The sequence below is a fragment of the Engystomops pustulosus genome, chromosome 3 (assembly GCF_040894005.1).
Source record: "Engystomops pustulosus chromosome 3, aEngPut4.maternal, whole genome shotgun sequence".
NCBI lineage: Eukaryota > Metazoa > Chordata > Amphibia > Anura > Leptodactylidae > Engystomops > Engystomops pustulosus.
The window spans coordinates 64,540,038-64,684,216 of NC_092413.1; the positions used below are offsets into that span (position 1 = coordinate 64,540,038).

Consider the following 144,179-nt stretch of genomic DNA (forward strand, 5'->3'; position numbering starts at 1 on the left):
ATTTCTCCCGAGTACAGAGACCCCCCACATGTGGCCGTGACTTGTTTTATGGGCACACAGTGAGGCGCAGAAGGGAAGGAGCACCCTACAGCTGCCAGGATTTTACTTTCCTCATTGGCCTCTTTTGAAGGCTGTAAAATTTTCGATTTTGCGCTATTAGGGCCATGTGATGCCATTTTTTTTGCGGGATGAGATGCTTTTTCCAATGTTACCATTTTGGGGTTGGTATCACCTATTGTTGAAAATTTAGGAACTTCTTTTTGAGAGCAGGAGTAGAAAAGCATCAATTCTCTACTGGTTTTTTTACTTTTTTTTTTTGTGGTGTTCACCTTATAGACTAATAATCATATTATCTTCATTCTATGGGTCGATACGATAACGGGGATACCAGACACGAATATATTTTCTTGCGTTTTACTAAATTTGTAAAATAAAACCCTATTGTGGGGAAAAAATCTATCATTTTTGTATTGCCATCTTCCAAGTGGCATAACTTTGTTACGTTTTTGGCTACGGAGCTGGTTGATGGCTTGTTTTTTGCTAGACATGTTGTACTTTGCACCAGTATCATTCTAGAGTACATATGTTTTTTTGATCACTTTTTATAGCATTTTTTGTGGGCTTGAATAGGTAAAAATCATAATTTTTGGAGGGTTTATAACAGTTTTCTTTTACGGCGTTCATCGTGCGGGTTCAATAATTATTTATTTTTATTCTACGGGTTGTTACGGACGCGGTGATACTATATATGTGGGGTTTGTGTTATGATTTAGACTTTTTTTTCAGTTATATGTCTCTTTATATGTTTTGGGGCTTTTGGGCATTTTTGGTGATTTATTACTTAATTTTTTTATTGAATAATTTTTTTTTTTACTTTTTCACTTTTTCCACCATGGGAAATGAACAAGCAATAATCTGATTGCTTGTTCATAATAATACCCTGCAATACTTATGTATTGCAGGGCATTATCAGTGTCAGCCTATGCACTTGCATAGGGTGGCACTCTGCCAGTAAGATGACGTCATAGACGCCATCTTACCGGCAGTTCCTGCAGGTAACACTGGGGTCCAGATCGGACCCCAGTGATACCGTAGCAATGATCGGTGCCCCCCGAAAATGATTCGGGGGGGGGCCATCGTGGGGGAAAGACCCCCCAGATGCATGTTAGATGCCGCGGTCGCGATGACCGCGGCATTTAACAGGTTAATCACCCGCGATCAGAGACAACTCCGATAGCGGGTGTTACACTGGGGTGCCGGCTATCAGTCACATCCGGCACCCCGTGTTTCCCGATGTCGGTTCGGCTCAAATCTTGAGCTGAGGTTAAGAGGTTAACCCCTAGGGGACACAGCCTATTTTGGCCTTAAGGACGCGGCCCCATTCTTCAAATCTGACCTGTGTCACTATAAGTGGTTATAGTTTTGGAACGCTATGAGATATCCAGGGGATTTTGAGATTGTTTTCTCGTGACACATTGTACTTCAAATTAGTTTAAAAATTTGGATGATATCTTTTGTGTTTAGTTATGAAAAAAAACTAAATTTGGCAAAAATTTGGAAAAATTCTTTATTTTCAACGTTCTAAATTCTCTACTTTTGATGCAGATAGTCATAGCTCCCAAATAAATTCATAACTTACATTTCCCAAATGTCTGCTTTATGTTGGCATGGTTTTTTAAGATTCCACATATTTTACTAGAATGTTATGAGGCTCAGAATTTAGGTATCATTTTTCACATTTTTTGTAAAATCACCAAAACCTGTATTTAGATGGACCTGCTCAACTTCTAATTGACACTGAGAGGCCTAAATAATAGTGGGACTCGTAAAATACCCCATTGTGGAAACTACACACCTCAACGTATGAAAAACCACTTTTAAGAAGTTTGTTAACGCTTTTCGTGTTTTATAGGGGTTAAAACAAAATGGAGGTGCAGTCTGCAAATTGTAATATTTTTTCACAATACACTCATTTTGGGTGGAAAATTAAACATTTACAATGGATTAAATGAATAAAGGCTCCACAAAGTTTGTTACCCAATTTCTCCCGAGTACACGGATACTCTATATGTGGTGGTAACCTGCTGTATGGGCGCACGGCCGGGCATAGAAGGGAAGGAGGCGCCATCCAGATCAGATTTGCTATGTCACATTGTACAGGCTATAATTTTTTTCTTTTTTTAATGTGGACCTATAGGGGCTTATTTCTTTTGCCACATGAGATGCACTTTTATGGTACGTAATTTGGGGGAATCTATAGGCTAATTGGTGAGATTTTATTAACTCTTTGTTGGTGGAGGAAATGAAAATCATCACTTTTCAGGAAGATTTTTATGGGGTTTTTTTTTTGGCTGTTTACCATACCATAAAAATAGTATATTATTTTTATTCTATGGGTCGCCACGATTACAAAAAGACCTCATTTATATAGATTTTTTATTTTTTTCCCATTTTTAGTGCATAAAAAGTAATTTGGCAAAAATGTTGTTACTTTTAGCATCACCGTCTTTCATATGCATAACTTTTTTATTTTTCGCCTCACAAATCTGTTTAAGGGCTTATTTTTTGCGAGAAGGATTGTTCTTTTTAGTGGTCTTATTTTAGAGTGCATAACATTTTTTAAATCCCTTTTTAGAGCATTTTTATAGGGTATTAATTGAAAATGATCTTTTTTCTGGAGCTTTTTTTTGTTTTGTTTTTTACGAGGTTAACTTTGCGGATCTAATAACGATTCTGTTTTATTATGCAGATTGTTACGGACGCAGGGATACCAAATATGTGGGGGTTTTGTGTATTTTATTCAATTGTACTGAATAAAAACCAATTTGGAGAAAATCTTGTTCATTTTAGCATCACCATCTTTTCATATGCATAACTTTTTTATTTTTCGGCTGACAAATCTAGTTAGGGGCTTATTTTTTGCGAAAAGAGTTGTTCTTTTTAGAGGGCTTATTTTGGAGTGCATAACATTTTTTAAATTACTTTTTAGAGCATTTTTTTATGGGGTATTAATTAAAAATTATCTTTTTTCAGAACGTTTTTGCGTTTTTTTTTTCTACGGCGTGTACCGTGCGGGTCCAGTAATGATTCTGTTTTATTATACAGATTGTTACGGACGCGGCAATACCAAATATGCGGGGTTTTTTTGTGTTTTTGTGTTTTTTATACTTTATTAAGTGTTTTTATGGGAAAGTGACATTTTAGGGGCTTATATTTTTATGTATTTATTTTTTATTTATTATAATGTGTAGTGTTAAGTGTTTTTGCATATTTTTACTTATACATACTTGAACTTGAACCAGTGATGCTCTGATCACTGGTTTAAGTTCAATACACTGCTCTACAATACTATTTTATTGTAGAGCAGTGTAAACTGTCTGAGCAAGCTTGCGCATGCTCAGACAGTTTACAGCCAGACCCGGAAGGGGTCTGACTGCCATGGAGACCGGGCAGCTCCGGGGCACATGCCAGTCCTCGGAGCTGCCCAGAAGTGGATCGGATCCCCCGGTAAGCGGCACGGGGGATCCGATCCACAGCGCAAACACCCTTACACGCCGCGGTCATGTTTGACCGCGGCGTGTAAGGGGTTAACACCCGCGATCGGAGCCGGCTGCGATCGCGGGTGTTAGCGCAGGCTGTCAGCTGTACTAGACAGCTGACAGCCGCTGCTTCTGGTACCGGCTCCGTTCGTGAGCCGGTGCCAGAAGCAGGACGTTATAGAACGTCCCCGTGCGCTAAGCATCTAGCCCCGGGGACGTACTATAACGTACTGGTGCGCCTAGGGGTTAAGTAATTAAATGTATGAATAGGGTGGTCTCAGCACTCATCCCAAGTCTCCCTAAGCTCCCCTGTGAGCTGTGCCAGAAGTCCTATCTGGTTTTGTACTGTGTTGTGCTAATAGAGGTTCTATGTTTATGCCATTGTATTAAAGTGCAAAACAAGCTGATGGGTCTCTAATCTACTTCTCGCCCAGCCCAGTTGGTTGCCTAGCAACATTTTAAGAAAAAAACACTCTATGCATACGGAGGACATGTACGTGCCATCCATTTTTTTGCGGATCCATTCACTACTATGGATGTACGTGGTCTGGATGCGAGACAAAATAACGCATGCAGCAATTGTTTTCTGGATATTTGAACAGACCCATAGGAAACAACCTTTACAAAACATATACTACACTGTCATAAAGCACTAAAGCTTCCCCTGGCAAATCATTGTCTGTGCGATCAGGCTGAGCCCCGCCTCCAGATGTTTGCATTGCATGTCTAAATGCAATGTAAACGCCCCATGTTACCACACCCTAAACATTCAGATAATCAGATAATCCTTTTTTTCTTGAAAATATCGTATTGGTATTGAGTATCATAATACTTTTTTGGTTATCATATCGCACTCAAAATTCTGCTATCGGTGCAACCAGGCAAACTGCACTATTTTTGATAGATGTGGGTCATTGTGCTCACAAACTCAGGTAGTATAGGCATATGAATGTTTTGCTAACCAACAGCCTCCATCTTATAACATACATATACAAATTTTCAAACCTTGCATCCGCACACAATCGGGTAAGACAAAGGACGTGAGCAGTGTAAAGAAATATACTTTATTATGTTATAAAAGGTGCAAAACAGTTTTTAAGCATAACATTTCAAAATGTACTATAATATGGTTTATATACTTTTCTATTTCTGTTTTTTGCTTGTTTCACATCTTAATTGAATTTACAACAATAGTGACAAATCCACTTTTACAGCGCAACAAAGTACATCCATTTGTGATAATATAACAAAAAATCTTGCTAGGGTTATAATGCTGAACTTCCTAGCAATGAAAATTAGATGGCTAGACTAATGCACAAAGCACGTAATTCTGAATACTGTATTTATTTTATTGTTAGACATACATTTAAAGGGAAATACAACTCATATTTCCATTTTAATAAAAGTGCAAGCAATTCCCATCATGAAAATTTCAAAAATGAAAGTGCTATCAAATAAATAAATATAATGGAAATTGCTAGAATACTGTAAGTTATTTGGTTTGCAGATACACATTTTGGTTGAGACAAGAGCACAGTGTATACCAAATGCTAAATTGAAACAATCGTGCTTAATCAAGCAATTTTGTAGAAAGTGTTCTATGTCAAAATAAAAAGCAATAGGATCATTTCAGCTTTGCTGATTTTCTTTCATAGATTTAATAAATACTTAAGACTAAGCTGCAGTGTAATTTTGGCAAAATATTTTAGATAACGCAACTGTACAGCAGATTTAGTACCGTACAAGATCTAGTTCCCAAATTCTGTGTATATCACAAGCTGTCCATCAGACCTTCCGATCTGATACCAAAACAGGTTATTTTCCGGACCTCTCAATGTTTTAGCCTGCTTCCTAAGAATCAGGGTATATATTTGGTTGTATCGATATAGCAACTTTGGCATAACTGGCACCCCAACCAATTACCTTATTGTGTTGAGACATCAAACTAGCCACAGTGCAAAGGCAAATGGCTTAAATCTAGCACCATCTGAATGCGAAGCTTTGCTGTTTCAAGGAAATTAGATTGTTGGCCTCAATTTTACACTGATAAAAGGTTATGGATTCATACATACACACTTCCATACAAATTACAAACATTTCAGAAATTGTCAGGATTTGATATTCTACCTGCTGTTGGGACTTTTTGAATGTAAACAAAAATTGCTAAATCACAAATAGCAATAAATTGAATGTGGCGCAATTGACACACGAAAACCTTTGTTCTTCGAAAGCACAATTGAGGTCAAACAATCTCTTGTATATAAAGGAGCAGTCATACTTATAAAAGTACGTATATACTCACGTAAGTAAGTATAAAAGTACAAAAATGTTTTAAAGCATTATACAATCTCTACATATTACGTGTAATGGTTTTGATTAGAGAATAGGCTTCAGATAACTTGACAGTGCATACTGAACATAAAAGACATCAGGAATGAACATGAGAAGACAATAGATTGTTGATATTTATGACCATAGTGCAGAATTTTCCATTTGTCCAACAAGGCCCCTAACCACTTATATAAACATCAGTTAATGAAGCATATAGTATAAAAGTAAAGAGTAAACATATGGTTTAACTACACTGGACTCCAGTTAGGCAACCTAAATGCTGTTTTTTCTATTTTTATACATATTCCAATGTTAAAATCTGACTGTAACTTCTGTGGTTAAAAAACTAAAATCCTAATTTAAGGGGAACCTGTCAACAGAAATTGGCTTAAAAAACACTACCGGTATGTTGTCAAGCAGCTTAACATGACCTTCCAGATCATGTTTCTTACATGCCTCATCATCCAAATGTCCAATTTGAAGTCAAATTGGTTGTATAAAGTCACAGAGGCAGAGAGTTTAGCTTTGAAATCTTTCTGAAGCTTTCCGCGACGCTTAGAATGACCCCTTCAATTTAATGGATGTTTTCTGGGGCATCACTAACCATATCTATTAAAGTCTGGTGCATGATGTCAATCACAACAGAGAGGACATTCTGAGATGGGGAGAGCAAGACTGCAGGGATAAGTGACTTTATACAACCAATTTAATTTTCACTACAAAATTGACTGAATGATGCCACTATCTGGACCATGTTAGAAACATGATCTGGAAGATGTTAAGCTTCTTAACAACATACAGGTTGCAGTTAGATCAATTTCTGCTGCAATTGTGATGGTAATGTGAACAGAGACTTATTCCTATATTACATATATCGATAATGTACATGGTTTACTATAGGGATTGAAAAACATTTTCTTTTGATATTTTTTTTTGGAGGCCATTATCTGGATATCAGTAACCTTTTTTCTGTACATCTTTTTACAAGCTGATTACAAAAATTTGTAATAGTTGCAGGTATGTGTAAAAATAAAAATTATCCACAACAAGAATATACAAATTTATAGAAGAGTATTATGCAAATTAAATTAAAGCAACTAAGTTTGACTGCACCTTCTGACATGTGTTCTTTAAAAGATGTGCCCTTTTACTTAAATATTCCAAGCCTGGACACAGCATCATAATATTTGTGCATTTTAATAACCAGTAAAGAATATTCTGGTACAAGCACAACCCATGCAGTTTTACTTTTCTCAGTAGTAATAATAAATGCCTTGTAATAAATATAATTATCATGCATTCAAAGTATAGGTATTTAGAAATGATCAATGAAACATTAAGCCATTATCATTTAACCTGTCAAAAAAGGGGAAGTTGAAAGCTCATGCCTTTTAATCGATTATTTTTCTTTGGGACATAGTTTATACTTCCATTAGTTTAAAATGGGAGACTTGTAAAATCCCATCATATGGCACAGTTAAGCTTTGCTCTCAGAGCTTTTTCATGCAAAAATAATATTTTATTTTTACTCTCAATCGTAAGGTATGATACTGTAAACAAATTTCATTATCAACTACTGCAATTATCAGTAAGTACAAATCCCTCCATCATTTCTGTACATATTTTCTAATGTCTTTACAGATTTTATATCTGCACGGTGTTATTGTGCACTGAGCACCGTAACATCTATGACATCAAAAAATAGAAACACACTGCAAATACAAGTTCATTTAAGAAAATAGTTCTACTACAGCATTGTATCTGTAGGTATTAAAACCATAGCATAAAAAAGGTCCTAGGAAAATTTCTATTTTTCACATTCTTGGAAAAAAAAGAAAACAATTTTTTGCTACGAACATATACAGTATATTTTAACTGAGAATTATCTCACTATTATTTATTTGGTGAACAGATAAACCAACGTGAATATAATAGTGATTAGCACAATAATATTTTCAGTCAAAACTTTTCATACTAAACAGATTATTGTAATAAATAGTTTTATTGTATCTACAACTGTATAAATAATAACATTTTAAAAGTGCTGAATATTAAATTCTGAATATTAATTAGTTTCAGTGTAAACAGAATTTATTCTTTTACTATTTTAATTTATTGTTTCATTAAATGCTATCTTGCTATTTATACTAATATACGTAAAATATTTGCATAGGGAGCATATAGTAGCCCTTTATATCCATTTCTCCTGATTTCTTTACAAGACACTAATGTAAAGTATTTGTGGTACACATTGTCATTTAAGTGAAACCATGCAAACCAAAATGTAATACTTCAAGTAAAATTATTAAACCTGCATGAATAAAAAAAAAAAAATAATTAAAACAGAGGTAGTAACATGTACATAAGATTAATATTTTAGACAAATAAGGCCCAGTCTGCCAGTTCGAATTCATGCAGTCAATAGGTAAGCCTTTGTTTTCTTTCTACTATTGTTGATAGTAGAAACTGAAGTATGAATAATGGTATTATATTTTCAATTAAGATACTTTGTTTCACTATGTGTCAACAAGTAAAAGACAGCAGTCAATTGTGTATATGTGTGTATATCTATAAATATAGATATTTACACATTTAAATAGAAAGCACAGGCAAAAACTGGTTTTCTGTCTTTTAAGTCTGAAAAAAATGTAATAAAAATTGTTATCTTGCTGATTTCTAAAGCTTTCCTTATTTTCAAGAAGAGGTACAATAAGCAATCTGAGATTTTAACTTTTCTAAAAATGTCATTTTTTTTAAACTGTAACATCTCAAACTTAAACCAAGCATTTAATGTATTTTCACACAGTAATATTAATTAAAAAGACAGATTTGTTTTCATTAAAATGTTTCAAATGCTACATATAGGTAAACATCTTATTATCTTTAATTCAAAATATTAAATATCAAGTTCTTTGTTATTTAATGTTTTTTTCCTTTTTGCTGAAATACATTATATAAGATAACACTGTTAAAAATGAATGACTAGTTTTCATAAATCATTTTATGTATATGACATCTGAAATGTACATAAATATGCTATTTCTTATAACAACAATAAACAATGTCAGCTCAGAGATTTAGTCATCCAGACATATATCCTTAATGTGGTTTGTGCTTCTTTGACATTGCAAACTCTGTAACAAAAGTAAAAAAAGCCGCATTTGGCAGTGAATAATCCAACCTCCATCTATCTCCTTTACTTTATCTAGTGTTAAACACCTTCTTGTGTATTAGCTTTACAATATCCTTTGTCTTTAAACATTGAAAATAATATTTAATATTATAATTTTCTCATAAATACACATATGCCAGGAAAATGCAAACATTAAAGCCTGTTGCAGAGTCCCCGCATTAAATAGTGCCAAGTACCTGTTTAATGTAAGTAATTGCCTATATATTGCAATGTGTATGTGTGTGAGTAAAGGAGAATGTCTATTTGTACATGCAGGAGGAGCTAAAAAAAATTGTATTTATATAGTCCATCAAATAGATCATTATGTCCTATACTCAAGTGAGCAGTGTATAAAACAAACGTGGCAATTCCAGTGTTTTTTTGTCTTCTTAAAATCAAGCATGATATACTTTGGGGAAATGGAGACAGAAATCGGTTTTCTTGTATATTTTTCACAGTAGCCTGAGTAGTGCACAACTGAAGTTCTCCAGGAACTCAGTGTCTGATGTTATTAAACTACATCGTTGTTCTTTTTAGACAAAACCCCCATACAGTAAGTCCAAAGATTTCAGCTAAGAGTCATTGGTAGACTCTTCTGTACTTTCAAGAAGAGTCTTAAAAACTTGCGAGTTCAAAAACCGTGGAAATGAGTCTCTGTGCATCAGTGTATAAATTTGAAGTTGGGCATCTTCATACATGTGAGGTGTTGGATCAAGCAAATTCCTGTTGATCACTTCCCGAACTCTGGAGTCAAGACTGACCTGTGGATACAGACAATTAAAGGTAATTTAGAGTGATTTGTATTGAATCCCTTTGTAAGAAAATAAACAATCTATTAACTAGATTACTTTCCATGTTTACAATATCATATCAAGATGGTTTACAAGGTCATACCAAGGTTGAACAGAGGGTCACACATTGGGGCTTACATATGTGTCAAGCTTTTTGCATTCAATACTAGGGAAGAATAGGAAACAGCCTCCCCCCTCCGGCACTCCCTTTCACCACCCATTTGCTGTTTTCAGCAATATTCAATGCCACTACAATATAAGTATTGAATTGAGCGACAGGTCATTTGTAAAGCTGATTACAATAATGTTTGGAACAAACCCCTTAAACGAACAAGCACTTTTTCTAATTCTCTCACCTTCCAAAAAGCATGCATTTTGATCTAGCATAGCATATTAGGGTCCATTTATTGCAGGCAAGTGTTGCAGACAGTTTTTAATTAAACCATTTTAGGTGGATTTAACTTTTTTAAAGAGGATATATGCTCTTCAAATGTCCCATTTTTGCCTTTAAAATTTATCGATATTAAGGGTAAAAAATAAGATAAAAAGTTTATTATTGAGTCGTCTCACTAATGATTCTTTGATCAATGCCTTCCTATAGCCATAACTTTTTTACTTTTCGATCAACAAAGCTGAATTAGGAATAGTTTTTTGAAGGATCAGTTGTACTTTTATGATTCCATTGTGTGGTAAATGGTTACCTTACTAATCAACTTTGATTAACTTCTTACGGTAAATGTTCTACATTTTGAATTGTGAAAGCCGCGGGCCCCCCTGATCCAGGACTGTTCTGCATCTGGTCCATGTGCTGGATCAGCGGAACCAGCGGCTGCCCACTCTCCCTCCCCTATTAGATTATTGGTGGGACACCTGTCTTCACCATGCAGGCCGATGCAGGCGCTTTATCACCAGAGAAGAGATAGCAAGGGGGATGATATTACTAATGGCTAGTGGCCTGGTCAGGGAATATTACTAATGGCAACTGATGTCGGTGGGTGGGACAAAATATTACTCATGGCTACTGTGGGTTGGGAGAAATATTACTAATGGCTACAAATGTGGGTTGGTGGGGGGAATATTACTAATGGCTACTTGTGTGGGGGGAATATTACTAATGGCTACTGGTGTGTGGGAGGAATATTACTAATGGCTACTGGTGTGGAGGGGAAATATTACTAATGGCTAATTATTACTAATGGCTAATAGTGTGGCTACTTGTGTGGGGGGAATATTACTAATGGCTACTGGTGTGTGTGGGGGAAATATTACTATTGGCTACTGGTGGGAGAATATAACTAATGGCTACTGGTGTGGAGGGGGAAAATAAATATTAAAGACTAATGTTTTAAGGTATAGCGAGAGGGGTCCCATTGGTAATTTTGCCCTGGGGCCCAGAGCACTCTAGTTACTCCACTGCCTGGGATAATTTACTATTAGAGGGCTTGATTGGTTTTGAATACAGTACAAAACATATGAGTTATAGTGTATTAGATCAGTGTGACAGGGTCCCTGTGACTAATCTATGTATATTTGTGCATGGGCATTTAAAGTATAGAACTTGGATTTTGATGTCTTCTTCACATATGAAATTGATCCAACTCTTCATGTTTTATGAAAGACTTCATGTAAGTCAATAGACATACAATGCATTTTGGTACCAAATAAACTTTATAATGTAGATCACACATCCCCAAAAAATTGTTTTATTTTTTGATTACTATAAAGAGCATACAGTATATACTCGTGTATAAGCCAAGTTTTTCAGCACAAAAAAATGTGCTGAAAAAACTCACCTCGGCTTATACACGAGTCAATTAAATAATAAAAACCTTAATACTCACCCTCCAGTGTCCGGATAGTTGGCGCAGGGAGCCTTGCGCTGAAGATCAGGAGCTGCATCAAGGGTCCGGACACCGGAGGGTGAGTATTAAGTTTTTATTATTTATGTACTTGACAGGGGGCTGGCTGTATACTACATGGGGGCTGGCTGTATACTACATGGGGGCTGGCTGTATACTATCTGGGGGCTGGCTGTATACTACATGGGGGCTGGCTGTATACTATATGAGGCTGGCTGTATACTACATGGGGGCTGGCTGTATACTATATGGGGCTGGCTGTATACTACTTGGGGCTGGCTGTATACTACTTGGGGCTAGCTATATACTACTTGGGGCTGCCTGTATACTACTTGGGGCTGGCTGGCTGTATACTACATGGGTCTGGCTGGCTGTATACTACATGGGGCTGGCTGTATACTACATGGGGCTGGTTGTATACTACAGGGGGCTGGCTGTATACTACAGGGGGCTGGCTGTATACTACAGGGGGCTGGCTGGCTGTATACTACATCCTTGGCTTATACTCGAGTCAATAGTTTTTCCCAGGTTTTGGTGGTAAAATTAGGGGTCTCGGCTTATACTCGGGTCAATTTATACTCAAGTATATATGGTAAATAAGTAACTGGAAGGATTTACCTCTTTTGGTGAAAGTATGGAAATGTAATCTTCATATATAGTCCTAGCCTTTTCTTCAACAAGTTTTTTGTTTTGTTCATTCTTTAAGTCTTCACATGCCAGCCAGAAAAGAAGATTTTCTTCACTGTATTCTGTGCGCAAAAATTCTCTGAAGAGATTTCTTCCTGCAGTACTCCTCATCATCTTGTCAAAATTGTGAGACCATGATAAAATTTCCTCATTGTTTGGAATTTGGCTGAAATTCAAAATTTCTTATTAGCATACTATTCTATACACCTTCATGACCCATTCATAATGAATATTACAAACACAGTTGGATGATAAAAAAAAAATCATAGATTTAGTGTACTTTAAGCCTATAATAGTGTATAGTGTGGCCTATGTATGTAAACATTACAGCAATGCAAATACATCAAAGCTTTTGGCTTTATGTCATTTTTGTACCCTATACAGCTTGAATGGGGCCTAAGGGAAGTGACCTCTCTGTCTCTCTTTATCTAAATGCATATCACTCACCTTGAATTGAGGTCCAAGAGTTTAACAAGTTGAAACAAGTTCTATACATACATTCTGTTAGCATAACTGTTACCTGAGAACAGACTTGTCACCTGGTACGCTGTATTACATAATGGGGCTGATTTATCAAGTGTCTGCAAGTCAGAATATTTCTAGTTGCCGATGGCAGCCAATCACAGCTCCCCTTTAAAATATTCATGAGCACTGGTAAAATGAAAGCTGAGCTGTGATTGGTTGCCATGGGCAACTAGAAATATTCTGATTTTCAGACTCTTGATAAATCTGCTCCAATGTGTAACGCGCTATGGAATTTGATGGCGCTATATAAATGGATTATTATTATTTAAGATTATTATTACGAGGCATTTAAGAAGTGGCTATTAATGTGATTTTCTTTATAGTCCAGGTTCTTGGACATTTTTTTTTAAATCTTGGAACCATCTTGAACTTATCAGTTTTCAGTTTATAGGCACAGAGTTTTTATTTTCACTATAAACTAATGTAATTAATGTTTCAGAATCGGTCTTAATCGGGCGGCGCGAGACGGACGTGATGTGAGGCTGCACGTCACAGCCGCTTCCTTCCTGAAGATCCCTCCCCCCTCCGTCTGACAGGCGGGAATGCATGGCGCACTAAGCGTGAGGTACGGAACCCCTGCGGAGGCCCCGCAATACTGACCCCTGGTGCACGGGTCTGTCCCCCGGTGTGAGCGGTGGACCGGAGCCGGAGAACAGGGTCCGGAGCTGTGGAGGTGACGCGGTGGAGTGTGGCGCACGGCCCGGAGGTGGCACCAGAGCCCAATTTGTCCGGGCATTTTCCGCGTGCCGAGCTGGCACCTGTTTTTGTTTGAGGAGCCCCCCGGTCTGTGAGAGGGACGGGGAGGACCTGTCTACTGCCGACACTTAAGCAACGCTGCTTGTAGCCACGTGCCGAGCCGGCACCCACGTTCCTGTTCGAGGAGCCCCCTGGTCCGTGAGAGGGACTGGGAGGGCTTGTCTACTGCTGACTCTTGCCCCGGATAAGTCAACAGGACACCCGCGTTTTCTTTTGGACTGGCGGTTCTGCTCACCGTGGGAACCGTGAGCAGGCGGCATGGCTTGAGAGCTTGCGGGTCCTGAAGATTAACAGTGGGCGTTAGAGGAAGGCAAAGATTATGGTGAACTGTTGGAACATAGGATCCACATCCTTATAACTACTCTCTAACCACTACCTACTGACTAGTCGAATAACCCAGCGGTGGAGCGCATCCGTGATGTCCAAGGGTGGTGAGACTTTTTAATGCAGCTTGTTTTGTTCCTGCTATTTATCTGTCTGGACACGAGAATCTGCGTACTATATTGATTTATGCTCTTGTCCAGTTTCCCCTCTCTGGGATCAAAAAATTGAGTCACAAGGACTGTGCTATACAGACTGCTTGATGTAGTTACTATAAGAACTTAGCCCATACGACAACTTAAGAATATAGGCGGTCACTGGGCTATTGTGGTCATTTTTTCTTTTCAGGAAAACTGTTTGGTGGAAATGCCTGCATAATTAAGATTGTGATCCACTTTTTTTTTTTTTTTTTTTGTAACAGCTCGTAAATGCTTGATGTAGGTTCTATAAGAACTTAGCCCATATGACAATTTGTACAATTGAACTGTGATACGCCTATGATTCATAGGGGAGAATATAGGCGGTCACTGGGCTATCACGGCTATTGTGGTTATCTTTTCTTTTCAGGAAATTGTTTGGTTGAAATGCCTGCATAATTAAGATTGTGATCCACTTTTTTTTGTAACAGCTTGTAAATTTAGGGGAATTTGAAGTTATAACTGTATCTGAACCTGTTCTAGAACAGAAATAACTTATAAAACAAATTGTGCTGTATGTAACAGGGCGATTGGGGACGAGCAGCGTTAAGTAGATCTCGAGCCATACACCCTGTGGTTGCTGAAGAATCTGGGTTGTCTAGCGCCAAAATGCCTCCTAAAAATGCGGCTAGGAAATCTACAGGCTTAGATAAAGGCCTAGATAAAATATGGAAATCCCCACCTACACGTCCACGGCAGATTGGGAAGGATAGAGAAGAAGTAGGGGGTGATATCGCTCAAAATGGTTCCAGGTTCTCAGTACTCCAAAATGAAGACACTGTACAAGGGAATAGCCCCATTCTAACAGAAATCTTGGAGGCAGTTAAAGAAACCAAGTCTGCAATGGAGACATTAAACACTCAGATGGGAGGAGTGAGAACAGATATTCAACTGATAAAGGAAGAGTTGAACAAACTAGGGACCAAAAGCAAGGAGATGGAGAGTATCTTGACAGAGGTAGTGTTGGATGTGAAAAAAATTAAGCAAGACATATTTGAGCTAACAACTGACAACAAATCTATGAAAGATAAGTTGAATGACTTAGAAAACAGGTCAAGAAGGAACAATATTAGAATTGTAGGATACCCAGAAAGGGGGGAGGAGAGAGAGCTGGGAAGCGAAATACAGAAATGGTTGATATGAACATTTGGGGCAGAAGGCTTTTCAGATTTCTTTGGGGTAGAAAGGGCCCATCGTGTACCCTTTAAGAAACCAGCACAAGGAGCAAGACCCAGAGCTGTTCTCATTAGATTGTTCAACTCCCAAGACAGGGACCGTATTTTGCGTTTGAGTAGACAAAGCGATTCAGTCTTGTTAAATGGTCAAAAGATTTTTTTGTTTCCAGATTTTTCTAGGGAAACGCAAAAGTCTAGAGCTAGCTTCCTGGGAGTGAAAAAACGGTTAATGGAAGCGAAAATACAATACTCATTGCTCTTCCCCTCTAAGCTACGGGTAATCTTCCAAGATAGAACCTTGTTTTTTGAGAAACCAGAGGAAGCATCTGAATGGCTGGAGAGACAGGGGGTTTGAAGTTCTGAAGTTTTTTTTTTTCTTTTTTTTTTTCTTTTGATTTGTCAGAGAACATTTTCGCCTGGGAGGGGGAGGAGGAGGAGGGAAGGATGGCGTAGGAGGGTTTGAGAGATCTATGGAGGATGTAAACTGTAGGTCATGGGGAGGAGGGGAAGGGAAAGGGGAGGGAAGCACCGATGGAGAATTTTTTTTTTTTTTTGGGTTTTTTTTTTTTTTTCTTCTTAGAATGGAATGATGTACCCTAGTATTAAGATATTAACATGGAATATAAGGGGACTAAGCGACCGGCTAAAGAGGTGTGCAACATTTGATCTGATACAAAGACACTTACCAGCAATTGTATGCCTTACAGAGACCCATTTGACCCCAGAATTGCGGAATAGGGTTAGGAAAAAATGGGTAGGGAAAGAATTCCATTCGTATGGGAATATTTACTCAAGAGGGGTTTCAATATTCTTTCACTCTAAAATCGATTTTCAAGTTTTGGGTAAAAAGATAGATAAGGAGGGAAGATATGTTTTATTGAATGGCACCCTGCATGGTCAAAAAATTTTTTTGGCTGGCGTTTACATCCCCCCCCCCTTCTCATTAGAGGTGTTTGGAGAACTTCTTAAGTTCAGGGAGGGAAAAGAGAACCTCCCTCTGATAGTTGTGTAAATGCAGTGTTTGATCCTGGCTTGGACCGCATTAATTTAGGAAGTAAGGAGAACAACCCTTCAAGAACAGTTGCTTCTAAGCTGGCTCTGTTCTGTGAGGAATTTGGTTTGCTGGATGTGTGGCGGTCCAAATACGGAGCAAGGAGGGTGTTCTCTTGCCACAATAAAACCCACAACACTCTATCTAGGATAGACCATTGCTTGGTGAGTCTCTCCCTTATTTCTAAGGTTAGCCGAATGAGGTATGAACCAATTATTATCTCAGATCATGGCCCAGTAGTGGTAACCTTGGGGGAAGTGGAAAATAAGATCATGAATTTTAAATTGAACCCACATTGGCTATCTATATTAGAGGCACCAGATGTGAGAAATACGGTAACAGAATTTTGGTCGGAGAATGTGAGAACGTCAGGTCCATTAGAAGTTTGGGACGCACTTAAGGCCTACTTGAGGGGAATATTCAAAAAGGAGATAGGGGAAGCGAGATATAGATTCAGCTACCAGGAGCGGAAACTTAAGAAACAGTATAAAGAAGCAGAGAGTAAGATGGGGGAACGAGCAGCCAACAATAAGGAGATATTTGAGAAAGCAAAAAATGAATATGAGGCATTTCTTACTATCAAAGCACAACATAAGATGTTTTTTCAGGGTCAAGGATATTTTTCAGAAGGGGGGAGAGCAGGTAAGATTCTGGCTCAGAGGGTTGGAGCTCCCAGGGAAAATGGATATATCTCAGCAATCAGAAATGAAGGAGGGGATATCGAAAAAGATCCACTCAGAATTAAGGAACATTTTAAATGTTTCTATGAGAAACTATATAGATCCATTTCAGACGGTCCAGGAGGGGGGCAGAAGATTTTCTGGGAAAGATTAATCTCCCCAAACTAAATGAGGGCCAGAAACAAATGTTGGACGAACCTGTGACATTAGAAGAATTAAGAAGGACAGTGGCAGGCTGTACTAAAGACTCTTCTCCATGGACAGACTGATTTCCGTTTGCTTTGTATAGGAAGTATGAGGAAGTACTCCTGCCCTTGTTGCTGGATGTACTTAATGAAGCAAAAAAAGAGGGGAAAATGCCGTACTCTATGATGCAAGCAGATATTGTCCTAATCCCAAAAAAAGAGAAAGATAATTTAGAAATGGGGTCATTTAGGCCTATTTCACTTCTGAACACGGATGCGAAGATTATAGCGAAACTCCTTGCGAACAGGCTCCAAAAAGTTATTTCCTCTATCATTCATGCAGACCAAAATGGGTTCATCCCGGGCCGGAAACTGAATGATTGTATACATAGACTTTACTCAGCGATAGAAATTGGAAGGGGGGGGGGGGCTCCGCTCCATCCTGCCCTTAGACGCAGTAAAGGCGTTTGACAGGGTGGAGTGGAGCTTTCTCTGGGAAGTTTTGAAGCAATTTGGGTTGGGGTCGGTATTTATAGGATGGGTCCAGCTGTTATATAGCGCTCCGGTTGCAAGGGCGGTAATAAATGGGGCTCGATCCGAAGAGTTTACACTGACTAGAGGAACTAGACAGGGCTTCCCCCTCTCTCCGCTATTATACGCTATGTATATCGATCCACTAGCGATTTTATTAAGGGAAGATCATGGAATAGCGGGAGGGGGGTGTGGGGGTAAGAAGGATAAATTGTGTTTATACGCAGATTATTTGATCCTATATTTGCAAGACTCTGTAACTGCAGTCGCAAGGGTGATGGCGGTCATAGAAGAATTTGGGAAGTGGTCCGGGCTTCAGATAAACTGGGCAAAATCGCAATTGCTTCCTTAAGATCCCGGGGTTAAAGAGGGGCTACTAGAACAGAAGGTAACCATATGTGAGAACAGTTTTAGATATCTAGGCATACAAATAGCAAAAGAATTGGATAGGTTTGTGGAAATTAATCTGCTCCCCCTTTTGAAAGCGATAAGAGAAAGAATACACTGCTGGGATAGGTTACTGTTATCAAGGGCAGATAGGATAGGTCTTATTAAAATGACACTCCTCCCGCAAATTCTATTTGTGCTCTCAGCCAGTCCAGTATGGATAGAGGAGTCACTGTTTAGGGCGATTGAGGCGTTGCTCAACGACCTGAAGAAGGGCGATTTTTTTGAGATATGGGCAAGTTGCACACGCATTCACAGTATTAAAAAAAAAGAAGGGGATAGGTTTAAGGATTGAATCACATGAATGTATAGATATGGTACTGAATAACACTGGTAACATTAGAAATATAGTTTCGAAAATATATAAACACATAGTGAAAGGGGTTTCGATTAACGTAAGACACAATTCACGCACAAAGTGGGAAAGAGAGGTTGGGTGTGACTCATCTGTGAATTGGGAGTGTGTATATGGGAATATGAGACATTGCTCAATAGGATGGAACCATAGACTTATACAATACAGCATTATCCATAAGATTTACTATTCACCAACAGATTTATGGAGAATGAAACTTAAAGGAGATAATAAGTGTTTGAGATGCGGAATTGGGGAAGCAAATTTCCTTCATGTTATATGGGCCTGCCCCAAAATCCAAGGTTTCTGGAATGATATTTCTACCTATCTAACAACAATACTGGGGACGGCTCTGTCACTTACACTGAAAAGTGCTATTCTGGGTGATTTGGAAGGGACAGGAGTTGACCAAGCAAAGCAACAATTGGTCCAGAGGGTGTTACATTTGGGTCGAGTTTGTATTGCTAGGAAATGGGGATCTGCAGAGGCTCCAACAAGAGAGCATTGGACGAGTCTAGGAGACAAAATTAAACAGTATGAGCAGGTCTGGTTTGGCAGGCAGGGCAAGAGGGGAAGGGAGAGGTGGAGCAACATATGGGAGATATGGAGATAAATTTAAATCTTGTAAAATGGAAGTCTCCCGTGGGTTTCTCCTGCTTCTTCCCCCCCCCCCCTTGCATGATTAGGGAGCTGTTTTTTTTTTTTTTTCTTCTCCATCGGTGCGTGAGGGTGGGTGGGTGTCTGGAGGGTGGGAATAATTCTTTATATGTACACAAAACCAGGTACAATTTAAGGTCAAATGTTTGGAATCTTAATACCAAACATGTTATATACAGGCGGTCCCCTACTTAAGGACACCCGACTTACAGACAACCCATAGTTACAGACGGACCCCTCTGCCCACTGTGACCTCTGGTGAAGCTCTCTGGATGCTTTACTATTGTTCCAGACTGCAATGTACAGCTGTATGGTGTCTGTAATGAAGCTTTATTGATAATCCTTGGTCCAATTACAGCAAAAATTTTGAAACTCCAATTGTCACTGGGACAAAAGAAAAAAATTTGTCTAGAACTTCAATTATAAAATATATAGTTTCGACTTACATACAAATTCAACTTAAGAACAAACCTCCAGACCCTATCTTGTATGTAACCCGGGGACTGCCTGTACCTGGGTTTGTTCTAATGTAAAGGGAATGCATCGCTGTGGTGTAATTGTGTTTGTAGTGAAGACAATGAATAAAGAAGTTTAAAATAACTTGAAATAGGAAATAAAAAGGGAAAAGAGAATTATGTATAACATAAATCACTGCCTTTAACTTTGTAACAGACCAACACAGAATGCATTGTAATGTAATGTGTATTTTTATTTATAAAATGTTGAATAAAATGGCTTAATAAAAAAAAAAAAAAAAAAATGTTTCAGAATCAACTCAATATAAAGTGCATAAGTATTTGATGACAAAATAATAACATAATATACATACAGGCGGTTCCCGACTTAAGAACATCCGACTTACAGACAACCCCTAGTAACAAACAGACTTCTGGATGTTAGTAATTTACTGTACTTTAGTCCTAGGCTACAATAAACAGCTATAACAGTTACTAAAGGTGTCTGCAATTAAGCTTTTTTGTTAATCCTGGTTCGGATGACAACCCAACATTTTTAATATCCAATTGGCAAAGAGACAAAAAAAATTTGGCTGTGAATACAATTATAAAATATACAGTTCTGACTTACAAATTCAACTTAAGAACAAACTTACAGAACCTATCTTGTAGGTAGTTCGGAAACTGCCTGTATTTGGTTGTTCTCAAAATATATTATAAAGGAATGTATCAGCCTGTATGTGTTTTATGCACCACTTACACCATCTGTAAATAAAAAAAAGTATGAACCGCTTCTGTCAGTTGGAATGGAAAGAAAAAAAACAAAGACAAGATTAAAAACCAAGGGGCACATTTAATAAGGGCCGTGCAGCAGTTTTCTGTTGGACTTTGCACATTCTTTTAGGTGCAAACTGCGTGCACGGGTATTTAAGAAATGCCTGCGCCACATTTGTGTCACATGTGACTGTTTTGTGGTGCGGCTGCACTATGCTTCATGTAACACAAAGGGGGTCATTTACTAAAGGCCCGATTCGCGTTTTCCCGACGTGTTACCCGAATATTTCCGATTTGCGCCGATTGTACCTGAATTGCCCCGGGATTGTGGCGCACGCGATCGGATTGTGGCGCATCGGCGCCGGCATGCGCGCGACAGAAATCGGGGGGCGTGGCCGAACGAAAACCCGACTTATTCGGAAAAACCGCCGCATTTAAAAACCGAAAAAGTGTCGCTTGGGGAGCGCTTACCTTCACCTGGTCCGAGGTGGTGCATTCCGGCGCGATGAGATGACTTTCAGCGCAGCAGCGCCACCTGGTGGACGGCGGAAGAACTACATTCATAAATCCCGGCCGGAACCCGAATGCAGAGCAGAGAACGCGCCGCTGGATCGCGACTGGACCGGGTAAGTAAATGTGCCCCAAAGTTCTGCACTGAATGGTGCGTTCCAGTGCTCAGTCGGACCAAGTGGTGAACTCTGTTGGGGCAGTGCAGGGGGGTGCCAGATTCATGCAGAACGTGTACCAGAAATCATGAATCTGGCACCATCTGCGCACTACACATGTGTGGAAAACCTTACCATGTGCCACCATGTGTGGAAAACCTCCCTTAAAAATATGCAAAAAATAAGCCCTTAAGATATTACAGATTTCTACTGCATACATTAATAGATTAATAGATACATTAGTAGAATACATTAATAGAATTAATTAATTGAAGTTTTCACATAACTTAGACATCTCTCCAACAACCTATTGCTTCCAATCAAAAATACATAGTGATATTCAGTTCAAATGTTTCTGAATTTCAGCAAGCAACGATGTGTTATCACATGCATGTACATGCAGATAGCTGGTATACATAGCAGCTACAAGAGAGTGTTTTCCCAATGATATTTTACTTTCGGTGGGCACATAGTGTAAACATGTATTAATTCCCAAGAAACACTAAGCTTAAAATAGCTGTTTGTCTGATTTCTGATTTTGGCAGCCTTTCTATATGAGGTTAAAGTGTAATTTGGTTATATGCCAAAATAAAGATGTGCTCTACCTTCCCAGGGCATGAGGATTTCCCAGACTCAGATGCTGTGGGAACTTTAAGGAATCCAGATGCATCATGTACGGTATGCCTCTGTACATTCCACAGTCTTATTCTAAAGTGTATGTTTTTACATGAGAATAGGTGATAATGTTGTTGATAGATTCATCTCCTTGTTAATAAAAAAACAAACAAAAAAAATAACATTCTTTCAAATCTTCTAGAAAAATTAAAAAAATGCAATATAACATTATGTTGTTATACCAGACAGTTATAGGTTCCTTAAAATGTCTGTATATAAAATCTCTGTTGCTTTATTATACATGAAATGGTCCTCCTAAGTCTGGCCCAACTGGACTCTCCAAATCACTACCAACCTCCACTGAATCTTGTGAATGAACAATTGCCCTGGATTCTCAGGGCCTGCATGGTGCCACTTCTAGCTAATCGGAAAAGTTATTTATTTGCAAATGACATGGCTTGTTATAGGGGCATGGTGGGCCATTTATATGGATACACATAAATAAAATGGGAATTGTTGGTGAAATCAACTTCCTGTTTGTGGCACATCAGGATATAGGATGGGGAAAACTTTTCAAGATGAGTGTTGACCATGGTGGCCATTTAGAAGTTGGCCATTTTGGATCCAACTTTATTTTTTCCAATGGGAAGAGGGTCATGTAACACTTAACAATCAAACTTATTGGAATTTCACAAGAAAAAAAATGGTGACTTTATTATTTCCTGAGTTATTTACAAGTTTCTCTTTGTTTATAGCCATTCATATGTTGCAGAGGTTAGCACTTGACGAGCGGATAGAAATTGTGTTGATGTCTGGTGATACCTGTGTCTAGAGATGGGCAAATTTGTTGAAATTCGTTTCTTCATGATTCGCAGAATTTTTTGAAAAAATTTGATTCGACCCGAATCAAATCAAAACGAATCACGTTAAAAAACAGCCATTTCCTGTCTGCAGAGATCCTGTAGGGTGTTGTAGAACGTTGTGCCATGCTTAAATATGCATAGGGAGCGTGGTTTGGTCTTCAAACAATGCTGTGTTTTAGTATGACACGCACATGACAGCCGCGGCTCTTAGAATCGCTTCACTCTTCACTTCCATGTGCACTTACATAGGCCAACTTCCCCAAATAAGCGAAGCGGGAATGCAGCCTGACAAGGTAACGTCTGTGCCAGAGGGTGGCACAATGATATAGTGTGAAGGTGGCATCAGAAGCAGCAAGAGCGGCAGAGTGGCACAATGATATAGTGTGTTGGTGGCATCAGAAGCAGCAGCAGCAGGAGCCCGCAGAGTGGCACAATCATATAGTGTAAAGGTGGCATCAGAAGCAGCAGCAGGAGCCCGCAGAGTGGCACAATCATATAGTGTAAAGGTGGCATCAGAAGCAGCAGCAGGAGCCTGCAGAGTGGCACAATGATATAATGTGAAGGCGGCATCAGAAGCAGCAGCAGCGGGAGCCCGCAGAGTGGCAAAATGGTATAGTGTGAAGGCGGCATGAGAAGCAGCAGCAGCAGGAGCCCGCAGAGTGGCACAATGATATAGTGTGAAGGTGGCATCAAAAGCAGCAGGATCCTGCAGAGTGGCACCATGATATAGTGTGGGGGTGGCGGACAATTCCAGTCCCTGGTAAAGATGGTAGGAGGCAGATGGTGCAACGAGCAGCAGATGTGTTGCATCAGGTGGGCGGCAGCATCAGAATAGTAGCTGAGGCAGGTAGTTAGAACCCCGACTAATTTCTCAACGTTTGGAGGAGGCGTCATGGCTGATCTAATCTGATGCATTAGGCATTGGTGAGTTGAAATCCTGGCCGATCCAAGCCTGATTCATCTTGACAAAGGTCAGTCTCTCCACATTACAGGTGGACAAGAGGGTTCTCCTGGGGGTAACGATGGCCCCCACCGCACTGAACCCCCACTCTGATGCCACACTACTGGCCAGGCAGGACAGCCTCTCTACTGCAAACTCCGCAAGTTGCGGCCACGCATCAAGTTTGGCTGCCCAGTAGTCCATGGGATCCTCTACCTCAGGTGGTAAAGTGCTGTCCAAGTAGGCCACCACCTGCTGGTGCAGGGTCTGCTTCATGTCCTGCTGCTGCTGCTGTTGGCGGCTACCCTCCTCACTAGGCTGGTGAAGAAAATTGCTCATTAAGGAATCCAGACTTTTGATGGAACTGCTACTGCTCCTACCCCCCAGCTCCCCACAGCAGCCGTGGTAGTAGTACGTGACATGACAGAGGATGGACAATGGTGCACATAGGCAGCGGCCAACTGTGCACTCAGTATTTCTCTATAGTATGCCAGTTGTTCCTTCCTCTCAGCAGCAGGAAAAAAGTCACCCATTTTGGACCGGTAGCGAGGGTCCAAGAGGGTGGAGAGCCAAAAGTCATTCCTATGCCGGATGTTAACTATTCGTCTGTCACTAGTTAGGCAAAGCAGCATGCTGTGGGCCATCTGCGCAAGTGACTCAGAGGGACTCCCGGTCTCCATATCCACAGTATACTGCCACGGTACTTCAGGGTCATCTGCCTCGTCTTCTACGTCCTCCGGATGCTCCTGCTCCTCCTCTCCTGTCACCTGAGTAGAAAAACCACAAATTGCACCAGACTCTGCTTGTGCTCCAATGTCCTCCTCCTCCAGTTCAGCCCCCACCGGACTCATGTGGCCATTTTTAGAATGTCTTGCAGATGGGTGTAAGACTTCAGGAACTTGTTGACTACCAGATTGAACACGTGTGCCATGCAGGGCGCATGGACCATCCCTTCTCTGTTTAGCACGGACACCATGTTCCTCCCATTGTCTGTCACCATGGTTCCGATTTTTAGTTGTCGCGGAGAAAGACACACATTGATTTCTCCTTGCATGACGCAGAGCAGTTCCTCCCCTGTGTGACTTCGTTCGCCCAGGCAAACCAGGTGTAGAACTGCGTGTGCCCTGCACATGTGGTATGATGGAGCAGCACTTGTGGAGGCTGAGGTGGTGGTGGAGAAGGAGGAGGAGGAGGCGGACACTGGCGCAGGAGCAGCAGTTTGACAATGTGGTGGAGAAAGTGCCGTCTCTTGGTGCGGCTGGGTGGGAAGCACATTCACCCAGTGGGCCGTAAAGGACATATACTGGCCCTGACCATAATTACAGCTCCACACGTCCGCGCTGCCGTGCACATTGGAAGAAACTGATATGCTCAAGAACTGGCCCACCTTCTGTTGTACATATTGGTGAAGGCCTGGCACAGCCTTTTTGGAAAAAAAATTGCGGCTTGGAACTCTCCACCTCGGTTCGGCACAAGCCATTAGTTCTCTGAATGGGGCAGAGTCCACGACTTGGAAAGAGAGAGACTGCAGTACCAACAACTTCGACAAGAGCACAGTCAGCTTCTGCACCTTAGGATGGCTGGACGCATAGAGTTGTCTTTTTGTAATCGCCTCGCTCAACGACTGCTGGCGCCATGCGTAGCGAGGAGCAGGAGCATCTGGACCGGGAGATGATGTCAAAGACAAACAGCTCCCTTCGGCAGAGGTGCTGGAGCCTTGACTTGCTGAAACAGCATGTGTGCCACTAGTTGCTGCTGCTGTTGCTGCGCCTGTAGGATGGACCGCATCTGACACCCGTTTCTCCCAGGCCATTGGATGGTGACGCTGCATGTGTTGGCGCAGGGCCGTGGTGCCAAGGTTAGCTCCCTGGCCACGCTTCACTTTCTGCCCGCAGATACGACGTATACCCACGCTCGGCTCCTCTGGTGTCTTTACAAAAAACTGCCTCACCGCTGAGGTGGTAATTTTACCGCCTACACTCTGCACTGACACTGACTACTACCGCCGCTGCCTCACTGAGCCCCTATGCCACTGCTTATTTGGGCCTGCGAATCGGGATTTGTACCCCGCGGACGTTTGGTTCCCGTCCTCGCACTGCTGCCACCCTGCTGACTCACAGCCACAGTATCGACTTGCTGCCTGCTCTGCAAGCTGACACTCTCTTCGCCCGACGATGATGAATCCCCTGCTACACCCGGCTCCAAAGTGTGATCGGCTATATCATCGTCAATTTGCGTTTCCCAGTCACTGCTACTCTCCTCACCAGTGTCAGTATGCACAGCCTGCCTACTGCAGGAAGCAGCGGAAGTCTGCCCCACCTCTTCACTGCAAAGCAGCTGCTGACTGTCCTCAAACACTTCTTCCTCGCTGAATAGTGGCAGAGCCTGGTTGAGGACAGGTGAGGGCCGCTGACCTGCTCCTGGGCCATGCCAACTAATTGTTGTATCAGAGGAACCTACGGACTCTTGGCTGGGGTTGTCAGATGTTATATTTGAGGAATTGGATGACCTAATCAACCATTCAACAACCTTTGGGTTGTTGATCAACACACTGCCACTAGATGACAACAGCAGTTCTGGCCTCAGAGTCACCCCTGCTGCGACATTCCCTTACTGTACTGCCACCTCTGCCTGCTCCACCTGCCACCTTTCTGTCTGACATAGTGGTTTATAAACTACATGGATTTGACACGTAAATCTGGCTGTAAACTAGAGCCCACAAAAGGTATTGCAATGTGCGTTATACAGATACCCCACAACTGACAGTGTAATTTCAGCGAAAATCACTGTATAAACTACGTGGATTTCACACGTAAATCTGGCTGTAAACTAGAGCCCCCAAAAGGTATTGCAATGTCCGTTATACAGATACCCCACAACTGTCAGTATAATTTCAGCAAAAATCACTGTATAAACTACATGGATTTGACACGTAAATCTGGCTGTAAACTAGAGCCCCCAAAAGGTATTGCAATGTGCGTTATACAGATACCCCACAACTGACAGTGTAATTTCAGCGAAAATCTCTGTATAAACTACGTGGATTTCACACGTAAATCTGGCTGTAAACTAGAGCCCCCAAAAGGTATTGCAATGTTTGTTATACAGATACCCCACATCTGACAGTGTAATTTCAGCGAAAATCTCTGTATAAACTACGTGGATTTGACACGTGAATCTGGCTGTAAACTAGAGCCCCCAAAAGGTATTACAATGTGCGTTATACAGATACCCCACAACTGACAGTGTAATTTCAGCGAAAATCAATGTATAAACTACGTGGATTTGACACGTAAATCTGGCTGTAAACTAGAGCCCCAAAAGGTATTGCAATGTGCGTTATACAGATACCCCACAACTGACAGTGTAATTTCAGCAAAAATCACTGTATAAACTATGTTGATTTCACACGTAAATCTGGCTGTAAACTAGAGCCCCCAAAAGGTATTGCAATGTGCGTTATACAGATTGTCAAACAGATTTCTTCCTATTCGATTTGTCACTAAATAGAACTGCTATTTGGGGTATACATATCCCCCTTAAAGAACAACCAGGGATTGGTCCACCAATCGCTACTGCAGATGCATGAAAGTCAAACAGATTTCTTCCTATTCGATTTTGTCACTAAATGGAACTGCTATTTGGAGTATATAGAACCCCCTTAGAGAACAGCTAGGGATTTCAGCAAGAATCACACAGCACAATAGCAGCAGCTGGATGCTACAACATGATGTGTGAAGTGCTGAGATAGAAAATGGCTGGTTTTTATAGGGCTGTGTGACATCACATAAGCTGCCGGTCGCTGATTGGCTTACAGGTCTGCAGATGTCATCGGGGGTGTTCCTTTCTCCTTCCCAGAGTTCTCTGCCCCATGTAACATGTTCTCGCGCCCATTTAGCAGAAACATGAGGGGAAAAAAACCCAACTTCGTTCCCACGAATCAGCATAAACTTCGGTTTCGTGGCGAATCAAATTTTTCCTGAAATTCTAACCAAAGTTAGAATCATTAGGATCGATTCGCCCATCTCTACCTGGGTCATTGCAGCAGATTTCAATGCAAGACACCCTACACGACCACCCATCTCCCATGCTACAGTTAACAAGCTGCTTGCCCTTTTATTTAGGTGTATCCCTATAAATGGTATTTAAAGAAGAATGACAATGGGAAAAGTGGCCAATCATTCGTTTGATATTGGCAAGATTGGAAAGACATGTAGTATAGTAAGATCATTTAAAGTCCTTTTTGACCACTGCTGAGACAAAGCCACAGAAATCTGTGGTAATTTGAGTTCTGACAGCTTTCTACCATGGCAAACCTTCACTTTTTTTTGTGTGCAATAGTAAATATTCTGTGGGTTAAGAGGGGGGAGTTTTACCCTTCATTCTTTACAAGTATTAGTGAGCTTTAAATGACTATAACTGCAATGCTGCTGTTGTCTGGTTTCCCTTGCTGTCGCCACTATTTGTGTGCTCTCTGACATACTCTGGCTCTGTTAGTTACATCCTCCTATTTGTTCCATATGCAACGGGCACCTTACAAATAAGGTTTCTTGTGTTCCATGAAAAGATGTGCTATGTTGTATTCCTGTGTTTGACTCTGGCTTGTTTCGGTGACTCTGATCTGTAACTATGTACTGTATTCTATTGACAATCACAGCCTGACCTGCCTCTGACCTCTTACTGCCTTCTGCAACCTGTGGCCTGTCCCTTGGATTCTGTCTGTTACCTATCCTCCTGCTTGTGCAACATCCCCCACCGGGGCCTAGCCCTTGAGGTGAGGCCTGGAGTCAGCCGGGGCCCGCGGTACCGGAGTGGCTGGTGGTTGCGGCCTAAGCACGCTATTGTCACGGTGCTTGGTACGGGGGAACCGGAGGGCTGTCCTACAGCCTGGCAGGTCTCCAGCAGGTGGTGTTGGCAAGAAATGATGAGGGAGCGGCTGCTATAGCGGATCTCCCTGGGGCAACCCCTTAGTGTCCCGAGTGTGAGTCTCTGGGTGATGGACAGGGTGCCGGTGATGAAGGCAGCCGTATTAGCAGGGACCAGACGGAGACAGAAGTTGAAGAAAACAACTTACAGTTCTTTATTTGAACCGCAGGAACCGCAGCAAACGTGCCTTTAACAGGTAGGTAGGGTGCCGAGATGTGAGTTGGAGGGAGCCTCAGGAGATAGTTCACCAGCCTGGAAGTAGAGGGCAGGCTGGGAGGCAGCTGTGTCCTGGTAGGAAGCTTCAGCTTGTCCTGTAGGGCTTCAGGTATCACCTTCAAAGGTAAAATGATACCCCTTTTCCTCACTACACTAACTCTAGTCTAATGCTCCACTCTTCAGAGGCAGGGGCTAAGCTCTTCCTGCTCTGGTATGGGCTAGACAGAGATTGCTCACTCACTCACTCACTGATTCTCCTACAACAGAATCTCTCTGAATCCTTACTAGAATAATCTAGTCTCCAGAACATTCCTGGCCAGAGGTTTTATTACCTCCCTTTGGTCAGGTGGTGGCTGCTCCTCCAATCACATCTCAGCTTACAAAGGACAGGATGTAACACATATGATTGGACAATAGCATCTTGCATCATACAAAATACTTAACCTCTGCCTTGCCAGGCAGGATTCACCACTGCAATACCCCTATGTCCTATCAGGACCATGTAATGTAATGTAGGTACATGCAGGTGGGACGTATTCGCAAGCACTACCTCGCCATTGCATCGGCGAGGGTGTTGCATACCCCGGGGGCAATTGAAAGAGCCGCCCTCGGCTCGACTACAGATGGTTTGGGGCACAGAGGGGGCTAAGGGCACTTCTGGGAAGTGCAGGCTATGTGAGGTGTAGGGACAAACCGCCCATGGTCCTGGAGACAGGCACCTGGGTTGGTGTCGGACTAAGACAAAAAACATGTAGCTGTATGACAGTTGGTCGCTGACGCCATTAAACCGAACTGTACAGTAGGAAAGGTGTGGTGTCATGTCCTGTAATCCACTCCTTGCACCAAGGCCTGTATATTTGTTTTATCAACGCTTCTTCCCTGGCGGCAATTATATGGTGTCTATCTGCATTGCATGAGCATATGCGACACGAGTACCTCCTGACTGACAACCTTACCCATGTATGAGTGGCATCCAGGTGCTAGCTGTGTAACACCAGCTGGTACTCCTGCAGGTACGCAGGAGCTTTACCTTTTGTCTCCCTTTGAGACCTTCGAAGTTCCGGCCTGGAGAAGATAACAATCTCCTCATCGTCCTCCTCTGAGTCAGGCGCTGGAGTCGGAGTCTCAGCTGCCTCTGATGTTTCAGGGGTTGCAGACAGTGGAGCCGGATCATCCTCCACAGGCAGCAGTATTGGAGACTGCGGTGGGGATGATGGTCTCTCCGAGGTACCTCTTACTGGAGTGGAAACAAAACAGAATTGAGGCACAGTCACAAGTTCCAAGAAACTGGGGGTAGGTGAACACAAGGAGGTCTGTAAGTTGGGGGTCGAGGTGAGAGGTGTGGACATAGGGGCAAAAGGACGAAGACATCTCTTCAGCCGGTTCCTATGTACCCGGAGTGGTGGACGGTCTCCTCTTGAAATCTCGTAGACTTCAGGGGAGAGACTGTCCCTAACTAGGTATGGCTCACGCTCCCAACGCCCATCTAGCTTACTGGTAGGATGGTTGTTGCGCAGCCACACTCGATCTCCTGGGGCAAAAGGCTCAGCACAGGCATTACGATCGAAGTCCCTTTTTTGTTTCTCTCGGGCCTCTTCCAACCGCAGATCCACAACTTCTCTGGCATCCGCCAGGCGCCTCTGGTGTTCGTGAACCCAGTCAGTCTGAGGGAGTAAAGACTGGGAATCAGGGGACTCCATGTCCCAGGTCATATCAGCAGGGAGATGGCCGTGTCTCCCGAACATCAGATAATACGGGGTGTATCCTGTGGAGCAATGAGTGGTATTGTTGTACAGGTACACTAATTCGGGCAACAGTTTTGGCCAGTCAGCCCTTTTTGCAGGGGTCAGAGTCCTCAGCATATTGATTAGAGTCTGATTCATCTTTTCACAAAGCCCGTTGCCTTGGGGATGATAGGCTGTGGTCCTCAGCTTCTTGCAGCCATAAAGAGTGCACAGCTCCTGGAAGACTTGGGACTCAAATGCTGTTCCTTGGTCTGTAAGGATCTGGTCCGGACAGCCATAGGGGAGGATGAAGCTCTTCCACAGGGCCGCTGCGGTGGTCCTTGCAGACAGGTCTCTGACAGGTACTGCAACCACAAATTTGGTATAGTGGTCGATGATAGTAAGGGCATAACTGTGACCGGATCTGCTGGGCTCCAACTTCACGTGGTCCAATGCCAGGATCTCCAAGGGCCGTTGGCTCACAATGGGACGTAGAGGGGCCCTTTGATTGTGTCGCTCTCCTCGAGCGATGGCGCAGGCTGGGCATTCTCGACACCAGGCTTCAATGTCGGACTTCATGTTGACCCAGAAGAATCGCCTTCGGAGGGTGGCTTCAGTCTTCTGAGCGCCAAAGTGTCCGGACTGGTCATGGTACATTTCCAGTACCATCTTGGCGTCCCTCCTGGGAATCACAATCTGGTATAGCCGGTCATAAGTGATAGGGTCCAGAGTTCTTCTCTTTAGCAGACCCTGGTGCATGCTCAGAGTCTTTCTCTGGCGCCACAATTGAGACAGTTCTCCATCAGCTCTTCTGCGCCGGATTCTTTCAGGCACTCGCCCACTAGAGAGATAGTCCATTACTTCTCCTATGGCACGGCTATCAGCCTGAAGACTCATCCAGAGGTCCTTTTCCGCAGGGGGCTCTGACTCTTCTTGGGGAGTAGCTGGCGCTGCCTCTGTCGGTAGGGAGTAAACTCTCTGGGCATCTTGACGCACAAACCGGGCATAGAATGCTGGCATCTCGACATCTTCCCACTGAGCATCCGTGGAGGGTCCCTCCCACTGGTCAGGGAGACGGGACAGAGCGTCGGCGTTGTCATTGGTCTTACCAGCCCGGTACTTGATGGTAAAGCTGAAATTGGCAAGTCTGGAGGCCCACCGTTGTTCCAGTGCTCCAAGACGTGCGGTGTTCAGATGCGCCAACGGATTATTGTCTGTGAAGACAGTGAAAGATGATGCAGCTAGGTAGTCCTTGAACTTTTCGGTCACAGCCCAGACTAACGCCAGAAACTCCAACTTGAAGGAACTGTAGTTCTGGTCGTTTTGCTCCGGTTCTCGGAGGGAACGGCTGGCGTAGGCTATGACCCTTTCAGTTCCGTTTTGAAGCTGGGATAATACCGCCCCTAGACCTTGCTTGCTGGCATCAGTGTATAGGGTGAAAGGCAGACTATAGTCTGGATATCCCAACACCGGGGGCTCAGTCAACCGTTGCTTGAGCATCTGGAAGGCAGCTTCTCGTTCGGCCGTCCACTCAATGGCTACTCGGGAACGTTGGCTCTCTTTTGGCAGGCCCCTTAGAAGCTCTTGCAGGGGAGCCGCCAGCTGGGCAAACTTCGGGATGAAACGCCTGTAATAACTGGCAAATCCCAGGAAGCTTTTGATGTCCCGTACGGTTGATGGGGTAGGCCAGTCGTGGACAGCTGCAATCTTCTCTGGATCTGGCTCAATTCCATGAGCGCTCACCACATGTCCCAGGTACTTGACACTAGGTTGTAGCAGGTGGCACTTGGATGGCTTGACCTTCAACCCATGTTGGGTCAGGATTTGGAAGACTTCAGCCAGGTGCTGGAGGTGGTCTTCATAAGTCTTGGAGTAGATGATGATGTCGTCCAAATATAGCAGGACGGTCTCGAAGTTGCGATGACCCAAACATCTCTCCATCAGCCGTTGAAATGTGCCTGGGGCGTTGCATAGCCCAAACGGCATGTTGTTGAACTCGAACAAGCCCATTGGGGTGGTGAAAGCCGTCTTCTCTCTGTCTTCCGGCGCCATGGCCACTTGCCAGTAGCCACTGGTCAGGTCCAGGGTGGAGAAGTAGGCAGCTGACCCTAGGGCTGCGAGGGATTCCTCGATTCGAGGCAGAGGATAGGCGTCCTTGTGGGTGATATTGTTGATTTTCCTATAGTCAACACAGAATCGAAGGGTTCCATCCTTCTTCTTCACAAGGACCAGCGGGGCAGCCCATGGGCTGTGACTCTCCCGGATAACGTTGGCTGTCTTCATCTCTTGTACCAGCTTTTTCACCTCTTGGTAACGGGCTGGAGGTATGGGCCGATATCGTTCCTTGATAGGAGGATGAGAGCCAGTAGGGATGGTGTGTTGGATCAGAGTAGTCTGCCCAAAATCCAGTGGGTGTTTGCTGAAGGCCTGGTGGTGCTTCATAACGACATCCAGGACACCTTGTACTTGGTCTGCAGGAGTAAAATCGTCATCTCCAATATTGAGCTCAAGCCACCAGGATTGCTCGGCAGGCTCATCTTCAGCACCTTGCTTCACTTCCAACTGTTGGGAGGCAGACAGAGAGGTTTCCACCAAGTCTTCAGGATGGACACTGAAGAGAGTGGCTACGGCTTGGTACTTTCTCAGATCCACTGGGGAGTCTCCCACATTTAGTAATCGAATGGGTACTTGTCCTCGGGATACAGTGACTAGGCTCCTGGCGGCTATAATGGGCAAGTCTTCATCAGCTGGTAGAGGTTCTACGATCGCCTGGTAGTCTTGACCTTGGACGCCCATGCAGGCTCGACACCATACTAGCGTCTCAGTCCCAGGTTGAAGGCGGACAGGTTGGGGATCCTTGATCCGGGCTCTGCAGATTTCTCCATTAGGGCCAGCAAACTTCTGTTGCGCCGCTAGAACCTGCATAGTCTCCTGAATTACCTTCCGGGAACCGTTGGGCACTGTTGGCAGGGAGTCGTGGAGAGCCTTCAGCACTTCAGGGTAGCAGTTGCGGAGGACATTGGTACCCAGTACCAGGGAGAAGTTACCGTTTTCGGGCACTCTCGTCACCACTACGCCCTGTCTGGTTAACTCCGTGTCTCCAATGGTTAGCGTGGGCTCCCAGTAGCCGCGGATGGGTACGGGTTTTCCGTTCGTAGCAATAATGTTCAAGTAAGCCTTGGGAGGCTGGATTAAGGATGCTTTTCCTCGGCATTTCTCGAAGGCAGCACTCCGGAGGGTGGTCACTTGAGAGCCGGTATCAATTAAGGCCGGTAGGGTAACTCCATTGATGGTTACATGAACCATGGGGCGAGTCCCCACGAACCTGGGCATCCAGTTAGCATCTCGGGGACTTACAAGTTCTTCCCTTGGAGGTCGTCCCTTAGCTCCAAGGGTTTGTCGTTTAACTGACGACAGTCATTCTCTTCATGCCCATATTTATGGCAGTAGCTGCACCGCTGACGGGGTTTCTTCTGACTCCAGGTGCTTAACGACTTCGCTTCTTTTGGGCGCTGTTTAGTCGGAGATTCACGAGGAGTAGCTGACCGTACCGGGTTCTCTGGAGGTTTCCTCTTCATAGCGGAGATAGTCACTTCCACCTGGGTCAACCGATCGAGGATTTTATGCAGGGTGTCCGCCAGATTAGAGACCTGTCCTGCTAAGTCAGCAACTTCCGTAGCCGCAGGAGTAGGTGATGTCGACTGCGTTGGATAGCAAGCTAGAGCAGATTCCTCCATTTCCACGGACTCAGGCTCTTTCTGCGGTCCAGTAGGCGGTCGGTCCCCTAATATGTCAATGGCAATTTCCTTAAACTCAAGAAAGGAGGCCTGGGCATGTTGAGAAGAGATGATCTTTAGTTGACACCTTTGATTTCTATCAACAAGTCCATTAATGAATTGTTCCCTCAGGGTTTGGTCAGAGGTTTCAGCGTCTTTGGGCTCAAGACGGGTTATGGCCTTCCATGTCTCCTGTAGGGAGAGGGCAAAGTCTCGGAGGGACTCTTGGGGCTTCTGTCTTTTCCCAAAGAATTGTTGCTTCAACTCTGAGGCAGTACACTTGTCAAAGGTGTTGCGCAGCCTATCAAGAATTTGGACCACATTCTGACACTGTTCTCGGGGCCAAGACTTAACTTCCCGGAGAGCGGGTCCTTTCAACTGCCCGATGAGGATGCCCACTTTCTGTTCCTCTGTGAATGGGAGCAAGGCGAAGGTGGCTAACAACTTGTCCCTGAATTCAGGGAGAGTATGTGATTCTCCCTCGTAGTAGGGTAACCAGGGGGCCCCCAGATAGTAGGGCATAGTCAGAGGCATCATGGTGGGAGTCCCAGGGACACTAGCTGTAGCAGGGCTGAAGGGACTCTCTGGAGGACTTAACATGCTCCGGTACCCTGAGGAGGGACCAGGGGACGGGACTTGTGCCAGTCCCGTATCTTCGTCCTGGGCGGACATGACTGGACTAGCTGAGGGAAGTCTGTGGGGTTACACAATGTCCGTTGCTATGGGCGATGGCTAGAATGGGACGTGGGCACTTTAAGACACAGTCACTATTCCCTGGGAGGTGAGCCAATAACCTAGCGTCGGAAACAATCTCTACCCCCCTTTAACTTCCCCAGCGGTACTCACTCAGGATCAGCCGCGGTGACAGGACAGCTCCGGTGCACGAAGATCTCCGTTCCCGATGTCCGGCAGGCAGCAGGGCTCAGTGATGCTCCGCGGTGTTCTCCGGTTGCAGGACACGTACGCCGGACCTCCGGATGAGGCGCACACTGCTGGCAGGCTTCAGGCACGGCCTGCGCCGAAATCCAAGATGGCCGATTAACCCTCTTCGTTGCCGGCCGCACACGCTCCAGCTCCTCCTCCACGGTGCTTCGCGCCACTCGCGCAGGGGGCGGGGCCTAATGACGCCTCTGGAGTTCCCGCCAGTGAAGATTTGGCGGGCTTGAAATACTTGCTGCGCCACACGCCTCTGAGGTAAATGCTTCAGGCGCAGCAGCGCCGGATGTAGCAGAGCTGACACAGTTCTTGCAGGAATTAACCTCTTGAGTGCTGGAGCGGCGCTCGACAGCACGTGGCAGCAGTATAAAGTTCAATGTAGAAACACACAAATACTTGGGCCTAAACCCGGATGGCAGCAGGGTTAGGCAGCACAGTCTTTTTAATAAAGTACAGTCTTTAGTGCCAGGATAAGGCACAGAAGTAAATATCCTGTGATTCGTGACGCCACTTGCAACATCCCCCACCGGGGCCTAGCCCTTGAGGTGAGGCCTGGAGTCAGCCGGGGCCCGCGGTACCGGAGTGGCTGGTGGTTGCGGCCTAAGCACGCTATTGTCACGGTGCTTGGTACGGGGGAACCGGAGGGCTGTCCTACAGCCTGGCAGGTCTCCAGCAGGTGGTGTTGGCAAGAAATGATGAGGGAGCGGCTGCTATAGCGGATCTCCCTGGGGCAACCCCTTAGTGTCCCGAGTGTGAGTCTCTGGGTGATGGACAGGGTGCCGGTGATGAAGGCAGCCGTATTAGCAGGGACCAGACGGAGACAGAAGTTGAAGAAAACAACTTACAGTTCTTTATTTGAACCGCAGGAACCGCAGCAAACGTGCCTTTAACAGGTAGGTAGGGTGCCGAGATGTGAGTTGGAGGGAGCCTCAGGAGATAGTTCACCAGCCTGGAAGTAGAGGGCAGGCTGGGAGGCAGCTGTGTCCTGGTAGGAAGCTTCAGCTTGTCCTGTAGGGCTTCAGGTATCACCTTCAAAGGTAAAATGATACCCCTTTTCCTCACTACACTAACTGAAGTCTAATGCTCCACTCTTCAGAGGCAGGGGCTAAGCTCTTCCTGCTCTGGTATGGGCTAGACAGAGATTGCTCACTCACTCACTCACTGATTCTCCTACAACAGAATCTCTCTGAATCCTTACTAGAATAATCTAGTCTCCAGAACATTCCTGGCCAGAGGTTTTATTACCTCCCTTTGGTCAGGTGGTGGCTGCTCCTCCAATCACATCTCAGCTTACAAAGGACAGGATGTAACACATATGATTGGACAATAGCATCTTGCATCATACAAAATACTTAACCTCTGCCTTGCCAGGCAGGATTCACCACTGCAATACCCCTATGTCCTATCAGGACCATGTAATGTAATGTAGGTACATGCAGGTGGGACGTATTCGCAAGCACTACCTCGCCATTGCATCGGCGAGGGTGTTGCACTTGTATCTCAGATTCTGCAATCACAGACTGTATCATTGCAGACTGTGTTAAATAAAGATGCAGGTCCATCAATTCCAACTTTTAATCCTACACAGGGCATTTTGTTGCCCTAGGCAGACAAGAAAATTTGTCCTCTCTCCTTGCATGCCATAAAATCAAAGCATAATGATAGCATCATTGATAAAGAAGAGGTTAAAGTGAACCTTGGCAGCAGTTCCATGTTGCTCCACATCAGACTACAACAGAATAGAAAACAGGTTTTTTATTTTAAGTATGTGTAGCTTGAAGATATTGCTGTGTTTCTCAAACAGATTTATAATTCCTTTGTATGTGAAAAGGAGTACTTGGGACACTTCTTCTACCTGCCTAACCCAGAATGAGTCCTAGGTTTCTAATTATACACAAATAGGAAGAGACCTGTTAATCATTGCTGATAAAGAAAATAAAGTAGAATCTCATGCCAGGTTTCCTTAAACTTGAACCCCACGAATAGTCTTTGTATGAAATGGTTAAATGGGCATATCTGTCACTCCTATACCTATCAAGTGAGTACTCACCTACTTAGGTTCCCAGGTTGTCTGTGCCCCAACTACAGTTCCACATGTAGCTCACACAAGTTCAGAGCAGAGATCCTCTCTATGGACAGCAGAAAAGTATAGTGATCCTCTATACCAGTGGTGGCAAACCTATGGCTTGAATGTTAGGAGATGGCACTCAGAGCCCTCTATGTGGGCAGATTTGCCATTGCCCCAGCACAGACAGTATGCATCCTCCGGGGCTGCCTTGGTCTGCAGTATGAACAATTATAATGCAGTTTTCTGGATTAATCTGCACCTTTTGGTAATATTGTTCAGCCATAATGTAATAGTTAGGGTGTATTGATATTATTTGGCATGAATGCAATATGAATGCGATATGCAGCAAAGACTTACAGGCCCGCAAGCCCTCTCCATGTACCGGGACCCGGCATGTGACGTAATACTACATCACATGTCGGTAAGGGGTTAATGGGGTACTCCCACACAGCAAATTTGCTGATCGGTAGGGGGTCTCAGCGATGGGACCCCCACAGATCACAAGAACAGGGGTCCGATAGCATCCAATTTATCCCTGTCGCGCTCCTTGTCACCTCCCCAAGAAGACTGAAGCCGCCAGTCGGACATTGCATTGAGTATGGTGCTTGGTAATCTCCGTCAGCTCTGTAGAGATGTTCCCCGGTTCTCATGATCCCCGGGAGTTCCATCACTGAAAGCCCCACCGATCAGCCCTGTGGATAGGCCCTTACTTGCTTTGAGTGAAAACCCCTTTAATGTTATAGCAGTAGTTATCTTAGTTACCTTATCTAAAGGGTTATTTAGAGAACAAATCTTTTGAGCTAATAAAGTCTAGGGCTATCCAAATGTATCCAATGATCTTGAATATATTGAATTTCTATAGAAAGCTTTTATGTTTACTTTCATGGACACTGGAAGTAAACATAGAAGCTTTATAGAAGGACAGCAAGCAGAGATCTAGAAAACCTTAAGGAATTGATACAGAAAGTATATTGAAAACAGTAAAACTTTTTGCTTCCATTAAAATATGCTTGATTTAACAAAGATGAGTATTTTGCTAACTTTATTGTAGTTTTTGATTAGGTGATTTAGGGAGTGCTATATTAGGGTGCTATATTTTGCTATTTTTTACAGTACTTTATTATACTATGATTTTTAAAAGTCTCCCCCTTATTTCTGTCAGGCTGTGCAATTTATTATATTACTGTTTGTTAATTAGCTCTATGTGCTCTATTAGCATTTTTGCAATGCCTGAGGTGTAAATTCCTTGATATTCCTTGCATTCACATGTGGCATTGAACAGATGCATTTCAAAACGCAATGGATGAGCTGTAAAGAGATTTGCCTAATGAAATGCCTGTTAACATGTATGTTTACAAAACACAATATTTAAAGCAATGTTAACACTCATGTTAACGGTTGCATTTTGAAAATGCAAATGTTAACAACTTAATTAGGCAAATCTCTCTTCTTTTGAAAAGCACAAGGCAAACGCCACTCATTTTATCAATGCATATTTAATATGTACTTTTATTTGTTAAAACTATGATCGTGCCCCTGCTTTGGCCTCCTGATAAATCCCGAGCGCAGGCTACAAACAGTGCAGAGACACAGGACAGGAACACACGCCACCAGCCCACCTCACCATTGGTTGTGCACCCCTTTACACCCCCTTTGGAGAGGAGTTTGTATAAGGGGGAATAGCTGCAATTACTGGCCACGTGCCAGGAACTGCACCTATTTCAGGGCTTGTACACCAGAAAAGTACACATAAGTCCTGATAAATGTGCCACTAACTGCAAAGTGCCAAATAAAATTTGTAAGCTATTATAGGTTTATACTATACTATATTTTTTTTCCTACTCTCATACAAAAATGTCTCTTGATACATGAGTCAACGTTTTTGTCAACACTGTCCATGTAGCAGCCACAGTCAATATCCAATATTTAATGAAATTCAATAGAAAGCCTGTCCTTGTGGGATACAGATGTGAATTAAAGGGATGCAACACCATGCCTGCATAATCAGGTAAATATTGCAGTTTTAATATAAAAGGATATTTAAATAAAGAGGAACAAAATAAATAATTAAAAAACAATATATTTCTATTTACATACAGTGTTTGGATCGGTTTGTTGTTACAAACACGTCATATATGTTGGGAAAAAAAATTGTTACTAGACTCCTGTTAACAGGAACATGTGAAATGTTCATGGTAGAACATTGATTGGTTATCAAGGTGAAAAATATATTTAAAGGAGATCTACCATAAAGTTGAAAGGCTGTATGCAAATGAGCCTGAGGGGCTCCAGGCTCCATTAACATCTATGGAGTGTGGAGCCCCTCAGGCTCATTTGCATACAGTCCTTCTTCCTGGTGGTAGATGCCCTTTAATGCCTTTCATCACATGCCTAAGTACAAGTAAAGGAAGGTGCCCCTGAAAACTTTAATTATGTGAATTGTTGATATACACCATAGAGGCATTAAAAAAGAAACTCACCATTCTTCTACAGCTTGTATATTCTCCATCTTTGTCGTATGGGGCGTTCTTCCTGAATTTTCACCTCTATCTTCATTCCTAACAGTTAGGCTGCAATGTAGTACAACACTTTATTTTGTCTAGAGAAAGTTAAGCAATTTTAACAAAATCACTATAAGCACATTTATCACCTGATTACATCATGGATTAAGGATTTTAATCCTGAAATCATAAAATACATCTGACCAAAACCTAAAATTTCAGATAAAAAGACTGGTTGTTTCATCTAACAAACTAGGGAGGGAGATGACTAGAACTGGGGGCACCAGGGGGGGGCTAGAAATGGGGGCAGCAAGGGGGGACTAGAACTTGGGGGAAGCAAGGGGGGACTATAGCTGGGAGCAGGAGGTTCAGAATTTTGGGTGCAATTCTTCTCATTTTTATGAAAATCCCCACAACCTATATTTAGAGGTACCTTCCGCTTTAAGTGACTTTGAAAGGGCTAAATAACAGTAAAACCCCATAAATCTGCCATTTTAGAAACTTCAACCCTCAATGTATGAAAAATGTGTTAACCTTTTAAGTGTTTCACAGGAATTAAAACAAAATGGAGGTGGAATTTACAAACCACTTTTTTAGACAATACATTAATTTTGGTCAAAAATTAAACAGGCACAATATATTAAATTATGAAAAACTCCAATTTTTGTTACCCAATTTCTTCCGAGTATGCCGATACCCCATATGTGTTGGTAAACACATGTTGGTCTGTATGCAGTTTATACTGAGTGCTAGTATAACAGCTGATTAAAACAGTATTCACACTCTAGAGAGGGGTGGGGACAGACAAGAGAAGAACAGGACAATTGTATATGTTGTAGTCCTGTGTGTCTTAATAGTGTACTTAGTAGAGTCAGGCCTGGCTTTACAGACATTTAGGAGTGTGTTCACTATTAGGAGACTGCTGCCAATTATAGTCCTACATCTCAGTTTCTACATCTCCAGATAATTGTCTGGATAATAATTGGCTTTATGTCTCTATCACGTTACTTCTGGTAACCACTAAATCCTTAGTCTCTCCCACTATTTAAATCCTCAAACCCTGGCTCCATTCCTTAGACTGTCTATTTCATAACCCTATCTAAACATAGTTTCTAGCAGCAATCAGATTAGCAGTGTCAGCGCACCCGCTGATAGTAAAGCTATTTAAGCAGCACGCTCCACTCCTGTCAGAACAAGCCTTCCTAGACCACCAATCACAAGACATGACATCATACTAGAGGGCGGAGTCTGAATTTAATCATCATAGGGGACTGTCAGTGCATCCCCATTTAGCTGTACCCCTCAAGGGACAAGTTCCAGTTATAGGAAGAGTAAGGAGTGATAATGCTGCAGTCTCACTGTACATAAGGTTGCTGCACTGAATTCTCAGAAATCACTGGCATTGTTATTATTATGGCTGTAGACTGCAGACTGTATTCTCTATATATGCCGACCCTGAACATCGCGTCCCTCGGTATACAGTCAATCTTGGCTAAATAGCAAAGACATGTTGATCATACCCATATGATAAGGGTAATACATATTATATAACTCTAACATAAAGACAATGTAGCTCAACTGTTCATATTACATAGATGGTACTTCTCATATGAAGCAACTAAAACTCAAATTTTCATTCAGTCCAAAGGAACTTACGCATTTCATTAATTCCTTCTGAAGTATCATTCTATCCCAGTTTCCTCCTCTTGGAGGTGGGGGAATCCGTTGAATGCCAGCAAATATAATTGCCTTCATGTTCCCACCGTAACAAGGGAGATGCATTTAAGATCACATAATGAACTTATGTTAGAACGGTTAGTTCAGTTAGACGAGAAATTTCTTCTGATTTGATGGCCATTTCTACCACCAGCTCAGGGGCACAGCTATGGGGAGCCCTAGTGCTACCACATAAGCTAATTTGCTCGTAGGATGGTGGGAGGCCTGAGTGGTCTTTGTAGATGAACTCATCCTGTGGAAAGGAGATAACACCAGCTATTGTTTATATAGTGTAGAGAAACTGTATGCAAACAATATGGGCCTAGGTTTTACCTGTGAATGCGATAGGGACATATTGTTATTTCTGGACATGCTGATAACAATTCCAGTCGAGATAGCAACATTCAAATGCAGGTATTCCGGAAATAGACCGTGACAAATAGTCTTTCACTTTGAGAGAGTTCACACCCTTATTCCCTGAAAAAAGGAATACCTATAGGCCAGTACCTCCAGGTGTGTAGGAACTACTCAAAGTTTTGGGAAATTCAAGGAACAAGCAGCAGACCTGCGGACAAGATTTATTAACATGGGATACCCTGATTGTATCCTTCAAGAATTTAGTGGAAAGAGAACATAGAATTTACCCATTCCAAAAAAGAGCCAGCTAACAAGAAAACATTCAGAATTGTAACATCAGAATTGAATGTATGTAATATCTTAATGAAATATTGGGGGTATTCTTAAATACCCTGAAATACCCTGTATTTCACCCTGAAATACTAAAACAAACGCAGCAGTGTTACAATGTTAGCGTTATTGTAAACCTCCGATAACGCTAAGACTGCTGCACTGTACATTACAAACGCTGGGCTACATGGGCAAAACCTACAGGGAATTATGCAGAGGGACCACTATCAAGACATTGATAAAAATCATGACATCCCGATTGCGTGTCACATGTTGATAAAACATGGTGGGTACATGAAGTCAATTAAATTTGCTGGCATTCAACTGATTCCCCCACCTCTAGGATAGAATGATACTTCAGAAGGAATTATGGGTGGGTACATAGGATGAAATGCGTAAGTCCCTTTGGACTTAATGAAAATTTGAGTTTTAGTTGCTTCATATGAGATGTACCATCTATGTAATATGAACAGTTGAGCTCCATTGGCTTTATGTTAGAGTTATGTAATATCTAGTACCCTTAATATATGGGTATGGTCAACATGTCTTTGCTATTTAGCAAAGACTGATTGTATACTGAGTGTCCCCATGATAATAACGATGCCAGCGGTTTCTGAGAATTCAGTGCAGCAACCTTATGGACAGTGAGACTGCAACATTACCACTCCTTACTCTCACTTACTGGCTATAACTATACAGACACAAAGTACTGGAGGGAGTGTTCCCGCCATCCAGTATGATGTCACGTCTTGTGATCTAGGGAGGCTAGTTTTGACCGGAGTGGAGCATGCTCTTTAACCCCTTAATGACCGGTGGTCATTAAGGGTACTTCTTCTGATACATTGCCTTCCTACGGAAAGACTCAGATCCCACGCGTTTAACCCCTTACTTGTCCGCAGCGTAAAAGTTTGTCATCCGTGGATGGGACCTCCCTGGTGAGCTTACAGGGGGGATCCGATCCATTCTGTGACATCCCCAGGGTGCGGCGGTTGCCCCAAGGCTGCCTGGTCCTCTTCACGCTGGGTTCTGCCTTCTGGCAGGACCCGACTATAAGTAACTAAGCAACTTTTAATCAAATACTCTCACAAAAAAAGTTCTAAAACGTTATCAAAAAAAGTAACGTACCCTAATATGGTACTATTGAAAAGAACAACTCTTCACAAAAAATTAGCCCTCAACCAGACCTGTCGACAAAAAAAGTTATGCCCCTGAAAAATTGTCAATAGTAAAAAAATGCAATTTTCTTTGCTTCTTTGCTCAGTAAAATTGTGCAAAGATAAGAAAAACTATATAAATGAGTTATCACCATAATCGTAGTGAGCCAAGAATAAACATAAAATATTATTTTTATATGTTATGGCAAGTGGGAAAAAAGGGTTAATAATCCAAAATAAAAATAGATAATTTTGTTTGTATCCACCTTGAAATAGTTAATACAATCTCATGAATAAGCTATAGACCCCCAAAATGAATTATCAATACATTGCATCTCACCCCACAAATAATAAGCCCTCATATGTACAAAGCTGCCTGAATGGCATTGCTTCCATTCCATGCCTGGCCTGCAGTTTACCGCTACATACGGGGTGTCGCTATACTCGGGAGAAATTGCCCATCAAACTTTGCAGATCATTTTAACATTAGTGTTATTTTTAGCCTAAATGAATATATTTTCCCAAAAAATTCAAAAGTTTCTAAATCGCACTTCCATTTTGTTTTAACCCATTTTGTTTCAACGTTTTAACTTAAAGGGTTAATAGACTTAATAGAAGTTGAGGGGTGTAGTTGAGGGGTGTAGTTTCTACAGTGGGTAATTTAGGCCTCTCAAAGTCCCTCAAAATGTGAGTTTTGGCGACTTTAATGACAATTTGAAAAATCGCACCTAAAGTTCTGCGCCTCATAACATCCTAGAAAAAGGAGAGGACTCATAAAATATCATCTCAACATAAAGCATACATTCAGGAAATGTTAGTTATCTAGCTTTTTGGGTAGTTTAACTATCTGCCTAGAAAACGGCAGATTTTAAACTTTAAAAATGTAGAATTTTTGTGAAATTTTGTTTCAGAATGAAAAAAAAAAACCTGAAGTACAATGTGTTTCAACAAAACAATCTCAAAATCACCTGGATATGTTAAAGCGTTCCAAAGTTATAACCAATTATCGTGACACATGTCAGATTTTAAAAATCAAGTGTGGTCATTAAAGAGAACCCGTCATGCAAAATAACCCCCCTAAACTAAATATATTTTCATAAACTGCCATTAGAGAGCATTGCCTCTATCCCTTCATTGTCCCTCTACATGCCTGTAAACCTAAGCAATGAGGTCCTAAAGCTGTATGCAAATGACCTGTGAAATGTCCAATGAAGCATTAGCATATTCAAGCTGTCCACTCTATTCATGAGTGGGAGGCACAGCCACACCCCCAGTGCTTGACTGACAGCCTGTATAATGATGTGAGGCTGTATAATGATGTGCTTCCTGGTGCTGGTGGCCACACCCCCTGCAGCCTGTGTGTGCATGTGTGTGTGTGTGTATAGGAGAGATACAGCAGCTCCAGGATGCAGCCATGTTACAGCAGAACATGTCAGATTCATGTGTAGCTGATGTCTGTGTCTCTCACATGTGTATTAGGAGGATGCTGCATGTCAGCAGATGCAGCACACACACTACCATGCTTTACTATACATTACACACAGACATGAGCAGGGGGAGGAGAGGGGAGGGGTGACAGGGGTGACATCACTGCCTCTGACCATGTGACCAGCCTCATTTACATGATAAAGAATAGATGATTTTACAATGAATAATGTATGAAATAACTAGATAAAGGCTGGGATGGGATCCTTGTGAGCTGCTCCAACAGGTAGAGGTGACAGGACTAGTGGCAGAGACCTGATGACAGGTGTCCTTTAAGCTGAAAACAAGCGTCGATGATAAAGAGTTAAGTAGCTTTACTATCAGCGGGTGCTCTGACACTGCTAATCTGATTCCTGCTAGACACTATGCCCAATCGCCCCCTGATGAGCCAGTTAAAAAAACTGGCGAAACATATAGGGGCCGGGAGAATGTATTGATAGGCAGCATAGTGTTGTGATATAAACAGCAGAAGGAATGGAGCCAGGGGATGAGGATTTACCGTACTTTTTGGACTATAAGACGCAGGCACTTTTTAGCAAGAAAAAATCTTGCCTGCGTCCTATAGACCAAAGGTCAGGAGGATCCAGCACTGACAGACCCTCCTGACCGCTGTAATGGAGATTGGGTGATGCCCTGATATAGAGCTGCACAAGATCTCTCAGACAGAAGAGCCTCCGCACTGCTCTCCCCTCTCCCGGGTGTCCTACAGGTACAGGACCTGTGGTGATGTCAGAATCATGTGACTGATCACATGCTTCTTACATCACCACAGGTCTGATACTGCTGAGAATGGGGACAAGCTGCGCTGGGACAGAGTAAGATGAGAATGGGGGAAGGGGAGAAAGGAGGAAGAGGGGAAGGGAGGAAGGGGGTTCTGTGTGTGTAGAGTAGTTCCCAGAGTGTTCCTTATATGTGTATAGCTGATCTGTGTGTGTGTAATTGTATGGATGTAGCAGGCCATATATGTAAATGTATGGGTGATGCAGGAATGTGTGTGTAAATGTATGGATGTAGCAGAGCTGTGTGTGTAAATGTATAAATGAAGCAGAGCTGTGTGTGAAAATGTATGGATGTAGCAGGGCTGTGTGTGTAACTGTATAGATGTAGCAGAGCTGTGTGTGTAACTTTATGGATGAAGCAGAGCTGTGTGTGAAACTGTATGGATGAAGCAGACCTGTGTGTGTAACTGTATGGATGAAGCAGAGTTATGTGTGTACATGTATGCATGGAGCAGAGCTGTGTGTGTAAATTTATGGATGGAGCAGATCTGTGTGTGCTGTGCTTTAGTGCGCTGTGCTTTAGTATTTTAATTGCTATATTAAATACTATTACTAAATATACTAATATACTAAAATATATTTTTCCTTTTTTGGAAGCCTAAATCTGGGGTGCATCCTATAGTAAGAAGCGTCTTATAGTCCGGAAAATACAGTAAATAGTTGGAAAGACTAAGCACTTAGTGGTTACCAGAACTAATGTGATAGAAACATAAAGCTTGCAGACAATTATCTGGAGATGTAGAAACCCGAGATGTAGGACTATTATTGGCAGCAGTCTTGTAATACTCCTAAGGCCGGCGGCACACATGCGTTTTTAAGCAGTCTGTTAAAAAACGCACGCATTTTTTGAAAACGCATCCGTTTTTGACCGGTTTTTACCAATTATCTTAATTAAAGCAGGTCAACGCATGGGTTTTTTAACGGACTACTTAAAAACGGACCAAAAACAAGTTCAAAGCGTTTTTGGTTCATTTTAGAGCATGTATTTTCAGTTAGTTTAAAAACATATGCTTTTTAAAAACGCATCCGTTTTTGACCATTAACCATGTGTTTGGCTGCTTGGAACCTGTTTATCTATTATGATAATAGGGAAAAACAGTTTAAAACGGTCATAAACTGATAGGTTTTGAAAACGCATGCGTTTTTAAATGGACTAAAAACACATGCTCTAAAATGGACCAAAAAGGTCACGTGGCATCAACCTAAGTGTCTGTGAAGGCAGGCCTGACTCTTCTATGTATAATATTAAAACAGACAGGACTACAACATCTAGTCTGTCCTCTTACCTACCTCGACTGTGAATACTGTACTACCGTAATCAGTTGTTATACTAGCACTCAGTATAAATTACTGAGAACAGTGCAGATGCATAAGTGCAGTATATGAATTACCACATTATGATAGGTGGATCCTTTTTTTGTGTCTGTTTGTCATTTTATTGTTCACTTTTAATAATAAAAATTATGTTTCAACAGTCACTCTAAACACAATCATCATATGTTGATAAAATACTATATGGTGGTATAAGTTACTGTCAAATTCAACTGCTGTATGAGCACATGGTCGGTCATAGAACAGATGGAGGCGCTATTCAGAGCCAATTTGCATTGTAACATTATTTTTTTGTAATTTGTGCATATTTGGGATTATTTTTTGTGGGATGAGAATTACTTTTCAGGTACATCATTTGGAGGGATTCAATAGCTAATAATGTGAGTGAATTAACTCTTTCTTGTTGGTGGTTAAAAAAATAATTCTGATTTAGTGGTTTTAGCTTCTTTTTTTCTGTCCGTTCGCCATACAATAAGGATATGCTGTTATCTTTATTCTATGTGTTACCTCAATTACAGCGTTACCCAATTTATGTAACTTTTTCTATGGTTCTATGAATTAATATTTCAGATATCTGGAATCTATTTAGGATTCCAGATTGCAGCAAAAATCTGGATTGCATCAAATATCAAGAGATTTATTGAAATGCTTCCATTGATTAAACGGATGCAACAAAAATAGCTATTTGGAAAGGAATGCCTTTTCCCAGGGTAGATAAAGTTATCTTCATTAAGATGATGTTCCTCCCTCAACTTTTACATCCCCTCAGTTTTAGCCCAATATGGATACCAAAGGAGAACTTTAGGAGCATAGAGGGTATGATCTCTGATCTTATTAGAGGGGTGTGGGGAAGAAACCCAGATTAAAACTAGTAGATTTTTATTATCCCAAAGAGAAAGGAGGAATTTTTTAGCTGCTCAACTTGCTTTTCAGTATTTGGGGAACTAGTGAGGTATTGTACCAGAAAATGGTGCACTCACTCAAGGTACCATATTTTTTGGACTTTAATATACTCCTTACTATAAAACGCACCCCAGATTTAGTTATCCAAAAAAGGAAAAATATATTTTACATCAATTAAAATATCCCTGTTGGATGAAAACCAGCACACACAACTCCACTACACCCATACATTTGACACACAGCTGTGTTACATCCATTCATTCATACACACAGCTCTGCTACACATATACGAACAGAAATGGGAACACACTCATTACTGCTATACACACACATACTAACACACTGTTCCCTGCTACATACACTCGGCACTGCTATACACACTGGCTGCTGCTATATTCACTAAGAACTGCTATGCACATACCAATACACACACACTGATTGGGTACTGCTACATACACTAGGCTAGGACTAAGATTGAGCCTTAAAATCAGTCAATAACTGTCTGCATAATAGTATACCAGAAACTAGATTGAAAAAAAAAACAAGTGATATTTGAGTTGTAATTTTAATTACAATGGTATACAGTATAGTGCACTAGAAAAACAAGAATCAACTTTTTAAATAAATTGATAAAAGTTAAAGTTTATTCAGTGAGAAATAGGTTAGAAAGTGACGTGAATCAACACATTTTGGGATTGGTAGCAGTAACCCATACACTGTTGGTCATATTTTTATTAATACTTTTGCAGAAGTGGGCACTATTTCCAACATGACTATTTCCAACATTGGATTATTGTTGGATCATTTAAGGGAGCATTTGAAGGACAATGGGATTGGCACAATTAGTATGGAGCAAGATCACGAAAAAAAATCACAATTGTGTAGATATTTAAACATGAAAGGGTGCAGAAATGTCACTTTCCCTCCTAGTATTCTGCTGGGATTCTATCAGGGGATTTATGCCAAGCAATGTATGGAATAAGATATATCGGCATATTGGTTATTCTTCTTTGAGTGATAATCTCAAAATGGTACAGTTTAACATCATACATAGGCTTTAGTTAACTCCATCTAGATTTAAAAAAACGGATTCTGGTCGAAGTAGAGAGATGCTCATGGAGGAAGAAGATTTTCTTGACTGTATCTGGTCCTTCCCTAACTTGGAAGAATTTTGGTCCAGGGTAATTGGGCAAACAGAATAAGACCATCTAGGCTTACTCTGCATTGGTCTACAGAAAATCAACTCTGAAGTGAGATGAGATGCAACTAAAATAAAAAGCAGGCTTTAGAACAACTCTGTGACCATTCTTGACTAGCCCTGCCAGAGCCCTAACCTAAACCCAATTGAGCAGCTCTGGAGAGACAGTGGCTCTCCATCCAACTTGAGGCAACTGGAGAGAATCTGCAAGGAAGAATGGCAAAGGATCCCCAGATCCAGGCGTTAGGTGTTGCATCATTCCCAAGAAGACTCATGGCTGTACAAGATCAAAAGTTGCTTCTGCTCAATACTGAGCAAACGGTCTGAATACTTATGGCCATGTGACATTTCAGTTTTTTTTGTTTACCAAATTAGCAAAAATATCAACATTTCTGTTTTTTTCTGTCAAGATGGGGTACAGAGTGTACATTAATTAGCGAAAAAGGGAAAATTTTGATCTTACCAACTGACTGCAATAAAACAGAGTGAAAAATTTAAAGGGGTCTGAATACTTTCTGTACCCACTATAGTGCAGCTCAGGACTTGTGCCTATTCTGCCAACTTCTGTCAGAAAACTTTGGGGAGCCCTTTTCTAGTGCAGCAAGACTGTGTACAAAGCAGGTTCCATAATAACACGATTGGTTGAATACGGTGTGCAACAACTTTTTTGAACACCGCAATGCCTTCAACCTTATCAAACACCTTTGGGGTGAACTAGGAGGGTTTCTAATATTACAAATGTTCTCTCTTGAAAGTATTAAAATTACAGTATTGATTCATACATTTTGAAAAATTATCTATTTTATCTTGATTTATTTAGTCAAAGACAATGACTGGCTTTACATTATTGTATTTACCTGTATTAGGTAAGGTAGCAAATATACTGCAAGACATACCATGAGCAGCTGCAACAACAGCACCAGCAAAAGCAGCAAGTATTCGGCCTTTCGTTTCCACCAGGAGCTTGTGGTACTGTTGAAGTCTCTTCATTTTGTGACTGCTGCCTCTTTCTCATTTCAGCTATTCCTCGGTGGCTGAGGGGCAAAGGGAGATCAAAGCATTAAACCACAAGTAGTCCTCTGCTGTTATAAAAATAAACTATATGGAAATGAATGCATTCTTATACACAGGAAAGTCAGAGCTAAATTTTTCTGTTAAAACATATTAACCCTTAAAGAATAAATAACAAAACTGATGTGGACATCAAGTACTAAAGCCACTTAGGGGTTAAATAAGTGTGTATGTCCACTTTCAAGGACAAAGATATGCATTGATATCTCTAATGGATTTCTCAGCAAAAGAGAACACATTGGGTAGGGGTGTTTATGTTAGCTTAGTGCATGTAATTTTGCGTGCCATTAACCATAACCACTAGATTACTAAATAACTTAAAATAAGTGTAGCTGGGTTAGCAACTGGCTTGTTGTAAATAAATGGACATGTTAATTGAGTGTTTTCCCACTAAAGGCAATTGGTTAGGCCATCATTATTCAGGCATTTGCCCCCCCCCCCCCCCCTGCGAATGGGTGGTATGCAAGAGCCCTTCAGTGCCCCATGTGAATGGATCACCCACAGTGGTGTAAAAGTGCATAAAGGCCTTGTAGAGCAACCACACTACCACTCCACTCACATGAAATAAACAGGAACACCTGGAGGCCTTCATTCTCATGATGATAAGTCTGGTGTAGTTTAAGGCTTTCTATATGTACTTTACGCCTTCTGATAAATGTTGCAGAAGAATCATAAAATTTGTTGCAACTTAGGCCATACCCCTTTAGTCGAGTCCAACATTTTGTTGAGGACACACACATTTGATGTACAGGTAGCAAAAGTGTTTTAAAACTAAATCCTTTTAATGTGGTGCAAGGTGTTTTAGATGGATTCCAAGAGTAAATTATAAAATAATTCTTGATAAATCTGCCCAATTTGTTTTGGTTCATTTCTGATTGAAAATAGATCTATTGCAAATATATTAGAAGATGATGAATTATTTAACAAGAAGAGGCAAATGACCAGAATGCTTTGTAACACTGGAGGTTTTAATTTGGCACTTCATTTGGCAGCTCTTTATTTCCCACATAGAATGCACCCATAATTAGTTATAAGCACACAACAAACCATTATGTCATCACAAAATTTGGTTCCATGTCTTTGAATGTTTTCATCATTTATTCTTTCTGTATTAAATAGAAGACTCAAATGAAAGAAACATTCTTTGTGGACTTGATTCATTGCCTCCACATTTCAGCTGCTAATTACATGATTTTTTCTACCAGCAAAATGCTCATTCACTTCAAAAGAAGCATTTGTTGAGCAGTTGTATGGTTCTTATAAATAATGACTTGGGGTTTAATTATGATGATATATAGTGAGGAAGAAATGCAATACACATATTTATGGTAAATTCAAAGGCTTTGTACAAAGATGATGAAAACAGCAATGGTTTCTTTATCACAATGTCTGCTGAGTAAGATCATATGAATCCATTATTATCCTTCTTGCTGTTCAAGATCTACAGCAGGACTTTACAATATGTTCTATGGATTGCCTAAATCAACCAATAATTACATTCAGGTAACTCTGCAATTAATGTATTGATTGGTTGTAATGGACAACACAGCTAATTATTTACCCCCAAAAGTATTCATGTATAAAACTCAATGATCAACATGTATCAGTTTTGTGCTGATCCATCTGGGGTTGAAAAAAATGGCTGCTTTCTTCCAAAAATGTCTCATCTCCATATGCTACAATACTGGAACAAACAATGATCAGGTGTGGTACTATTTTGGATCCCCTGGCAATCCTTTCATAAGGATAAATGTATTAGGAATTTCTTTGTCATTTCTTTTATCCACAGATATTACTCATGCTGCATACATGCTTTTTCTTCAGTCACTTTTGTAGAAGGTTTTATACTGCAACTTTATACGTACTTTATAGATTTGGCTAGACATAACATCAGGTGGTGCAAGTGACACACACAGGGGTTAATTGATCATTACAATTTCTCTTTGACTTGGTTATATATGTTCAATTCCATTTTTGTTTTATCTAAATTCATCAAGTCTATGTATGTTTTCGCATTTGTTTTTTTGTTTAGTTTGTTTCATAATATTTTTTTTTGTGTTTGTAGCAAAATGTTCTATTTTTTGGCACACATGTTCCTTGATGTTTTGATAAATTTGGTAGTGGTTTTTCTCCTTTTTCTACGCCAGGGGTGACTGGAGTCATTTTGCGCCTAAACTTAAATTTGCGCCAATTTGCAAATCATGAATTTGACTCAGTTTATGCAAATATTGAATTTGGCCCATTTAAAAGTGACTTTGTCCTATGTTCATTTGGCGCAATGGAAAGTCGCAAAATAGCATTTGTACCACAACTGAGCCAAAAAACGCCAAACATAGACAAAAAAGACAATGATGAATTCCCCCCCACAGAACTGTAATTTTTTGAATCAATGAATTTCTTCTGAAAATGCATAACAAAGGGCACCCAGAACACTATCAAAAATGTAGTTTGTGCCTTATGCAACAGACATATTTTAACTATTATCCGACTATTATGTCATAATGCTTTCTGAAATAGTCATACTCATTGTTAAAGGGGCTGCCTTACAAGGTAGCCAAGTGGTAATGTTTTCCTTGTGTAAATAGTTTTTAAGGACGAGATAATTCCCAGAATGGCCTGCGTATATCTATCCATCTAAAATGGCAAAAAGTTCAAGTCCACACAGTAAAGTGACTCCTGAGAAGGAGGGGTGCAATGCCTCCAAGGATTTCGGCTTGATCCTGGTTTGTAGTCAAAGAATGGAAAAGGCAGGCAGCACTTCAGGGTTCAAATCAAACGTGAGTGATTTTTATTGAAACGGGTAGCGCCGTTTCGGTATTGGACACCTTTTTCAAGCAATTTGACAAGTGAACCACACAGGGTATATAAAGGAAACATGGTGTGCAATGCAGATAAGGGGGGGTGTCCTTAAAATGCAAGTTCAGTTGAGATCATAAACATACATTGTTATTTCATCATAAAATTCATATACAATAAAGTGCATAAGTAGTACAAATGTATATAAACATCTCCATATGTTATACATACAATAATAAAGTGCATCATAGTTAGAACAGAGTGCAAGTGTTGTGCTACTGAGTGTACATAAAAGGGTTAAAATTACCCAGTATACTTGTGGGAGAGATCACCCGGGGTGGAAGTGTTGATTTCACCTATGATAGGATATCCGCGTCAAGATCACACCGCACGTGCGCCAAAAAGTGGCTCATATGTATTAATGTTTGGCAAGTGCCAAACAAAAAATGTTTGCAATGTTCACAAAATGTTTACAAATATTTTTGTTAACAAAAATGTAAAGAATTGAATAAAAAATACATAAATAAAGAAATATGAATGAACAACAGAATGTCCGTGACAATGTTTGAGGAGTACTTTTATTGAGAGTGAGGCACCACGGTGTTGGTCCTCTGGCAGTCTATACAACTGCTAGTGGTATCGTCGCCTCCCCAGCAACATGGAGTAAAGGCGGTCAATTAATGTGCAAAATACATTAGGAGGTGTGTCCTTAAAGTGCAAGTGCATCTAATACAAAGGACATATATCTTCACCTTAGTACAAAACATAATATTTGATACAGTGCATACATAGTCTAAAAAAGCATATCTATATACATATATTGCGTGCATATATTACTTGTGTGTCACGTGTCTCAAAATGGATAAAAGATCAGTGCAGAATTCAGTTGTGAAGAGGTTATAATCACCCAGTGAGCTGCAGGACTCTCTCTCCAACATGGGAATCTCACTATCCCATAGGTGGCTATGCGGCGTCTGTGCAATATCACCGCGCATGCGCCAGTATTTGGCGCACATGCCTGTCCATCTCTATGACTGCCGTGCGGCCATGTTTAGTTAAGGCCGCAGGACTTAGGAAAAAATATGTATGGATACACGATCGTGACAACCTAAAGGTAAGTATGAAGTTTGAAATGGATGGTATCTCCACTTGTTGGACTAACCCTGATGTGGGTGCCCAGTATAGAGTGCCATAAATAAAAAGACTCGGGCACAGAATAAGAAAGGCACCACGTGAGCTATCTCCATGGTATCAGGAGAGCCTATCGGAGTGCTCCATTCCGCTTCAGGTGGTCACTACGGATACAGCTTTAGCTTTTCACCTGCATAGCGGTATAATGCACGTAAAAAACGTACTTCTTCCACCACGTGGAAGAAACCCCCACTATCCCACCAACTGGCTTTTTCATTTTTTATGTATTGATATTTAAATAATAAAAGCAATTTTTTTCTAATATCCGGGCACATGTCGTGACAACAATCTGTGTACTAGACACTATTTAGACTACGCTGTTTGCCCTATTGTAACATGCCTTTTGACACAGCCAGAAGGGTGGCGTGAGTGTTCCCCTCGGGGGGTTGTGACCATGATATATGGTCCATCTCCAGTGGAGGAACACTGTCACTATTGGGGATGCGATTAATATCGCGCTTTATCCCCCTGGCAGTTAAGCCCCAAAGTATGTTTTTTACGTGCATTATACCGCTATGCAGGTGAAAAGCTGAAGCTGTATCCATAGTGACCACCTGAAGCGGAATGGAGCACTCCGATAGGCTCTCCTGATACCATGGAGATAGCTCACGTGGTGCCTTTCTTATTCTGTGCCCGAGTCTTTTTATTTATGGCACTCTATACTGGGCACCCACATCAGGGTTTAGTCCAACAAGTGGAGATACCATCCATTTCAAACTTCATACTTACCTTTAGGTTGTCACGATCGTGTATCCATACATATTTTTTCCTAAGTCCTGCGGCCCCAACTAAACATGGCGCATGCGCGGTGATATTGCACGTGGCCGCATAGCCACCTATGGGATAGTGAGATTCCCATGTTGGAGAGAGAGTCCTGCAGCTCACTGGGTGATTTTAACCTCTTCACAACTGAATTCTGCACTGATCTTTTATCCATTTTGAGACACGTGACACACAAGTAATATCTGAACGCAATATATGTATATAGATATGCTTTTTTAGACTATGTATGTACTGTATCAAATATCATGTTTTGTACTAAGGTGAAGATATATGTCCTTTGTATTAGATGCACTTGCACTTTAAGGACACACCTCCTAATGTATTTTGCACATTAATTGACCGCCTTTACTCCATGTTGCTGGGGAGGCGACGATACCACTAGCAGTTGTATAGACTGCCAGAGGACCAACACCGTGGTGCCTCACTCTCAATAAAAGTACTCCTCAAACATTGTCACGGACATTCTGTTGTTCATTCATATTTCTTTATTTATATATTTTTTATTAAATTCTTTACATTTTTGTTAACAAAAATATTTGTAAACATTTTGTGAACATTGCAAACATTTTTTTGTTTGGCACTTGCCAAACATTAATACATATGAGCCACTTTTTGGCGTGTCCACAGTCACTTCTGCGCATGAGCTCCTTTTTTGGCGCACGTGCGGTGTGATCTTGACGCGGATATCCAATCATAGGTGAAATCAACACTTCCACCCTGGGTGATCTCTCCCACAAGTATACTGGGTAATTTTAACCCTTTTATGTACACTCAGTAGCACAACACTTGCACTTTGTTCTAACTATGATACACTTTATTATTGTATGTATAACATATGGAGATGTTTATATACATTTGTACTACTTATGCACTTTATTGTATATGAATTTTATGTTGAATCTCTTTATTGTCAAAAGACAAAAGTATACAACAAATAGTAAACAATATAAAACAGTACAAAACAAAAACATAGGAAAAGAAAGAAAAAAAATTATGATACTATATATGATACAATACAAAATATTGCAGCATACCGGGAGTTTAACATAATTCCAAGATAAGTTGTACAATGAACAGTATGTTAAGGTAAAACAAATGGCAAGGTATCGGTGTGCAGTACAAAGCCTAGATAGGTATATGCAGGGTAGTCCACAAGTTAAGGTACGTTTAATGTGCGCAACATGGAGAATGAACAATAGAGAGGTGAACAAAAAACTAGGCACACATTACTCATATCATATTTGATAATCTCACACCCTGCTTCCACCCCAGTTAGAAAGGCAACCCCAAAGGGGATGCAAAACTGCAGTGGCTGTATTCTGATGTCTGTTCTTTAAACCTCATGCCATCTTGCAATAACACAGACCAGACCGATTTACGGAATATTCCACGAGCATATCACACGTCACATGGGGTCACACAATAGGGGGGAAGGGGGGAGGGAAGCAGGGGGAGAGTGGGCAGGAGGAGCAGAAGGGGCAAAAGAAGCCATAGTGGAAGACAATGGGAAACAATGGAGAAGGAGAAGGGGGTGGGGCGGTCAGTGAAACTAGTCCCCAAAGAGGGTTTTAAATTCCCTGGATTCCCTAAAGCGTATCCAGGGCTCCCATACCTTCAAAAATTGCTCATGTGCATCCGGAGACACCGCCGCTAGCTCCTCCATGCGAAAAAGATGAGACATTTCTCGGGCCCACTCTGAGGAGGATGGACAGACGGAGGAGCGCCAATGACGTGGTATCACCGCTCTGGCAGCCACCAAGCAGAAACTCAAAATATCTCTTTTTTGAGTACCTATCGGCCCAGGAAGGGCTGAGAGAAGCGCAATTTCAGGAGAGGGATTAACTTGCTTTCCGGACATTTGATTGTATGCCTCGAATACTCGATCCCAGAATGGTTTAAGTTTCGTGCAGGTCCACCATATATGCAGCATGTCGCCCACACTCATTCCACAACGCCAACAAGAATCTGGTATGGAAGGAAAGGCCCTATGCATCACTGTCGGCACCCGGTACCACCTGGCAACTACTTTGTACTCCTTCTCCTGCGCTGCGCATGCCGAGGACATCTTGTGTGTACAGAGAAAGGAGCGTTCCCATTCGTCTTGGTCTAATAGGGTCTCTAGTTCTCTGTTCCAACTCCTAACAAATGGGATTTCTGAAACGTCTGATCCCTGCGAGAGAAGCGAATATATTTGCGATATAGTGTGTGTTGGAGCTGTCTTAGAATAGAGAAGTCCCTCAAATGACGTCAAAGAGTCTGCATATTTCGCATTAGAACCCGCGCTGAGTATGAAAGACCTTAACTGAGAGTATTCAAACCAAGAGACAGCAACATTGTCCTGCCCTGGATGAAAATCCTCCATTGGCGGTAGAGGATAACCCTTAAGGATGTCGTACATACACGGATCATCTTGGAGTTTCCAGCCCAGAAAAGACAGTCTCGCCATACCTGGGGGGAAGGCTGGATTCCTAAATATCGGGATAAGCGGGCTGCACTGACGGGACAGGGTACCTCTAGAGATCAGACTCCTCCAAAGCCGTAGTGCCTCTTTAACAGAGTTGCCTGAGGGGGGATATGAATGTCTAATCATTTAGGGATCCATGGCAATATTTTGAGGAGGACCGGAGATAGGGCCTGTTCCAGTGCTACCCACTGCTTGTCTACGGTATGATGTTTCCAGTCTATAATAATCAAAAGGATTGTTGCTTGATGATACAGTTTAAGATCCGGAAGACCTGCTCCTCCCATAGCTTTTGATCTAATCAGCACTTTCCACGCCACTCTAGGGCGAGACGTCCCCCAAATGAAACGCATCATAGCGCTGCGCAGGGTGCGGAAAAAACTCGTCGGTGGAGTTATTGGCACACCTTGGAACATATACAGAAACCTGGGGAGTACATCCATCTTTAAGACATTGATTCTACCGAACCAGGACAGTTTCCGCTTGTCATACGATTGCAGGTCTCTCATGGTACGATCCATGAGTGGTGTATAGTTCAGCGTATACAGTTTAGACAAGTCGTGTGGTATTGAGACCCCCAAGTACCTTATAGAGGTTGGTTGCCATTAGAACAGGAAGTTGTCTCTGATACCTTGCACCTCGTCCTGAGGGAGTGAGATATTAAGGGCCTCAGATTTGGAATAATTAATTTTAAAGTTGCTAACTACACTGTACCTTTTAAATTCCTGGATAATGGAAGGGAAAGTGATCCTGGGCTGAGACACATATAGCAGTAAGTCATCTGCATATAGGGCTGTCTTACAATGACGAGAACCTATCTGGATGCCGTGAATACTAGGATTTTTCCAAATAGCAACCGCCAGGTGCTCCATCACGAGCACATACAGTAATGGAGATAGTGGGCACCCCTGTCTCGTGCCGTTCTTTATAGGGAAAGGCACGGACAGGTGACCATTGACCCTCACCCTAGCCGTAGGTCCGGAGTACAGTGCCATTATTTTACCCAGAAACTTCGGGCCCAGTCTAATTTGCTTCAACGCTGCCTCCATAAACCCCCAGTGGACCCGGTCAAACGCCTTCTCCGCGTCGATTGACAACAAGCAAGAGGGAATCGACCGAGCATGAGACATGAGAATAAGTGTTTTCTTCAAGTTGTCGCGAGCCTCTCTGCCTTGGACAAAACCGACTTGATCTGTGTGTATTATCGAAGGCAGATGAGGGGCTAGCCTGTCCGCCAGAATTTTAGAGTAGAGTTTGACATCAATATTGATTAAGGAAATAGGCCTGTAACTGGCTGGGAGAGAGAAATCCTTCCCTGGCTTTGGCAGGACACTAATATGTGCTTCCAGAGAGGATTCCGGAAACCCAGAGTCCACGGAGACAGCGTTGAATATCCTGGCTAGTAACGGGGCAAGAGCGTCTTTAAATTGCTTGTAAAATGCAGGAGTAAAGCCGTCTAGACCTGGGCTCTTTCCTGTTGGCGTGTTTTTTATGACATTAAGAACTTCATCTCCCTCAATCTCCTTTTCCATGTTATTAGCTACCTCCTCATCCAAAGTCGGCAGACGAGTGTCCGCTATGTAGGATTCAATTTGGGCCGCGAGGGGGGGAATGTTTCGAGGCTGAGTGGGCCTATCTATGGCATATAATGAGGAATAGAAGGAAGCAAAGCTCTTACACATCTCATCAGGGTGATATACTTCTGCCCCTCCTGGTCCCCTAATTTTGGGTATATAGGATGCCTGACTCCGTGGGTGAAGGAGGCGAGACAGGGGTCTACCGCATTTATCGGCATGATCATATAGGTAACCCTGAAAGCGTGTCCTATGTTGAAGGTATTTCTGGTCGAGTAGTGATCTCAGAGATTGTATATGAATTTTAACATATCAACAACAGGTCAACAACTGCAAAGAGTTTGTATGTTCTCTCCATGTTTGCATGGGTTTCCTCCGGGTACTCTGGTTTCCTCCCACACTCCAAAAGATACTGGTAGGTTGATTAGATTGTGAGCACCATGGGGACAGGGACCAATTTGACATGCTTTTTGCAGCGCTGCGTAATCTGTGTGCGCTATATAAATAAAGAATTATTATGATGAAATAACAATGTATGTTTATAATCTCAACTGCACTTGAACTTTAAGGACAGACCCCCTTATCTGCATTACACACCATGTTCCTTTATATACCCTGTGTGGTTCACTTGTCAAATTGCTTGAAAAAGGTGTCCAACACCGAAACATTGCTACCTGTTTCAATAAAAATCACTCACGTTTGATTTGAACCTTGAGTGCTGCCTGCCTTTTCCATTCGTTATCTATCTATCTATTGTAAGGCAGTGGCTGGAAAGGTCATCAATGGCATCTATATTCCAACTAGATTTTTCTCCTATGCTTGGTAAAGGGATGGCCATTGATGATTAATCCAGGTTCTGGGGCTGTGTTAATGGAGCTCGTTAGCCTGCACCTGGTCCAGGGCTTTAGAAACCCGAGCTGCATCATGAGAGCTGTCTTTCTGACCAGAGCTAGAGGTGCTGCTGTGTGTGTGTGTGAGACAAGCCTGGAGGTAAAGACTGCCAATGCGCTTGTTTTGTATCCTTAGCAAGAGAGGGAAAAAGCTATTGTATTAGCTAGCGCCTTGATGGGCAGGTTTTTTTTTGTTTTGTATTTTATTTCTGTCAGTTATGAGCCTGTACAAGTTGGACTTGTGAACACAACTGACAATAAAGACTGGAAGTCAAACCAGTGTTTGGAAATAAAAGTTGGACTCAGTGTCTCTGTGAACTGTCTTGGCTCTCACCAGTGAGCTGAACCCCTACACTATATATATATTTGTATAATTTTAACCAGTTCACGACCGATCATGGCGGGCGGCAGGTCCCGGTGTGTGGAGAGGGCTCACGGGCTGAGCCCTCTCGATAACTGGTAAGTCTTTCCTGCTAGCATCGATCGCAGGTGTTATCCCAGCGATTGCTGCCGGCAAAGCTTTAAAGCTTCAAAAAGATGGTGGCGCATGGGCGCCGCTATCTTGCTTAGGATCGTCGCTCACCGTGACGTCATCGGGGAGCGGCGATCAGTCGCCATGACAGCCTTGGGTCTTCCGAAGACCCGAGGCTGTCTCGTTTGAACCCTTTCATTACAATGTGCTGACAGCACATTGTAATGAATGAGGAGGAAAATCCCAATACAATTGTAGTATGGCAGTATATGATAGGATCAATCAGACAATCTAGGGTTAAAGTACCCTAGGGAGTCTGAAAAATAGTAAGTAAAAATACTTTCCCTGGAACTGATATAAATAAACAGTAAAAATCATAAACACATTAGGTATCGCCGTGTCCAAAAATGCCCTATCATTCGAATTATATACTAATGGGTGTTCACTGCGTATAAAACCGTAACAGAAAATAGCGCCCAAAGTAAAAAATGGCACTTTTTTGCCATTTTGAAAAATATTAAAAAAATCTCTAAAAAGTGATCAAAAGGTCTTAAAGTCCTAAAAACAATATCATTGAAAATATTATCAAATGTGGCAAAAAATTGACACCACCCACAGCTCTGTACAACAAAGTATAAAAAAGTTATTGAGGCCAGAAGATGACAAAATCAAAAAAATGTATGAAAAAATTATAAAACCTACACAAATTTGATATCCCAGTGATCACACCGACCCAAAGAATAAAGTAGAAATGTAATTTGGGGCGCACAGTGAAAGCCGTAAAATCCAACCCACAAAAAAAATGCGAAAATGCGTTTTTCCACTATTTTCACTGCATTTGAATTTTTTTTTCCTGCTTCCCAGTACATGGCGTGGAATACTCAATACCATCATTATGAAGTGCAATTTGTTACGCAAAAAACAAGCCATCACATAGCTCCATAGTTTGTCGAATTATTGTTTCCCTTAGTGTATATATTTGTCTAGTTAAGTGTTCTGGAAGATTATATGTATTTTTAATGGCTTCTTCCCTTGAGCCCTTTTTCAGTAAAGGGTTTAGAGGTGAATTTTGGGTTGAAAAATTCTAAAATCTGAAGAGGAGTGTCTTGAAGTGATACTGACTTTTGTTTTTTACATGCTAATAGTGTCTTTTTCCAAGCTAAGATTTGGATGAATGGAGTGTGCTAATAATAGTAGAGTAAGGGGACGATTTTTATTTATTTTTTTTTCTATCATTGGCCAACTTATGGACGCAGAGTAAGTCCGCCACTGTTTGATTTGTTGAATGAGAAAGGTGGTGTGGTAGTGGTGTAAATTTGGTACTCCCATTCCCCCTAGTCTTTTATGTGAGTATAGAATATTTGCAGCTAATCTGGGTTTTTTTGTTTCCCCAGATAAATTTTAGCATTTGCCTTTGTAATTTATTGATGAGAAATTTTGGAATTGGGACTGTGATGGTTCTCAGATAATAAAGTATTTAGGAAGTATCATCATCTTGTAAATGACTATTTTCCCCATCCAGGAAAGCGTTAGAGTATTTAATTTGTCTATTTCTAACTGTAGTGTATTGGTTAAAGTTGTGAGATTGATCTCTGCCATCTTTCTTAGAGGATTTGAGATTCTTATGCCTAGATATGTAGTTGAGTCTTTTTCCCATTTAAACGGGAGTTCTAGTTCAATTTGTTGCTGAAGGGTAGGAGATATGTTATAGCCTAAGATAATAGATTTATGAGTGTTGATTTTGTAATAAGAGATCTTGCTAAAGTCTTCTAATGAAGACATGATGCCTCTCAATGAGTTTACTGGGTTAGATATTGATAAGATGATGTCATCTGCGAAGAGACCAATTTTGTGTTGGCGGAGTCCCGCAGGAATTCCAGATATTAATGGGTTGCTTCTTATTAATTCAGCTAGGGGCTCCATTATTAGTGTGAAGACCAGAAGCGATAAGGGGCATCCCTGGCGGGTACCGTTTGTTATTTTGAAAGGTTTTGACATGGTACCGTTAATTAGAACTGAGGCCGAGGGTGAGGAGTAGAGGGCTTTTATGGCATCAGAGATCATGCCCTCAAATCCAAATTTGTTCAGAACATTAAAAGCAAAGTTCCAGTTGATCCTGTCAAATGCCTTCTCTGCGTCCAAAGTGAGGAGCAGAGAAGGCATCCGAGAGGATTCAATCATGGATATGAGATTTACTATTCTACGGGTTCCGTCCGGCGCTTGCCTTCCTTTAGTAAAGCCTACCTGATCATTATGGACCAGTGTGGGTAAGACTTCAAGTAGTCTCATTGCCAAGAGCTTGGCGTAAATTTTTGTGTCACAATTAAGTAATGATATGGGGCGAAAATTTGCTGGGGAGGTAGGACTCTTTCCTGGTTTGGGAATTGCCACTATGGTGGCTTGAAGCATATCTGCAGGTAATGCTCCTTTTGTTGCTGCTAAGTTGAAGGCTGGGGTCATGTAGGGTATTAAGATTTTGTGAAATATTTTATAATACTCGTTACCGAACCCGTCTGGGCCTGGGGCTTTCTGTTTTTTGGTTGAGTGTATGATTTTCAATACCTCTTCTTCTGTGAATGGGGCATTAAGGGATTTAAGTTGCTCTTCTGTTAGGGAGGGGAGGTGTACCTTACCTAGAAAAGCATTGATTGCTTCTTCTGAGCGTTGAGGGGTGTGTAAGTCATCCTTTAGGTTGTATAGTTTGGCATAGAAATTGTTAAAGCTGTTTGCAATTTCATTGGGGTGGGTAAGTTTAATATTTGGGTTATCAGGGGGGTTATAAAAGGAACTCGGGAGTTGCTTTGTAATTTTTTAGTTTTCTTTGCCATTAGTCTAGAGGTCTTATTATTTGAGATATAATGTGATAATTTCCAAGAGGTAATTTGTTTGTCGTGTTCCTCCATAAGTATTGTATGTAGAGTATGTCTTAATGCGAATAATTTCTCATGTAGGTCATTCGTAGGTTTTTTTTGTAGTAGACGTTCTGTGGCTGCGATATTTGACAGCGTATCCTTAAGTTTTGCTGTCTTTTGTTTATTATATCGGATTTCCAGCTGTCTTAAACGACCTCTGATAAAGATATTGTGAGCGTACCATAGTCTCAAGGGGTCTATAATTGGTGTGTTGTTTAGGGAAAACCCTTCTTTTAATGCTGCTTCTATTGTTTCCCTGTGAGATGGTAAATTCATCAGAAAGGTGTTATTTCTCCATGGGTGTGTAATGAATGATCTGGGGCACAAGTTTAGATCCAGATAAATGGGGGCATGGTCTGACCATGAGGCAGTGCCAATTGTGGCAGATTTTGTTATTTGGAGTGTCGCTCTGTTAACTAGAAAGAGGTCTATCCTGAAAAAGGATTTATGTCTTGGAGAATAGTGGGTGTACTCTCTTGATGAAGCATTCATGCATCTGAATGTGTCAAATAGATGTTCTTTATGAAGCCAATGACCAATCGAAGGGGTTGTCCTATTCCTACCAACAGTGGAGTCTAGCAGGTTATCTGGAAGGATGTTAAAATCTCCGCATATAATTAATCTCCCTTTTTGAAGTCTTCTAATTTTTCTTAGAAGCTTCTTTAAAAATCTGAGTTGTGAGGTGTTAGGGGCATATAGGTTCACTAAGGTGATCAGTACATTTTGTATTTCACATATCAAGATTATAAATCTCCCCTTGGGGTCTGTGTGTACTTCTATTTCTTTGTAAGTTATTGAGTCTTTAATTGCTATACATACTCCCGCATGTTTTTTAATAGCATTTGCTGTGTATATATGGGGAAATTTCCTGTGTGTGAAAACTGGCTGGTTATTTTGCATGAAATGAGTTTCTTGGAGACACAAGACCTCAGAGTGGGATCTCGGTGCCTCTCTCCATACTGAGGATCTCTTGAATGGAGAATTGAGACCTTTGGTGTTCAGAGAAAGAAATTTTGTCTGCATATTGACTGAATGAGTAGTTGTTGTGTATCCCTGGTGGGTTTTAATTAGGATAAACTACCTGTAGGGTAGATCTGTCTCTGGATGATATGATAAGTGGGTGTGGGTAGGGGATAACAAATGAACTTATATGTGTCATAAACACAACAGTACAAAACTTATGCAATTATGCACTCAATGAAATTGTTAAAACAACCAATAAAGCTTCACTAGGTGAAACTAGCAGATCAGGTTGATCTGACTATATGTTATGAGGGAAAGTTCTCCTGAAAGTGGCTCTGTGGCCTCCTATACGAGTACCTTGACCTCCAGTAGTCAGCCCTGGTCTTGTAAGGTGGAGAATTTGGATGATGAGGAGTGGTGGCCCGAGATGTTTTGTATTCCCAGCAATTTCACCAAGCTCATTCCATCCTCAGGTCTTCTAAGAGCCAGGGTCTTCCCATCTTTTTGAACAAGGAGTTTTGTTGGGAAACCCCATCTGTATGCAATTCCTGAATTTCTCAAGATGGCTGTCAGTGGAGCAAAGTCTCTTCTGGCTTGTAGGGTGGCTTGAGAGAGATCCGCGTAAAGTTTAATATCCTCATAGGGAGCTGGTAGATTTTTCTTTTTACGTGCAGTGAACATCAGGGCCTCTTTAACATGAAAAAAGTGGATTCTGCAGATGATCAGGCAAAGATTTGGGTCTTGGGAGCCTGTCTTCGATATCTGCAATTTTTTCCTTAATTGCTGAGACTTCGTCTGCTAATGAGTAATGAGCGTCTATTAGATCATTATGGGATCCTGTCAACTCTCCCATTTTGTTCTCAATTTGCTCCACTCTGTCCCCTAGTTCTTCTACGTTGTTTCCCAGTTTCTGGGCTAGGTATGCTAAGTCTGTGTGAAGTGAGCCTCTTAGCGCCACTATCATTTCTTTAATGAAATCCTCAGATGTTGCCTGCTTGGTGGCTGGGATTGCAGAGATAGGATCTTCTGTAGGTTGGAGAGTGGGTAGTTCTGCTATAGTAACCAGAGAAGAGGATAAGCGTGGTCTCTGCTTTGCAGGGCTGGCAGAGGGGGATGGTGCAGGAGACCCTTGTTCACACATGGCGGGCGCCATCTTGGATCTTCTCTGCAGAGGGGATCTTTCCCTGGATCTATCTCCTCTTGTCCCCAACACCTGTGAGTAGGATCTGGGAGTCCCTGGAGAGGTATGTGTACCTTGTTTTTGCAGGTGGTCTTTGTTTGGGGATGAAACTCCTCGGTTGCTGTTGGGAGATGAGCCGCGCGAGCTTGTGGATGCGGCGCCGCCATTACAGAGCTCTTTGCTCGGGAGTAATTCTATTACTTTCTTTGGGCCATTTCTCGTAGATTTAACGGGTTGCTTTTAGGAGACCTGGAGACAGAGCTCTAGTGACACACGTCCGTCCTGGAGCTCGTTCAGGCCACACCCCCATTTTATCCTTATTCTATAGATCACTACGACTATGATACCTCATTTAAATAGTTTTCTATATATTTTTTTTCAGTGGTAGCATTTTGGCATTTTTTGATCACTTTTTGGAACATTTTTGTTAAGGAATTTAATGAAAAATTTACATTTTTGGCAAGTTTTTCTGGGTTTTTTTACGGTGTTCACCAATGCTGTCCAATAATGTTATTGTACAGATTGTTATGGATGCAGCAATACCAAATATCTGGTTTTCTTTGGGTGATTTTATGTTTTTTTACTTTATTAAATGTGTATAAGGAAAGTTTGTGTTAGGAGACTTTTACTTTAGTTAAAAAAAATTCTTTTTATTAGAAAAAAGTTTTATTTTAAACTTTTTTAACATTTTTTTTTAACAGCTTGGCTTGAACAAGCGATGCTTTGATCAAGCCCAATTTTTCCAAACTGCCCTATGTCATTGTATCTAGTAATAACTTTAACACTTTAACTTATACAGGTATAAAAAGTTACACACAATGATCTTGTAAATCTAAACAGCAAGGTAATATACTGTACATGTCACAGTAACTCCAGTCTTGTATTGGAGACCTTTTTCACCACTTTTGAGATTTTCCTCCAACAGAAAATGCAACAGTGGCGCAAAAAAAAAAAAAACGCCAATCATGATATTCTGACTAGTGTAAATTAGGAAGCTAATAGTATCCAATTGCACTACAGGTTGTAGAAGTATGTTACTTTTAGTTCTGTATGTTTATAAGCACTAGGGAAAACAGGAAAAGGGCTATCATACCTTGAGTCTTCCTAATGAGCCTCTGATTTTCTCTGTATTATACCAAACTGTGTGTTGTAGTTTGGCCATAAAAGTTATAATTTCTGTTCAATCTATTTCTAAATGTTGCCTAATATGGGTTATGATTTCACTCAGTGTTGGGACAATAGGTTCTAACCAGTGGTTTAATAAGCATTGCTTAGCTACTAAGCTCCTAAGTGACAAAGTTCCCTCTGTCTCATGGTCTTCATCTGGTGCCAGAGAATAAAATAGAAAAGTTAAGGCTTGCAGTGGTAGGGTAAATTTTCAGGAGATCCTGGACAACTTTCCATAACAATTGAATGGACGGGCATTACCTAATACAGTGATGCAGGGAACTGAGCTCTTAGGCGTGATTCTATTAGGATGGGTGTCTGAGGTTGATATGTTAAATGCATACGTCATTTAAAAAAGGTCTCTCTCTACTTTTCAGTTACAACATGTTTATGTATTGAATTACAACCCTGCAGGATTCTTGATGATATTTCATTAGCAATCAGTCTCTTTTCCAATTTGGGACATTCAATGTCCTCTCAGTGTCATTCTCTTGTTGTCTATTAGAATGTATAAAGGAGCTATGAACTTCCTAGGACCTCCTATTACTCTGTCAAATCTATTATGTAAGATGTCTCCTGACATGTTTTGCAATTTTGAGAAGCAAAAATATGCAAATTGTGCAAAAGTTTCATTTTGTTTTAACCCATGTGAAAAACTTAATGGGTTATATTATTTAGGCTTTTCGAAAACACTTGAAAGCTGAGTTGTCCCTCAAAATGTGAGTTTTGGCAATTTTCATGAAAAATTGCACCTAAAGTTCTAAGCCTCATAACATCCTAGAAAAAGGAAGGGATGGATAAAATATCCTTCTAACATAAAGCAGACACACGGAAAATGTTAGTTATCTAGCTTTTGGGGTAGTTTTACTTCCTGTCTGGAATGCAGAACATTTCAAACTTTGAAAATGAAGACTGAAAACGCAAAACGTATCACTTTAATGTTACCACTATCATAAAGTACAATGTGTATTGAGAAAACAATCAAAAAATCACCTAGATATGTTAAAGCGTTCCGAAGTTATAACCAATTATCAGGACACTTGTCACATTCGAAAAATCGAGTCTGGTTATTGAGCTGAAAACAAGCGTCTGTCATAAGGGGTTACCTTATAACTTTTTTTTTCTATGTAAAGAACTGTATAAAGGCTTGTAGTCTGCATAACTAGGTTATTTTATATTCTATGACACGTACTGGGAAGAAAATTCCAAATGCAGTGAAATTGATGAGAAAGCAATTTGAGCTATACACTTGCAAGCCATTTTTACAGCTTTTACTGTGCACTCCAAATAACACCTCTTCTTTATACTTTTAGTCGGCACGATTGGGGGAATTTATAAAGGTTTTATTGGTTAAAACATTTTACACATATAACTTTTCCATACTTCATTGTACGGACCTTTTTATTATTTTTATTCATATTTTTATGTCTTGTGTAAACTGAAAAGACACTAGGTGGCAATGTGATCTAAGCTATACAGATTTTTTGCTTATGCATATGTTTCTGCAATTTAGTAGGTGAACATAGAAACTCGGGTTTAGGAGTTAAAACATACCTCCAAAAAATTCCATACTCTCTTTTTCACGGAAAAAACATGTAGGCTGATTTATTACTTTAAAACAGTTAAAATCTTATAAACCTCCATACATTTAGAACTCTGTTCAGAGCTGTGAAATCAGTGTGCGCTATATAAATAAAGAATTATTAATATAATAAAAATTATATATGTCTTTATATATAGAATTATACATAATTTTTATGTTCTAGATGTATGTAAGTTTTTAACTGTTTTAAAGTTAAAAAAAAATATTTTTGGAGGTATGTTTTAACTCCTAAACCCCAGTTTCTATTTTATATTCACCCAGTGTTCTTCTCGGGGTGATCTGAGGCGGCTCCATGGATCAAGGTTACAACAACACAAAAAAATGCACAATAGCAGTTGTGGCTTGAAAAAGGTAAGTGCAATTTCACGCTATCTTGTCTATTCATGTCTATTTTTATATTTCTTATATCTAGTAGGTGAACATAGAAATAGCTGTGATAAATGTAAATTAAATAACTGTTCTTTAACAGCTTTTTTGGCGCCCACATTTTTTATTATGCTGCACAATGTGTGCCTTATTTGTTATTTGTCAGCGTCACAAATTTGATGCAGTTCAGACACTCTTTTCACTCAATATGGGTGCAATTTGGGAATCCCAACACTTTTCTTGTTCTTCTAGTTTCTCCAACACTTTTTTTGCCGCAATTTTTATTGCACACTTCCACAAAGAGTCCACCCAGTTCTTTTTCTCCTTCATGAATGTGGGGTTGTTTCAGACACTTTCAGCCATGCACCAATATATTAAGCCTGTGCAATAAAATTTAAAAAATCAGTCTATTCCAGCACACAGTTCTTGTGCCTAAAAAAAGAGCCTTGCAACACCAATAATAAATGCCCCTGTTGTGTCGACTGAATTACATTTAACCATTAGAGTTCTAAATACGAATATCACCTTTGCTTTCCAGTTCTCTGGATTGGCGCACATACTGGTAGTTGTCTGTAGGACAATGTATCATATGGGAAAAAAAACGAAATAAGGACTTTTTTTCCTTTTTATTGTAAATAATAATATTGTAAATAATAATATATTTTATACATATAGGTATACAGGTGGTCCCCTACTTAAGGACACCCGACTTACAGACAACCCATAGTTACAGACAGACCCCTCTGACCTCTGGTGAAGCTCTCTGGATGCTTTACTATAGCCCTAGATTGCAATAATCAGCTGTAAGGTGTCTGTAATGAAGCTTTATTGATAATCCTTGGTCCCAATACAGAAAAAAATGTTTAAACTCCAATTGTCACTGAGGCCAAATTTTTTTTTGTCTGGATCTACAATTATAAAATATACAGTTTCGACTTACATACAAATTCAAACAAACCTCTGGACCCTATCTTGTACGTAACCTGGGGACTGCCTGTACTTATAAATATAAATTCATTCTCATCACAGCTTAGAGGAGAAACAATCATTGCACATTAACTTTCTAATCATCAGAGTATTCAACCTATATCCACTGATATCCATATTCTCTATTTTCTCCCCATACCCTCAACCCCGGCGGCAGGACAAAAATAAAATCATCTAGATACCATATCCCTACAAGTGTATGCACTTTAAAAGATTTTATAGATTTTTCTGGTTATCATTCAATTTTCCAATCCATTTTCCCCACTTTTTGGTCTTCTATATATCCCAGGATGCACAGATTTGGTTCCAGTGTAATTTTTACCTCAACTATATCAGATATTTCTTTTATAACCAATTTCCAGTATCTATATAATTTGGGGCATCTCCACAATAGATGGAATATATCTGCATCTTCCCTTAAACACTTGGGACAACATGAGTCTCTCCTGCTCCCAATCTTATTCAGGTTTTTTAGGGGTCCAATACACACAGTGCTTAATGAAATACTGTGTCTCCATAAACCCTGGGTTGCATGATATTTTTTGCATTTCTCTTATCATAATCCGCCACTTCTCAAATTGTCGATATCCTGCGTCCATTTTTCCCGACATTTTATAGGGCGTAATTCTTCTTCTTTTTTTTGGAGAGTTCTATAGACGGATGCAATAGTGTCTTTTATTGTAGTTCTATTTTTAAGTACCTTGTGAACTGCCGACACTCTCATACTCCAAAGTCAATTTATTCTTTAACTTCCCTATAATTGCCTTCAATTGTATGTACCTAAATTCGTCGCCAATCCTCTTTCCAGAGGATGTATTTCAATTGCTGGATATGAAGATAATATTATTTCTGACATCTTTTGCCCTTGCCATTTTACTAGTTGTTGTGCTAGTGCCGCTAAAAAATATAGTCTCATATTTGGTAACCCCATTCCCCCCTGTTCTCTGGAGTACTGTAAATATTTCTGTTTGATTTTCGCTCTTCTACCTTGCCATATAAATTCTCCTATAATCTTTTCTACACTGGGGAATTAATGAAGAGATACATAAGTTGCGGCAATATTCGGATCGGAAGGTTTTTCCATATTTTTAACTTGGTTCTTATTGTTTGGATTGTTGGCATCAAGTTAAGTTCAACATATTTATTAATATCATGACCCAGTCTAATACCCAAATATTTAAAACTGTCATTCAGCCCCAGCGTTTTTAAATCTGTATTCGGTGTCGCATTCCCTTCATCCAAGGGTAAAATAGTTGACTTAGACCAGTTAATGTTTAACCCTGAAAATTTACCAAACTGCTGTAATATCTCCATCACCTCTTTCAAAGACTCCGAAGTATTAGATAGCATTAGTAGAACATCATCAGCAAAAAGTACAACTTTTTCTTCTTGGTCACCAATTTGTATACCCTTAATTTGCCCATTCTGTTTTATTATTGATGACAATGGCTCAATTGCCATTGAAAATAGTAGGGGGATAGGGGACATCCCTGTCTTGTTCCTCTATGAATATCTTACCCTATCGAGATCTCCCCGTTTACCTCAATTCTTGCCCTTGGTCTTGCTTTTGGTGTACAAAATCTGAATCCATCTAATGAATGCCTGCCCAAATCCGAATTTGTTCATTACCGCCCAAAGGTATTGCCACTTAGGACACCACCATTCTATCCCTTCCTTCCTCCTTTATACTTTTCTGGATATCAAACATTACCTTCCTCAGGTTCATAGCAGTTGATTTTCCTGGCATAAAGCTATTTTGGTCTTCTGAAATAATGCTTGTTATTATTTTTTTAAGGCTCTCAGCCAGGATCTTTGCTTTAATTTTATTAGCCAAGTTTATCAGGGATATTGGGCGATATGATCCCGGATCAGTGGGATCTTTGTCTTGTTTTTAATCAAAATTATCACGCCCTCTGATATAGAATGCAGCAACTCTCCTGTTACAAAGATATCCCGTATTACCTGGTATAGATAAGGGGAAATTGAGTCTCTATATTTTATATATATTTCTGCAGGGAGACCATCTAATTTCGGTGCTTATAGTATAGTCATATTGTCTATAGCCCATTTTACCTCTTCTTCTCTTATGGGTAAATCCATATATTGTTTCTCCTCTGTTTTTAATTTAGGTAGTTTAATTTCTTGTAAATATTTTTCTATTTCCCCAGAGGAGTATATTACCTTTGTATCATATAGTTCAGTATAGAATTCCAGGAATATTTTAATAATTTAATCTTTGTTTGAAACGATATTGTTGTTATGCCCTCTTAATGCCATTATATAAGAGACCTTGCTTTGATTTTTAACAAGTGAGAACAAAATTTCACCAGTGAAGGTTTGCTAATTTTTACTGAAAACTATGCCAGGATGGACCCGCTGTAGCTTTGTCTGCATGACAGAACGGCCACCATATACTTCATGAGGTCTAAGCCTCATGATGTATCTGTTGTGGTAGGGGGAAGAGGGGCATGGCTTTAACATACAATATGATATGATAAATCTTCCTCATTAGTCATATGTGTTGTATTTATAGTGAGGGCATGCATGAAGAGCTTGGTAGGCATAAAACTGGGTAAAATTTGGAACTAAATGGTGGGCACCTATTCAGTGGATGATGGGGGCTGTCTACTCAGGTATAATTCAGATGGCAAGGGGAAGGGAGTATTGAGGGCAGAGATGATTGTTCGCCTTGTGCTCTCAGACCCAAATCGTCCCCCATGCTTGAGGTCCATGGTGATGGCTCTGCCAGACAGCTGCTCATTCATGCCTGTAAGAGCAATGCTCTCACACTGAGCAATGTGAGGGAAACCCCGGTAGGCTGCATCAGCGTTATTTCCACACTGCAAGCACAGTGGGAGTAACAACCCATATGCTGCATTTTGCCAAGTGGCCAACTTATACCTGTCATATTGATTGACCGGTCTAGAAACCAATCAACTGTTAGCTCGATGCAATCCCAGCCTTGGATGGAGTTAAATGTTAAAAAGGACTATAAAGTCATATAATGCCAGCGGCAAGGTTAAAGGAAAAATGTTAACAAATTAGAATGGCAAGTATTTAAATTGGTAACAATTCTGTGGATTTTATTAGACCGGGTTTGTATATCCATCAACTTATTTACAATAAGGTCTTTTATGACCTCACTGGAACCCATTAGTCACTAGTAGAGATGGGCAGATTTTTCAAAAATTCGATTCGCCAGTTTCGCCGAATTTCTCGATAAAAATTAGTTTCGACCTGAATTGAATCATGATGAATCACGTTAAAAACCAGGTATTTCCTGGCTGCAGAGAGCCTTAGGGTGTTGTAGAACGTTGTGCCATGCTCAAATATGCATAGGGAGCATGGTTTGGTCTTCAAACAATGCTGTGTTTAAGTATGACATGCACATGACAACCGCCGCTCTTAGAATTGCTTCACTTTTCAATTCCATGGGCACTTGACCAACTTGACCAAATAAGTGAAGCGGGAATGCAGCCTGCAAAGGTAACGTCTGTGCCAGCTGGAAAGGACTGAGGGCCACAATCCCACTATAACATCAAAGAGTGCACTTTTTTTACACTGACATCAGATGATATAATAATTTTGAAATGATGTCACTGATTATTTTGCCCTTCCTTTTATCCGTCAGTGTCCGCTTTCAATTGGTCAATAATCAATCAGTATTGCTAAAGCCAAAAACAGGAGTTGATCCAAAACAGATGACCAGTAAATGGTTCTGTATCCACTTCTGCTTTTGGCTGTTAATCCTGAAGCTTTTCATTCTTTCTGACAGATGAAATGAAGGGGAAAACCAAACATAGTGGCAACGTCATAGAGTGGTGGAGGATGAAAACAGCATTATGGAAATCACAGGGTGTTCCAGGGAGAAAGTGGTCAGTTGGCAGCAGCCACAGAGTGGCACAATGACAAATTCTGGAGCTGGCAGAAACATGGTAGGCCGCAGTGTGGCACAATGAAAGAGTGTGGAGGTGTCGGCAGCAGCAGCAGGAGGTCAGAAAGTGGCACATTGAGTGTGGAGGTGGCTGACTATTCCAGTCCCTGGTAAAGATGGTGGGAGGCAGATGGAGCAACTGGTGGTAGATGTGTGGCATCAGGCGGGTGGCAGCATCAGAATAATGGCTGAGGCAGGTAGTTAGACTCATTTCTCAACATTTGGGGGAGGCATCATGACTAATCTAATCTGATGCATAAGTCATTGGTATGTTGAAATCCTGGCCAATCCATGCCTGATTCATCTTGAGAAAGGTCAGTCTCTCCACATTATGGATGGACAAGTGGGTTCTCCTTGGGGTAACTATGGCCCCCCGCACTGAACACCCACTCTGATGCCACACTACTGGCCAGTCAGGACAGCTTCTCTACTGAAAACTCTGCAAGTTGTGGCCACACATCAAGTTTGGCTGCGCAGTAGTCCAGCAGATCCTCTACCTGGGGTGGTAGAGTGCTGTTTAAGCAGGCCACCACCTGCTGGTGCAGGGTCTGCTCCATGCTATAGAAAAAATGAGGGAATAAAGGAAATCCGCACTAGCAACTGTTAAAAAGTAGAAAAATCTTCAAAAGTTTATTAGTAAGGAAGATAACAGATTACGGGTGACACGTTTTGGACAAAAAATAGTCCTTAATCATACCTGCTGGAGGAAACATAGAGGTAAATTTTTATAATGGAGGAGAACGCCACCGGAAACAGCGTGGTGGGTGTGAGGGGAGCATATAGGGGGAGGATTTCAACATAGATCACATGACAATCAGAGGAGAAAGCATAAACACATCAGTGAGATATATATACGTAGAAAATATGTAAACAAAACATTAATAAACAAACATCAGGTCATTTCTATAGTTCATCCTCCTAGGAAAGCGAGTATCCAACATCAAAATCCAGAATGCTTCCCGCATGTGGAGTTTCTTCATGTGATTGCCTCCTCGCTTGGAAGCTGTTATGTGTTCGATAGCTGTTACTGACATAGATGTCATAGAAGCTTTGTGAGAATCGCGAAAGTGTTTATATACTCCAGATATGTTTTGAGTGCTCGAAATGTTCTGTGGGTTGGACCCGGTGACATGTTCCGTTATACGGACTTTTAGCTTCCTAGTGGTAGAACCTATGTACTGCATTTTACAATGTGTACACTAAACCAGGTAGACTATGTATGTTGATTCACAATTGAGGTGTCTATGAATCTGGTAAGTGTGAGCAGTGTTATAAGAAGAAAAAGTAGAAGTTTTATGTAGATGTTTACAGAGGTTACATCTGGTTTTGCCACAACAGACACTTCCCTTGAAATTCAATCAAGTATGGTTATGTTGGTTGTTGGTTAAGTAGTTAGGGGAAAGTATGTTACTTAACGTGGGTGCCCTGGTTGACACACATCGAATGCCTTTATGTAAGAGTTTATCCATTGTGGTATCTTGATAAAAAATGGGTAAATACTTTTTTACAATGGTGGTTATCACAGAGTATTGGAGACTAAATTGTGTAGTAAAAACAGGTAAGTCGTTAATTTTGGCTTTAGAACCTTGTTCTAATAAGTAATGAGAACAATCTCTACTATCAACAATATTACAGGCTCGCTGACAGAGCCTACAGTTGTAGCCTCTTTTATGTAATCGGTTGGTGATGATGTCACATTCAGTGTTTTGTGCTTCAGGAGTAGAGGATGCGCTCTTGGCCCTAATGTACTCTCCTACAGGTGAGTTTTTTATAGAATGTAGAGGTCGACAACTGTCAGCTTTAAGAGACATATTGCCCGATGTAGGTTTGCGGTATAGTTTAGTAATAATTTTAGAATCAATACTGTCTCTGGTAAGAAAAATGTCTAGAAACGGAACACTGTTCCACTGGTTATCAGATGCAAATTTTAAGTTGTACATGTTGTTATTGAGATAACGCACATACTCAACGACTGTTTCCCCACTGCAACACCAGATGAGGAGGCAGTCGTCGATGTACCTGCCATACCACGATACATGTTGTCGGAAGGGGTTAGCTTCAGAGAAGAGGTATTCTTCTTCCCACATGGCCATGTAGAGATTAGCCAATGTGGGTGACTAGCATGCTCCCATTGGGGACCCCATTTTTTTCAAGTAAAACTGGTTGTTGAAAATAAAGAAATTATTACTTAACAAGAAGCGCAATACATCAACAATAAAGTCCTGTAAAACCTCAGAAAAGGTACCAAATTTGCGCAAATGCAATGCAACGGCCCTACAAGCACCCACACGGGGGATACAGGTATATAGGGCCGCTACGTCGCAGGTAAGCCAACTATTTTGAGGAGACCAAGGCAATTCATTCATGGCACATAACCCTGTCTTACTGTCTCTAATGTAACCAGGTAACAAATGGTTGTAACAAATTATCCAACCAGGATCCCAATTTTTATAATAGAGAACCCATACCTGATACTATGGGTCGACATTTTGGAGGGAAGGTCCCTTTATGAGTCTTAGGTAAGAGATAACAATTGGGGCATATGGGGTTAGAAGGGATGAGAAAATCCGCTGTAGATAGATCAAAAATGTTGAGGGCAACTTCTTTCATCAGTTTCCTTAGATCTTTAGTGATATGATCAGTTGGATCAGACCGTAACTTGAGATATGTAGATTGATCATTTAACATGCTGCTGCTGTTGGTGGCGGCTGCCCTCCTCACTAGGCGGGTGAAGGAAGTTGCTCATTAAGGACTCCAGACTTAAGCTGCTGCTGATGGAGCTGCTACTGCTCCTAGCCTCACAGCAGCCGTGGCAGTAGTATGTGAGCGATTACTGCCAGAAATCCCCTGGTCAGAACTCACAGAGGATGGACAATGGTGCACAAAGGCAACAGGCTCAGTATTTCTCTATAGTACACCAGTTGTTCCTCCCTCTTGGCAGCAGGAAAAAAGGTACCCATTTTGGCCCGGTAGTGGGGGTCCAAGAGGGTGTAAAGCCAAAAGTCATCCCTATGCCGGATGTTGACTATTCGGCTGTCACTAGTTAGACAAAGCAGCATGCTGCGGGCCATCTGCGCAAGTGACTCTGAGGGACACCTGGCCTCCATCTCCCCTGTATACTGCCTCAGTACTTCTGGGTCATCTGCCTCGTCTTCTACCTCCTCCGGATGCTCCTGCTCCTCCTCTCCTGTCACATGAGTAGAAAAGCCACTAATTTCACCAGACTGTGCTTGTGCTTTAATGTCATCTCATGTGGCCATGAGATGTAGTTGCCACTTCTCCAGTGCCCTGACCAGACAGATTTTGCAGCATCTGTTCCAGGACATGAAGCAGTGGAATGATGTTATTCATCCCGTAGTTGTGGCGACTGACAAATAACATGGCCTCTTCAAAGGGCCTGAGCAAACGGCAGGTGTCACGCATGAGCTGCCAGTGGATGACATCAAAGTTACACAGGGGAGTACTCCTGTCCGCTTGCATCATCAAAAAATCATTAATGTCTTTTCTCTGTTCATACATGGGCGGTCTAACATACGGAGGCTGGAACGGTTGGAAACATTGCATATCAGCCTATGTTGGGGGAGGCCGTTCTGCCACTGCAACTCAAGGAGGGTGTACTTGGCTTTGTAAGAATGGATGAAGTGCATGCACAGTTTCCTGGCCATTTTTAGTATGTCTTGCAGATGGGTGGAAGACTTCAGGAACTTTTTGACAACCAGATTGAACACATGTGCCATGCAGGGCACATGGACCATCCCTCCTTGGTGCAGCACCGACATAATGTTCCTCCCATTGTCTGTCACCATGGTTCTGATTTGCAGTTGTCACGGAGAAAGCCACACATTGATTTCTTCTTGCATGACGCTGAGCAGTGCCTCCCCTGTGTGACTTTGTTAGACCGGGCAAACCAGGTGTAGAACTGCGCGACACCGCTGCGCCCTGCACATGTGGTATGATGGAGCAGCACTTGTGGAGGCTGAGGTGGTGGTGGAGAAGGAGGAGGCGGACAATGCCGCCAAAGCAGCAGTTTGACAATGTGGAGGAGAAAGCGGCATCAATGACAAACAGCTCCCTTCAGCAGAAATGCTGGAGTTTTGACTGGCTGAAACAGCATGTGTGCCACTAGGTGCTGCTGCTGTTGCTGCGGCGGCAGGATGGACCCTCATATCTGAGACACGTTTCTCCCAGGCCATTGGATGGTGACGCTGCATGTGTTGACGCAAGGCCATGGTGCCAACGATAGCTCCCTGGCCGCACTTCACTTTCTGCCCGCAGATTCTACATATACACATGCTTGGCTCCTAAGGTGTCTAAACAAAAAACTGCCACACCGCCGAATAGGTGATTTTATAGCTAACACTCTGCACTGAGTGACTTCTTACGCTGCTGCCTTGCTGAGCAAGCGAAGCAAGATTTGCACCCTTCGGCCATTTGGCTCCCGTCCTCGCACTGCTGCCACCCTGAAGACAAAATAAAAAAAAATCTGAAACAATAGTGGAAGGGAAGGGGCGCTCCTATGGTGTAGTATCCTCTGGTATAAAAATTAAAAAATGGTTTTTTTTAACCCCTTCAGGAGGTAGCAAGTTTAGAGCTTAAGGCTCAGCCCCATTTTTTGCATTCTGACATGTTTTGCTTTATATGGCTATAACTTTTGAACACTTTGTCTTATCAAAGTGATTAAGAGATTTCTTGTCACATGTTACATTTCATTTGTGGCAAATTTTGGCTGATCAGTTTTGTGTTAATTTATAATAAAAAAATAAAAACTGATGAATTTTTTGAAAGATTTTCCAAATTCTAAATTATCTCGTTTTCAGGAAGAAAGTTTTACCACCTAAATTACTGTATATACTCAAGTATAAGCTGACCCGAGTATAAGCCAAGGTACCTAATTTTAACACAAAAACTGGGAAAACCTATTGACTCGACCTGCCCTCAGTATTTAGTCTTCCTGCCCCCCCTCCATAAAGCCTGCCAAGCCCTGCAGTATATGGCTAGCCAGCCCTCCCAGTATATAGCCTGCCAGCCCTGACCCCCAGTATATAGCCTGCCAGCGATTGCAGTCTATAGCTAGCCCCTGTCCCCCTGAAGTATACAGCCTTCCAGCTCCTGCCCCCCAGTATACAGCCTGCAAGCCAGCCTCTGTAGTATATAGACTGCCTGCCCCATAGTAAATAGCCAGCCCGCCCCTAGAGTATTTAGCCTGCCCATCCCCGCAGTATATAGCCTACCCATCTCCCCAAATGCATAGCCAGCGCATGCCCCCAGTATTTAAAAATAATTAACACTGTGCACACTTTTCCGACACCCCTTGAAGGTCATCTGCTTGCTTCCGATTCTCAGGTGCCTCTTCGCTCCTTACGCTTCTTTTCGGCTCCTCTTCAGATTGTTCAGGTCCTCTTGGGGTTTTCACGTTCAACCTGCACAGAGAATGAAGTCAGCTGCTTGCCGACGTCATCATTTGTGAGCCACCGGCATCACAAGGGGACACGAAGAAGAGCCGAAGAGGAGCAGGAGGACCCAAAGAGAACATTGAAAACAAGAAGAAGACCTGCGGGGGGGGGGGGCATCGGAAAGGTGAATACAGTGTTAATTTTTTATAGACTCGAGGATAAGCCGAGTTAGGTTTTTTCAGCGCAATTCACCTTATACTCAAGTATACACGGTAGTTGCTAAAAAACATTTTCCATATGTCTGCTGTACATTTTCATAATTTGTGAAATTTTGTCTGGATAATTTATTCTTATGTCACGCGGCTTACAAATCAAACATCTGTTTTGCATATTTTCATGGAGATTTCAGAATTTACCTATTTGAGGATAATTGCTGTTTTTAACCTTTTACCACTCTCCGTCTGATATATCAGATGCTGAGCACTGTAACAAACGCTCTGCATCCAATGTATCTGACACAGAGCTGATGCTGACTCGGCATAAGCATACGCGAAGTGTCAGCTGTAACACCCATTAAATGTGCCTGCCAAGGATCTCTCCCCCACGATTTCCCCCCCTCCACGCCGTCTTTGGGGGCGCTGATAGTTTCCATGGCAGCCCTGAGGTCCCGGACACCAGGGCTGTTCGCAGGCAGTGTCTGTAAGATCCCATCTGTGACAGGATCTTAAAAGCACAGTTTCAGTATGCATGTGCATAGGCTGACACAGCTAATACCCTGCAATACATCAGTATTGCAGGGTATTATCATCAACAAGCAATCAGATGAGTGCTTATTCATGTCCTTTGTGGAAGTAATAAAAAAGTTAAAAACAAGTTGCTCAATAAAAAATAAATTCATTCATTTATAAAAAATACCCATAAGCTCCATAAACATATAGAGACATATAACACAAAAAGAGATTAAATCATAATACGAACCCCACATATATATATCATCACTGCGTCCGTAAAGAACCGTAGAATAAAGAAAAATCATTATTGGACCTGCATGATGAACACCATGAAAAAAACTGTTTAAAACAAATTATGAATTTTACCTATTTCATCCCACAAAAAATGCAATAAAAAGTGAACATAAAAACATATGTACTCCACAATAAAACTGTTGCAAAGTACAACTTGTCCTGCAAAAAACAAGCTCCAACCAGCTCCGTAGCCGAACAATTAAAAATGGCACTTAGAAGACGGTGATGCAAAAATGATTTTTCCCCACATTAGGTTTTATTTTGCAAATTTAGTAAAACATAAGAAAGAAATATACTTAGAAGAAATATCTAACTATGGTATCTCAGTAATCATATTGATAGAATAAAGATAACGTGCATGATGGGGGGGGGCGCGGAAAGACCAAAGATACACTATTTAACTATACCCCTCCGGGCCTAATTCATCTTCAGATCAGGGACTAACTGTAACCGAAATATTTTTTTGCAATATACAAGGTAATTTGTCATGCTTATCGCAATGAAAATTATTCAGGTCAGTAGAGTCAATCCACTCCAAGGAATATGCTGAAATCATTCCTGTCATTCAGATCTAGTCTACCCATAGCATTGAATCTGATAATGTGTTTGGCCTCTTGACGTAATAAGTCATTGTAACGGGTCACACAGACAACGGAAAAAGTCTCTATGGAAAGAGTCCGGAGGGAGGAGTCAGTGGACCAGTGGACCCTCTGGACCACCGCAGGAGATGGTATGAGGCCTGCGGTGGCAGCCAAGGTACAGGGATGTGCAGGAAACAGTCCAAGCCTGGGATGACAGCAGCAACACAGAGGAACACTGGTAACGCTGGCACGGACTGCAGACACCGCTGGACTGGATCGCGGGAGCACCCGTGACAGTACCCCCCCCCTTTAGGGCCCCTCTTCTCTTCTTCTTCAACCTCTTCTTTCGCCTCCTCCAATTCATCTCGGTGACGGAACACCTAAGGAGAAAAGCAGAGACAGGACAAACTTGCATAGACTCCTCTGCAAGCAGTACAACCAGAGGCTGAAGTGGCTCTTGGGAGGCCGGAGCAGCACTGGGAAGCTGCGGAGGCAGGAGCGGCTCTTGGAAAGCTGGAACAGCTTTAGGAAGCTGTGGAGGCTGGAGCGGCTCTTGGAAGCCGGAGGCCGGAGTGGCTTCTAGGAAAGCCGGAGAATCTGGAGAGGTCACTGGGAAGGCCGGTGGAGACACTGGAGAGACCTCTGGGAAGGCCGGTGGAGACACTGGAGCGACCTCTGGGAAGGCCGGTGGAGACACTGGAGCGACCTCTGGGAAGACCGGTGGAGACACTGGAGCGACCTCTGGGAAGGCCGGTGGAGACACTGGAGCGACCTCAGGGAAGGCCGGTGGAGACACTGGAGCGACCTCTGGGAAGGTCGGTGGAGACACTGAAGCGACCTCTGGGAAAGCCGGTGGAGACACTGGAGCGACCTGTGGGAAGGCCGGTGGAGACACTGGAGCGACCTCTGGGAAGGCCGGTGGAGACACTGGAGCGACCTCTGGGAAGGCCGGAGGCTCAAGAGCGGCTTCTGGAAAAGCCGGAGGAGAACTTGGAAGCGGTGGAAGCATGGCGGCCGGCTGGAGTGGTTCTTGGAAAACCGGATTAGAGCTTGGAAGCTGAGGAAGCACGGCGGCCGGCTTTTGGAACACCGGAGCCAAGCGAGGCCGACATGGAAGCCGGACTTGTGGTTGCTGGCAATCAAACAGCTGCAGAGGCATGGAGGCAGGCTGAGGGGCTCTTGGAAAGCCGGAGCAGCACTGGGAAGCTGCGGAAGTAGAGTCTGCGGTAGCCGGGAGTCTAGCAGCTGTCGGAGCAGGGTGGTAACCCCGCTCAGATCCTTTCTCCAAGAAAAAATCAGTTGAGAGTCATTAGAACAGTCCATGTCCTTGACAGGATCCATGGCCTTGGCGGGGTCCATGGCCGGATCTTGCAGTAACGGGTCACACAGACAACGGAAAAAGTCTCTATGGAAAGAGTCCGGAGGGAGGAGTCAGTGGACCAGTGGACCCTCTGGGCCCCTCTGAGGCCCGCGGTGGCAGCCAAGGTACAGGGATGTGCAGGAAACAGTCCAAGCCTGGGATGACAGCAGCAACACAGAGGAACACTGGTAACGCTGGCACGGACTGCAGACACCGCTGGACGGGAACCCTGGAAGGCACAGCAGGAAGCGTATGGGAACGCTGGAGACGGGAGAAACAGAGGCGTCTGGAAACGCTGGAACACAGGACACACCAGGAGTGTATGGGAACGCTGGAGACACAAAGGAAAAACAGGAACGCGTCTGGAAACGCTAAAGGGCTTTCTCTTCACAGGAATGGCTTAGGGAAGCCTGGCATGGAAACCATAGGAAATCCTAGGAGAAGATCCGGCAGGGAGAGAAGGGAGGTGCCGGATTATAAGGGCGAGCCAGATTAGCAGCAGCCAATCAGGAGGACGCTGGCCCTTTAAGGCTTGAGAAGTCAGTGCGCGCGCCCTCTAGTGGTGAGAGCGAGCGACTGCAGACAAGGAGACGTGCGGTCTACACGCCGGGAGCTGGAGCACAGACAGGAGCCAGGAGAGGTAAGTGAGGGCAGGGAGACGGGGACCGGCAGGCAGCGGAGCACGGGATCCCTTTGTCTAGCCAAGTCCCACGTGGTATAGAAAACCGGCTGCTGACTAAATTATTTTTTATGGTTTGACTTCTCCTAAAGGAGATGACTCCTTTTAACTGGGGATCCTCTTTTAGAATATCCCAATTTTCCACCACGTTCCATGACGGCCCCCACCTGGAGGATGCTCCTATATCCTGTAGGGACAGGAAGTTGCAAGAGATTAAAAGCTCCTCCCTAGCACCCAAAACCAGTGTCTTTCTGTCCCTACGGGATATATGATGCAAGAGAGTCTCCTTATGGAGACACAAGAAATTTTTTTTCACATTTTTTCTTTTTTTACCAATAGTTCCGCATCCACAACTGAGTGGAGGGGAACAAACCCCCCCCCACGCCATTCGACTCATCCAGCGGTCCCGGGAGACTAATGCTGGGCCGGATGTGGGGGTTAAGCGGCAGAAATTGTGGTACCTGCCAGCTGGGGCCTTCTTTCTGTTCGGGGACTGGCCTTCGAGTCAGGGTGTCAGTCCTCGGCAGGTGGAGGGTCCTGGCACAGAGGCGGGATTCCATTACGAGTGGCGCGCATGGCTCAGGTGCGGAAGTCACGTCACCAGGGCGTCGGGCGTGTGATCATCAGGGGCGGCCCTGAAGGCCCAGCTCCGGAGGACTAGTACTCAGTCCAGGAGCCGATCGCTTCCGGTCAAAACGGAAGGGGGAGGAGGGAAGAGCCTCTCCAGGCACGCTAATTCACATATATAGCGTCTCTGGTGAAACCTACCGTGGGTGGCTCTGGTGCTTCCAGCAACATGGCTGATGACGCATCCAACTTGTTCCAGGTCCTGGTACCCGTAAGTACAAGCCCTGGGCTGACCGCTTCTCTCTCTAACTCATACATTTCATACCTGTCTTATTGACTGTTCTCATGTATGCTTCTCTTAGGGAAAAGAGAAAAAAGAACCTAAGGAGAAAGAACAGAGAGATAGAGAGATAAACCCCTTAAAAAACCCTCTAAAAGATGTGCCCTATGTAATTCTAAATTGTCTGAGGAGTATAGGAAGAGTCTATGTCCAGACTGTCTAGCTAAAATATTAAAGGAGGAAAGGTCGTCCTTAATGGATGAAATTAGATCCGCAATAAAGGAGGAGGTATCCTCCTCTATTGCTGCCCACTTACCCGAACCACCTAGGAAAAAAGCTAGGTATATTCAGTCGTCCTCTTCTGACCAGGATTCAGATTTTCCTTCCGGTTCTATAAATGAAAGACTAGAAGAAGACTTAGAGGAAGTACATTCCAAGGATCAGGGGCACACAAAATACTTATTTGCGCCTGAAGACTTAGACAACCTATTAAAAGCCCTGAGAAACACATTAGAAATAGAAGATGTCTCAGAGCCCACTTCAGTTCAGAATGACCTTTTTGGGGGACTAAAATATAGAAAGAAAAGATTATTTCCAGTAGTTGACACGTTAAAAGACTTAGTGTTATGAGTATGGAAGGAACCATAAAAAAGGATTTCGGTCCCTAGAGAGTTCCGAAACCGATTACAGTTTGAGAATAATGTATTATGGGACGAAATACCTAAAGTTGACATCCAGGTCGCTAAGGTGGTTAAAATAACGCATCTCCCATTTGAAGATAGTGCACAATTGAAAGACCCCCTTGATCGAAAATCTGACGCCTTGCTAAAAAGAGCTTGGGAGACGTCTTCATTGAATATTAAAACCAACATTGCCTCCACTTCTGTCTCCAGGACTCTATATTTCTGGCTATCAGAATTAGAATCCCACCTGGTAAATAAGACCTCAAGAGAATCCATTATAGAATCTTTACCCCTCCTCAAATCTGCCACAGCATTTCTGGCGGATGCTTCGGCGGAGGCTCTGAGGTTTTCGGCCAAAGAGGCGGCCTTAACAAATTCTGTCCGGAGATCTCTCTGGCTAAAACAGTGGGGAGGTGATGTAAAATCTAAGTCTATGCTTTGTGGTATACCCTTCCAGGGCGATTTTTTCTTTGGCAGCGAATTAGACTCCATTCTAGAAAAGGCTGCAGACAGAAAAAAGGGGTTTCCGGAAAAATCAACACGTAAGAATCCTTTCTGACAACACGACTACAGTAGCTAATCTGCACAGACAAGGGGGCACAAAATCAAAAACTTTGACAGTTTTATCGCATCAGATATTTGGATGGGCGGAAACATATCTTCTTTCCCTCTCAGCTATCCATCTCAAAGGTACGGAAAATATAGAAGCAGACTTCTTAAGCCCGGTTACATTAGATCCGAATGAATGGTCACTAAACCCAGAAACCTTCAGGGAAATCTGTTATATCCGGGGGACTCCAACCTTAGACCTCTTTGCAACCCACTTAAATAATAAGTCTCCTAAATTCTTCTCCTTAGACCCTAGGGGCTCTCCTTCAGGACTAGACGCCTTCAGCCACTCATGGGGGACAGGGTTAGTCTATGCTTTTCCTCCCATACCCCTGATCTCCAGGGTCTTACAGAGATTGAGGACAGAGCAGGTATTAATGATTTTTATTGCTCCATACTGGCCAAAAAGAAGTTGGCTCCCGGTCATCCAGGAATTAGCTATAGATAATCCTGTTCATCTACCTTACCGTCAGGATCTTCTTCTACAGGGTCCACTGTACCATCAGGACGTACGACATCTAAATCTCACGGCTTGGATCCTGAGAGAGCATACTTAATGACCAAAGGCCTTTCTACCGAAGCACTTTCTATCTTTCTATCAGCACTATTCAAGTAAGCAGGAAACCAGTGACTAATGCTATTTATTCTAAGATCTGGAAAAAATTCTGTACTTGGTGTGGGGACTACCCCCCTTCTCTGGAAAATCCAAACTTAGGTCAAATTTTAGAGTTCTTACAAGCAGGGTTTTCTCTTGGCCTTAAACCGAGTACTCTTAAAGTCCAAATTTCGGCCTCAAGCATATATTTTGATTCTCCCTTAGCAGATCACAGATGGATTAAAAGATTCATTAAGGGCTGTTCTCATATTAAACCTCACATACATAACCCAGTCCCTTCTTGGGATCTCTCCCTAGTCCTAAATGTCCTCACAGAGCCTCCCTTTGAGCCTCTTGACTCTGTAAATATGAAAATTCTCACGTTTAAAACGGTCTTCCTAATTGCTTAATTGCTATTATCACAGCACGCAGATTGGGCGAAATCCATGCCCTTTCGCGCAGGGAACCCTTTCTAAGAATTTTAGACGACAAGATAGTTCTTAAACTAGATCCTCTCTTCCTCCCCAAAGTTGTATCTGATTTCCACCGTAGACAGGAAATTATTCTTCCCTCCTTTTGTTCAAATCCTAAATCTGAACGTGAAAGAAAGTGGCAGACTTTAGATGTTAGGAGATGTGTTCTCTTTTACTTAGAAGCAACAAAAGAGTGGTGTAAAGATTCAAATTTATTAGTCAACTTTGGGGGAAAGAATAGAGGGTTGAAAGCCTCAAAAGCGACCTTAGCCAGATGGATAAAATCCACCATCTCTCTCTGCTACAAAACCGCAAACACCTCCCTTCCGGGGGACATTAAAGCCCATTCCACTAGGGCCATGGCAACCTCGTGGGCCGAGAAAAGGGGTGCATCTCTGGATCAGATATGCCGGGCAGCAACGTGGTCAAATTCCTTGATCTTTGCAAAGCACTACCACTTGGATATTGCCTCCCAGGAAGACCTGGCTTTTGGCAGGAAAATCCTGCAGGCAGTGGTCCCTCCCAAATAATGGGGTAATCTGGTAAGTCTCCAGGTGGGGGCCGTCATGGAACGTGGTGGAAATATGGAATTAGACTTACAGGTAATTCGGTTTCCACTAGTGACCATGACGGCCCCCCATTATTTCCCTCCCTTCTTTCCTTCTTGGAGATGGTTCTATGTAAATTTTTTTGCACTTACTACTACTACTACTTTGGTAGACACTGGTGTTGGGTGCTAGGGAGGAGCTTTTAATCTCTTGCACTTCCTGTCCCTACAGGATATAGGAGCATCCTCCAGGTGGGGGCCGTCATGGTCACTAGTGGAAACCGAATTACCGGTAAGTCTAATTCCATATTTTGTGAATGCATTCTCGTGTGGACTAAATCCAAACGAAAATGCTAATCTATCATTGTTCTGTTGTTTTTTGTTTTCATTTTTATTTCTAAAACCTGACCCTTCATGCTCCAATTGATGATCCTTAGGGGTGCTTTTCCACTTTCCACAAATGCATCTCATCCCGTAAAAAAAATGCCATCACACGGCCCCACTAATGGAAAAACTAAAATTGTATAGCCTACTAAAGGGTGACAATGAGGAAACTAAAATCCTGGCAGTTGCATGGAAATCTTTGCCTTCAGTGCCTCGCTGTGCGCCAATAAAACAAGAAACAGCAACATGTGGGGTGTCTCAGTACTTGGAAGAAATTGAATAACAAATTTCAAAATGTTTTTTTTCTTTTTATCTTTTGGAAATGTGTAAATTTGAGGTCTAAATGAACATAATACCGACAAAATTGGACCATTCTAAATTTCACCTCCATTTTGAATTCATTACTATGAAATATCAAGGGGTTAACAATCTTCCTAAAAGCAGTTTCTGGTAGTTTGAGGGGTGAAGATTTGAAAATAGGTTGATATATAGGGGTTTTCTAATGTTATATGTTTAAAATTTCAGTAAAAACAGTGATTATCCCCAAAATAGTCAATTCTGAAAATATGGAAAACCGAGGTTCATCTGATGTTCCACGTGACATCAAAATAAATTATCGAGACATTTCAAAAATTATGAAAACAGACATATGTGAAATGTTATACAGCAACTAATTTAGCTGATGATTTCAAATTTAGAAAATTTTGAAAATCAGTTTTTATTTTTTTAAATAAGTGCAAAACTTACTAGCCAGAATTTACCATTAACATGAAGTACAACATGTGACAAAAAAATTTCAGAATCGCTTTGATAAGTAACAGTGTTCACAATTTATAACCATATAAAGCGATGCATGTCTGAATACAAAAAATGGGGCTGAGACTTAAGCTACATAATGGCTATGTCTTGAAGGGGTCATAGAAATTTTAAATATATAATATTAGAAACCCCTTATATATCAACCCATTTTCAAATCTGCACCCTTCAAACTATCACAAACAGCTTTTAGGAAGATCGTTAACCCCTTGAGATCTTCATAGTAATTAAATCAAAATATAGGTGAAATTTAAAATGGTCTGATTTTGTCAGCAAATCATTTAGACCTAAAATTTACACATTTCCAAAAGATAAAAAGAGAAAACCCATCTTTATATTTGTACTCTCCAAAGTACAGAGATATCCCACATGTGGCTGTTACATGTTTTATAGGCCCACAGCGAGCTACAGAAGGGACGGAGCGCCATGCAGGTGCCAGGATTTTAGTTTTCTCAGTGGTGCCCTTTTGTAGGCTATAAAATTTTAGGTTTTTTTTTCAATAATGATTTTTTTTAATTCTACAGGTCGTTACGGATGCAGTGAGGCTGTAGACTTTTATTTGTGTGTTATATGTCTCTTTATATGTTAATGGGGCTTATGGGCATTTTGATTCATTTATTTTAATTCAAGAACATTTTTTTCTTACTTTTTTATTAGCTCCACCATGGGACATGAACAAGCAATCATCCGATTGCTTGTTGATGATAATACCCTGCAATACTGATATATTGCAGGGTATTAGCTAAGACAGTCATGCATAGGCTGACACTGTACCTTTAAGATCCTGTCACATATGGGATCTTACAGGCTTTGCCTGCGGACAGCTCTGGGGTCCTGATGATCCCCTGGCAGGGATGTTAAATTCTGTGGTTGTGCTGAACACGGTATTTAACGGGTTAAACACCCACGATCTTAACTCTCCGATCACTGGGATAGGGTATACAGCAGGAGGTAACACCCTCCCCTCGCCATAGAAATGCACGGCACATGGCACCGTAACACGGGGAAAGATAGGACATGTCCTTTCTATTCCCTGTGTACGGAAATGTATGGTGCCGCACATGTGCTGCACTGTATCACTGCATACGCCCATTGCCGGCCTATGGGGGACAATATATATATAAATATATACGCCCCCCTTCGGTCAGGTGAATGCAGCCTAAAACTTTTAAAAAGCAAGCCAGCAGGGGTATATATTCACTAGATGATCACTGTAGATCCATCTGCTGGCACAACTAAAGATCCTGAGAATAAAGGGTCATTGAACTAATTTAGTAAATTCTACGCTCTAGCATTATGGTGTGCACTGCTACTCAGCTGGGTAGTCCACTGAAACTAGTATGCTTTTAAGTGTTGTGTCTGGGGGTTTAAGAATATGGCTGCTTTCTTCAAATAACAGTGCCACAGCACACTGTGGTTTGTTCCCATATTGTAGCTCAGCTATATAAAAATTAAGGGAGCTTAGTTGCATTACCACGCACCAGATGCACTGCATCAATGGTCAGGAAAGGCTGAAATTATTTTTTGTATACTTCTGGACAACCCTTGACAAATGGGGCTGAACTGCAGCATTTTGCACAGCAAAAGTTCTAGTTTACCAGGAAAAACAGTAAGTCAGGCCTGCAATATTCTCAGTATCTTTGAGGGTTAGGTTTTTTAAAATATATTTATATGTCATATAATAGATTACTACTACCTTTCTGTTTTAAGTGAAATAACAATGAAATGTAACAATTTACAAAATGGTGAACATGAACACCATATTTTAAGTTAATATTTGGTGTGTGTGTGTTTTGGGGGCAGGGAGTTACATTAGTAAATGTCAGCCAATATGCCGTTAATTTATGAATTGTGAAAATTCCTTTATGCAAAACAAAATGCATAAGTAGATAGGCGAAATGCACCATTATAGATAAAAATAAAAGGATAAAAATAGTAAATATTTATTAGTTCTTTACCCCTGACAAAGGAGTTTCTTCCAAAATGTGCATCAGGCCGCACTCTGGTTTTTGGGATCTTGGCTTCCACCCCCCTATTGATTTTAGCATTGGATGTAAGCTTTATAACTTCTTACTTGTGTTTAGGATAGTTTACTTCTTGCTTATGTTTCCTTAGCTGTGTAATGACTCATGTTGACTTTAATACTTATGGGATTTATATGAGGGACGTGGTAGTATTACAATTTTTATGTATGTACTTTTGCATATGGCTGCATGCGGGACCCCACCTAGATGTGCTATTTTTATATTGCCATTGATCTAAAAATGTGGCAATATATCCAGCTCACCTTGTATAAGTTGAATTCATTCAGTATGTGATGACTGTGCTTATGGATTGACGAGCTGCTCCGGTTTCAGCTGAGGTAAACTGCAGAGATTGCGGAAGAGGGATTCCGGCACTGGCTTGATAAGTAGATATAAGTTCAATCCATATAAAAATAAAATTTTGATGCAGCATGGAATAAAGACTTTTTTTACTTTCATATGGATTGAGTTTATATCGATTTATCAAGCCAGTGCCCAGATCCCTCTTCCCCAATGCCTGCTATTTTTTATGGTCTATGTTCCATGTGTACTTAATTTTTCCTTCATTTGATATGAATTTTATGATGTACTAGCTGTAGATCCTCGCATTGCCCGGGATAGTAAATAACTGCACTTAGTTATATCAAAATAGAATTGGTTAATAAAAAATAATATTTATCTATCTATTAGAGATGAGCGAGCACTAAAATGCTCGGGTACTCGTTATTCGAGACGAACTTTTCCCGATGCTCGAGTGCTCGTTTCGAGTAACGAGCACCATTGAAGTCAATGGGAGACTCGAGCATTTTTCAAGGGGACCAAGGCTCTGCACAGGGAAGCTTGGCCAAACACCTGGGAACCTCAGAAAAGGATGAAAACACCACGGAAATGGACAGGAAACAGCAGGGGCAGCATGCATGGATGCCTCTGAGGCTGCTTAATCGCACCATTATGCCAAAAGTATGGGCAACAGCATGACCATGACAGAGTGACAGAATGAGGCTAGATAGCATCTAAAACATGCAATAATTGACCCAGACACTATAGGGGACGGCATGCAGAGGCAGCGGCAGCGGCAGCAGCGGCAGGCTAGAGAGTGGCATGGCGACATACCCTAAATGGACTCAGGCTTCAAACCAATGGGTGGCAGAGAGGAACCAAAGGAGGTGAGCAAGAAGCGCTCAAATAATATCGGTACATGATAAAAGTTTGCCAGTATATTTTGTGGATTACACAGCAGGGTGGCGACAAAGTTAACATGGAAGCCATGAAAACAATCCAAAATTCTGCCTGACACAGCTCGTTTGATAAGGGGACCATGTATGGAGGCAGTGAACTAGTAGTAGATTAAAGGTGCTGCAGTTAAAACTATGTTAGTTGGATCTTGGCATGGAGCTGGCGCTCCGCTGCCAGGCGAGCTTTCGCCAATCCAAGCCCCTGTCTCTAGGCTACTCCCCAAACAGCACTTCTAAGAACCTTTTGTATAAGATCAAGTGTAGTAGCGTTCTTATAAGTTTAGGATATGGCGGGTGAGGGGAATGTAAACAGATGCGCAAGAAGCGCTGAAATAATATCCGTAAATGGTAAAAGTTTTCCAGTATATTTTGTGGCTTACACAGCAGGGTGGCGACAAAGTTAACAACTTTGATGTGGAATCCATGAAAACAACCCAAATTTCGGCCTGACACACCTCGTTTGATAAAGGGACGATGTATGGAGGCAGCTATATGGACGACTTTTGGAGGTAGCAATGGAGACAACGTGTGGAGGCTGCTATGGAGACAATTCAATTTGGATAGTGCCTGTATGTGGCAGTCCAAAAAAGTTTTCAAACCAGAGGAGCAGGTAGGTGGCCCTCCATAAAAATGGAATAGATTGAGTGCCTGTATGTGGCAGTCCAAAAAAGTTTTCAAACCAGAGGAGCAGGTAGGTGGCCCTCCATAAAAATGGAAGAGATTGAGTGCCTGTATGTGGCAGTCCAAAAAAGTTTTCAAACCAGAGGACCGGGTCGGTGGCCCTCCATAAAAATTAAATGCATAAAGTACTATAGCTAGAGCCAGTGGGCCCTGTCAAAAAATAGCCAGTTTCCTCTGCTTTACTGTACAAAGAGGAGGAGAAGGAGAAAAATGAGGAGGAGGAGGAGTGGATAAATTATTCAGGTTGAGCTTCCTTCACCTGGTGGAGATTGGAAATTAGGAGAAATCCAGGCTTTATTCATCTTGATAAGCGTCAGCCTGTCAGCGCTGTCAGTCGACAGGCGTGTACGCTTATCGGTGATGATGCCATCAGCTGCACTGAAAACCTGCTCGGACAAGACGCTAGCGGCAGGGCAGGCAAGAACCTCCAAGGCGTACAGCGCCAGTTCGTGCCACATGTCCAGCTTTGAAACTCAGTAGTTGTAGGGAGCTGTGTGATCATTTAGGACGATGGTATGGTCAGCTACGTACTCCCTCACCATCTTTCTGTAAAGATCAGCCCTACTCTGCCGAGACTGGGGACAGGTGACAGTGTCTTGCTGGGGTGACATAAAGCTGGCAAAAGCCTTGTAAAGCGTACCCTTGCCAGTGCTGGACAAGCTGCCTGCTCGCCTACTCTCCCTCGCTACTTGTCCCGCAGAACTACGCACTCTGCCGCTAGCGCTGTCAGAAGGGAAATACTGTTTCAGCTTGTGCACCAGGGCCTGCTGGTATTCATGCATTCTCACACTCCTTTCCTCTCCAGGGATGAGAGTGGAAAGATTTAGCTTGTACCGTGGGTCCAGGAGAGTGAACACCCAGTAATCGGTGCTGGAATAAATTCTTTGAACGCGAGGGTCACGGGATAGGCAGCCTAGCATGAAATCTGCCATATGCGCCAGAGTACCAACGCGTAAGAATTCACTCCCCTCACTGGCCTGACTGTCCATTTCCTCCTCCTCCAACTCCTCCAACTCCTCTTCTTCTGCCCATACACGCTCAACAGTGAAGGACTCAACAATGGTCCCCTCTTGTGTCTCGCCAACATTCTCCTCCTCTTCCTCCTCCACCTCCACCTCCTCCGATATGCGCTGAGAAACAGACCTAAGGGTGCTTTGGCTATCAACAAGGGAATCTTCTTCCCCCGTCTCTTGTGAGGAGCGCAAAGCTTCCGACTTCATGCTGACCAGAGAGTTTTTCAACAGGCCAAGCAGCGGGATGGTGAGGCTGATGATGGCGGCATCACCACTGACCATCTGTGTTGACTCCTCAAAGTTACTCAGCACCTGACAGATATCAGACATCCACGTCCACTCCTCATTGTAGACTTGAGGAAGCTGACTGACCTGACTACCAGTTCTGGTGGAAGTTGACATCTGGCAGTCTACAATCGCTCGGCGCTGCTGGTATACTCTGGATAACATGGTCAGTGTTGAATTCCAGCTCGTGGGCACGTCGCACAACAGTCGGTGAGCGGGCAGTTGGAGGCGGCGCTGCGCTGCCCTGAGAGTGGCAGCATCTGTGCTGGACTTCCTGAAATGCGCACAGATGCGGCGCACCTTCGTGAGCAAATCAGACAGATTGGGGTATGTCTTGAGGAAACGCTGAACTATCAGATTTAACACATGGGCCAGGCATGGCACATGTGTCAGTCTGCCGAGTTGCAGAGCCGCCACCAGGTTACGGCCGTTATCACACACAACCATGCCTGGCTTCAGGTTCAGCGGTGCCAGCCACAGATCAGTCTGCGCCGTGATGCCCTGTAATAGTTCTTGGGCGGTGTGCCTTTTATTGCCTAGGCTCAGCAGTTTGAGCACCGCCTGCTGTCGCTTAGCGACGGCACTGCTGCTGTGTCTAGAGCTACCGACTGATGGCGCCATGCCCACGGATGGTCGTTCGGAGGAGGAGGTGGAGGAGGGGTGGGAGGAGGAGGAGGCATAGTAGGCCTGAAACACCTGGACCGAGGTAGGCCCCGCAATCCTCGGCGTCGGCAGTATATGACCAGCCGCAGGGTCAGACTCGGTCCCAGCCTCCACCAAGTTAACCCAATGTGCCGTCAGCGATATATAGTGGCCCTGCCCGGGAACACTCGTCCACGTGTCCGTGGTCAGGTGGACGTTGTCAGAAACGGCGTTGGTCAGGGCACGGATTATGTTGTCTGACACGTGCTGGTGCAGGGCTGGGACGGCACATCGGGAAAAGTAGTGGTGGCTGGGGACCGAATACCGAGGGGCGGCCGCCGCCATGAGGCTGCGAAAGGCCTCGGTCTCTACTAGCCTATAGGGCAGCATCTCCAGGCTTAGCAATCTGGAGATGTGCACATAAGGGCTTGGGCGTGCGGGTGGGTTGCACTATATTTGCGTTTCCACTCCAGCGTCTGGGGTATGGAGAGCTGAACGCTGGTGGATGCTGTGGAGGATCGTGGAGGCGACGATGGGGTTTTTGTGGCAGGGTCCTGGGCAGGGGGCTGACTATCAGCTGACACAGGGGAAGGAGCAGTGGTGTGCACGGCCGGAGGTGAACGCGCTTGTTGCCACTGAGTGGGGTGTTTAGCATTCATATGCCTGCGCATACTGCTGGTAGTTAAGCTATTAGTGGTGCAACCCCTGCTGATCCTGGTTTGGCAAATGTGGCACACCACAGTCCCTCGGTCATCCGGTGTTTCCTTAAAGAACCTCCAGACTTCTGAAAATCTAGCCCTCGCCGCAGGAGCCCTCGCCACGGGAGCTTCACTAGTTGACACATTTGGTGCTGATGCACCAGCTCTGGCCCTGCCTCTCCGTCTGGCCCCACCACTGCCTCTTCCAACCTGTTCTGGTCGAGGACTCTCCTCCGTCTCAGAAGCACTGTGTTCACCCGGCCTCTCAACCCAGCTTGGGTCTGTCACCTCATCATCCTCCGATCCCTCAGTCTGCTCCCCCCTCGGACTTCCTGCCCTGACAACAACTTCCCCACTGTCTGACAACCGTGTCTCCTCATCGTCGGACACCTCTTTACACACTTCTTCCAGTACGTCAACAAGGTCATCATCACCCACAGACTGCGACTGGTGGAAAACCTGGGCATCGGAAAATTGCTCATCAGGAACCGGACAAGTGGTTTGTGACGGTGGGAAGGGTCCAGAAAACAGTTCCTCAGAGTATGCCGGTTCAAATGGCAAATTTTGCTGGGAGGGGGCAGACTGGGGGGGAGGAGGCTGAGGTGCAGGAGCTGGAGGAGTGCCGATTTCGGTGACATGGGTGGACTGCGTGGAAGACTGACTGGTGGACAAATTGCTCGAAGCATTGTCGGCAATCCACGACATCACCTGTTCGCACTGTTCTGGCCTCAACAGTGCTCTACCACGAGTCCCAGTAACTTCAGACATGAACCTAGGGAGTGTAGCTCTGCGGCGTTCCCCTGCTCCCTCATAAGCAAATGGTGTCTCACCCCGCCCAGGACCACGGCCTCTGACCCCTGCAGTAGTTGGACGCCCACGTCCCCGCCCTCGTCCTCTACCCCTAGCCCTCGGGTTAAACATTTTGAAAATGAGAGTTATAACTTTACTTTTTTTTTTTTACTTTTTTTTTGTGTTTTTTTTTTTTTTTTTGTGTTTTTTAGTTTTTAAAACCAAACGATGCTATCCTATTGCTATGGCTATTTTCTATCCAAGTATTAAAGCACACTACTATGCCAGATGAGATGACGCTGAGTTATGAAAAAAATAAACGTAAAATAAAAAAGGAAATGGCAGACTGTGCCTAATTGAAATCCAACCCCAGACCCTAATAAATTTTCCCACTTCGGTCTTTGCGATGGATATGTGCGTCACTAAGCGCAAAACACAGCGGTCGCAAGTCTCACTCCAAATTGCTCACAATTTGCTAGTAGATGCACTGCAGCAACTACAGCCACCAGCAGATCAACCAGAAATCAAATATATATAACGCTACTGTAGGCGTAAGTAAGCCGTTTGGATTCTCCTATGGCTATTTTCTAGCCAAGTATTAAAGCACACTACTATGCAAGATGAGATGACGCTGAGTTATGAAAAAAATAAATGTAAAATAAAAAAGGAAATGGCAGACTGTGCCTAATTGAAATCCAACCCCGGGCCCTAATAAATTTTCCCACTTCGGTCTTTGCGATGGATATGTGCGGCACTAAGCGCAAAACACAGTGGTCGCAAGTCTCACTCCAAATTGCTCACAATTTGCTAGTAGATGCACTGCAGCAACTACAGCCACCAGCAGATCAACCAGAAATCAAATATATATAACGCTACTGTAGGCGTAAGTAAGCTGTTTGGATTCTCCTATGGCTATTTTCTAGCCAAGTATTAAAGCACACTACTATGCCAGATGAGATGATGCTGAGTTATGAAAAAAATAAACGTAAAATAAAAAAGGAAATGGCAGACTGTGCCTAATTGAAAGCCAACCCCGGGCCCTAATAAATTTTCCCACTTCGGTCTTTGCGATGGATATGTGCGGCACTAAGCGCAAAACACAGTGGTCGCAAGTCTCACTCCAAATTGCTCACAATTTGCTAGTAGATGCACTGCAGCAACTACAGCCACCAGCAGATTAACCAGAAATCAAATATATATAACGCTACTGTAGGCGTAAGTAAGCCGTTTGGATTCTCCTATGGCTATTTTCTAGCCAAGTATTAAAGCACACTACTATGCCAGATGAGATGACGCTGAGTTATGAAAAAAATAAACGTAAAATAAAAAAGGAAATGGCAGACTGTGCCTAATTGAAATCCAACCCCGGCCCTAATAAATTTTCCCACTTCGGTCTTTGCGATGGATATGTGCGTCACTAAGCGCAAAACACAGTGGTCGCAAGTCTCACTCCAAATTGCTCACAATTTGCTAGTAGATGCACTGCAGCAACTACAGCCACCAGCAGATCAACCAGAAATCAAATATATATAACGCTACTGTAGGCGTAAGTAAGCCGTTTGGATTCTCCTATGGCTATTTTCTAGCCAAGTATTAAAGCACACTACTATGCCAGATGAGATGACGCTGAGTTATGAAAAAAATAAACGTAAAATAAAAAAGGAAATGGCAGACTGTGCCTAATTGAAATCCAACCCCGGGCCCTAATAAATTTTCCCACTTCGGTCTTTGCGATGGATATGTGCGGCACTAAGCGCAAAACACAGTGGTCGCAAGTCTCACTCCAAATTGCTCACAATTTGCTAGTAGATGCACTGCAGCAACTACAGCCACCAGCAGATCAACCAGAAATCAAATATATATAACGCTACTGTAGGCGTAAGTAAGCCGTTTGGATTCTCCTATGGCTATTTTCTAGCCAAGTATTAAAGCACACTACTATGCAAGATGAGATGACACTGAGTTATTAAAAAAATAAACGTAAAATAAAAAGAAACTGGCAGACTGTGCCTAATTGAAATCAAACCCCTAATAAATTTTCCCACTTTGGTGTTTGAGGTGGATATGTGTGTCACTAAGAGCTAAACACAACGGTAGCAAGTCCCCCTGCAAATTCCTCACAATATGGTACTAGCTGCACTACTAGTGCCAGCAAGCCCAGCCACAAGCAAATAAAAAAAAAAAGTATAACGTTATTGTAGCCCTAAGAAGGGCTGTTGGGTTGTTGTAGAATCACTCCTGCCTAACAGTAAGCTAGTAGAACACCCTAACGCTTTCCCTGACCAGCAGCAGCTCTCTCCCTAGCGGCATCCAGACAGAGAATGATCCGAGCAGCGTGGGCAGCGGCTAGTCTATCCCAGGGTCACCTGATCTGGCCAGCCAACCACTGCTATCGACGTGTAAGGGTACCACGTCATGCTGGGTGGAGTGCAGAGTCTCCTGGCTTGTGATTGGCTCTGTTTCTGGCCGCCAAAAAGCAAAACGGCGGGAGCTGCCATTTTCTCGAGCGGGCGAAATACTCGTCCGAGCAACGAGCAGTTACGAGTACGCTAATGCTCGATCGAGCATCAAGCTCGGACGAGTATGTTCGCTCATCTCTACTATCTATGCATCTATCTCTCCCTGTCTGTCACTCACTCTCCCTGCCTGTCTTTCTGTCACTTACTCTCCCCGCCTGTCTCACACTCACTGGCTGTCTCTCTGTCACTCACACACTCTCCCTATCTGTCTCTTTGTCTGTCAGTTACTCTCCCTATCTGTCTCTCACTCACACTCACTGGCTGTCTCTCTGTCACTCACTTACTCTTCCCGTGTGTCTCTCTGCCACTCATCCTCCCCATCTGTCTCGCACTCACACTCTTTGGCTGTCTCTCCGTCACTCACACCCACTGGCTGTCTCTCCGTCAGTCACTTACTCTCCCTGCATGTCTCACTCTCCCCACCTGTCTCTCTGTCACTCACTCTCCCTGCCTGTCACTCAACCTCCCATCCTGTCTCTCTGTCACTCACTCTACTTCACACATAAGCTGTATTATACTAATTGACTATAGTAACCAATCAAAGTTCAGAGCTCATATTAATGACCTGTGGCCAAATAGAAGCTGAGCTGTGATTGATTGCTTATTGCCACTGCAGACAATGGCTCCTGTATGTGCATTTTGTTTGTGTTGACACATGCATTTTGAAACACGTCACAATAGTTGAGAAGAGGAGATTTGCCTAATTACATTGCTATCAACATTGAATTTATGCAATATTAACACATATGTTAACATTTTAATAACATGTGTTAAAACTTTGTTAACACTTGTGTTTTGTAAATGCAATGTTGACAACAATGTAATTAGGCAAATCTCCTCTTCATAGCTGTTGTGATGCGTTTGAAATGCATGTGTTAACGCAAACAAAACGCAATGTGTGAACACAGCTTACTATAGGCAATGCAATAATACAGCTTAAGCTATCAGAGCTCAGAGCTCATATTAATGACCTTTGACAAAACAGCAACCAATTATGGCTGAGCTTCCATTTGCCGCAGCAGCAGCAGACGGTGGCTCCTGTATGTGGTGGTTATCATAATACCTTATATTACCTCACATATTACTTCACATCTTACCTCACACATAAGCTGTATTATACTCATTGCCTATATCAAAGCTCAAACCTCATATTAACACTTTAATGACCTGGCCCTTTTTAGTTTTGTCACTTCCATTTTTCACTCCCCACCTTCAAAAATCTATAACTTTTTTATTTTTCCACATAAAGGGCTCTGTGATGGCTTATTTTTTGTGTAACAAATTGCACTTCATAATGACTGTATTTAATATTCCATGCTTTGTACTGGGAAGCGGGAAAAAAATTCCAAATGGTGTGAAAATGGTGAAAAACGCATTTGCAACGTTTTCTTGTGGTATTGGATTTTACAGATTTCACTGTGCGCCACAAATGACATGTCTACTTTATTCTTTCGGTCGGTGGAATCATGGGCATACCAAATTTGTATCAGTTTTATAATGTTTTCATACATTTACAAAAATTAAAACCTCCTGTACAAACTTTTTTTTTTTTTTTTTAATTTTGCCATCTTCTGGAGCCAATACCTTTTTCATACTTTGTTTTACGGAGCTGTCGGTGGTGTCATTTTTTGAGTCTTTTGATGGTGTTTTCATTATTATAATTTTTAGCACTGGGCGACCTTTTGATCACTTTTTATTGATTTTTTAAATATTTTTTTTATATTAGCAACTTTGGGCACTATTTTCCATTACAGGCAGTCCCCGGGTTACATACAAAATGGGGTCTTTAGGTTTGTTCCTAAGTTGAATTTGTATGTAAGTCGGAACTGTATATTTTATCATTGTAATTCCAACTAGAACTTTTTTGGTCTTTTAAAAATGTTGGGTTGCCATAAGAATCAATATTAACACTAAAGCTTCATTACAGACACCTGTGATAACTGTTATAGCTGATTATTGTAGCCTAGGACTAAAGTACAATATATTACCAATATCCAGAGGTCCGTTTATAACTAGGGGTCGTATGTAAGTCGAGTATTCTTAAGTAGGGGACCGCTTGTACAGGGTAAAACGTAGTGAAAAAACGTTATTATATTTTGATAGATCGGGCATTTTCGGACGCGGCGATTTCAATTTTTAGGTTTTTTTAGTATAATTTTTTTTTTACTTTTTTTATTTTTACTTTTACTATTTTTCAGACTCCCTAGGGTACTTTAACCCTAGGTTGTCTGATCGATCCAATCATATAATGACATACTACAGTATGGCAGTATATAGGGATTTTCCTCCTCATTTATTACAATGTGCTAACAGCACATTGTAATGAATGAGTTAAAACAAGACAGCCTCAGGTCTTCAGAAGACCCGAGGCTGTCCTGGCGATGGATCGCCGCTCCGCGATGATGTCACGGTGAGCGACAATCCGCGGCAAGATGGCGGCGCCCATGCTAGCACCGATCGCGGGTGTTACCGGTAAGCCTTTGCTGCAATATGAAGCAAAGACTTAACGGTTATGGAGAAGGCTCGGCCCGCAAACCCTCTCCATCCACTGAGGTCCGGTCAGGAAGGGGTTAAGGACCTGTGATAGAACAACAACCAATCACGGCTCAGCCTCCAACTGCCACAGCAGCAAATGGCTCCTGTATATGGTTGTCAATAAGTGGATATTGGAAAGCACGGGGTGAAAATTTTGGCTCAAAAACCCAGACAGTGGCTAGGCAAAATTTGGTGACTGTAAACCTGACAGTGCAGATTCCTTTAGTGGACATACATACACACATACACTTACATTTCCCCTATCTTCTCTGATTTTTGGCTTATAGTTCAATTGGGAGTACTTGACTCATCCATACATGTATACTCGATGTATTTATGTATGTTGCAGTTTTGGTTTAAATGCCTCTGTTGGTACAATGATATATTCATTTTTACCTAACAAGTTCCATATTCAAAAACCTTATGAATAATAAGAACCGCTAATCAAACATTTCTCAGTTCTGTTAGTTTTCACAGTTCGACTCCTGTCACAAGAGTTACATACACCCATATTTTGTGCTTCTCTTTAATTATAAGTAGTTCACCAACATAGCACTACATATACATTGCTGCATACAGCTATTCTTCTTCATGGGTATTCTATTTAAAGAAATGTTTATGTTATACCTTTACTTCCCATTGAGCTTTATTTTGTGTTGTTTTGCACAAAGCTAGTGAATAGGTAATATAAGTTGCTCACATTATGCCGATGTAAGCTTTATAGTAAAACGTAGTTTTTTTTAATAGAAGTACTAAAAGGCAATGAGAAAAGACAAAAATTATTTATTCCTAGAGAGCAATGTACTTACACCAACATGCTCCAGTTTGGGTAGCAGAGAGCGGCAGATTCATCAAAACAGGTTCTTCATTAATCTGGTGCCCCCGGCACTGCTCTGGAAGTGTGCACTATTTTTTGGTTTTGGTGCACTTTGTTTATGCTGCAGAATTGTGGTGCAAATACAATTGTGCCACACATCAGTAATAAATGTGGCACAAACTCCGACTAAGCAATAACACGCTCCTTTAGGTGTACATTTTTTCTGTCTTGTCAGACACGGTGCAGCTGCGGCGCAAAAATAGCGCAGACACTTTATAAATACATGTGCAAGCAGTTTGCATGTTCTTTTCAGTGCAAAGTCAAACAAAAAACTGGCAGAAGCACTTTAATAAATGTAGCACACTGTTAATGAATGCGTTACCTAAGCCCCTCTGTTCTGTAGCTTCACAGACTGTTACACTGTGCAGGGGCACTGTTAGAAGAAGAGGCAGAGACAGTATAGCATTGTAGCACTGATGATCCTAAGCTGATTGTCAGGCTATGGGATGTGGATCCTCTGGACCACTGCAGACGGTGACTGGTACCCGGTTTTCACCAGAGCCCGTCGCAAGGCGGGTTAGACAAGCTACGGAGTGGTACCACCAGGTCGTTCCTCAGGTGTGACTTGTCTGCAGTGGCGGCCAAGGTTGCGGTACAGAAACAGCAGTCAAACTCGAGGTCAAAGTCCAAGCACAAGGTCAGGGCAGGCGGCAGAGATGCAACATCAGAGTCCAATCCGGGGTCAGCAACAGGAGGTCCAAGCAGAGGGGCGCGGGAACACAGCACACAGGACAGCAACACGGAGGAACACTGGTACACGGGAACACGGAGGGACTCAGGTTACACGGGAACACGGAGGGAGTCAGGAACGCAGGAGACACTGGAACGCAGGAGACACTGGAACGCAGGAGACACTGGAACGCTGGCAATTCGCAACAGAGCTTTCTCTAAGGCTGTGGGGCACAAAGATCCGGCAGGGTTAGATGGGAGAGGCAGATATAAATAGCGCTGGCCCTAATTTTCTAAAGCTGCCGTGTGCGCCCTGAGGCACGGGGCCGCGCGTACACGGAGCGAGGCCGGGACTCGGGAGTGGGGAGAGGTAAGACGCGCTGGCGCGGCGCCTGCAGGGAGCGAGAGGCACGGGTCCACCCGTGACAGTGATTATGTCCCTCTAGAAGTTAATTATTTTCACTGAATAAATTAAAGACGCTAAAAAATTACTTTTATTAGTATTGTTAAAAAAATGCCAAAATAACTTTGTAAAAGGATCAAGAGAACAATTGGCCCTTAAATGAGACCCATACACTTAGTTTTTACTGCCCTCTCCTTTTAAGTTGTATTTATCATATCCAGAATGCCCATAAGATAGGCTAACTGGTATTAACAACTGACAACATAGGCCAATAGTATGAATGAAGACTATTCTAGTCTATAGACTCTGATAGCGACCCTACGCATTTCAGCTAGTGTCACCTCCTCAGGGGTGTCAATTTCACTCACAGTTTCTTTATTATCTTAAAATTCTTTTCAGGCCAACTTAGAGAAAAACTTGGAACCGCGCAGGCGGTCAAACAGTTCTGTGATCAGTGGCAGAGAGTAGCGGTTTTTGACCGTGATCTTATTAAGTCGACGATAATCAATACAAGGACTCAAGGAGCCGTCCTTCTAGGTAACAAAGAAGAATCCTGCACCCGCAGGAGAAGAGGACTTCCGTATGAAACCTCTTTGCAAGTTCTCCTGGATATACTGCGACATGGCAGTGGTCTCAGGAACAGAGAGTGGATACACTCGGCCTCTGAGAGGAGAAGTACCCGGCAATAACTCAATAGGGCAATCGTGGGGTCGATGTGGTGGCAAAGTCTCAGCCTACTTTTTAGAGAAGATGTCAGAGAAGTCCTGGTAGCACGTGGGTAAACCCTCCAAAGGCTTCGTAGACATTGAGGAGGCCAATACAGGTACAGGCAGAGAGGCCCCCATACAGCAGGACCAGCACTCTGGACCCCAATGAAGGATCTCCCCTGTCATCCAATTGAGAACAGGTGCATGGAGCTGCAGCCATGGAAGACCCAACAGGATAGGGGACGTGGACCGAGGTAGCACGTAAAAGGACAGTCTCTCCTTGTGCAACACTCCGACCTGCAAGAACAGAGGCTTGGTGCGGTACAGGACCGGGTCAGAGAGGATTTGGCCACTTACAGATGAGATGACCAATGGCTTCTCGAGGCGATGGCTGTCTCAACTCTTTCTAAGTGCCAGATACTAGTGAATGTTGAAAAGCTAAATGAAAGTGTATATAAACTTGGACCCTGATAATCTAAGCACATTGTTAGCACACAGCATCTCACAGCACTAGAGGAAGTATGAAGTTTTTTCTTTCTTGAGTCCCCACCCAAACTCTGTGGTCTTGCACTGACCATTACTGAATGATAGGAGCTAAAACAGCAGAAAATTTTCTTTTATGGAAAAATCGCATTAGTCAATTTTCTGAGGTTCAAAATTCAACCATTGTAATGCAAAAGTTGAACTTTCTCTACCACAGGCAAATCACATCTAAAAAAAATACTAAGCTAATTTCTGCAATGGCTGGAATCATATCATTTTAATGATTGAGAAAGAACATATGAATGACAGTTTAATCTCCAAAATGTCAGTACTAATTCAGTACTTATTTCAGAAATTAATATAAACTGTTTACCAGTTCAAATGCTGTGATATAATTAGCAAAAAATGAGCAGTATCTTGTAGGTACCAATGAAGACGTTGAACAATACATGCCTTATGGAACCCCCTACACCTGAGTGAACAATCCAAGACTGTGATCCTGTAGATCTTTTAGATCATATGCATAATAAGTAAGTTCCTTGTGGCCGACCAACTACAGCCGAACTAAAGAAGACATGCAAACTTACCTTTGTTGATGGAAAGCAAGGTCAATTTTAGAGAACATACTTTTATCCCAAATGCAAATGAGATTGCAAGTGCCCATTAGGATGGTTTCTGTAAAACTTGGTCTTGATTGATGGCTCTAGCGTTGCCGTGCAGTACCAAAATCTCTTCTGCCATGAAATTGCTAGAGTTGTCAATTAAGCCAAAGGGGAGGAATGTGCACAGTTTCCTAAGCAATGCTTTAGCACTTTCTAGAAACCGGCCTGCCTGCTGGACTCTTGTGAACTTTTTGCCTATATGATAAAATGTCTAGTTCTATTTAATTCCTTTAAGAGGCACTCTAATTAATTTAATGGGCAGAAAAGAATTTTCAGTGTCATATTTTATATATCACAATTAATTCATTAAATAAATAAAATTTTAAACACATTTCAATCTGTTGGAGCAAACATTATCAGTCTATTCCATTTTACCATTCTGCCGATCTGATGTCTCATTACATATCAGAGAACCAAACTTCTAATTGTTGGCTTTGATTTACCAAAGTCACCCCTTAAATCATCAAATTTTCAAATGTTAGTAAAGAAAGGTGGTTAATATATTTTCTTCCCCATATTAATCAGTATTATGATATTTTGGAGATGCTAATTATATTATACACTACTTATGTTCTAATCTAGAGGCTTCAACATCTATGTAATCTGTATTGTCCTCTGGCTATATGTATGCATGTATATGTATACAGTTTAAATGTCATAGATAATGCAATTCACCCTGATCTCTGTACAATCCTTCACCCAGCGAAAACTAAATCATATTTATTAATTGGCTAACATTTACAATGTCCCCCTGATGAAATGAAACACAATTCCTGAAATGATAGCGCTCTTTCAATGTATCAAACAGTATAAAAGGGAGGTACAGTATGTCTTAAGCACATTGCTTGAGAGGGTACAGTGTACACATATAACAGAAATCACATTTATCAATATTTACATAGTGTGCGCTCAATGTGCAATGATCATACAGGCATTTGCCAACATCGTCTAGTAGATCCAGGGGGTGTTCCTTTAGTTTAATTGCAATGCATTACAGAAGACATAAATATTGTGCATCTCTCCACCCACAGCTCGCTAGGATACAGCAGGAAATCGACAATGACCTTAATTCACCGTGAGAATGGTGCATATACAGATTATTGGTCACCCTATGGTTACAATAATAGTCAATATAGGAGAGATCACACACATTTACTTGTGTACTGTATATATATATTTCCCTCATTAATCCCAACCTTCATTCTCTGCTTCATCCCCTCCTCCGCCTACAGTCCTCACGTTTTGATAATGTTTCCTCATGATGGGGATTCTTCACCCCTCTATCCCCCTCCCATATCTGTTGCAGCTGCTGCTAGTTGCTACTCTCCATCCATCCCTGGCTGCTGCTGCTACTGCTGCTGGTGGGATTCTGGAAAGGAAAATCCAGCTACTGCACCAGCAGACAAATACACAATCCGGCTGTGACTGCACACACAGACACACATAGCAATGAATCCATGTCAGATGCAGGATGCTATGGATCCAGGGCTCCGGGCTACTAGAACAACACTGTAGTACGGCATGACATATAGAGCAGATAGAGAAGAGGGGGTGATAGCGGCTCTTACCAACTGCCTGTGGATGCGGACTGCTGCAGATGCCGGTTACCCGTCCGGGAGAGGCTCCTCTGCTCTCTAGCCGAGATGTATTGTTGCCATCCGCCCACCTTCAGCACCCAGCCGGCAGAAATAGAGGAAGAGAGAAAAGAGAATGAAGCATAGAAGATTGAGGGAGTGATAGAGTGAGAGAGAGGGGGAGAGAGAGGACCAGTCACGTTCTGCGCCTGCGCGACCAAGCAGCAGGGGAGCAGCAGAACATCATTTGCTAGCAGGTTACAACCATTTCTACACATCCTCTCCCATTCAAAACACTTCTGCAGTACCGCTGCTTCGCAGGTTCATTGCTGGCCTCCTGCAGTTAGGGAGACTAATGGAGGAGGGCTTTGTCCTCTATTCATCCAGCCTGCCTGCAACTCTTAAAAAAGAGCCACGATCAGACAAGAAGCAGCAGGAAAACGAATGGAAAGAACTGACTCCTTCACAGCCAGAAGCATTTCAGTCTTTTACCATTGTCTTTACAAAGTTTCCTAAACTATGGTCAATTAATGATTTTTTCAGTGTACAAATGCAAATATACACATACAAACTGGTAGATGTGTGTGTGTGTTTTACAAAGTTTCCCAAACTTTGGTCAATTAATTATTTTTTTCAGTGTACAAATGTAAGTATACAAACTGGTTGATGTGTGTGTGTGTGTGTGTATATATATATATATATATATGCAACATCCCCCACCGGGGCCTAGCCCTTGAGGTGAGGCCTGGAGACAGCGGGGGCCCGCGGTACCGGAGTGGCTGGCGGTTGCGGCCTAAGCACGCTACTGTCACGGTGCTTGGTAGGGGGGAACCGGAGGGCTGTCCTACAGCCTGGCAGGTCTCCAGCAGGGTGGTGTTGGCAAGAAAAGATGAGGGAGCGGCTGCTATAGCGGATCTCCCTGGGGCAACCCCTTAATGTCCCGAGTGTGAGTCTCTGGGTGATGGACAGGGTGCCCGGTGATGCAGGCAGGGGTAGTAGCAGGGACCAGACGGAGGCAGAAGTTGAAGGAAACAACTTACAGTTCGTTTATTGCAACCGGCAGGAACTGCAGAAAACGTGCCTTTAACAGGTGGAGTACTGGAGAGGTATTTGGAGGGAGCCACAGGATGTAGTTCACCAGCCTGGATGTAAGAGCAGGCTGGGAGGCAGCTGTGTCCTAGAGGATGCTTCAGCTCGGTCCTGGATCTCTTCAGGTATCACCCTTGAAGGTAGGATGATACCCCTTTCCTCACTACACTAACTCTAGTCTTATTGCTCCACTTCAGGCAGGGGCTAGGCTCTTCCTGCACTGGTCTGGTATGCTAGAGACTCTAAGCTACTGCTCAGCTAACTACTCACTGCTTGTGTCCTGCAGACCCAGAGGGCCTGACTAGGACCGGTCTCTCTCCTGAGAGAGATTTCTCTCTAAGAACCCAGAACATTCCAGGCCAGGGGGTTTTATTACCTCCCTTTGGTCAGGTGGTGGCTGCTCCTCCAATTACCTCTCAGTGCACAAAGACAGGATGTAACACAGACATTGGTTGACATAATTACATCACAAATTAACATCTGCCTTGCCAGGCAGGATTAACCACTGCAATTTCCCCTTTGATCCTATAAGGACCATGTAGTGTAATGTGGTGTTACCTACAGGTGGGACGTATTCGCAAGCACTACCTCGCCATTGCATCGGCGAGGGTGTTGCATACCCCGGGGGCAATTGAAAGAGCCGCCCTCGGCTCGACTACAGATGTTTTGGGGCACAGAGGGGGCCAAGGACACTTCTGGGAAGTGCAGGCTATGTGAGGTGTAGGGACAAACCGCCCATGGTCCTGGAGACAGGCACCTGGGTTGGTGTCGGACTAAGACAAAAATATAGCTGTATGACAGTTGGTCGCTGACGCCATTAAACCGAACTGTACAGTAGGAAAGGTGTGGTGTCATGTCCTGTAATCCACTCCTTGCACCAAGGCCTGTATATTTGTTTGATCAACGCTTCTTCCCTGGCGGCAATTATATGGTGTCTATCTGCATTGCGTTAGCATATGCGACACAAGTACCTCCTGACTGACAACCTTACCCATGTATGAGTGGCATCCAGGTGCTATCTGTGTAACACCCCCGGTCCCCTAAAGACCCGCAGTTTATGGACTACCCCCATGTGCAAACCTCAGTTTGAGGGATCAGGTAGCGGTCAGTGTTTTACATAGAAAGACGGTCCGACACAGCCACACTACAACCTGAAAAGCCTATAAAAGGGTTAATGCAGACTACTGGCAGATATGACAGTGTGCAACAGGTTAGCAAAATCACATTGGCTTAGGAGCCCAATGGGTACACATCTTATAACATAACGTTACAGAGGTGGATAGGCTACTCAGGGTAGCACGGTAGTAAATGTCTCTTTTCCTGCAGAGAAAAGGCATAAAAAGTGCAAGCAGAATGTCCATACCTAAAAAGGAAGGCATTAAGTGCAAAATAATAAGTCAATAGACATAGCAACTTTTCCCTGGTAGTATCTGGCAAAAGTCTCTCAGAAGGTCTCTACTGACAAAGTCCATCTTCTGGGTACAGCCCTTGATGTGGGGAAAAGTGCACTGAGAAGCAAAGGGTCTCCTCTATGTGTAGAGGGACAGAGTCCTTTGAAGAAATTATCTCTGCTGTGGCAGAGGAAGGGGTGCTATCATAGCACATGACAGTGTATAATCTCTTGACTGAGATAAATAAGGGTAAGAGTCTCAGAACAGTTTCTGGCTCTTTGGGGAAAATGGAGTTATACACAATATTTACAATGGACAAAGTACCTGGAGAGGGCGACAGCCCTTCAGGGATTAGTCAGTATCGCTGGGTTCAGCAAAGACAGGATCCAGCTCCTGCAGGGAATCCTGTGCATCCTCAGCGGGAGTAGGTACCGGCTGGGGACACCCGGTGGCAGCAGTGGGTACTGCAGGTGCAGCAACATCCTCCGGACCTTCAGGGGGAGGAGCGCTGTCGCCCGGGGTGTCGGCTGTTCCAGCCGGGGGCTCAACTGAGCCAGGGACCACGGAGGGGTCCAGGAAAAAATAAACGGAGTCCAGCGGCCGCGCCGCGGCTCCTTCCAGCTCCGGTTCTTCCGGGCCGGGTCATCACCCCATTGGTAACCGGCAAGGGGAGATGCGGGCCTAGATGGAACCTCCGGACAAGGTTCGCTAGCCGGGATGTCTTCTCCCACAGAAGAGCCGCGGGACCTGGCAATGCTCCCGGCAGGGGAACCGGTGGGGGTGGCGCCCTGTATCATGCCCGGCCCATGGATGGCAATGGGACCCGTACTCACAATTACTGTGGATGGGGCATTCACGTGGGTCACCGCCCGGGGACTTGCAGCCGAGGAGGAAGAGGTGTTCGGAGACTCCGGCCACTCGTCGTCCTCATACCAGTCGTCCTGCGGGAAGTAGCGGTCCTCGTCGGAATCGGGGATCCGGATCACGCCAGCCGCCCAGGGTCCTCGAGGTCCTTCCTGCAGGGAGAACTCGATGCACTCTCCCGGCTTCAGGTTGTGCAGGCTCTCCGGCAGATCAGGTCTCTTGACGGACCGGCGGGGTATAAATACTTCCCGTCCGGTGTAGTCCTGGGTGGCGAAGCCATAGCCCTTCCGCTTGTCGAAGAACCGGACCATGCCGGTGGTGCGGTTCTTCTCGACCCAAGCTCCAGCTGTAGATCGACCGGCCATGTACCGCTGGGCCTCCTTCTCTCTGCGTCGCTGGTCCGAGACAGCGTCTCGGAGTCGCCGGCGGGCGGCCTCACCTCGGCCTTGAGGCTGCGAAGGTTTCGGTGCTGGGGCTCGTGGCTCCGGTTCAGGCTCGGATCTCCTTGGACGACAGGTCGGTGCCGGAACAGGAGCAGGAACCACCGGAGGGTCAGGAGCCACTACAGCGGGGCTAGCAGGCCGCGCAGCAGGAGTAGTAGGCCTCGGAGCAGGTGGAGCGGCCACACTAGGCCCAGGCGTTGGCTCAGCAGGAGTCGGGGCCTCCCCACGTGGCGCCTCCACGTGGACCCGCGGTACCGGGATGGTAGCCGGGATAGGGACGAGGAACCGCCCGGGTGGGATTTGGTACTGCGTCACCGTTTGGTAGCATGTCCTGGTGATGAAGGCCCGAGTCAATCCTCGGTGCAGCCGATGTCCAGCGGAGGGTCTTCGGACGGGCTGCGCAGAGACCACCACCATAGTCTCTAAGACCTCATAAAACTCCGGACGCTCCACAGGAGGGAAAGGCGGAGGACCCCACATGGCGTTGTCCTCTCTGTCCAAAGTCCACTCCAGTTCTGGCGCTTCTCTGAGGCAGGGCAGGAAGTCCGCCTCGAGCCAGTGGGAGGAGTCCGAGTCCTTCCCGCCAAGAGCTGTGGCGGGCTCTAATTTTTCCTGCGCCACAGGAGGCGGGGTTCGCGCGCTTCGCGCGTGGGTGGAGCTTGATGCGTCATCTGGGTTTCCCGCCAGTGAAGGTTTTGGCGGGCTGGAATTATTTGCTGCGCCACAGTTTCTGAGGGAAAAATCTTCGGGCGCGGCAGCGCCGGATGTAGCAGAGCTGGTACAGTTCTTGCCAGGATTAACCTCTGGAGTGCGGGAGCGGCGCTCGACCGCACGTGGCAGCAGTATAACACAGTTCATTCCAGAAACGTACAAGTCCTTAGGCCTAAACCCGGATGGCAGCAGGGTTAGGCAGCACAGTCTTTTAATAAAGGAAAGTCTCTAATGCCGTAATAAGGCACAGAAGTCTATATCCTGTTCGTGACGCCACTTGCAACATCCCCCACCGGGGCCTAGCCCTTGAGGTGAGGCCTGGAGACAGCGGGGGCCCGCGGTACCGGAGTGGCTGGCGGTTGCGGCCTAAGCACGCTACTGTCACGGTGCTTGGTAGGGGGGAACCGGAGGGCTGTCCTACAGCCTGGCAGGTCTCCAGCAGGGTGGTGTTGGCAAGAAAAGATGAGGGAGCGGCTGCTATAGCGGATCTCCCTGGGGCAACCCCTTAATGTCCCGAGTGTGAGTCTCTGGGTGATGGACAGGGTGCCCGGTGATGCAGGCAGGGGTAGTAGCAGGGACCAGACGGAGGCAGAAGTTGAAGGAAACAACTTACAGTTCGTTTATTGCAACCGGCAGGAACTGCAGAAAACGTGCCTTTAACAGGTGGAGTACTGGAGAGGTATTTGGAGGGAGCCACAGGATGTAGTTCACCAGCCTGGATGTAAGAGCAGGCTGGGAGGCAGCTGTGTCCTAGAGGATGCTTCAGCTCGGTCCTGGATCTCTTCAGGTATCACCCTTGAAGGTAGGATGATACCCCTTTCCTCACTACACTAACTCTAGTCTTATTGCTCCACTTCAGGCAGGGGCTAGGCTCTTCCTGCACTGGTCTGGTATGCTAGAGACTCTAAGCTACTGCTCAGCTAACTACTCACTGCTTGTGTCCTGCAGACCCAGAGGGCCTGACTAGGACCGGTCTCTCTCCTGAGAGAGATTTCTCTCTAAGAACCCAGAACATTCCAGGCCAGGGGGTTTTATTACCTCCCTTTGGTCAGGTGGTGGCTGCTCCTCCAATTACCTCTCAGTGCACAAAGACAGGATGTAACACAGACATTGGTTGACATAATTACATCACAAATTAACATCTGCCTTGCCAGGCAGGATTAACCACTGCAATTTCCCCTTTGATCCTATAAGGACCATGTAGTGTAATGTGGTGTTACCTACAGGTGGGACGTATTCGCAAGCACTACCTCGCCATTGCATCGGCGAGGGTGTTGCATATATATATATATATATATATATATATATATATATATATATATATACAGGCAGTCCCCGGGTTACATACAAGATAGGGTCTGTAGGTTTGTTCTTAAGTTGAATTTGTATGTAAGTTGGAACTGTATATTTTATCATTGTAATCCCAGCCAGAACTTTTTTGGTCTCTGTGACAATTCGATTTTAAAAATTTTGGATTGTCATAAGAACCAATATTAACACTAAAGCTTCATTACAGACACATTTGATAACTGTTACAGCTGATTATTGTAGCCTAGGACTAAAGTACAATAAATTACCAATATCAAGAGGTCCGTTTGTAACTAGGGGTTGTATGTAAGTCGAGTGTTCTTAAGTAGGGGACCGCCTGTATATATATATATATATATATATATTGGAAAAAGCAAGCAGCACTCCAAAGGTGGAATTCAAAAGTTGGTGATCTTGAACTCTACTTTCTGTGTATATATATATATATACACATGTATAGATTATGTATGTTCCTGTATTTACAGTATAGTGTATAATGCCTTTACATAACATTTTACATGTAAAAATATTTCAAGTGATTTCAGTGTTTTTTTCTCTGTATTGTTTAGCTTAACCCCTTATCACCGACGCTTGTTTTCATTTTTCGAATCTGACGTGTCTCACGATAATTGGTTATAATTTCGGAACGCTTTAACATATCCAGGTGACCCCATAAACCCCATAAATTAGCCCAGTATATAAACTACACCCCTCAACGTATGTAAAACAACTTCTATTAAGTCTATTAATCCTTTAAGTTTTTCACATGGGTTTCACATAACTTTTTTTGGAAAATACATTCATTTAGGCCAAAAATGATACTTTCAAAATGACTAAAATGATGAAATGCTAAGTTTAATGCCCAATGTCTCCCGAGTGTATTGACACCCCATATTTGGTGGTAACCTGCTGTATGGGCGCACGGCCGGGCATAGGATCAGAGCAGTGCCATTCAGACCAGATTTGTATTGTCAAAGTGTACAAGCTATAAAAATTTAACATTTTTTTGGTAATGCAAAGATATGAGGGCTTTTTATTTCCAAGGTGAGATACAATATACAGTATAGATAATTAATTTTCAGGGTCTATAGCTTATTCATGAGATTTTATTAACTTTTTCAAGGGGGAATTCAAACTAAATGAACCATATTTATTTTTATGATTTTTCACACCTTTTTTTCTCCGCTCGCCATAACATAAAAATAATATTTAATCAGTATCCTCTGGTTAATTACCTCATTTATATAGTTATTGGAGAAAATCACATTGTTTTTAATATCGACAAATTTTTAGGGGCATACATTTTGTATATTTCTGTTGACAGGTCTCGTTGAGGGCTTATTTTTTGCAAAAAGAGTTGTTCTTTTCATTCGTATCATATAAGGGTACGTAACTTATTGGGAAGTTTGTATGTACCGGGAAGTTTTTTGTTGTTTTTTTTACTTCGTTCACCGAGCGGGTTTAATATTGTGTTAGATTTATTGTACAGATTGATACGGACATGGTGATACCAAATATGTACTATTTTGTGTGTTTTTTACTTAATTTGGTTTTTATGAGTAATTGGGCTGATTAGTGGACTTTTATTTTATGGTTCAACATCAAACTTTATTGACTGTTACATAGTGATACAAAATGTAGCGATAAATTGTTTGGTTTGCAACATGTAGAAATACGTATACATTTGCATTATTGGTACATATGTACTTTTATAATGGTATACATCGCATTTGGTGAGAAGGGTAAACTTTTTTAAAACATCAACAATTGTCAAAACGACCATACGGCCTGTCAAAGGTAGTTGGGAAAAAAAAAGAAACTTGGAAATGGGTGTCAAGCATAAGACAAGATAACACATACAAGGATTTAAGGGTTCAAGGAGGGAAAAGGGGGGAGGGGGGTGGACCACGCTTTCTGCCATACACTTATATTTAAGAAACATGTACGCTGTTACCTGAGGTTAACCAATCACGCAAGGCAGGGGTGTCTCGATAATCAATCCAAGCAGACCATATGTTGTTGAATTGTTCATATCTGCCCCCATCACTCGCCTTCAATTCCTCCATTTGTTTAACCCCTTAACGCTCTGCGACGTAGCTCTACGGCGCAGAGGTATTAGGGATGTATGAAGAGGGCTCACGGGCTGAGTCCTCTTCATACAGAGGTGGGGGTTTTTGCATTTTGCACAAAACCCCCACTGCTAATAACCGCGGTCGGCTATTAACCCTCTAAATGCCGCCGGCAAAGTCGCCGGCGGCGTTGAAAAGACGGCGGCGCGCGGGCGCCGCCATCTTTTTTCCGATCGCCACGCTCCCGAACGTCATCGGGGGACGGAGATCGGTTACCATGGTAGCCTCGGGTCTTCTTTTGACACGAGGCTACATGGTTTATGCAGGTTCGTTACAATGAGCCAGTGGCTCATTGTAATGTATGACCCGCAAAAATGCCATATATTGCAATACTGTAGTATTGCAGTATATGGTAGGAGTGATCTGACCATCTAGGGTTAATGTACCCTAGATGGTCTAAAAAATAGTGAAAAAAAAAAGAAAAAAAAAGTTTAAAAAATAAAAAAAATAAGTAAAATATTAAAAGTTCAAATCACCCCCCTTTCCCTAGAACGGATATAAAACATAACAAACAGTAAAAATCACAGACATATTAGGAATCGCCGCGTCCCAAAATGCCCGATCTATCAAAATATAAAAACGGTTTCGGACGGCGGTGACCTCCGAGGCGGGAAATGGCGCCCAAATGTCCGAAATGCGACTTTCACACCTTTTTACATAACATAAAAAATGAAATAAAAAATGATCAAAATGTCGCACAGACCTCAAAATGGTAGCAATGAAAACGTCGCCTCATTTCGCAAAAAATGACCCCTCACACATCTCCGTGTGCCAAAGTATGAAAAAGTTATTAGCGTCAGAATATGGCAAAATTTTTTTTTTCTTTTTTGTACACATTCGTTTAATTTTTGAAAATGTATTAAAACACAATAAAACCTATATAAATTTGGTATCACCGTGATCGCACCGAACCAAAGAATAAAGTAGGCATGTTATTTGGAGCGAAGAGTGAAAGTTGTAAAAACTGAGCCCACAAGAACGTGACGCATGTGCGTTTTTTTTCAATTTTTCCACATTTGGAATTTTTTTTCAGCTTCGCAGTACACGGCATGTTAAAATAAATAACATCACGGGAAAGTAAAATTTGTTACGCACAAAATAAGCCCTCACACAGGTCTGTACACGTAAAAATGAAAAAGTTAAGGATTTTTGAAGTTGGAGAGTGAGAAATCAGCCGAAAAACCCTGCGTCCTTAAGGGGTTAATTACGTCTAGCGCCTCTATCCACTGCAACCTGGTGGGTGTCTCGGTCGATCTCCAGAGCCTGGGGATTATTTGTCGTGTAGCCATAAGGAAGTGGCGTAGTGATCTTTTTTTGTATTTAGCAATAGTTCCAGAATACATGGACAGAAGCGCCACCTTGGGGGTTGGAGCAATGTTCCCCTTGTAAATACAGTTGTAGAGGTCAAAGACAGCCCACCAGAGATCCTGGAGAGGACCACACTCCCACCAAATGTGAAGCATGGAGCCCACTCCTGTTCCACAATGCCAGCAGATGTCCGGGACAGAGGGAAACATTTTATGTAACCTTACTGGAGTCCTGTACCATTGGGTCAGAATTTTGTAGTTCAGTTCCTGCATACAACAGGAAATGGATGACTTATGCGTCAAGATTAACGCTTTTTGCCATTGTGCAGGAGTGAAGGATTTGTTAAGTTCTCTCTCCCAGGCACCTGCACAATCCGGGCGGGCATCCGCCATGTCCAGCCATGTCAGCATGGAATAGACCAAGGAGATAGCGTGTGGAGGTGCAGAGGTCGAAAGGCAAATATCTTCAAATGGGGTATTGGTCAAGAATTTTTCCACCTTTCCCAATGAAGAAACATAGTCGCGAATCTGAAAATAAAGAAGCCATCTGGCGGATGGGACACCAAGTAAGGTCGTCACTAGAGATGAGCGAACATACTCGTCCGAGCTTGATGCTCGTTCGAGCATTAGCGAACTCGAAACTGCTCGTTGCTCGGACGAATACTTCGCCCGCTCGAGAAAATGGCATCTCCCGCCGTTGTGATTTTTGGCGGCCAGAAACAGAGCCAATCACAAACCAGGAGACTCTGCACTTCACCCTGCATGACGTGGTACCCTTACACGTCGATAGCAGTGGTTGGCTGGCCTGATCAGGTAACCCTGGAATAGACTAGCCCCTGCCCGCGCTGCTCGGATCATTCTCTGTCTGGATGCCGCTAGGGAGAGAGCTGCTGCTGGTCAGGGAAAGCGTTAGGATGTTCTATTAGAATAGTGTTAGGCAGGAGTGATTCTACAAGAACCCAACAGCCCTTCTTAGGGTTACAATAACGTTTTATTTTACTTTTTTTTGGTTTGCCTGTGGCTGGGCTTGCTGCCATTAGTAGTGCAGCTAGTACCATATTGTGAGTAATTTGCAGGGAGACTTGCGACCGTTGTGTTTAGCTCTTAGTGACACACATATCCACCTCAAACACCGAAGTGGGACAATTTATTAGGGGTTTGATTTGAATTAGGCAGAGTCTGCTGATTTATTTTTTTTACGTTTATTTCTTTTTATAACTCAAAGTAATCTGGCAAAGCAGTGTGCTTTCAGTGTAGGCTAGAAAATAGGCATAGGAGAACCCCAACGGCTTACGTAGGCCTACAATAGCATTATATTTTACTTTTTTTTGTTTGCTTGTGGCTGGGCTTGCTGCCACTAGTAGTGCAGCTAGTACCATATTGTGAGGAATTTGCAGGGAGACTTGCGACCGTTGTGTTTAGCTCTTATTGACAAACATATCCACCTCAAACACCGAAGTGGGACAATTTATTAGGGGTTTGATTTTAATTAGGCACAGTCTGCTGATTTATTTTTTTTTTACGTTTATTTCTTTTTATAACTCATAGTAATCTGGCAAAGCAGTGTGCTTTCAGTGTAGGCTAGAAAATAGCCATAGGAGAACCCCAACGGCTTACTTAGGCCTACAATAGCGTTATATTTTCCTTTTTTTTGGTTTGCCTGTGGCTGGGCTTGCTGCCATTAGTAGTGCAGCTAGTACCATATTGTGAGTAATTTGCAGGGAGACTTGCGACCGTTGTGTTTAGGTCTTAGTGACACATATATCCACCTTAAACACCGAAGTGGGACAATTTATTAGGGGTTTGATTTGAATTAGGCACAGTCTGCTGATTTATTTTTTTTTACATTTATTTCTTTTTATAACTCAAAGTAATCTGGCAAAGCAGTGTGCTTTCAATGTAGGCCAGAAAATAGCCATAGGAGAACCCCAACGGCTTACTTAGGCCTACAATAGCGTTATATTTTCCTTTTTTTTGGTTTGCTTGTGGCTGGGCTTGCTGGCATTAGTAGTGCAGCTAGTACCATATTGTGAATAATTTGCAGGGAGACTTGCGACCGTTGTGTTTAGCTCTTAGTGACACACATATCCACATTAAACACTGAAGTGGGACAATTTATTAGGGGTTTGATTTGAATTAGGCACAGTCTGCTGATTTATTTTTTTTTACGTTTATTTCTTTTTATAACTCAAAGTAATCTGGCAAAGCAGTGTGCTTTCAGTGTAGGCTAGAAAATAGCCATAGGAGAACCCCAATGGCTTACTTAGGCCTACAATAGCGTTATATTTTCCTTTTTTTTGGTTTGCTTGTGGCTGGGCTTGCTGGCATTAGTAGTGCAGCTAGTACCATATTGTGAGTAATTTGCAGGGAGACTTGCGACCGTTGTGTTTAGCTCTTAGTGACACACATATCCACCTCAAACACCGAAGTGGGACAATTTATTAGGGGTTTGATTTGAATTAGGCACAGTCTGCTGATTTATTTTTTTTTTTACGTTTATTTCTTTTTATAACTCAAAGTAATCTGGCAAAGCAGTGTGCTTTCAGTGTAGGCTAGAAAATAGCCATAGGAGAACCCCAACGGCTTACGTAGGCCTACAATAGCGTTATATTTTACTTTTTTTTGTTTGCTTGTGGCTGGGCTTGCTGCCACTAGTAGTGCAGCTAGTACCATATTGTGAGGAATTTGCTGGGAGACTTGCGACCGTTGTGTTTAGCTCTTATTGACAAACATATCCACCTCAAACACCGAAGTGGGACAATTTATTAGGGGTTTGATTTGAATTAGGCACAGTCTGCTGATTTATTTTTTTTTTCACGTTTATTTCTTTTTATAACTCAAAGTAATCTGGCAAAGCAGTGTGCTTTCAGTGTAGGCTAGAAAATAGCCATAGGAGAACCCCAACGGCTTACTTAGGCCTACAATAGCGTTATATTTTCCTTTTTTTTGGTTTGCTTGTGGCTGGGCTTGCTGCCATTAGTAGTGCAGCTAGTACCATATTGTGAGGAATTTGCTGGGAGACCTGCGACCGTTGTGTTTAGCTCTTATTGACAAACATATCCACCTCAAACACCGAAGTGGGACAATTTATTAGGGGTTTGATTTGAATTAGGCACAGTCTGCTGATTTATTTTTTTTTTTACGTTTATTTCTTTTTATAACTCAAAGTAATCTGGCAAAGCAGTGTGCTTTCAGTGTAGGCTAGAAAATAGCCATAGGAGAACCCCAACGGCTTACTTAGGCCTACAATAGCGTTATATTTTCCTTTTTTTGGTTTGCTTGTGGCTGGGCTTGCTGCCATTAGTAGTGCAGCTAGTACCATATGGTGAGTAATTTGCAGGGAGACTTGCGACCGTTGTGTTTAGCTCTTAGTGACACACATATCCACCTTAAACACTGAAGTGGGACAATTTATTAGGGGTTTTGATTTGAATTAGGCACAGTCTGCTGATTTATTTTTTTTTACGTTTATTTCTTTTTATAACTCAAAGTAATCTGGCAAAGCAGTGTGCTTTCAGTGTAGGCTAGAAAATAGCCATAGGAGAACCCCAATGGCTTACTTAGGCCTACAATAGCGTTATATTTTCCTTTTTTTTGGTTTGCTTGTGGCTGGGCTTGCTGGCATTAGTAGTGCAGCTAGTACCATATTGTGAGTAATTTGCAGGGAGACTTGCGACCGTTGTGTTTAGCTCTTAGTGACACACATATCCACCTCAAACACCGAAGTGGGACAATTTATTAGGGGTTTGATTTGAATTAGGCACAGTCTGCTGATTTATTTTTTTTTTTATGTTTATTTCTTTTTATAACGCAAAGTAATCTGGCAAAGCAGTGTGCTTTCAGTGTAGGCTAGAAAATAGCCATAGGAGAACCCCAACGGCTTACTTAGGCCTACAATAGCGTTATATTTTCCTTTTTTTTGGTTTGCTTGTGGCTGGGCTTGTTGGCATTAGTAGTGCAGCTAGTACCATATTGTGAGTAATTTGCAGGGAGACTTGCGACCGTTGTGTTTAGCTCTTAGTGACACACATATCCACCTCAAACACTGAAGTGGGACAATTTATTAGGGGTTTGATTTGAATTAGGCAGAGTCTGCTGATTTATTTTTTTTTACGTTTATTTCTTTTTATAACTCAAAGTAATCTGGCAAAGCAGTGTGCTTTCAGTGTAGGCTAGAAAATAGCCATAGGAGAACCCCAATGGCTTACCTAGGCATACAATAGCGTTATATTTTACTTTTTTTTGTTTGCTTGTGGCTGGGCTTACTGCCACTAGTAGTGCAGCTAGTACCATATTGTGAGGAATTTGCTGGGACACTTGCGACCGTTGTGTTTAGCTCTTAGTGACACACATATCCACCTCAAACACAGAAGTGGGACAATTTATTAGGGGTTTGATTTGAATTAGGCAGAGTCTGCTGATTTATTTTTTTTTACGTTTATTTCTTTTTATAACTCAAAGTCATCAGGCACAGCACAAAATCCAGTTGTGTGCTGTCAGTGTTGGTTTGAAACTAGCCACAACAATAGGATAGCATCGTTTTGTTTAAAAAACAAAAGAAAAAAAAATAAACACAAAAAAAAACAATTTAAAGTTTACACTTTAATTTGGAAAATGTTTAACCAGAAGGCTAGGGGTAGAGGACGAGGGCGTCCAACTACTGCAGGGGTCAGAGGCCGTGGTCCTGGGCGGGGTGAGACACCAGCTGCTGATGAGGGAGCAGGGGAACGCCGCAGAGCTACACTCCCTAGGTTCATCATGTCTCAAGTTACTGGGACTCGTGGTAGAGCACTGTTGAGGCCAGAACAGTGCGAAGAGGTGATGTCGTGGATTGTGGACAATGCTTCTAGCCATTTGTCCACATGTCAGTCTTCCACGCCGTCTACCCATGTCACCAAAATCAGCACTCTTCCAGCTCCTCCACCTCATCCTCCTTCCCCCCAGTCTGCCCCCTCCCAGCAAAATTTGGCATTTGAACCGGCATACTCTGAGGAACTGTTTTCTGGACCCTTCCCACAGTCACAAACCACTTGTCCGGTTGCTGCTGAGCTATTTTCCGATGCCCAGGTTTTCCACCGGTCGCAGTCTGTGGGTGATGATGACATTATTGACATAGTGGAAGAAGTGTGTAAAGAGGTGTCAGACAATGAGGAGACACGGTTGTCAGACAGTGGTGAAGTTGTTGTCAGGGCAGGAAGTCCGAGGGGGGAGCAGACTGAGGGATCGGTGGATGATGAGCTGACAGAGCCAAGCTGGGTTGATAGGCCGGGTGAACACAGTGCTTCTGAGACGGAGGCGAGTCCTATACCAGAACAGGTTGGAAGAGGCAGTGGTGGGGCCAGACGGACAGACAGGGCCAGAGCTGGTGCATCAGCGCCAATTGTTTCCCGTAGTCAAGCTCCCGTGGCGAGGACTAGATTTTCAGAAGTCTGGAGGTTCTTTAAGGAAACACCGGATGACCGACGGACTGTGGTGTGCAACCTGTGCCAAACCAGGATCAGCAGGGGTTCCACCACTACTAGCTTAACTACCACCAGTATGTGCAGGCATATGAATGCTAAACACCCCACTCAATGGCACCAAGCCCGTTCACCTCCGGCCGGGCACACCACTGCTCCTTCCCCTGTGTCATCTGCTAGTCAGCCCCCTGCCCAGGACCCCGGCCCAAACACCTCCCGTGCGAAAACACCATCTTCGCCTCCACGATCCTCCACAGCATCCACCAGCGTTCAGCTCTCCATACCCCAGACGCTGGAGCGCAAAAGGAAGTATAGTGCAACCCACCCACACGCCCAAGCCCTCAACGTCCACATCTCCAAACTGCTTAGCCTGGAGATGCTGCCCTATAGGCTGGTAGAGACTGAGGCCTTTTGAAACCTCTAGGCGGCGGCTGCCCCTCGGTATTCGGTCCCCAGCCGACACTACTTTTCCCGATGTGCCGTCCCAGCCCTGCACAAGCACATGTCAGAGAACATCATCCGTGCCCTGACCTGACACGTGGACAAGTGCTGCCGGGCAGGGCCACTATATATCACTGACGGCACATTGGGTTAACCTGGTGGAGGCTGGGACCGAATCTGACCCTGGGGCTGGTCATATACTGCCGACGCCGAGGACTGCCGATGCCAGGTCTCAAAGGCCTACTATGCCTCCTCCTCCTCCCACCCCTCATCCACCTCCTCCTCCGAATTACCATCCGTGGGCATGGCGCCATCAGTCGGTAGCTCTAGGCACAGCAGCAGTGCTGTTGCTAAGCGACAGCTGAGCCTAGGCGATAAAAGGCACACTGCCCAAGAGCTATTACAGGGCATCACGGCGCAGACTGATCTGTGGCTGGCACCTCTGAACCTGAAGCCAGGCATGGTTGTGTGTGACAACGGCCGTAACCTGGTGGCGGCTCTGCAACTCGGCAGACTGACACATGTGCCATGCCTGGCCCATGTGTTAAATCTCATAGTTCAGCGGTTCTTCAAGACATACCCCAATCTGTCTGATTTGCTCACGAAGGTGCGCCGCATCTGTGCGCATTTCAGGAAGTCCAGCACAGATGCTGCCACTCTCAGGGCAGCGCAGCGCCGCCTCCAACTGCCCGCTCACCGACTGTTGTACGACGTGCCCACGAGGTGGAATTCAACATTAACCATGTTATCCAGAGTTTACCAGCAGCGCAGTGCGATTGTAGACTGCCAGATGTCAACTTCCACCAGAACTAGTAGTCAGGTCAGTCAGCTTCCTCAAGTCTACAATGAGGAGTGGACGTGGATGTCTGATATCTGTCAGGTGCTGAGTAACTTTGAGGAGTCAACACAGATGGTCAGTGTCGATGCCGCCATCATCAGCCTCACCATCCCGCTGCTTGGCCTGTTAAAAAACTCTCTGGTCAGCATGAAGTCGGAAGCTTTGTGCTCGTCACAAGAGACGGGGGAAGAAGATTCCCTTGTTGATAGCCAAAGCACCCTCAGGTCTGTTTCTCAGCTCATATTGGAGGAGGTGGAGGAGGATGAGGAGGAAGAGGAGGAGAATGTTGGCGAGACAGAAGAGGGGACCATTGTTCAGTCCTTTACTGTTCAGCGTGTATGGGCAGAAGAAGAGGAGTTGGAGGAGTTGGAGGAGAAGGAAATGGAGAGTCAGGCCAGTGAGGGGAGTGAATTCTTGCGCGTTGGTACTCTGGCGCATATGGCAGATTTCATGGTAGGCTGCCTATCCCGTGACCCTCGCGGTCAAAGAATTTAGTCCAGCACCGATTACTGGGTATTCCCAGCAAAATCTTTCCTCTCTCATCCCTGGAGAGGAAAGGAGTGGGAGAATGCATTAATACCAGCAGGCCCTGGTGCACAAGCTGAAACAGTATTTCCCTTCTGACAGCGCTAGCGGCAGAGGGCGTACTTCTGCGGGACAAGTAGCGAGGGAGAGTAGGCGAGCAGGCAGCTTTTCCAGCACTGGCAGGGGTATGCTTTACAAGGCCTTTGCCAGTTTTATGTCACCCCAGCAAGACACTGTCACCTGTCCCCAGTCTCGGCAGAGTAGGGCTGATCTTTACAGAAAGATGGTGAGGGAGTATGTAGCTGACCATACCATCGTCCTAAATGATCACACAGCTCCCTACAACTACTGGGTTTCAAAGCTGGACATGTGGCACGAACTGGTGCTGTACGCCTTGGAGGTTCTTGCCTGCCCTGCCGCTAGCGTGTTGTCCGAGCGGGTTTTCAGTGCAGCTGGTGGCATCATCACCGACAGCGCTGACAGGCTGACGCTTATCAAGATGAATAAAGCCTGGATTTCTCCGGATTTTCATTCTCCACCAGGTGAAAGAAGCTCAACTTGAATAATGTATGCACTCCTCCTCCTCATTGTCCTCCTTCTCCTCCTCTTTGTACAGTAAAGCAGAGGAAACTGGCTATTTTTTTCCAGGGCCCACTGGCTCTAGCTATAGTACTCTATGTATTTAATTTTTCTGGAGTGCCACCTACCCGGTCCTCTGTTTTAAACAATTTTTGGACTGCCACATACAGGCACTCAATCTATTTAATTTTTCTGGAGGACCACCTACCTGCTCCTCTGGTTTGAAAACTTTTTTGGACTGCCACATACAGGCACTCAATCTATTTAATTTTTCTGGAGAACCACCTACCTGCGCCTCTGGTTTGAAAACTTTTTTGGACTGCCACATACAGGCACTATCCAAATTAAATTGTCTCCATAGCAGCCTCCACACGTCGTCTTTTTAGCTGCCTCCACACGTTGTCTCCATTGCTACCTCCACACGTCATCGCCATAGCTGCCTCCAAAAGTCGTCCATATAGCTGCCTCCATACATGGTCCCCTTATCAAACGAGCTGTGTCAGGAGGAATTTTGGGTTGTTTTCATGGCTTTCACATCAAACTTGTTAACTTTGTCGCCACTCTGCTGTGTAATCCACAAATTATACTGGCAAACTTTTATCATTTACCAATATTATTTCAGCGCTTCTTGCGCATCTGTTTATATTCCCCTCAACCGCCATAACCCAAACTTATAAGAATACTACTACACTTGATCTTATACAAAAAGTTCTTAGAGGTGCTGTTTGGGAAGGAGCCGAGAGACAGGGGCTTGGATTGGCGAAAGCTCGCCTGGCAGCGGAGCGCCAGCTCCATCCCAAGATCCGACTAACATAGTTTTAACTGCAGTACCTTTAATCTACTACTAGTTCACTGCCTCCATACATGGTCCCCTTATCAAACGAGCTGTGTCAGGCAGAATTTTCAGGTGTTTCACCAGATACATAGTGGAACTCGGCCCATCTGTCGCCGCCATGCTGACGACCTGAAGTTGCAATCATAGCAGCGCAATATGGATGCCCCATACTGTCGCTCTTAATCATGGAACCATTTCCGAAAATCAATTAAAAATAGAACCACAATGCTATTCCATTATTCCTAGGTGAAATATTCAGACGACCCCGCATGCTTTGAAAATTACAATTTTTTCAAGGTAAACGCTTCTAGCCCCCAGGCCCATTTTGGGTGGGGAGGAGCCGAGAGACAGGGGCTTGGACAGGCGAAAGCTCGCCTGGCAGCGGACCGCCAGCTCCATCCCAAGATTAGGCAGCCTCAGAGGCATCCATGCATGCTGCCCCTGCTGTTTCCTGTCCATTTCGCCTCCACGATCCTCCACAGCGTCCACCAATGTCTCCATGTGCAACTTTCAACTGTCTATACCCCAGACGCTGGAGCACGAGAGGATATGCAGCACATCATCCCCTTATCAAACGAGCTGTGTCAGGCAGAATTTTCAGGTGTTTCACCAGATACATAATGGAACTCGGCCCATCTGTCGCCGCCATGCTGGAGACCTGAAGTTTCAATCATAGAAGCAATATGGATGCCCCAGTTGTCACTCTTAATCATGGAAGTCGTCTCCATGGCTGCCTCCACATGTCGTCCCCTTATCAAACGAGATGTGTCATTTGCATTTTTTGGGTGTTTCACCAGATACGTTATGGAACTTGGTCACTATGTCGCCACCATGCTGTGTTATCGACTAAATATACCGTTAACCTTTTGTTCACAGAGGAAATCATTTCAGCGCTTCTTGCTCACCTCCTTTGGTTCCTCTCTGCCACCCATTGGTTTGAAGCCTGAGTCCATTTAGGGTATGTCGCCATGCCACTCTCTAGCCTGCCGCTGCTGCCGCTGCCTCTGCATGCCGTCCCCTATAGTGTCAGGGTCAATTATTGGATGTTTTAGATGCTATCTAGCCTCATTCTGTCACTCTGTCTTGGCCATGCTGTTGCCCATAATTTTGGCTTAATGGTGTGTTTAAGCAGCCTGAGAGGCATCCATGCATGCTGCCCCTGCTGTTTCCTGTCCATTTCCGTGGTGTTTCCATCATTTTCTGAGGTTTCCAGGTGTTTGGCCAAGCTTCCCTGTGCAGAGCCTTGGTCCCCTTGAAAAATGCTCGAGTCTCCCATTGACTTCAATGGGGTTATTCGAGACGAGCAATCGAGCATCGGGAAAAGTTTGTCTTGAATAACGAGCACCCGAGCATTTTAGTGCTCGCTCATCTCTAGTCGTCACCTCCTTCTGGTCCCTGATTCCTGTGTCTGTGACAATGTCTCTCATTCTAGGAAGATGTGGGAGGCTTGTTTGTGTTAATGAATAGAGTCCAGCAATAGCTTGATTACCAATTAGTGGAGTGAGTGGGCCTGGAATTTTGATTAGTCCTGAGGTGCGTGCAAATTTTCGCCATGAGGTTAGAATGAGTGTTAGAAGGGGAGAGGCCACCAAAATGCTCCCAGAGCTTGAGTGGGGCTCTGCTCTAGTTCCATCTCTACCCAGAGTTTCGAGGAACGCTTGTGGAAGATGTCTAGAATGTAGGTGGTAATTGTTGCCTTGTAGTAGCTGTGAAAATCTGGTAGCCCTGTTCCCCCATCAAATTTATGTTGTGTGAGAGTTGTGTGCCTGATGCGTGGGTGCGAGCCTCGCCATACAAAATTTTTAGTTATGCGTCTGAGTCTATCAAAGTATGATTTAGGGAGGGGGATGGGTATAGTTTGGAAAAGATATAGAATGAAGGGTAGTATATCCATTTTCAGGACGTTGATCCTGCCAAACCACGATATGGGGAGTTGTGCCCACTTCTCTAGGTCCTTTCCAATAGTCTGGAGCATAGGTTTATAGTTGAGGTCGAAAAGCGAGGTCATGTCAGAGGGGATATGTGTACCCAAATAATGTATAGATTCAGTTGCCCATTTGAAGGGGAAGTTAGCTTGTAGCCATGCCTGTTCAATTGCAGGGAGGGAGACATTTAGAAGTTCTGACTTATGTGTATTGATTTTAAAATTGCTCACCTCTCCGTAGGAGCTGAATTCTTTCAATATTGCGGGTAAGGACGTGTTCGGGGATGTGTTGTATAATAGTAGATCGTCTGCAAATAATGATACTTTGCAATGTTTCCCGCCCACCAGAAGGCCACAAATGTCAGGGTTAGATCTCAGAGCATTCACCAGGGGTTCCATTGCTAGAAGATAAAGAAAGGGGGATAGGGGGCAGCCCTGTCTCGTCCCGTTTGTGATGCGAAGTGGATCTGAAAGTGTGCCATTAACTCTAACTAAAGCTGTGGGGTCGCAATATAGTGCCAATATGGCCTGCAAGATCCTGGGGCCTAGACCAAGCTTCCTAAGAACTCCCATCAGGAAATCCCATCGCACCCTATTAGAGATAAGCGAACATACTCGTCCGAGCTTGATGCTCGATCGAGCATTAGCGTACTCGTAACTGCTCGTTGCTCGGACGAGTATTTCGCCCGCTCGAGAAAATGGCAGCTCCCGCCGTTTTGCTTTTTGGCGGCCAGAAACAGAGCCAATCACAAGCCAGGAGACTCTGCACTCCACCCAGCATGACGTGGTACCCTTACACGTCGATAGCAGTGGTTGGCTGGCCAGATCAGGTGACCCTGGGATAGACTAGCCGCTGCCCACGCTGCTCGGATCATTCTCTGTCTGGATGCCGCTAGGGAGAGAGCTGCTGCTGGTCAGGGAAAGCGTTAGGGTGTTCTACTAGCTTACTGTTAGGCAGGAGTGATTCTACAACAACCCAACAGCCCTTCTTAGGGCTACAATAACGTTATACTTTTTTTTTTTATTTGCTTGTGGCTGGGCTTGCTGGCACTAGTAGTGCAGCTAGTACCATATTGTGAGGAATTAGCAGGGGGACTTGCTACCGTTGTGTTTAGCTCTTAGTGACACACATATCCACCTCAAACACCAAAGTGGGAAAATTTATTAGGGGTTTGATTTCAATTAGGCACAGTCTGCCAGTTTCTTTTTATTTTACGTTTATTTTTTTAATAACTCAGTGTCATCTCATCTTGCATAGTAGTGTGCTTTAATACTTGGCTAGAAAATAGCCATAGGAGAATCCAAACGGCTTACTTACGCCTACAGTAGCGTTATATATATTTGATTTCTGGTTGATCTGCTGGTGGCTGTAGTTGCTGCAGTGCATCTACTAGCAAATTGTGAGCAATTTGGAGTGAGACTTGCGACCACTGTGTTTTGCGCTTAGTGACGCACATATCCATCGCAAAGACCGAAGTGGGAAAATTTATTAGGGCCCGGGGTTGTATTTCAATTAGGCACAGTCTGCCATTTCCTTTTTTATTTTACGTTTATTTTTTTCATAACTCAGCGTCATCTCATCTGGCATAGTAGTGTGCTTTAATACTTGGCTAGAAAATAGCCATAGGAGAATCCAAACGGCTTACTTACGCCTACAGTAGCGTTATATATATTTGATTTCTGGTTGATCTGCTGGTGGCTGTAGTTGCTGCAGTGCATCTACTAGCAAATTGTGAGCAATTTGGAGTGAGACTTGCGACCACTGTGTTTTGCGCTTAGTGACGCACATATCCATCGCAAAGACCGAATTGGGAAAATTTATTAGGGCCCGGGGTTGTATTTCAATTAGGCACAGTCTGCCATTTCCTTTTTTATTTTACGTTTATTTTTTTCATAACTCAGCGTCATCTCATCTGGCATAGTAGTGTGCTTTAATACTTGGCTAGAAAATAGCCATAGGAGAATCCAAACGGCTTACTTACGCCTACAGTAGCGTTATATATATTTGATTTCTGGTTGATCTGCTGGTGGCTGTAGTTGCTGCAGTGCATCTACTAGCAAATTGTGAGCAATTTGGAGTGAGACTTGCGACCACTGTGTTTTGCGCTTAGTGACGCACATATCCATCGCAAAGACCGAAGTGGGAAAATTTATTAGGGCCCGGGGTTGTATTTCAATTAGGCACAGTCTGCCATTTCCTTTTTTATTTTACGTTTATTTTTTTCATAACTCAGCGTCATCTCATCTGGCATAGTAGTGTGCTTTAATACTTGGCTAGAAAATAGCCATAGGAGAATCCAAACGGCTTACTTACGCCTACAGTAGCGTTATATATATTTGATTTCTGGTTGATGTGCTGGTGGCTGTAGTTGCTGCAGTGCATCTACTAGCAAATTGTGAGCAATTTGGAGTGAGACTTGCGACCACTGTGTTTTGCGCTTAGTGACGCACATATCCATCGCAAAGACCGAAGTGGGAAAATTTATTAGGGCCCGGGGTTGTATTTCAATTAGGCACAGTCTGCCATTTCCTTTTTTATTTTACGTTTATTTTTTTCATAACTCAGCGTCATCTCATCTGGCAAAGTAGTGTGCTTTAATACTTGGCTAGAAAATAGCCATAGGAGAATCCAAACGGCTTACTTACGCCTACAGTAGCGTTATATATATTTGATTTCTGGTTGATCTGCTGGTGGCTGTAGTTGCTGCAGTGCATCTACTAGCAAATTGTGAGCAATTTGGAGTGAGACTTGCGACCACTGTGTTTTGCGCTTAGTGACGCACATATCCATCGCAAAGACCGAAGTGGGAAAATTTATTAGGGCCCGGGGTTGGATTTCAATTAGGCACAGTCTGCCATTTCCTTTTTTATTTTACGTTTATTTTTTTAATAACTCAGCGTCATCTCATCTGGCATAGCAGTGTGCTTTCATACTTGGCTAGAAAATAGCCATAGCAATAGGATAGCATCGTTTGGTTTTAAAAACTAAAAAACACACAAAAAAAAAAAACACAAAAAAAAGTTAAAAAAAAATTAAAGTTATAACTCTCATTTTCAAAATGTTTAACCCGAGGGCTAGGGGTAGAGGACGAGGGCGGGGACGTGGGCGTCCAACTACTGCAGGGGTCAGAGGCCGTGGTCCTGGGCGGAATGAGACACCACCTGCTTATGAGGGAGCAGGGGAACGCCGCAGAGCTACACTCCCTAGGTTCATGTCTGAAGTTACTGGGACTCGTGGTAGAGCACTGTTGAGGCCAGAACAGTGCGAACAGGTGATGTCGTGGATTGCCGACAAGGCTTCGAGCAATTTGTCCACCAGTCAGTCTTCCACGCAGTCCACCCATGTCACCGAAATCGGCACTCCTCCAGCTCCTGCACCTCAGCCTCCTCCCCCCCAGTCTGCCCCCTCCCAGCAAAATTTGCCATTTGAACCGGCATACTCTGAGGAACTGTTTTCTGGACCCTTCCCACAGTCACAAACCACTTGTCCGGTTGCTGATGAGCAATTTTCCGATGCCCAGGTTTTCCACCAGTCGCAGTCTGTGGGTGATGATGACCTTGTTGACGTACTGGAAGAAGTGTGTAAAGAGGTGTCCGACGATGAGGAGACACGGTTGTCAGACAGTGGGGAAGTTGTTGTCAGGGCAGGAAGTCCGAGGGGGGAGCAGACTGAGGGATCGGAGGATGATGAGGTGACAGACCCAAGCTGGGTTGAGAGGCCGGGTGAACACAGTGCTTCTGAGACGGAGGAGAGTCCTTGACCAGAACAGGTTGGAAGAGGCAGTGGTGGGGCCAGACGGAGAGGCAGGGCCAGAGCTGGTGCATCAGCGCCAAATGTGTCAACTAGTGAAGCTCCCGTGGCGAGGGCTCCTGCGGCGAGGGCTAGATTTTCAGAAGTCTGGAGGTTCTTTAAGGAAACACCGGATGACCGACGGACTGCGGTGTGCCACATTTGCCAAACCAGGATCAGCAGGGGTTCCACCACTAATAGCTTAACTACCACCAGTATGCGCAGGCATATGAATGCTAAACACCCCACTCAGTGGCAACAAGCGCGTTCACCTCCGGCCGTGCACACCACTGCTCCTTCCCCTGTGTCAGCTGATAGTCAGCCCCCTGCCCAGGACCCTGCCACAAAAACCCCATCGTCGCCTCCACGATCCTCCACAGCATCCACCAGCGTTCAGCTCTCCATACCCCAGACGCTGGAGCGGAAACGCAAATATAGTGCAACCCACCCGCACGCCCAAGCCCTTAATGTGCACATCTCCAGATTGCTAAGCCTGGAGATGCTGCCCTATAGGCTAGTAGAGACCAAGGCCTTTCGCAGCCTCATGGCGGCGGCCGCCCCTCGGTATTCGGTCCCCAGCCGCCACTACTTTTCCCGATGTGCCGTCCCAGCCCTGCACCAGCACGTGTCAGACAACATAATCCGTGCCCTGACCAACGCCGTTTCTGACAAGGTCCACCTGACCACGGACACGTGGACGAGTGCTGCCGGGCAGGGCCACTATATATCGCTGACGGCACATTGGGTTAACTTGGTGGAGGCTGGGACCGAGTCTGACCCTGCGGCTGGTCATATACTGCCGACGCCGAGGATTGCGGGGCCTACCTCGGTCCAGGTGTTTCAGGCCTACTATGCCTCCTCCTCCTCCCACCCCTCCTCCACCTCCTCCTCCGAACGACCATCCGTGGGCATGGCGCCATCAGTCGGTAGCTCTAGGCACAGCAGCAGTGCCGTCGCTAAGCGACAGCAGGCGGTGCTCAAACTGCTGAGCCTAGGCGATAAAAGGCACACCGCCCAAGAACTATTACAGGGCATCACGGCGCAGACTGATCTGTGGCTGGCACCGCTGAACCTGAAGCCAGGCATGGTTGTGTGTGACAACGGCCGTAACCTGGTGGCGGCTCTGCAACTCGGCAGACTGACACATGTGCCATGCCTGGCCCATGTGTTAAATCTGATAGTTCAGCGTTTCCTCAAGACATACCCCAATCTGTCTGATTTGCTCACGAAGGTGCGCCGCATCTGTGCGCATTTCAGGAAGTCCAGCACAGATGCTGCCACTCTCAGGGCAGCGCAGCGCCGCCTCCAACTGCCCGCTCACCGACTGTTGTGCGACGTGCCCACGAGGTGGAATTCAACACTGACCATGTTATCCAGAGTTTACCAGCAGCGCCGAGCGATTGTAGACTGCCAGATGTCAACTTCCACCAGAACTGGTAGTCAGGTCAGTCAGCTTCCTCAAGTCTACAATGAGGAGTGGACGTGGATGTCTGATATCTGTCAGGTGCTGAGTAACTTTGAGGAGTCAACACAGATGGTCAGTGGCGATGCCGCCATCATCAGCCTCACCATCCCGCTGCTTGGCCTGTTGAAAAACTCTCTGGTCAGCATGAAGTCGGAAGCTTTGCGCTCCTCACAAGAGACGGGGGAAGAAGATTCCCTTGTTGATAGCCAAAGCACCCTTAGGTCTGTTTCTCAGCGCATATCGGAGGAGGTGGAGGTGGAGGAGGATGAGGAGGAAGAGGGGGAGAATGTTGGCGAGACACAAGAGGGGACCATTGTTGAGTCCTTCACTGTTGAGCGTGTATGGGCAGAAGAAGAGGAGTTGGAGGAGTTGGAGGAGGAGGAAATGGACAGTCAGGCCAGTGAGGGGAGTGAATTCTTACGCGTTGGTACTCTGGCGCATATGGCAGATTTCATGCTAGGCTGCCTATCCCGTGACCCTCGCGTTCAAAGAATTTATTCCAGCACCGATTACTGGGTGTTCACTCTCCTGGACCCACGGTACAAGCAAAATCTTTCCACTCTCATCCCTGGAGAGGAAAGGAGTGTGAGAATGCATGAATACCAGCAGGCCCTGGTGCACAAGCTGAAACAGTATTTCCCTTCTGACAGCGCTAGCGGCAGAGTGCGTAGTTCTGCGGGACAAGTAGCGAGGGAGAGTAGGCGAGCAGGCAGCTTGTCCAGCACTGGCAAGGGTACGCTTTACAAGGCTTTTGCCAGCTCTATGTCACCCCAGCAAGACACTGTCACCTGTCCCCAGTCTCGGCAGAGTAGGGCTGATCTTTACAGAAAGATGGTGAGGGAGTACGTAGCTGACCATACCATCGTCCTAAATGATCACACAGCTCCCTACAACTACTGGGTTTCAAAGCTGGACATGTGGCACGAACTGGCGCTGTACGCCTTGGAGGTTCTTGCCTGCCCTACCGCTAGCGTCTTGTCCGAGCGGGTTTTCAGTGCAGCTGGTGGCATCATCACCGATAAGCGTACACGCTTGTCGACTGACAGCGCTGACAGGCTGACGCTTATCAAGATGAATAAAGCCTGGATGAAGGATGAAGATGAAGGAAGCTCAACCTGAATAATTTATCCACTCCTCCTCCTCCTCATTTTCCTCCTTCTCCTCCTCTTTGTACAGTAAAGCAGAGGAAACTGGCTATTTTTTGACAGGGCCCACTGGCTCTAGCTATAGTACTTTATGCATTTAATTTTTATGGAGGGCCACCGACCCGGTCCTCTGTTTTAAACAATTTTTGGGAGTGCCACATACAGGCACTCAATCTATTCAATTTTTCTGGAGGGCCACCTACCTGCTCCTCTGGTTTGAAAACTTTTTTGGACTGCCACATACAGGCACTCAATCTATTCCATTTTTCTGGAGGGCCACCTACCTGCTCCTCTGGTTTGAAAACTTTTTTGGACTGCCACATACAGGCACTCAATCTATTCAATTTTTCTGGAGGGCCACCTACCTGCTCCTCTGGTTTGAAAACTTTTTTGGACTGCCACATACAGGCACTCAATCTATTCAATTTTTCTGGAGGGCCACCTACCTGCTCCTCTGGTTTGAAAACTTTTTTGGACTGCCACATACAGGCACTATCCAAATTGAATTGTCTCCATAGCAGCCTCCACACGTTGTCTCCATTGCTACCTCCAAAAGTCATCCATATAGCTGCCTCCATACATCGTCCCTTTATCAAACGAGGTGTGTCAGGCCGAAATTTGGGTTGTTTTCATGGATTCCACATCAAAGTTGTTAACTTTGTCGCCACCCTGCTGTGTTATCCACAAAATACACTGGCAAACTTTTACCATTTACGGATATTATTTCAGCTCTTCTTGCGCATCTGTTTACATTCCCCTCACCCGCCATATCCTAAACTTATAAGAACGCTACTACACTTGATCTTATACAAAAGGTTCTTAGAAGTGCTGTTTGGGGAGTAGCCTAGAGACAGGGGCTTGGATTGGCGAAAGCTCGCCTGGCAGCGGAGCGCCAGCTCCATGCCAAGAACCAACTAACATAGTTTTAACTGCAGCACCTTTAATCTACTACTAGTTCACTGGATATTATTTCAGCGCTTCTTGCGCATCTGTTTACATTCCCCTCACCCGCCATATTCCAAACTTATAAGAACGCTACTACACTTAACTTGGTGCAGGCTGGGACCAAGTCTGACCCTGGGGCTGGTCATATACTGCCGACGCAGAGGATTGCGGGGCCTACCTCGGTCCAGGTGTTTCAGGCCTACTATGCCTCCTCCTCCTCCCACCCCTCCTCCACCTCCTCCTCCTCCGAATTACCATCCGTGGGCATGGCGCCATCAGTCGGTAGCTCTAGGCACAGCAGCAGTGCCGTCGCTAAGCGACAGCAGGCGGTGCTCAAACTGCTGAGCCTAGGTGATAAAAGGCACACCGCCCAAGAGCTATTACAGGGCATTCCACATCAAAGTTGTTAACTTTGTCGCCACCCTGCTGTGTTATCCACAAAATACACTGGCAAACTTTTACCATTTACGGATATTATTTCAGCGCTTCTTGCGCATCTGTTTACATTCCCCTCACCCGCCATATCCTAAACTTATAAGAACGCTACTACACTTGATCTTATACAAAAGGTTCTTAGAAGTGCTGTTTGGGGAGTAGCCTAGAGACAGGGGCTTGGATTGGCGAAAGCTCGCCTGGCAGCGGAGCGCCAGCTCCATGCCAAGAACCAACTAACATAGTTTTATCTGCAGCACCTTTAATCTACTACTAGTTCACTGCCTCCATACATGGCCGCCTTATCAAACGTGCTGTGTCAGGCAGAATTTTGGGTTGTTTTCATGGCTTCCACAACAAACTTGTTAACTTTGTCGCCACCCTGCTGTGTAATCCTCAAAATATACTGGCAAACTTTTACCATTTACGGATATTATTTCAGCGCTTCTTGCGCATCTGTTTACATTCCCCTCACCCGCCATATTCCAAACTTATAAGAACGCTACTACACTTAACTTGGTGCAGGCTGGGACCGAGTCTGACCCTGGGGCTGGTCATATACTGCCGACGCAGAGGATTGCGGGGCCTACCTCGGTCCAGGTGTTTCAGGCATACTATGCCTCCTCCTCCTCCCACCCCTCCTCCACCTCCTCCTCCTCCGAATTACCATCCGTGGGCATGGCGCCATCAGTCGGTAGCTCTAGGCACAGCAGCAGTGCCGTCGCTAAGCGACAGCAGGCGGTGCTCAAACTGCTGAGCCTAGGTGATAAAAGGCACACCGCCCAAGAGCTATTACAGGGCATTCCACATCAAACTTGTTAACTTTGTCGCCACCGTGCTGTGTAAGCCACAAAATATACTGGAAAACTTTTTTCATTTACGGATATTATTTCAGCGCTTCTTGCGCAGATGTTTACATTCCCCTCACCCGCCATATCCCAAACTTAGAAGAACGCTACTAAACTTCATCTTATACAAAAGGTTCTTAGAAGTGCTGTTTGGGGAGTAGCCTAGAGACAGGGGCTTGGATTGGTGAAAGCTCGCCTGGCAGCGGAGCGCCAGCTCCATGCCAAGATCCAACTAACATGGTTTTAACTGCAGCACCTTTAATCTACTACTAGTTCACTGCCTCCATACATGGTCCCCTTATCAAACGAGCTGTGTCAGGCAGAATTTTGGATTGTTTTCATGGCTTCCATGTTAACTTTGTCGCCACCCTGCTGTGTAATCCACAAAATATACTGGCAAACTTTTATCATGTACCGATATTATTTGAGCGCTTCTTGCTCACCTCCTTTGGTTCCTCTCTGCCACCCATTGGTTTGAAGCCTGAGTCCATTTAGGGTATGTCGCCATGCCACTCTCTAGCCTGCCGCTGCTGCCGCTGCCTCTGCATGCCGTCCCCTATAGTGTCAGGGTCAATTATAGGATGTTTTAGATGCTATCTAGCTTCATTCTGTCACTCTGTCATGGCCATGCTGTTGCCCATAATTTTGGCATAATGGTGCGATTAAGCAGCCTCAGAGGCATCCATGCATGCTGCCCCTGCTGTTTCCTGTCCATTTCCGTGGTGTTTCCATCCTTTTCTGAGGTTCCCAGGTGTTTGGCCAAGCTTCCCTGTGCAGAGCCTTGGTCCCCTTGAAAAATGCTCGAGTCTCCCATTGACTTCAATGGGGCTCGTTACTCGAAACGAGCACTCGAGCATCGGGAAAAGTTCGTCTCGAATAACGAGTACCCGAGCATTTTAGTGCTCGCTCATCTCTACACCCTATCAAAAGCCTTCTCCGCATCTACTGTGAGAAGGCATAATTTGTTACCATTTGCTCGCGCTTTCGCTATCAGGGAAATTGTTTTCACCGTGTTATCTTTTGCCTCCCTTCCTGGAACAAAGCCCACTTGGTCTAAATGTATGAGATTTGGGATATGAGATTGGAGACGGTAGGCTATCATTTTTGCAAACAATTTTACATCCACATTTAGTAGTGATATAAGTCTAAAATCCCCACATGTGGTTAGGGGTTTCCCTGGTTTGGGTAAGACTGTGATAATTGCTTGTAGGGATTGGGCCAGGAAGGCAGTGCCACTTGCTGCTGCATTGAACACCTGTAGGTGTATAGGCGTGATGTCTTCTCCAAACAGTTTGAAAAACCGTGCCGTAAAGCCATCTGGCCCAGGACTCTTACCGGATTTCAAATCTTTTATGACCCTTCTAATTTCATGTTCAGTGAAATCCTGTTCTAGTGACTCAGAATGTTCTTGCAATATAGGTTTAGGCCCATGGTTGGATAGGTACTCCTCAATTTTCATGTGTTTGGGTCGAGGGTGTTGTTGAGTGGTGTGATCTAGGTTGTATAGTCGTTTATAAAAGTCTCGGAATTCATCCACTATACCCTGTGGCGAGTGAATTGTACCTTTATTTGCTGAGGTAATAGAGAGAACATGCGTGCGAGGAGCCTTTGGGTGTAATGCCCTTGCAAGCCATGAACCGCATTTATCCCCATATTCGTAGTAGCTTTTTCGCAGTCGTTTACGCGCGCATTGTGTCTTCTGGTCTAAGATTGACAATATCTTTTGTCTCACCGCAGACAGCTCTGCCTTGATGTGGTCGGAAGGGGAGAATTTATTGTTGGATTCAAGTCGCTCTAAGTCAGATAATAGCTTTTTGAGTTTGTGTGTACGAGCCTTCTTAAGACGGGAGCCATGGGACATCAAGACGCCCCTTATATTACCCTTCAGCGTCTCCCATAGCAAGGGAGCATTAGAGTTTTGATTGGAGTAGTCTGTGATAAATGTCTGAATAGTGTTCTTAATGTCTGCGACACATAGTGAGTCATTTAATAGGTTTTCATTAAGTCTCCACGTGTTAATGCGTTTTGGAGCGCTTGAAATCATTATAGATCCCATTACTGGGGCATGATCTGACCATAAGAAATTATCTATGGAACATTTCGGTGTAGAATCGAGAAGGTGGTGAGAAAGGAACAGATGATCTATTCTGTGTTAACTATTGTGTGCTAGAGAGTGATAGGAAAAATCTTTTTCGTGTGGGTGCAGAATCCTTCACAGATCAATCAATTGCATGTCTCTCAGCGATCTCCTCAGCCTATTCAACTGACCCAATGGAATGGCAGACTTACCCGTTGTGGAATCCAGTGAAGGGTCAAAGGAGAGGTTGAAGTCTCCACCCAGGATAATCTGCGAGCCATCCGCGAACTCCGCCAGCCTCTGTAATGTGGAAATGCCGAATGTGACTTGTCCCTGGTTAGGAAAGTAAATATTAGCAAAGGTATACACCTTATTAGCATATGACAATTTTATAAAGACATATCTGCCATTGGAGTCTGTGGATGATGCTATTATTGTGTGCTGCAGAGATTTATGGATGCCTATGAAGAAGGGGACTTTTATTTTATCTAAAATTATTTTCATTTTTTTAAAACTTCTTTTTACAATTTCCACTTCTTGGCTTGAACAAGCATGCATCCTTCAAGCCTTTACCCTGCAATACACAAAGCTCCGCATGCTCAATTATATACAGCCGGGTCCTGCCAGGAGACGGAACCTGCGCAGAGAGGACACGGGAATTGCCGGACCCTGGGGCTTCGGTAAATTGGATCGGAGGGGTCCGATCCACGGGGAACATACTTACACGCTGAGGTCATGCTTGACCATGGCGTGGAGGGGGTTAAAAACCCAGGATCTGAGATTTTCCGATCCCGGGTGTTAGTGCCAGGTCTAGGCTGTGTCATAGCCAGACACCAGCACTTTGGTACCCGTTGTCCCGAAATCTTCGTCTGACACCCCGCCATAGAAAGGCGTTGCGCAGAAGAAGTACCCTTAATGACCGCCGTAGAATCCCGATAGGGCAGTCATTAAGGGGCTAAAGCTGAGTGTATGTGTGTGTGTGTGTGTATGTATGTCCGTTAAAGTAATCTGTACCGTCATGTTTACAATCACAAAATTTTGCATAGTTGTTGCCTGTGGTTTTGAGCCGAAATTTTCTACCCACGCTTTCCAAAATCCACTTATTAACCACCACATACAGAAGCTTTTGTCTGCTACTGCTGCTGTGGCAGTCGGAAGTTGAGCCATGATTGGTTGCTGTATTGCCATTAATATGAGCTCTGATGCAAGATTCAACAGCGATGAGTGGTGAGCTTTTTTCACGGCGCTGGACTTCCAAGGTGGTTAAAATATAATTTGTTAGCTTAAAACTTGTGGAGGTACAAAATAAAAGTAAATCGAACTACGCGTTTCACGCTCAGACTGAGCGCTTTGTTTGCTTCAGATGAAGCGCTCAGACCTAGAATGCGTAGTTCTAATTACTTTTATTTACTTTTTTGCACCTCCACAAGTTGTAACCAAATAAATGATATTTTATCCCCCTTGGAAGTCATCCAGCGCCGGGAAAAACGCTCACCTCTCAACGCTGATGAATCCTGCATCTATTGCTGCTGGGAGCCATTTTCCTCAATGGAAAAGGAATCATCCCAGGAGCATGGCAGCAAGAAGACATACACATATATATCTAAGCTGATATTGGAGTTGTGCCCATCAGCACAACCCCACAAGGGTTAGTAATATACAGAGATAGGGGATTTATCAGAAATGTTTGAGGTAAAACTGTTTCAGTTGCCCATGGAAACCAATCAGATGTAATTTAATAAACAGCTGAGCAAAAGTGAAACTTGAGTTCTGGTAACGTCAGTTGACAGACAGACACTGAAAGAGACTGGCGGCGACAGAAAGTGACTGAAAGAGGCTGTCCGCAACAGACAGACAATTACTGAAAAAGACTGCCGGCAACAGCAATAGACAGTCAGTCACTGAAAGTGACTGCTGGCAACAGACAGTCACTGAAAGAGAATACCAGCGACAGACAGTCATTTAAAGAGGCAGGCAGACATTAAATGAAAGAGACTGCCAGCGACAGACATTCACTGAAAGAGACTGCCGGGGATAGTGAGTCACTAAAAGAGACTGCAGGCGACAGACAGTCCGTTACTCAAAGAGACTGCCAGTGACACAGTCACTGAAAGAGACTGCTGATGACAGACAGACAGTCACTCACTGAAAGAGACTGCCAGTGATAGAGTCACTGAAAGAGAATGCCAACAACAGACAATCTGTCTGTCTGTCGCCGGACAGACTGTCACTGAAAGGGACTGCCTGCGACAGACAGAGTGACTGAAAGAGACTGACAGCAACAGATACAGCCACTGAAAAAGACTGCCAACGACAGACAGTCACTGAAAGAGACTGCCGACATCAGAGACAGTCTTAGACAGTCTATAGATACATATAAAATACTTTTTGTTAACCCATTCTATTTTGTTGTAGCTAAGAGCAGTTATTTACTATCCCAGGCAACACCAGGAGCTACAGCTAGTAATAGTAACAAGCTACAGCTTGTGTTAACAAGCTGTTACATTGTCTCACCTTTCCTCTCTGCTCCTGCAGCACTACCCCTCCCTCTGCCTGATGTACAGCAATCTCATTGCAGCATAGGATCTTTTAGAGCATGGTGGGAGGGCAAAATGATAAGCCAGAAGAGTTTCTTGGGGTGTTACCAAGCTGTTACACAGTCTCATCCTTCCCCTCTGCTCCCTCGGCACTTCCCCCTCCCTCGGCCTGATGTAATCTCACTGCAGTATAGGAAGTTTCAGGGCATGGTGGGAGGGGAAAGTGATGAGACAGAAGACTTTCTTGGGGTGTTACCAAGCTGTTACACTGTCTCATCTTTCCCCTCTGCTCCCTCAGCACTTCCCCCTCCCTCTGCCTGATGTAATATCACTGTAGCATAGAAAATCTCAGCACATGGTGGGAGGGGAAAGTGCTCCTTGCACACTATAACAGCCTGTGAATCCGCAGCACAGAGGTAACACCCCTAGGTGAAGGAGGGAGGCTATGCATAACAAATACAAGAATAATATAGTGCTGACAAGGATATAAAATCTCATCTGGAACCTCTGCCCACCAAGGCCAACCTGGAGGACCTAGTGAGATTACTAGAAGTCTCATATAAAAAGGAGGTGGACTCAGTGATGCAGGAGGTGATATGCGAAATAGATTTTACATTAAGGCATTATATACATAAGTCAACTATAAATCAAGATTATATTCTAATGCATAGACTGCAACTAGCAGAAATAAGAATAAAAATGAAAAAATTCACAATTTAGAAGGAAAATATTAAAAGATGCAAGAATGTGTCATAAAGGTAAAATAACTTGAAAAAATATAAATAATAGATAATGTATAGACGAATGTAATGGAGACAGAATTGGTGGTCAGGGGAGATTGCAGGGGAGAGGAGCATTATATAAAGTAGTGGTATTATCAGCAGTAAAAGGCAGTAAGTGAAGACGTGGTGTATTGCTAACAAAGGAAGATGTTGACGTGCACATCTTTGTGCCGGATATAAATGGAGTTATGAAGATGGTGTCACTCCTGGGTGCCCAGTGCTTCAGCCTGGTGCGTCAAGATGGGCGTAGAACCTGGAAGTGAGACACACTGGCGTAGAAGTAATGGATATATAATCCATATTGCATCCATATATGAGTGTAAACTCATGTAGTGAGCATGCATGAACCTAAAAAAGGGGTGAAAGGTGCAGAGAATGCCATTGTGTAAATATTACACCAAGCCAAAAAGTTAGCACAAAATTCAGTCGTGTCATTTGTTCGTAAATTTATGCGAACCCACTCTATTAAACCTTAACAACACCTTAGAAGAGCACATGAGTGAAATCTGGTTCATAGAAATCTCATTATACCGTTTAGTTAAAATTTAATTCATTTTATTTAATCATTACACTTATTTAAAAACAACAGTATGACAATATGATTTGTGAAATACAAGCAAAAATTAAATTATCCTCGGGAGTTCCACTGAAGCGTCCACACTCCACAGAAACACAGGAATATATCCAGATTACTGTCCACATATAAATTAATCAAAAAGGTATTATAAAGTGCCAGTGCCCTGATATCCATACATAGATTTGTCACAAGAAGTATTGTAAAGTGCCAGTGCAACAGTAAATAGCAGTACAACCTGACATAAATATGTGGCTAAAGTTTTAAGTATTATGTGCCCTTTTTATGTTTGTATGGAAATGGCGAAATTGGCTTACCCATGTTCTGTTTGGTGTGGGCGCTGATACCCCGACGCGCGTTTCGCGTTGCCGCTTCTTCAGGGGGCCTGTCAGAACATGGGTAAGCCAATTTCGCCATTTCCATACAAACATAAAAAGGGCACATAATACTTAAAACTTTAGCCACATATTTATGTCAGGTTGTACTGCTATTTACTGTTGCACTGGCACTTTACAATACTTCTTGTGACAAATCTATGTATGGATATCAGGGCACTGGCACTTTATAATACCTTTTTGATTAATTTATATGTGGACAGTAACCTGGATATATTCCTGTGTTTCTGTGGAGTGTGGACGCTTCAGTGGAACTCCCGAGGATAATTTAATTTTTGCTTGTATTTCACAAATCATATTGTCATACTGTTGTTTTTAAATAAGTGTAATGATTAAATAAAATGAATTAAATTTTAACTAAACGGTATAATGAGATTTCTATGAACCAGATTTCACTCATGTGCTCTTCTAAGGTGTCATTGTGTAAATATGTATGAGTAGCGAATGGAGACATATCTGGATGGGAAAATAGTGTCAAAGAAAAGAGTATGCTTTTACTAGTCATATCATATGCTAAGGTATGATAATCGATTTTCCCTGCCATATCTATAATTATTAACATTGGTTTTAACCCCTTAACGCTCTGCGCCGTAGCTCTACGGCGCAGAGGTATAAGGGATGTATGAAGAGGGCTCACGGGCTGAGTCCTCTTCATACAAAGGTGGGGGTTTTTGCATTTTGCAGAAAACCCCCACCGCTAATAACCGCGGTCGGTGCTTGCACCGATCGCGGCTATTAACCATCTTTAATGCGATCGTCGCGCCCCAGAACATCGGGGGGCGGCGATCGGTTGCCATGGTAGCCTCGGGTCTTCGTTTGACCCGAGACTATCTGGCATCTGCAGATTCGTTACAATGAGCCAGTGGCTCATTATAATGAATGTGCTGCAAAAATGCCATATATTGCAATACAGAAGTATTGCAGTATATTGTAGGAGCTATCTGACCATCTAGGGTTAATGTACCCTAGATGGTCTAAAAAATAGTGAAAAAAAAAAAGAAAAAAAAAAGTTTAAAAAATAAAAAAAATTTATAAAATATTAAAAATTCAAATCACCCCCCTTTCCCTAGAACGGATATAAAACATAATAAACTGTAAAAATCACAAACATATTAGGTATCGCCGCGTCCTAAAATGCCCAATCTATCAAAATATAAAAACGGTTACGGGCAGCGGTGACCTCCGAGGCGGGAAATGGCGCCCAAATGTCCGAAATGCGACTTTTACACCTTTTTACATAACATAACAAATGAAATGAAAAATGATCAAAATGTCGCACAGACCTCAAAATGGTAGCAATGAAAACGTCGCCTCATTTCGCAAAAAATGGCCCCTCACACATCTCCGTGCACCAAAGTATGAAAAAGTTATTAGCGTCAGAAGATGGCAAAAATTTTTTTTTCTTTTTTGTACACATTCGTTTAATTTTTGAAAATGTATTAAAACACAATAAAACCTATATAAATTTGGTATCACTGCTATCGCACCGAACCAAAGAATAAAGTAGGCATGTTATTTGGAGCGAAGAGTGAAAGTCGTAAAAACTAACCCCATTCAATTTTTCCACATTTGGAATTTTTTTCAGCTTTGCAGTACACGGCATATTAAAATAAATAACATCACGGGAAAGTAAAATTTGTTACGCACAAAATAAGCCCTTACACAGGTCTGTACACGTAAAAATGAAAAAGTTATGGATTTTTGAAGTTGGAGAGCGAGAAATGAGCCGAAAAACCCTGCGTCCTTAAGGGGTTAATAACTTTTTTATTCTTCATTCATTTTTGTGTGTTCAAACAATCTTCCTGTGAATTCCTTGTCAAATCCACCATCTTGCTTGGCACGAGGCCACCACCTGGTGACTATATAACCAATATAAGACAATTATCAATTTCATAACTGATCTACTTGTACATCTTCTGATGTCTTTTTATATTCTAGATATATTACATACCCATTAAATCCATGGTCCTCTGGATGTTTTAGGGAATTATTACCTCGTTCTCCCTATTGAGGCAAGCTGGATGTGGTCACCTATTATGCATGTCATCTTATAAGGACCACTTCCTTTTAAATGCCATTACCACATTCCCTTTTATATATCACTACTAAAATCTTCTTTTATACTTGGGCTGGTCTTTTACTTACTTTGCTACGCTTCTGGGCGGCGCTCCAAATGCCTTCATCGCTTAGCATGACAGAATACCCATTCTGCCACTACAGGTCTTTCATGGGATTTAAACCCTGGATGCCAGCTAGCTCAGATGCTAAATACAGCACTCCTACCAACACCTGAGATTAGACCTTTAAAAGGGGTGGCCACTTTACCTCTTGTTACAAAAATTAGGTAATTTACCAATATACAATATTAAAAGTTCTGCAATTCTTTCTTGATATATAATGTGGAGCCTCCTTTTACCTAATCAGCTGGACATTCATGTCCATAAAATGGCTGCAGATGGAGGAACATGTGACCTTAGCATAGTATTCATGAATATAAGGTCCTAGCAGGGGCAAGAAAAGATCACGACATTGTTCATGGACAAATAAGTGCCGTCATTTGCAGCCATGTTATGATAAGGAATGTATGGCTGATGAGGTAAAACATAGGACACTTCACTTTACATATCAAGTGCTGGAGAACTTTTAATAATATATTGGTCAATTACCTAATATCTTCCCCTTGCACTTAAACCTCATGCACACAGCCATATGCATTTTGCCATGTTGCCATTTTCTCTTCTTAAAACAGGCCATGTGTCATCCATATGTAACTTACATGGCACCGTAAACTGGACATATCGACAAAAATACGGTGGGCTGGCACCCACATGACCTTGTCTCCAGGGCAACCCAGTGAAAAAAACAGGCCATTTATGATGGACAATGATATATGTAGGCTGTTTCTTCTGTACACCCATAGACTTCTGACAACTGTCAGTTACACATTGGGGGACATACACCCCTGAAGAAGCCACAGGGCTAGGTGGCGCAACGCGTGGGGAGCCAGCCCCCCCTCCTGTTATCCCGGTGATATCTTTTCATTTATTTAGCCATTTCACAGCATATAGAGCTTTGATTGTATTTATTTATGCTTTATTTTATACTAGGAAATTGATTGCATCGTGCGGGCATTACAGGGGAGAGGGTTTTACAGCAACCACTGCTTATTTTTTGCACATATCTACGTGGCTGCTATTGTAATCCTTGCATCATTTTGCACAAATTTGACTGATTACATAGGACATGAATTTGCACATGTTGGTGCTTTTAAATGTTTTTAACTTGTCTGTAGTATGAATTTAAATAAAGATATTTGATATTTTCCCCAAAACTATATATTGAGTCGGTACCTTTAACATGTCACTCTGTTTGTTTGCACTGAAATGCTTGTTTTTGACATGTGGTACCAACATCAGCCATTAACTGGTTTCATGACATTGGGGGACATGTATCACTCCTATAGCTTTTTTTTCCTTTTTTTTGTGCAACTTTTTTGTGAGACTTTTCACAGTTTGAGACTTTTTAGGCACACAATCAAGCAGCGTAGCAAAGTTAGCTGTCTCCAGGTTTAAATGCAGTGTGCCATATTTATCTTTGCAGCACAGATGTTTGTTTAACCCATTCTAGCACCTAATAAGTCCCAAAACATATCATGCTAGACCCAGATTTACAGAGATCATGATAAATATGCGCCAAAATTCAGAAGGAGATGGGAAACCAGTGCCATGACTGGCACAGTCTAAAGGCATCTGTGTATCGTTTGGTCTGAAAGACAAGCCTGGCTGATACATTGAAAATGGATGGTAGAGGACAGAGTTTACTAAGTGGAAGATCGACCAGTAGGAAGTTACATTAGTCTAGACGAGAATGAATCAGAGCGACAATTAGTGTTTTAAAGGCTCCAATTGTAAGAAATGGTCAGATTCTAGAAATGTTTTTAAAGTGCATCCGGCAAGAGCGAGCAAGAGATTGAACATAAGGTGCAAGGGAGAGGTCAGAATCCAGCACACCCCAAGACAGTGATACAGATGATACTGAAAACCAAATCTGCTGATGGTTTGTCCATTGGACCTACATCTGAACCATGAGGAACCCCGAGGAACCCCAGCGGTGAGATCCAGAGAAGGAGACACTGTAGGTGCGGGCAGAGAGCTAGGAATAAAACCAAGAGAGTGCAGTGTCCTTTAGGCTAATGGAGTAAAGCATGTTGAGGAGGAGCTGGTAGTCCACAGAAGC

At 43.4% G+C, this 144,179-nt stretch overlaps 1 protein-coding gene across 4 annotated transcripts; it reads right to left on the reverse strand.

Moving 5' to 3' along the window:
• Positions 1–4,633: 4,633 nt before the first annotated feature.
• Positions 4,634–105,247, reverse strand: RGS17 (regulator of G protein signaling 17). 4 transcript variants are annotated; one of them, XM_072140975.1, is made up of 5 exons: positions 105,105–105,247; positions 49,869–50,006; positions 39,698–39,767; positions 12,311–12,545; positions 4,634–9,803 (listed from the first exon to the last, which is right to left on the reverse strand). In XM_072140975.1, the coding sequence occupies exons 2-5, from the start codon at positions 49,960–49,962 to the stop codon at positions 9,615–9,617; spliced, it is 588 nt and encodes a 195-aa protein (XP_071997076.1). In that variant the 5' UTR covers positions 49,963–50,006; positions 105,105–105,247; the 3' UTR covers positions 4,634–9,614. The 4 variants fall into 4 exon arrangements, with proteins under 4 accessions (XP_071997076.1, XP_071997075.1, XP_071997074.1 ...); XM_072140974.1 differs by having other exon boundaries at positions 39,698–39,775; positions 105,105–105,241; XM_072140973.1 differs by having other exon boundaries at positions 39,698–39,787; positions 105,105–105,241.
• Positions 105,248–144,179: the final 38,932 nt, after the last annotated feature.

Excerpts from the sequence above, each read along its gene's own strand:
- RGS17 (XM_072140973.1), bottom strand. The coding sequence starts at position 49,987 with ATGAGAAAGAGGCAGCAGTCACAAAATGAAGAGACTTCAACAGTACCA. Across the intron at positions 12,546-39,697 it reads ATACAAGCTGTAGAAGAATG|CCAAATTCCAAACAATGAGG; the intron begins GTGAGTTTCTTT and ends TTTGAATTTCAG. Across the intron at positions 9,804-12,310 it reads CCATACTTTCACCAAAAGAG|GTCAGTCTTGACTCCAGAGT; the intron begins GTAAATCCTTCC and ends CTGTATCCACAG.